Genomic DNA, 134,865 nt, shown 5'->3' with positions numbered 1-134,865 from the left:
CACATTTAGTCCTGTTCCCTTGGTTGCCAAATCTCTTCCTTCTTTTATGTTATTGTCACTCGTTAGGTTGATGTCTTCTATGCACCCCATGAAATTTTTCTCTCTGCCATCTGCTCGAGCGCGCGCACACACACACACACACACACACACTCTCCCCCCCCCCCCCCCCCCCCCCCCCCCGCCCACATTTGGATGTTTGAAACGGGCCCAAGTTTAATCACGTGCACACACACTCTGTCCACAATCTCTCCCTATCTCTCTGCCCTTTCTCTCTTTCCCTCATGCTGAACCAAATAAAGACTTATATTGAGCTAAAGTAGGCTTTGATTTTTTTACATGCTAGATAATTTTCACATGGGCTAGATCTACAAAGCCTTCGAGTTTTTGCCGCCATTTCTGTCTCGCTACTAAATGTTCGGTGAGTGTCTTTTTCTCCAGTTTGGATGTTTGAAACAATCCCAAATTTAGTTCTTAAAAAAGTTTGAAAAATGGAAACTAAAACATGCAAAAACTAAAAATATCTAGTTAAAATTAAAATAATAATAATAATAATAATTTTTAACTCTGTTTACCCTTGAAAATTTCTAAAATTCAAGTTTAATTACTTTTTTTGTATTATCTTGTGAAACAATTTTTTACCTTATATTTTATCATCTCAATCACGTAATGATATCATTTTAAGTGATTTTATAAACTAACTATACAAATAGATAGTCAATTAAAATTCATGCCTCCACACCAGTGTATCTTCATGTACGCCCGGGCTTAAGAGAATTTTCAGAACATCTGAGGCTAAGCTTGGAATAAAGAGAGCTCTAACCCTCGAGACACTCCACCAACCTGAATCAACATCAATTAGAGAGTCCACCCTTGCTGAAATATCTCTACTTACTGTACCCTGGTCCTCCATAATTAAAGACCCGTGACCCGGTACCCAAATGTCTTGCCATATGCGAATACCAGCCCCATTACCAATTCTCCATTGGCAGCCCTCCTTCAATAAGGTCCTAGCTTCCCAGATGCCTCTCCATGTGAACGAAGGGTTCAAACCCCTTTGAGCATCAAAAAACGAAGAGTTTGGGAAGTACCTAGCTTTCAGCAGTTTATAGACCAGTGAATCTTCTTGTTTCAGCAACCTCCAGGCCTGTTTTGCTAAGAGGGCCATATTGAACCCTTTCAGGTCTCTAAAGCCCATTCCGCCTCTCATTTTTGACACACACAGCTTGTTCCATGCAACCCAATGAATTCTTCGCCCATCATCTCTTTGTCCCCACCAGAACCTCGCCATCATCTTTTCTAGATCTCCGCACAAGCTGCCCGGGAGCTTGAAACAGCTCATGGCAAAGGATGGAATAGAGCAAGCTACAACTTTCACTAGAATTTCCCGTCCCCCTTGAGACAGGAGTTTTTCTTTCCAGCTCTGTAATCTCCTCCAAACACGACTCTTTATCTCCCCAAATGCAATTGTTTTTGCCTTACCAACTATGGGGGGTAGTCCCAAGTATTTCTCATATTGTTGAGTTGTGCTTCCCCCCCACATGGCCATGATGGATTGTCTCAAGTGGTTAGGCACATTAGAGCTGAAAATCATGGCTGTTTTCTGCTTATTAATCATTTGGCCCGATGCTTGTTCATATCTCCTCAAAAGTTGCTGGATGTTAGCTGAAGTAGTGGTGCTGGCCTCACAGAACACTATAGAATCATCCGCAAAGAGCATATGGTTCAAAACTGGTGCCCCCCTACAAATCCTAACACCCTTTACAGAACTGTCCGCCTCAGCTTTTTTTAGTAAACAGACCAAAGCCTCGGTACAAATGAGAAAAAGGTAAGGGGACAGTGGGTCCCCTTGTCTAAGTCCACGGGTAGGGTAGATGGGTTCCGTAGGAACTCCATTCACTAAAATGGAGAAGGAGACTGAGGTGACACACTTCATGATAAGACCCACCACTCCACTGCTAAAACCTATTTTTGACAGGATACACTCAAGAAAATCCCACTCTACCCTGTCGTAGGCCTTGGACATGTCCAATTTTAAGGACATAAAACCCTTCCTTCCCCCCCTCTTTTGTTTAAGATAATGGACCAGCTCGTACGCTACTAAAATATTATCAGTAATGAGGCGTCCAGGTACAAAAGCAGTTTGTGTATCCGAAATGATAGATGGCAGTATGGCTTTCATTCTATTGGTAATAACTTTCGCTATTAGTTTATATATGACATTACACAAACTAATGGGGCGAAAGTCAGAAACTAAAGTAGGGGAACCATTTTTCGGTATTAAAATAAGGTGAGTTTTGTTGAGATCAGAGGGAAAATGACCTGTGTTGAGTACTTCCAGCACCGCTGCAGTGACTTTACCACCAACAATATGCCAATATTTCTGGAAAAAGATCGGTGGCATTCCATCCGGTCCAGGCGCTTTGTTGGGATGCATTTGTCTCAATGCTGTACATACCTCTTCTGCTTCATAGGTTCTGTTCATGGCAGCATTCATATCAGCCGTGACTCTAGTCTCAATGCCATCTAAAATATCCATATCTCCCCTCTCGGCTGAAGCAGTGAAAAGGGAGTTAAAATAGCTTCTTATTAGCATATCCCTTTGGATTCCTTCTCTCCAACAGCCCCCTTCATCTTTCAGCTTTTGTATAAAATTCCTTCTCTTTCGATTGGAAGCTTTTTGGTGGAAATATTTAGTATTTTGATCTTCACTGCCCAACCATTGGATTCTTGACCTTTGTTTCCACATGAGTTCCTCTCTTTCTAGCCACTGTTGCACCTCCTGTCTAGCATAATTGTGCTCTTCCATTTGCTCCCAAGTTGGATCCATTGATTGTAATAACTTCAGTTTTTCTTGAGATTCCTTAAGCCGCCTATGAACCAGGCCAAATTTTTCCTTATTCCACATGGCCAAGCTGCCCCCACATTTAAATATCAATTGCATAGCATCGTCCATTCTGTTTCTACTAGCCATTACATCCCATGTGTCCTTAATGATTTCTTCACACTCTTCGTGGCCAACCCACATGGCTTCAAAACGAAATAGCTTTTTCCTTCTGTGATAGCTGGGAAAACCAGAAGTGTTCAGACACACCGGGATATGATCAGAGTACGAAACCGACCCATGTTGAACTCTAGCTTCCGGGAAGCAATCCACTCAGCTAGAGGTTGCTAGGCACCTGTCCAGTCTTTCGCAGATTCTGCCCTCACCCTCTCTTCTATTACACCAGGTAAACGCTGGCCCCAAGAATCCCAAATCCAACAAATGGCAATCGGTAAGTACACTTCTAAATGCTTCCAGCTGACTATGTGGTCTCATCCGGCCACCTCTCTTCTCATTATAGTCGAGAATTTCATTAAAATCACCATACACCATCCAAGGCTTATCGACTGTTTGGGCTATTGTTCGAATCAATTCCCAGGTCTGGTTTCGTTTAGTAGAATCCGGGTGACCGTAAAACCCTGTCAGAAACCAGCTTGTTTGACTATCTGTGCTATCCGTAATTAGGGCATGAATATGATTATCCGAATAGCTAAGCACTCTTAAATTCACATCTTTATTCCATAGCAAAACCAATCCGCCACTTCGACCCAGGCTGTCAACAACAAAACAGTCGAAAGGAGCTAACCTGGCTCTATATCCCCCCATTGTACATGAGTTCATTTTCGTCTCTTGTAAGAAGACTACATCGGGAGCTTCCTTCTTGATTAAATCAAGAAGGGTTCGGAGCCCCCGTGGGTTCCCAAGCCCACGAGGGTTCCAACTGATTAGCTTCATTTGGTTTGGCGGGGCTGTCTCGCAGCCTCCGCCATACCAATAACAGCACCCTTGCCAATCACATCCTCCGGTAAGCCGGTGGAAAACTTTTTTGCAGCCCTCAGATCGTCCTGCTCGATAGGGGAGGCTACCCTTTTCCTTGTTCCCAACCCTGTACTCTCTGTTTCTGCCATGGGGGGCTTTGCCCGCTTCCTTTCTTTAAACTTCTTCTTACGCTTGACCTGTTCCATTACTGGACATAGAGCAGGATGCCTAGTTGAGTCATGGTCTAGGATTATAACAGGTTGAAGATTAGACCCCGCATCCTCCTCCATCCCCAAACTACCTGCTACCTCGATATCAACTCTTTTGATCAGGTTTTCCCCTTTTGCTAAGTCGGGCCTTTGCCCACCCGTCAACTCGGTTTGGATTGGTACATTGAAAAGCTGGTTCTTCTCAACCATTTCCTTTCCTCTCCCTCCCTTTGGTTCCTCCCTTATACCCTCCGACTGGGTCGCCCCACTATCCGGAGGGCCCAGTGACGGTTCTGGGCCATGGGTTTTGGGTTTAGGGGTTCGGGAGTTACCTGCCCATCCTGTTGGTGCCGCTGCCCTCAACCATTGTCCATAGGGTTGGATTTCATCTACACTATCCCGATTCTTCCGCCCCTCACAGTCCCTCTGAGAATGCCCCATCCTCCCACATTGATAACAAAAATTCGGTAGTCTCTCATAGGTGAAACTCACCCAGCAATCCTTCACTGTACCTATAGAAACCCTCTTACGCCTCATCAGTGGTTTTGTTACATCCAATGCTACCCTTACCCTCATAAATTCACCCCACGCTAAATCGTCATAGTCCACATCTACTTCAACAACTCTGCCCAGAGACGCCCCAATCAACTTACCCACATATTCATTACATGCTATTAACGGTAGGTCATGAATCCGGACCCAGAAAAGTGCTTCGGTTAGGGAAATTTCATGGACTTGTAAATGCCCCTCAAATTCCTTAGTCAAAACTAGTTGTTTGTCAAAATTCCAAGGGCCATCGGTAAGAACACGTACCTTATCTCGCGGGTCGTCGAACTCCACTAGCAGCAGATTCGGATTGAGGTCTCGGAACCGGATGCTTCTATTCGGACGCCAGATTCATCGCATGGTCTGCTTGAATGCTTCCCGATTGTAGTGTCTCTCGGTCAGTAACCTCACTACCAGGCATTTCTCCCCCCGAGCCCTCACTTCTTCGATTCGGTCCTCCTCAACAACAACCTCTGCAGACTCAGCTGCAGTTAGAGACAATCTCTCATATCTGGCCCGGATCTCCTCGTCCATCCCTATGGACCCCCCTCTACCACTTCTATCGGCTGATCGGCACTGAAAACGGCCGATTTGAAACCTAAACTGGGGTAGGGCAAGAAACCCCTACTCTGCCTTCGAGAGAGAGCAGAGAGGGGAAAAGATATTCTGAGTTAATGTTATGACTGTATCCAGACTAATCTTGCATGACTGTATCCAGACTAATCTTGCATGGTGTTTGCATGAGTTAATGGGGTTTATAGTGTTAAGAGTGGGTACAGGTTTCTCACAGCCCAACACAATCTTGGGGGAGCCGAATGCTCCAACACAAGAGAAAAGCATAAATTATGGAAGGCAATTTGGCATATGAAGGCCCCTAACAAAGTTAAAGTTTTTGCATGGAGAGTTATTCAAGAGTGCCTCCCCTCCAAGCAAAACTTGCTGAAAAGGAAAATCACTGAGAATGCAAACTGCCCCTTCTGTAACTTCCCAATTGAGGACTGCACCCATGCTCTAATAAAATGTCTGGATACTAGAAAAGTGTGGCAGCGTTTGATGCCAAATATTTACGAACTAAATGCTGCTAGTACTATTCTAGATGTTGCTCTACAAATGCTGCACAGAGGGGATGAGGGTCTACTAAGTCGATTCTTTCTGATTGCATGGTCACTATGGCATAGGAGAAACAAATGGGCTATTGAGAAGGTAATGCTGGACCCCTTCCAGGTTGCTAATAATGCCATTAATACATTCAAGCCATGCCTTCAAGCTAGGGTGGAACCGAGCTACACAATGCACAAAACAGGTTGCTGGCAGGTACCCCCTCATGGCTTTTATAAACTAAATGTTGATGCTGCACTGTTTTTTGATCTGAAGAAGGCTGGAGTAGGTGGAGTTCTTAGAGACGAAAGGGGGGAGATGGTATTAGCAATGAGCAAGGCGGAACACGAACTGCATGACCCAGAATCTGTGGAGCTAGTTGCGATACTAAGAGGCCTTCAATTCATCCTACAGCTGGGTATAAGGAAGATTGTACTGGAAAGCGATAGCCTGTTGATGGTTGAAGCGTTGAAGGCCAATCAAGACTCACTTTCATTGCAAGGCAACATGCTGAAGGAAGTTAAGAATATGATGAACTGTTTTGAAGAGAAGAAGGTGCAACACGTGTGCAGAAGTGGAAATCAGGTGGCCCACACTCTAGCTAAACATGCATGGTCTATCCCGGATGTAGAACTTTGGATGGGATTAGTTCCTGCTTTTTTGTCTCAGGTTTATTGGCTTGATAGCCAGAATGTAAGAGTTGAAAATACTCTATGATCTTTACGGCTTGTTATCAAAAAAAAAAGAGATAGTCAATTAAAATTTGTTGTATATAGCATTGAAAATTAAAAGACGAAGATGAAAGAATAGCATTTTACTTATTGATGAAAACTTGAGGTCCTTCTTGGCTTCACTTGAATCACTTATGCACAAAGTGCCTTACAATTAAAATTTAGTCATTCTCGAGGTAAATAAATTTCGAAGTCACCCTTACATCTAATGGCTATTGATTATAAGATGAGAAATGCTAAACTGACACTAATTCATCACATTAGAACTAATGAAAAATGCCATATCCGGATGTCACGTTAGAAAAATTAGAATAACAAAAGAAACAATTAATAAATGAGAAAAAAAACCATAAAAAGGGAAAATCAAAACATGAAAACTTAATAAGTTAAAATTTAAAAAGACCTGAAATTACAAATAAAAAGACATACGAATTGAAAATCACAATATAAATAAGTTAGAAAATTAACTAAAAAACACTTGGGGCCTTTTCGGAGTTGTGTTAGGAGTTTTAAAAAGTATTTAAATAGCCTTAAAAACTCTTTAATAAAAAAATTACTTTGTTTGTGTATTATATATTAAAGTACTTTTTAATTTTAAATAAGCTAAAAATTACGTTTGAGGAAAAACATAATTTTGATGCTTTTCCTCAAATTTGCTTTTTTGGATAATGCAGAATGTAATTCAAATTTATAAAGACTGTTAATGGGCAAAAATACATATACAACTTTATAATAATTATAACTTTCAAGCTTTTAAATATATGACTGTAATTTTAAAGAAAATTAAATAATAGTTATTTCTACCTCAAAACATTATTTTTTAATTATTTTCTAAATAAATGTAACGTGTTTGAAAGTACTTTAAACATATGGTTATCAAACAGAAAATAACTTTTTAATAGTATAACTTATTACTTAAACTATAATTATAAACCCAAAAGTTACAAGTCATATTTCCTGCTATAATTACAAACATGCATTATTTGTAAATAATAAGAAGCTTTCCTAATATTTTAGTTATTAAGGTTATTAGAATTTTTATTTTTATTTTTTTCCATTTAAAGTCATTTTTAAATGTTAATTGATTTTCTCATTTAATTATTTAATTTTAGGCTTATAACTTGAAAAGTGTATTTTTATTTTTATAGTTAATCTAACAGATGTTTTCTAAAATTGTTGACTTTGTACTTTACGTTATTCTCACATGATTCAATCCTAAGTGATTACTCGAATCGTGAGACCTTTCCAAGATTTTCAAGATGTTCCTAAAGCCTAAACAAATTCATCCATTGAATCTCTAGCAGGTTATTACACTACATGGTGAAGTGATGGTTGTTTTGATCTAGGTGCCGCGTGGCACTCTCTGGTTGGCCTACTTTTTGCTTGAAAAAGTCAAACTTGTTATTGCACTATAAATCTTAAAAATTCATATGAGTCTAATAATGCAATCCATTTTGCCTAATTATGCTCCTAAGTGCCTCAAATAAATAAAAAGGCAATATGTCCTCTTAGCGAATAAAATCTAATCGATTGTTCAGCATTCCTAAAGTCTAAAGAAATTAATCTCGTGAATTTCTTTCAGTTCATTACACTTATCTAGGTTTTAGTACTATTTTAAGCATGCCCTTACCAAACTTCAAAATTAATTCAAGCAATTAGCTAAGGACTTTAAGGCTTGCACCAAAATCATGCATTCACAAGCATACATCACCAACTCAACTAAATTTCAAGTTTCATAGTCCAAAACAAAGCTTAACATATAGATCTAATCTTCCATTAAATAGGGTTTATGGGGTCCATTTATCAAACTAAGACTTTAGAGCTCAAAAGAATTGACTCACAAGGAAAGCTCATACAACTTTCGATTTCACTAACCTAATTGGTTTGTGCAAACTTTGAATGAAGGCACATGTATGTGTCACAAACTAAAATCAAGATTTGATACACCATACATGGCATCAACTCCATCAAAATCGAAACCATCAAGTAAAGCCTAAGACAATGGTATTTTAAGCAATACTCCAAAACAACCAACTACCTACTAACCAAATTGAATATATTCTAACTTCACCAAGAACCAATCATTAAACTTAAGAAAAACATTCTAACTTCCATGCTAAGATGTTCTCAACTTAGAGTAAAGCTTACCGAGCTAACACCAAGAGGATTGCCTAGCTCTCTTCTTGCTCCTCTCACACTCACTCGGTTTTCTCTCCAATATTCAAAGTATGAAATGGTTGGTTGTGTGCAAGTGAAGAGGGGCTATGGTTGGAATGTGGGACAAAAGAAAACAAAAGGAGGGCTGATTGTGACAAAAGAGAAAAAGGGAAGGGCATGGTGTGTATAAGAGGTGTAAGGCTTTGTAACAAGACATGGGTTTGTCTTGTTTCACACTCATCTTCTTACACATGTAGTAGGATTGACATGTGTAAATGATGTCCAAATGGAGGGTAGTGATGGTGCCATGTGCCAATGAGGTTCACTAATATTTTTAGGTTGACTTGGACGTCCTACATGGCAAGGTGGCAACTGGTTGATGACGAGGCCCTCTCCGATTGGTCCACTTGGCACCTGAAATCATGAAACATTTTATTGCACCATAAAATCTTAAAAATCCATAAAGATCCAATAGTGCAATTCATTTTGTCTAATTATGATCTTAAGTGTCTCAAAAAAAAAATCCAAAAGGCATTTCATCCCCTTAGCGGATCATAATTCAACTATGCTAACAAATTGAAAACCTAAGCAAATGTGTGTATCAAATTGCACCGGAATAAACATGTGGTATTAGTAGGAGACTAACACTAGCCAGTACTAAAAAAATTTTACAAACATTAATTCATTAATAATAATATCTATAAGTCATTGTTCCTTCATCACAAATGTAGTTAAATGCCAACATTAGTTCATCACGCACTACAAAATATGATACACCATAAATTAGCATTGCCTATATATAATAAATATCTTTAAATTCTATACATATATTAAACTAGATCCTCACGGCTATTCCTCAGGTTGGACAGGTCCTTCTTCCTCGAGGTAACCCTTGAGTTACATCTGCATCAAACTCTATGGTTTCGAGAGGTGAAACTATAGTGAGACTACCACAATGAGATTTGAACAAAACCTTAGTAAGTTAAAAATCATAACTGCACGAACAATCCAAGACAATGGTGATGAATATGAGTGCACAAGTTTCATACAAATAAAGGTGAGGGATCACCCTTTGAGTAAAACATAAATATAGACACACACACACACACACAAACACACACACACACACAAACATGGTGAGGAGTCAATATCTGAGTCAAACACATAACCAGAAACCATATCACCAAGTACTGAGATTCACTTCACCCATTCGACACAGGGAATTTCTACCTTATCAACACGTGAGATGCTTCCACCAACACAATATAGGAATCACTCTACCTGATTAACACGAGAACTCTCTTTACCTATGTTATCATGTGCAACAGTACAGAAATGCTACACCCGGGTCAGCACACCTGAGTGAAACACGTGGTAATGTGCCACTAAAAATGGTACTAAGAATCCTCAATCTGATCCCATGAGTAATGAGCACTTGAAATCATACCGCATTTTGAAATATCATCTCTTGAAATCACATCATCCTAGTCATTAACCATAATGAATAAAACATGCATCTTCATGAGACAATGGGATGAGAAATAGAATATGAAAACCCTCAACATACCCATAGACATTTACCCAAATTACTAGCATAGTCATAGGTGTGAACCTACCTGAATAATATACTAATAGTTATGCTAGTGATGGTAAACTCTAAGCCCACATCTTCCTTGAACAGAAGAAGAAAGAATAAAAAGTGAATTGACGTACTTTATGATCTCTAAAGTGACAAATTGTGTCTTTTTTACGGCAGGACTGTCAGTCATGACCATGACATTTTCTGACCTCTGTCTTGCTTGAATAAGAGATCTTTAATCTCAGTCATCCACACATCCTCTGGACTGAAGAATGATAGAGACATAGTGGACTAATGGGATAAAGTGTGCATGTCTATGCAACTTGCCTTGGGACTAAACTTGCAATCATTCTCCTTATAAGAGTCACCCACATGGCATTAGGCCTTACTTTTGAGGTCACACATTATGACTTGTAGGTTTGTATTCCTCCTTTTCCAAGCATACCCTTGTAGTGACATCATTGGTGGATCATAGGCTTTTGTGTGTCACATGCTGGCATTTCAGCCCCTTCGTGTTATAGTTCCGCACTGGGCTTTCCTTTGCTTGTTGCTCATCTAATGTACAGTTGGCATGTCCTTTGCTCACATTGTGTAGGGTGAACCTCCATTAGCCACCTTGTTCTTTTCATGCTATTCCTATACGTCAAGCTTTCTACAATGTACTACTCCCCTTCATTTCCAGGTACACGTTGCTTCTCTAGCTGCCTTTTTGTTGCCAGTGTTTCACCCACATGAGGGGATTCCTTCCTTTAGTTCAGCATGGTCCTCATAAAAACTCATAAAATTACATATAATAATTACATATAATAATTACATAATTAAAGTAAATCAATTATAAATTGTGTCTATAGTTCTAAAGAGTGAAAAAAAGATGGGTGACCATTGGCCAGACACATGTGACTTGACACGAACCCGAATGACCCAAACTCAGCTGATACACTTTGTTATTAGAGTCGGGCTAGGGTTGACTAATTAATGACTCAAATCTGAATAACTTGAAATGAACCCAATTGACCCAAGATAACTGACATCCTTAACTATTACATGTATCAAGTACAAAATGTAATAACATGCTAGAAATTCAATGGTGAAATTTCTATTGGCTTTAGGAATCTCGTGAAGACCCTATAAATTTTCATGAATCAACCAATCACATAGGTTTTAATCTGATCACATAGTTAGGTCTATCACCCATTATAGTGTCAGAAGTGCAATTTTAATTATTTGAGGTAGTTAGATGTGTCAGAATGTATTATGGTCTGCCCCATTAGACTTAATTAATTATTTAGAATTTTGTGGCACAATAACCTATTTTCATATTTTCGGATGAAACACCTGTTCGAAACTGTGAATTTATTTTTAGGGGCGCTTTAGGGCTAAATTTCAATAAACGATTTTTACTGTAGGTTCATATGAATATTTGAAATTTTTCGATACCAAGTTTATCATGCATTTTTTTGGAGTGAATAGTCACCTCAATAAGCACACCAAATGCGGTGTTTTCAAAATCACAGTGTGGAATGTCCAAATTAAGGTAGAGAAATTTTATTTGGACACTTGGCAAGATCTTAACCACACATAATGAATAGTATTAGACACTTGGCACTATGAGGAATGTTTGATGGATTTGAAGGAATCAAAGTGTGAGATCATGTTAGCTAAGCAAAAATTATATTTCATCCGACCAATTAAATTGTGACAAACCAAAGAGGATTTATAACCTAGTAAAACCCTATATGGTTGAAACCAAAATCCTAAATGGTTTGATCCAAATAATAAAGTAGACATCAAAATCCTAATTGAATTAGTTTCTAATATTGTGTTTAATCACTTGATTAAATTATTTTCACATGTTATTAATCTTTCAAATTTATGTTCGAATATCATTATCCAACATTTCAAACCTTAGATATTTGATTGGTCTAGGAGAAATTAGATTTGGGTTTGATAGCAACCCAAACCCTCTTAAAACCCCAAATTGAGACCCATTCGATTTAGGCCAATTAAGGCCCACGAAATTGGGCACCTTAGCATTGCTTCTTGGCTCAGTTTTGCACCCTCACTTGGCTGACCAGATCTTTCAAAAAGGGGCCTAGAAGGTTCTAGAAGGGATGGGCTAAAGAAGCCACCTCATTCTTCCAAGTCTACACTCCACCATTAGGAAATATCTTGGGCTGATTTTTGTGTATTTTATTGGGTAAGAAAGGCTAACACTCAAACCTCACTTCAGCCTCATCCTCTTCCATATCCTGTGCAAAAATCGCTCCAGTCTACTCCCCACGAAATTCATCTTCCTTTACACTTTTTATTGAAAGAACACTAAACACTCTCTCGGACAGCTTTTAGGAGTTCTTTTGCACACCCATTTTGAAGCTTCTTAAAGTATTTTCTCACAACATTTCCTTCATAAAAGTTGTTCTTTTCTTAGTCCAGTTTACATGGATATCTTATTTGTTCTATTTGGAGATCATTGGGTCAGTAAAATATTGTTTAAACCCCAGAAAGGTCATTCTAGGCAATAAAATGGAGAGTATGTTATATTTTGGAGTTTTTGACCAAGCTAATGGATAGATCTTGATCTGAAATTTTTATGGAGTATTTTTACCATGTGTATATTATTAGTGGTTGAGGAATTTTTGCATGATTAAAGGTTTTGATGAAAGATTTTCTTAGATCTAGAAACTTAGAAACTGGAAGAGGAAAAACAGTTTTTATTTTGAGAAAGTTTAAATATTTTGTGGTTTAAACATATTTCAATGGCTTTGATAATTTTATTCAAGGATCATAAACCTCTTATATACATTTTATAATGTTATTTTGAAGATATTTTATGTTATTTTCAAATATATGAAATTGTATGCAAAGAGATATTCGGATAGGCCAAAGTGTTGATGTTCTTCTCTAACTTTATGTTTTGGTTGATTTTTAACTATGTGATCTTGAATTTTAAGCTTAGATATGTTTTAGGATACCTTTTTTAACCATATGATGGATTTTTTTTTTAAGATCACATTTATAAATCATGGATCAAGAGGTTGATCAAAACAAGTTAGAAACAAAAATCAATGGAAATAACATATGAGAATTTCGGCCTTATGGAGTTTTCATATTTGTGATTAGTTTTAAATTTTTTTAAATTGATATTTAAGTTTAGGATAAAATTTACATGAGGGATGTAAATTTACATGAGGGATGCAAAATCCTTAAGTTAGGGGTAAAATAGTCATTTTCTCACATGTAGAGGGTAAAATGAAAATTTTACTCTAAGTTAGTATTTTTCCATATTTCAAATTATTAGTGATTTAGTTCTAATTTTTAGAATCACTAATTACAGTTCCTCATGATCGCGCTTAAACTTTCATAAGAAATGCGGAGATCGAGGTAAGTTATCTTTTAACTTACTAACAGTTTACTGTGTATGTGTGCCAAGTAAAGAAACTACAGTGTATGTATGTGTGTTATCATATATGCCATGCCATACCAAGTTATCACATATTTTTCTATTACATATAATTTTTTCTGTCATGAATTATTCATCTGTTACATAAGATATTCTGTTATGTATTGCTATACAGTGCAAGTATATCATGTTAAGTGTGTCATTTGTTACATGTAACTCATGTCACGTAAAGTTCACTATTGTAAGTATGCTATGTTACGAAATGTTGTCTGTTGCATGCCATGTCAAGTTATGAAATGTTTCTGTCCCATGTATGTCCTCGTGTAGTTAAGTTATTATTCAGTTTATTGTGACTACACCATCATGATAACCCCATAAGATAACAATAAGCAATCATGGTAAACCCGTGAGATAAGAATAAGCAATCATGATAACCCCATGAGTTAATAATATACCGTCATGGTAATCCCTTGAGATAAGAATAAGCAATTATGGTGATCCAATGAGATAAGAATACACCATCATGGTAATCCCATGAGATAAGAATAAGCAATCATGGTGACTCCATGAGATAAGAATACACTATCATGGTAACCCCATGAGATAAGAATAAACAACCATGGTGAACCCATGAGATAAGAATAAACAATCATGGTAACCCCATGAGATAAGAATATACCATCATGGTAACCTCATGAGATAAGAATAAGCAATCATGGTGATCCCATGAGATAAGAATAAGTTTCAGATCAAGTTCATGTTAAGTCAAGTTTCAAATCAAGTGCATGTTAAGTCAAGCTTCAGATTAAGTTCATGTCAAGCAAGTCAAGTTTAGTTCACGTTTCAGTTTAAGTTATATCATTTATGCTATGTCTAAAGTTATGCTATACTTTATGTTAAGTTATGTTATGCTTATTTATGACTGTGATTATGCAAATATACTTTTACTGCCATGCATGCATCATTAACTTGTGCGGAGGTTTTCTGTTAACTTGCTGAGATTTATAATCAAATTGCACTGTGGTAGTCTCAATTACCATTCATCCTGAATGGTAGATCCTGTTATAGGATTTGAAGGAGAGCTGGAAATCAACCAACTAGAAATGGTCGACTAAGTGACTATGCGAAATCGATAATAGCATAGTAGTTAACTTAAATTACTACTTGCATCTATGGAGTTGAATCTCCAGTACTCTTTTGATCATAGCCGATCTGGACTAGTGTTGTGATCTCAGTTGTTTAATATGTTATTATGTATTAAATATGTTTTAACTATTTGAGATATTTTCAATTTGGTGCATAGTATTACTAAAGAAAAAAAAATTATCCACTGTGAATATTGCATAATGCTAGATGAATGTTAGGAACATTACATCATATGTCATGAACAGGGGCAGGTAACCTTGTGTTGTATGTCTCGACGCTTCAAATGTCTATTCGATCCCAAACAGAATTTAGAGGCGTCATACAAAAACTAAAACTAAAAAATGGAGTTCACAATTTTAGTAAATTTCATTACTTTTAAGAATAAAGAAACAATTTATTATGAAATCTATATATATAGTCAAGCACAAAGTGAGAAAAGCAAATGATACTCATTTTGGAACAAAATGATGCATGAAAGCAGAAAAGTATGCTGATGAGATAGGAATGTTTAGTTTTAACATTTACTTTTGGATTATTTTTATTAAAGAAATTCAAAATTTATCTTGCATCAATTGCCCCATTATATAGCTTATATGACCTGTAGGTTCATATTCAAAATTTGAAGGTTCTAGCCAAATTTTTTACATTAATCTGCTAGAGGTTCCAAATTGGTCTACTTACTAAACCAAAATGATACCTTCACCTACCTCGACATCCATCTAGATCCTAGGGATAAAACACAATAACTCGAGAAGATTTGACTCTAAAAATGTCCAAAGGTTTGAAACAAATCTAAGGTAGACAGACTAACACTTTCGAAGGTCCAACAACCAGGTCAACTTGTTTGAAAATAGTGGTTAATTTTGAGCACTTGAATTCTACATTCCATCCAAATTACATTTTCATGAATGATGTAGCATAGAAAGGATCAACAAATCTTAAAAATAGTAATAATAAATACACAATCTTTTTCATAATCATTTACATAATCATATTTTAAAATAAATAATTTTTTATAAAATGGTGTTATTTTTAAATGGTGAAAATCACTTTTGACTTTGTATTGTAAGGAATATTAGACTGAAATTCTTTCTAAATGGAAATTCTAAAAATTGATACTCTAAAAAAATATGGAACCTCCATATAGGGAATCTGTTATTAACTATTGCGAGATGATAATCAAAACTCACTCTAGCCTATATCACCTTCATCGATAAGTACCTTGAGAATTGAAATATAGTACTTTTACCTTTGCCAAGATCTTTTGGATCGGATGACATAAGATCTAATCTTCAAATAGAAAATCCAAGATTCGAACCCCCCACCCACTTGTATAAAAATATAGCTTGCTTAAGTTTAGTACCTAATATCTATTCGAATACACCAATACTTAAGACATTCCTAATTTATAATATATTACTAGTTAGCGACGTATTGATGTTGCATGAATAACAAAGAAAATTGCTTCACGAAAAATTCAGTTAATAGTTAAATAATTAAAATAAATCCATTAGAAAAGATTTTTACAATTTTGAAGAGTAGCAAAAGATGGGTATCCCAACATAAATTGGTGACATGACATGAACATGAATGACTTGAACTTGACTGATAATTTTTTTACTCGAGTTAGATTAGGGTTTACTGGTTGATCATTATCCAAACCTAAATAACTTGACACAAATTCAAATGACTCGACATGAATTGACACCGCTATATTCAAACTCGCACAACACTTGTTAATGAGTTATAAACTTTACAACACCAGTTTGATTGATTCACCCTTCTATAGTATTAATAGTAATAACACCAATAGCTGTAGTGTTCTTTATAAAGCTAATAAAATCCGATCTTACAATTCGACACCATAAATACTTATACTTTATAGATACAAGTATGTTATGTTGCAACCATTTGGGCAATATAAGCTATAAAAAGTCCTGAAATTAAGAAACTTAACTTACCAAAATCAATGGATTGGAATAAAGGAAAAAAAAAGGCTAACGATGTGAGTTTAGTTCTAGCTTTGGTTCCTTCCAATCGACAAATAAAGTTCATCTTCAAAAGTACTTCCAACATAGACAAAGGGCAATCCATCATCATAATCATGGACCAATGTAGTATTAACAAATATGAAATATACTTGAAAATAAGTTAAATGAATTTCTTAAAAAACATTTATCTAAAATTGGTTCCCATTTTACCAAATTTGAACTATGATTAAAAAAGTATAATAAACTAAAAAAAGTAAAATTCCTTTTTAAAAGAACTATTTATAAAAAAAAACATAAATATTTTATTAAAAATTTATTGAGATTAGTAAAAACCTATATCCCTTACTTTATAAAACAATATTTAGTTATTTGAACTACATCAAACAATCTTTCAAATTAATCAAGACTCTTTAATTTATAGCCACTCCTATATGGTCCTCTTGTAGCTTAATTGAGTTTGTTTGGTTGAGAGACTCATGACTTGACTTTCATTTATTGATTGGTACTAAAATTGAGTCGAGAACAAGCATATCAAATTTTAACAGCAAGTACAATAATAATTAAAACGATTTATTATTTAATAAAATATTAAATAATAGAGTCATGCTCCACCTGGGTTAGCACACTTGAGTGAAACACGTGGTAATGTGCCAATAAAAATAGTACTGAGAATCCTCAAACCGATCCCATGAGTAATGAGCACATGAAATCATACCGCATTTGAAATATCATCTCTTGAATTCACATCATCCAAGTAGTCATTAACAATAATGAACAAAGCATGCATCTTCATGAGACAATGGGATGAGAAATAGAATATGAAAACCCTCAACATACCCATAGACATTTACGCAACAGTACTAGCATAGTCATAACTGTGAACCTACTAGAATAAATTACTCTGATGGTCACTTGGTTGACAGGATATGAGCCCATAGCTTCCTCGAACAGAAGAAGAAAGAATAAAAAGTAAATTGAAGTACTTTATAATCTTTAAAGTGACATGTTGTGTCTTTTATATGGCATGACTGTCAGTCATGGCCTTGACATTTTTTGACTTCTGTCTTACTTGAATAAGAGATCTTTTATCTTAGTCATCCACACATCCTCTGGACTAAAGAATGATAGAGACAGTGGATTGATGGGATAAGGTGGGTGACTACTGGACAGACACACGTGACTTGACACGAACCCGAATGACCCAAACTCAGCTTATATGCTTTGTTATTAGAGTCAGGTTAGGGTTGACTAATTGATGACTCAAATTTGAATAACCTGAAACGAACCCAAGTGACCCAAGATAACTGACATCCTTAACTATTACACGCATCGAGTACAAGAACTAAAAAATGGAGTTCATAGTTTTAGTAAAATTTCATTACTTTTAAGAATAAATAAATCATTTATTAGGAAATCTGTATATAAGCACAAGTGGAGAAAAGCAATTGATACTCATTTTGGAACAAAATGATGCATGAAAGCATAAAAGTATGCTGATGAGATAGGAATGTTTATTTTTAACATTTACTTTTGGATTAATTTTATTAAAGAAATTCAAAACTTATCTTGCATCATTTGCCCCATTATACAGCTTATATGACTTGCAGGTTCATATTCAAAATTTGAAGGTTCTAGCCAAATTTTGTACATTAATCTGCTAGAGGTTCCAAATTGGTCTACTTACTAAACCAAAATGATACCTTCACCTACCTCTACATCCATACAGATCCTAGGGATAAAACCTACGAGGGTTGGACAATAACTCAAGAAGATTTTACTCTAAAAAAGTCAGAAGGTTTGAAACAAATCCTAGGTAGATAGACTGACACTTTCGAAGGTCCAACAACAGGTCAACTTGCTTTGAAAATAGTGGTTAATTTTGAGCACTTGAATTCTACATTCCATCCAAATTACATTTTCATGAATGATGTAGCATAGCAAGGATCAACAAATCTTAAAAATAGTAATAATAAATACACAATCTTTTCATAATCATTTACATAATCATATTTTAAAATAAAGATATTTTTATAAAATGATTGTGATGACCCGCTTTCGCGTGTATTTTCACTTAAGGGTTGTTTTTATTTTAATTAATATATTAGTTTATTTATTTTAATTTATTGCGTTTAAAATTGGTTTTTTATTTATTGGATGTTGTGTTTTATTTATTTTATTTGTTTTACGGTTTTTTTAATCTCTTTCTCGGCGGTTTTGTTTTGTTGTCCGGAGTGAGGATTGGACCTCATCTCTTCATACATCTCTTTTTCTTCCTTTTTCCTTTTTTCCCTTTTTCCTTTTTTCCTTTTTTCTCTTTTCTTTTTCTTCTTTCTTTTTCTTTTTCTCTTTTTTTCTTTCTTTTCTTTTTCTTCTTCCTTCCTCTCCCGTGCGTTCCGTCTCTCTCTCTCTCTCTCTCTCTCTCTCTCTCTCTCTCTCTCTCTCTCTCTCTCTCTCTCTCTCTCTCTCTCTCTCTCTCTCTCTCTCTCTCTCTCTCTCTCTCTCTCTCTCTCTCTCTCTCTCTCTCTCTCTCTCTCTCTCTCTCTCTCTCTCCTCTCCCACGCCGTAACCAGCTCAGCCCCTCGACCCACCGTCGTCCGGCTGCCGTGCGGCACACCGCCCCCACCGGTCGAAGCCTCTCCCTCCGGCGCACCTCCCCACCAAATCCCAACCTCATCCAGCCAGCCGTTTGGCCGAAAAACGCCCTTGAAGCCCCCGCGGTTTTTGCCCCGATCCGCCACCGTCGCTCCACCTCCGACCACCATTTCTTCACCACTTCATCACCGGTCCCTTGCCGTCCTAACCCACCCATTTCCGGCCCCTAATAGCCACCGGAACAGCTCCCACGAGCTAGCTTTCATTTTTGGGAAATCCGGCCTCCCTTCGCCATTTTCGCCGCCACCCACGGCCAACCACCACTTCCAATAGCTTCATAATCATCCTTAGACCATTCCCTATCAATCCCAAGCCTAGTTTGTCCCTGTTCAAAAGTGGATATTTTACAACCCACGGCCACAGTGAATTTTCACTGTTACGTTGCTTTTTCTCCGCCGTTTGCAACGCCGCAAGCTTTCTAAAAATACCGTATAGCGCTGTAAGTATTTTTCAAACCCTACTTTCAGATTTAAATGTATTTTGCTCATTCAATAATTATTTATCTGTTGGTTGGCTGATTCCGAGGAGTTCGAGGGTCGGATGGATGGAGGATGGAGTTGTTTGTTTTCTTGATATATGTTGGTTGATTATTATTTTTGTGCATTGTATAGCATTTACATGGTGCATGCACATGTGTTTTTGTTTAATTGAGAAAAGCCTGTTTATTGGCGTAAGTGGACTTACGGGTGCGTGTGTATCACGACCCCAAGCCGGGATGGGGTATTATCTCGGTGGAGCTCCTCTGGTCACTCGGGAGCGGAATAAACTGAGTGATGTCCCCTGGGTTGTCGCTGGGCGATGACGGGAGCGGGGGCTAGGGGATGCTTGGCTACGAACGCGCCGGGCGCGGAACCGGGCATCGCTCTACGCACCGACGCCGTGGCCCTTCGCTAGCGAGGGCTAGAGGATGCTTGGCTACAAACGCGTGGGGTGCGGAACTGGGCATCGCTTGTTAGGTGTCACATGCGTGGTGGTACTCTGCGGTGTGGCACTGGAGCCAGGGTATGCGAATGACCCCTAGGGTAGGTCATGGTGCATACGGATAAAATTGGATAATGGTTTAAGATGGATATGGGCCAAATGTGACTTTTGGCGTGATATTTGGAAAGGGTTTGTTTTTGGGCCAAATGGGATTTTTTGGCGTGCGTGGAAAAATATGTTTTTATGGGTTTGCGCATTAGCATCACTTCATGCATATTGTTTGAGTTCTATATGCTTTTATCTGTTGGTGTTTGGATTTTACTTACCTGCGGTACCATTTTTGGTTCCGTAGATTTTGGTGCAGGATTCGAGGAGGAGGAGGCTGAGCCCGAGGATGCGGCTCCGCCGGAGTTTTGAGTCGAAGTTATGTTTTATAGTTTGGTTTAAAACTATATTTGTGTTTTTGTAATATTTTATTTATGTATGTTTTAAACAGCTTGTTTTATATTAAGAAAAATTCTGGTACTTAGTTATATGACTTTCGTTATCCGCTGCGTGTTTCTTCATGCACATATGTTGCTTTTGCACACACTTGGCACTCGTCGATAGGGTGGTGACCCGGGTTGTCACCATCCGGACGTCTCGATTTCCCCGTGTCCATGCGTGGGGATTTGGGGGCGTCACAATGATGTTATTTTTAAATCATGAAAATCACTTTTGACTTGTATTGTAAGGAATATTAGACCAAAATTCTCTCAAAATGGAAATCCTAAAAATTGATACTCTAAAAAAGTATGGAATCTCCATCTAGGGATTTTGTTTTTAACTATTATGAGATGATAATCAAACTCTAGCCTATCTCACCTTCATCGATAAGTACCTTGAGAATTGAAATATAGTACTTTTTACCTTTGCCAAGATCTTTTAGATCGGATGACATAACATCTGGTTTTCAAATAGAAAATCAAAGATTTGTACCCCCTATATAAAAAAATAGCTGGCTTATTTTTAGTATCTAATATCTATTCGAATACACCAAAACTTAAGACATTCTTAATTTATAATATATTATTAGTTAGCGACGTATTGATGTTGCATGAATAACAAAGAAAATTGATTCAAGAAAAATTCAGTTAATAATTAAATGATTAAAGTACATCCATTAGAAAAGATTTGTACAGTGTTGAAGATAAATTGGTGACTTGACATGAACATAAATGACTTGAACTTGACTAACAATTTTTTTATTCAAGTCAAATTAGGGTTGATCGATTGATCATGATACTAACCTAAATAACCTAGCTAACACAAATTCGAATGACTCGACATGAATTGACTATGCTACATTCAAACTCACACAACACTTGTTAATGAGTCAAAAACTTTACAAAACTAGTTGGATTGATTCACCCTTCTATAGTATTAATAGTAGCAATAACAATAGCAGTATTGTTCTTTATGAAGCAAATAAAATTTGATCTTACATGTCGACCCCATAAATACTTATACTTTATAGATAGAAGTATGTTATGATGCAACCATTTGGGCAATATAAGCTATAAAAAGTCCTGAAATTAAGAAACTTAACTTGCCAAAATCATTGAAAAGCAAAACTACCTACTGGATTTTCCTTCCTTCATATACAATTTTTTTTTAGAAGTTTGAAGCATCGTGATCTAGAGAAAGACAGAGAGGACAAGAAAAATGCCCACATGTGCGCCTGTTCAAGAATATGTGAATGAGGGTATCTCTCCCATATCTTGTAAGTGTTACGTAATTGGTACATCATTTGCATAAGGATGATGCATCTTTCTTTTTGCCTTTTTTGGGGATATTTTTTTGGTGGGAATGGGGTATGCTTTTATACCCTATTTGATCTTGCAGGTGTCTAACTAGACTATCAAAAAGTTAGTCAGTGTTAACCTTAAGTATTGCAACTCACATGAAGTCAATTTATTTGCATAAATTCCTTGGTAAGTTATTTTTATTTTTCTACTAATTTTATGCTTAATCCTTGGTAAGTTGATTTATCTGTACGCCCTTGTTGTGCACATATTAACAAGGCCTTGCTAGGTTTTCTAATGTTTGAGATAGAACTATATTATAATAAAATGTACCATCCTTCTATACATATAACCTGCTATGTACGCTTTATTCCTTTAACATATATCACTCTCTCTATTAATTTAGTATGACTTTTTTTTTTTAATCTTTTCTAGGCTCATCAATTGCATAACAATTTCAAAGACAGAGTCGATTTGGAGCAGTCGGGTTGTTTTTCAGCCAATAGTAGACACCAATTATATTTTGACAAATGGGTTATTTCACATTAAGCCAAAAAAGTGAATTACATAGGATTATTCATCTACATGACCGACCTCTTACATTCGTTGTTTTCTGAATCACTTCCTCTCTTGCCGCCGTGGCCCACCATCGCCAATCGTCCATCTCTATCGCCCATCTTCGTCGCCCTCCCTCCATCATTTGGTGGGTTAATTTTCTGATGGTAAGTTATCAAACTTGCTCCTGGAGAAGTTTTTATCGATAGCATAAAGCCATTCTTCCATCTCCAACTTGCTCCTAGAGAAGTTTCTATTGCAGTTTTGTGGTCTTTGGATTGCATATTTGCAAGAGGTATCATCTGTAATTGCATCCCTTGAAGTGTATTTTGTCGTATATTTCATTTTGATTTTTATTTGTTAGGTTGTGGTATTTATTCCGAGATAGAGGCCCAGTTGAGCATGTGGCAAATCAATCTCCATCTCCAACTTGCTCCTATAGAAGTTTCTTGTGCAAGGAAAAACTAGAAAATCTTGTCACATGCTTTGTTGCCATTGCAATGCCTAGACTTTAAAATCTTGTCCTGTGGAGTACCTAGCTATTCTAAATATATTCCAAACCACTTGGATCTTCCTGGATATGGGCAATCTCCTTAACTTTTACCTTACAGATACCCAAGTGGTTTGGAGCTACCTTTTTTTGGAAGGATGATTAATGACTCAAATCCAAGCTAGTCTTACTTCAATGTTGCCTCTTATGGTGATGGTGGTAATCTAGAGCACTCAGCTCAATATTCCTCCATCTTGACATCTCACATGTCTACTCATAATATGGCAATGCTAGGCAACATCAGCCTATCTGGAATTTCTTGAAGATCTGGTCTGCAATATCATTTATGGAAGATTAGAGAGGGAGAGAACAAGTCGTGGAGATTGCTGGGTTTTTTCTCATATGTCCTGCAGTGGGAGAGAAATTAGAATGAAGGGTTTGAATGTGTTTCTTTCTCCTACAGTGGGGCACATGATAGATAAAGTGTTAGGCCTACGTGGAAGTCACCTATTGGAGGGCTGTTGTTTGGAGTAAAACAACCAGATCGGTTCTAAGATTAATTCTTTCAAAGAACTATTGGATAAATGTGAAGAAGAAGAACTACCCATGAAAGAAATGGTCCAAAAACTAATGACAAACACAATGTAAAGAAGAAGAATTATCCATGAAGAACTTTCATGTGATTCGATTTGTAATTTTTTTATTATATGAATAATAACGCATTATATCATATTTATTATTGATTGATATATTATTATTTTTTATTGTGAGATATCATATTATTGGTGCGTTTTAAATGCCATTAATTAATGCAATGCACTGGTAACGTATTCATAGCGGCATTTATATTAATGTAATTAATTTAGAAATGTGCCGGAAACGAATTAGTGGCATTATTTACAATATGCCGCAATATGAAAAAAAAAACTTGCGATGGCATTTAGATAAATGTCGTTAATAAATTCAATGTGCCCCCAACGTACTATTCTTGGCATTTAAATAAATGCCATCAATTTATATAACATACTAGTGGCGGCGTTTAGATAAACGCCATTACATTAAATCATTGACGGCGTTGAGATAAACGCTGTTAATTATTCAATGTGCTGCAGCCAACGTACTATTAGTGGCATTTAAATAAATGCCACCAATTTACTAGCAGCGGCGTTTATGATAATGCTACTAGTTTATGCAAGGGGAGGACAATGAACTAGTTGCGGCATTTCGAGAAATTCCGTTAATGTAGGTATTGTGGCGGCGTTCAAAGAAAGGCCACTAAATGGTATACAAACACCGCTAATGAGATTTTCAAGTATTGGCATTTGCACAAATGCCGGAACAGTGCAAATACTTGAAAATAGCGACCCTCTAGTACCGATGGATGGTTACGCCAGCAAAAAATGCCGCGTTGATAAGTTTTTAGTGATTGTTTGACTCTAAATATTTATCAAATGACAAAACATCCAATTTATCTATTATGATCATTGAATAGGTTTTAAAAGTTCACAATTGTTGAAAATCAAATCTTTAAATAGTGAAAATCACTTTGACTTTGGTATTGTAAGGAACATTAAAATGGAAAGAATAATGGTACATGTACTTACAGTTTTACTTACAAGACTTATTTTGTTAGTTTTATTTTGAAACTTCATGATTTTCAGCATATTAACTACTGCGAGATGATAGTCAAAATTCACTCTAGTCCATTTCACCTTCATTGATATACAAGTACCTCAAGAATTGATATATAGTAGTACTTTATTACCTGTTTTTTGTTTATGGAGAAGTTTGTTGATTTTTTGAATTTAAAAAATACTTGTCTTATTTTTAGTAACTAATATCTATTCAAATACATGAAAACTTAAATTATTCATGAAAACTTAAATTATTCCTAACTTATAATATATTATTAATGTGAAATCATCAGTTGTCATGAAATCTTATGTTGATAGGAAGATATAGATTTTATTATTTGTATTATATATTTCTTAACACTCCCCCTCATGTGTGGACCAATCTCTTCCTCAATGAGTAGGTCAAACATGTGAAATATTTAATTAAATAGGTAGAGTGTAGAGTCAGGGTTCGAATTCAAGATCTCATCTCTAATCTCATGTGAAATCACTAGTTATCCCAAAAGTTTAAACTAATTAGAAGATGTAGATTTTATTATTTGTATCTTATTCTTAACAATTAATCCATCGATGTTAGCAACGTATTGATGTTGCATGCATGAATTATTTTATATGTAAAGTAAATCCATTAGAACATATTTGTAAAATTTTGAAGAGTAGCAAAAGATGGCTAACTCAACATGAACATGAAATATTTGAACTTGACTAACAAGTTTTTTTTATTCATGTCGGGTTAATCGTTGCCAACATCTATTTTTTGGAGCATTTTTATCGCTAAAAATATGTATTTGTCACACCACCAAGTGTCAAAAATAGGTATTTGTGCCGAGTTTGCCAACAGGAAATACTTATTTGCGATGATAATTGACCACCAGGTAAAAAATTTAGTGCTCGTCAGTCGAATTCGAGAGCAAGGCAGCGCCATCTAAGGATATTCCTAATGCTCTTTACACAGAAAAAACAAGGTTAAACTCGAGTTTGAGATTGCAAGGGGAGGGAGAAAGAGAGAGAGTGAGTGAGTGAGGTATACCTTGGTGGTTAGAGGTGCACGTTCGCTCCAGTGGACTCTGCCAGTCATGGCCTAAAACATAGAGAAAGAGCTTTTACAATAGAGAGAGAGAGAGAGAGAGAGAGAGAGAGAGAGAGAGAGAGACCACGAGATAAATTAAGCAAAAGAGAGAGAGGAGGCGAAGTGTGACGCCCCCAAATCCCCACACACGGACACGGGGAAATCGAGACGTCCGGATGGTGACATCATGGGTCACCACCCTATCGACATGCCAAGTGTGTGTAAAATCGACGAATGTGCACGAGAAATACGCAGCGAAAAGCAAAGTCAATAACTAAGTACCAGAATTTCTCTTGTTTAATACAAGCTGTTCAAAACATACATAAATAAATATTACAAAACACAAATATAGTTTTAAACCAAATACAAAACATAAACTTTAGCACCCCGACGGAGCCGCATCCTTGGGCTCAGCCTCCTCCTTCTCATCCTCGATCTCTGCACCAAAATCTACGATACCAAAAATGGTGCCGCAGGTAAGTAATATCTAAACACCACCAGATAAAAACATATATAACTCAAACAATATGCATGAAAGGATGTCAATGCACAAAACCCATAAAATTATATTTTTCCACGCACGCCAAAAATCCCATTTGGCCCAAAAACATATCATTTCCAATCATCTCGCCAAAAGTCACATTTGGCCCATATCAAACTCAAACCATTAACCCATTAATCCGTATGCACCATGACCTCCCCTAGGGGTCATCCGCACACCCTGGCTCCAGTGCCACACCGCAGGTGACGACCACGCATGTGACACCTAAACGAGCGATGCCAAGTTCCGCACCCTGCGCGTTCGTAGCTAAGCATCCTCTAGCCCTCGCCAGCGAAGGGCTGCAGAGTCGGTGCATAGAGCGATGCCCAGTTCCGCGCCCGGCGCATTCGTAGCCAAGCATCCCCTAGCCCCCGCTCCCGTCGTCGCCCAGCGACAACTCAGGGGACGTCACTCAGTTTATTACGCTCCCGAGTAACCAGAGGAGCTCCACCGGAATAATACGCCATCCTGACTTGGGGTCGTGATACACACGCACTCGAAAATTCACTTACACCAATAAAACAGAATTTTCTCAAATTAAATAAAACGCACGTGCATGCACCATGTAAATGCGATTTCAATGCACAAAACGATCAACTAACCATAAATCAATAAATCAAGTAACTCCATCCTCCATCCATCCGACCCCCGAACTCCTCGGACTCAGTTCGGAATCAGCAAACCAACAGATAAATATTTATTGAATGAGAAAAATATATTTAAATCTAAAAGTAGAGTTTGAAAAATACTTACAGCGCTATATGGTATTTTTAGAAAACACACAGTGTTGCAAACGGCGGAAGGAAAGCAACGTAACAGTGAAATTTCACTGTGGCCGTGGGTTGTAAAATACTCACTTTTGAACGGGGAAAAACCAAGGCTCGGGATTGATAGGGAATGGTCTAAGGATGTTTATGAAACTAGTGGAAGTGGAGTTTGGCCGTGGGTGGCGGCGGAAACGGCGGAGGTAGGGCCGAAATGCCCAAAACAGAAACCAGCTCGTGGGAGCTGTTCCGGTGACTGTTAGAGACCGAAAATGGGTGGGTTAGATCGGCAAGGAGTCGGTGATGAAGTGGTGAAGAGGTGGTGGCCGGAGGTGGAGCGACGGCGCCGGAATCGATGAAAAATCGTATGGCTTGGAGGAGCTGGTGGTGGCTAACGGTGGCTTGGATGGAGGTGAAACTTGGTGGGGATGTTCACCGGTGAGAGAGGAAGAAAACTGGGTGGGTAGTGTAGGTCACGCCGCCGGCGAGCGGCGGTTCTGGGCTGCGAAAGCAACCAGCGACAGGGGGAAAAACAGAGCAGGTGCAGTGACTTCTAGGGGCTCGTGGCGGCTCACGGCTGGTCCGATGTCTCTGAAAATTGGTGGGGATGAACTTTGGTGGGAGGGAAAGAGAATGGTGGGGGTGGTGTACAACACAGCCGCTGGACGGAGGCGCAATGGGCGGCTGAAGTGGCAGCGACAGTAAGGGGAAAAAGAAGGGGCAGCGCACGGGAGGGAGGAAACGGGGAAGAAAGAAGAAGAAAAAGAAAGAAAAAAAGAAAAGAAGAAAAAGAAAAGGAAAAAGGGAAAAAGAAAAAGAGAAAAGAAAAGAAATGAGGTCCAATCCTCACTTCGGAAACCAAAAACAGATCCGCCGAAAACGATATTAAAAACCGTAAAACGACTAAATAAATTAAACACAACATCAAATAAATTAAAATCAATTTAAAATACAATAATTTAAAATAAAAGAACTATTATATTAAATAAATTAAAAAGCATCTTCAGTGAAAATAGACGTAAAAACGGGTCATCACACGGAGTATTTACCAGCTTCATACAAGGACTAGGAGGCAAAGGTGCTGGGTAACCAATGAGGTATGAAATGCAGAGGAGAGAAGAGAGAGGACAAGAGAGAGAGATGGAAGAAACGAGCAAAGTGAGCAAGATAGACAAGCCTTGGGGGTAATTTTGTGCATAGGGGAAGAAAGTGATCACTACTAGAAAAAGGGATTTTTGGGGCAACATAAAATGGTTGGAAAAAAGCCATGTACTCGCCTAAAGTACATATTTCCTTTCATTTTTCAAATGTCGGAACATTGCCACAATTTTTTAGTCTAGATAACGATTTTCTAGTGCTTTTTTCGACGACTGCAATTTATTGAGGTTTTCTAGTGATTATGTACCACCGCAAGAAGCCATATTTGTCGCATGAAAAAGTCCCGAAATTTCAACCAAAAAATGTTAGCCCTGGTTAATCGTCGCCAAGAGTATTTCACCCAAACCTGAATAACCTGACATAAATTCAAATGACTCAATATGAATTGACACTGCTACATTCAAACTCACACAACACTTATGAGTCACAAACTTTACGAATCTAATTTGATCGATTCACCCTTCTATATATAGTGTTAATAGTACTAATAACAATAGCAGTAGTGTTCTTTATGAAGCTAATAAAATCTGATATCATCTTGCAAGTGGACACCATAAATACTTATACTTTATAGATAAAAGTATGTTATGATGCAACCATTTGGGCAGTATAAGCTATAAAAAGTCCTAAAATTAAGAAACTTAACTTGCCAAAATCAATGGATCGGAATAAAGGAAAAAAAGGCTAACAATGTGAGTTTAGTTGTAGCTTTAGTTCCTTCCAATCGACAAATAAAGTTCATCTTCAAAAATAAACTTAACTTGCCAGAATCAATGGATTAGAATAAGAGATCTTTAATCTCAGTCATCCACACATCCTCTGAATTGAAGAATGGTAGAGACATAGTGGACTGATGGGATAAGGTGCGCACGTCTATGCAACTTGCCTTGGGACTAAACGTGCAATCCTTTTCCTTATAAGAGTCACCCACATGGCATTAGGCCTTACTTTTGAGGTCACACATTTTGACTTGTAGGTTCATATTCCTCCTTTTCTAGGCATACCCTTATGGTGACATCAATGGTGGATCATAGGCCTTTGTATGTCACATGCTAACATTTGAGAGCCCCTTCGTGTTATCTCGGAGTGCTCCAAGTTTCACACTGGGCTTTCCTTTGCCTGTTGCTCGTCTTATGTATAGTTGGCACGTCCTTTGCTTGGCGAACCTCCATTAGTCACCTTGTTCTTTTCATGCTATTCTTATATGTCAAGCTTTACACAATGTACTCCTCCCCTTCATTTATAGTTGCACGTTGCTCATCTAGCTGCCTCTTTGTCGCCATCATTTCACTTGCATGGGGGGATTCCTTCCTTTAGTTCGGCATGGTCCTCATAAAAACTCATAAAATTACATATGATAATTACATAATTAAAGTAAATTATGACGCCCCAAACTCCCACGTATGGATACTTGAAAATCAAAGCGTCGGGATGATGACAACACGGGTCACACATCCCATCGCCAAGTGTCGAGTATGTGTACATGCAACACGTGTACAATAAAATTAACGCAGCGGGTAATAAAGCCTTTCAACTAAGTACCAGAATTTTGTTTAAAACCAAAATTCACTTAAAACACAACTGTACTAATAATATTACAAATAATTAGTAAAAATATAATACCAATCAAAGATAGGAAATTAAACCACAAGCCACGAGTGATCCTCGATTACTCATTTGGCGAAGCCACCTCCTCGGGCTTAGTCTCCTCGTCCTCTGTATCAAAATCTACGGTACCAAAGACGGTACCGCAGGTAAGTAACAAACCAAACAAGCCTCAAGATAAAAATATATCCATGCCACAACAATATGCATGAACATGATGCCATATGCATATGTCTCAAAAATCCACATTCCACATACGCCAAAAAACCCCCACGACCTCACAGTGATGGATCAAAGCCGGAAATGAGTGGTTTAGGATGGCAAGAGTCTGGTGATGAAGCTGTGAAGTGATGGTGGCCGGAGGTGGAATGACGGCGGCGCTGGAGCTCAAAAATGCCGCGGTTTGGAGGATCTCGTGGTGGCTAACGGTGGCTCGGATGGAGGTGAAATTTGGTGAAGATGTTTACCGGTCGGAGGGGAAGAAATCTGGGTAGATGGTGTGCTAGACGGCGATGGCTGGTGGCGGTTTTGGGCTATTGAAGGCAAATGGCGAAAATAGAGGGGGAGAGAGAGACGCGCGTGGGAGGGAGAAAACCGTAGGAAGAAAGAGAAGAAAAAGAAATAAAAAGAGAAAGAAATAAAAAGGAGAAAAAGAAAAAGAGAAAAAGAAATGATGAATAAAAGAAATGAGGTTCAATCCTCACTTTTGGAGTCTAGAAACTGATCTGACGAAAATAACTTTAAAAGCTATAAAACGAATAAAATAATTTAAACACCACATCAAACTAAAATATAATAAATAACTGGTAAATACAAACAACAAAATTTTAAATCCAAAAATAAATTAAAATAAATTACACAGCAATTTAAACTCAAAACAATAATTAATATTAAGAAAGCTCTACAAAATAATTTTCACATATAAATAAGTTCAATTAAAATACAATAATTTAAAATAAAAGAACCAATATTTTAATTAAATTAAAATACTCCTTTAGTGAATATACACGTAAACACGGAGTATCACATAAATTAATTATAAATTGTCTATAGTTCTAATGAGTGAAAAAAAAATATGGGTGTCCACTGGCCAGACACACGTGACTTGACACAAACCCGAATGACCCAAACTCAACTGATACACTTTGTTATTAAAGTCGAGTTAGGGTTGATTAATTGATGACTCAAACTTGAATAACCTGAAATGAACCCAATTGACCCAAGATAATTGACATCCCTAACTATTACACGCATCAAGTACAAAAACTAAAAAATGGAGTTCACAATTTTAGTAAAATTTCATTACTTTCAAGAATAAAGAAACAACTTATTATGAAATCTGTATATATAGTCAAGCACAAAGTGAGCAAAGCAAATGATACTTATTTTGGAACAAAATGATGCATGAAAGCATAAAAGTATGCTGATGAGAGAGGAATGTTTAGTTTTAACATTTACTTTTGGATTAATTTTATTAAAGAAATTCAAAAATTTTCTTGCAGCAATTGCCATGTTATATAGCTTTATATGATCTGCAGGTTCATAGTCAAAATTCGAAGGTTCTAGCCAAAATGATATCTTCACCTACCTCGACATCCATCTAGATCCTAGGGATAAAACCTACAAGGGTTGGACAATAACTCAAGAAGATTTGACTCTAAAAATGTCAGAAGGTTTGAAATAAATCTTAGGTAGGCAAACTGGCACTTTCGAAGGTCCAATAACCAGGTTAACTTGCTTTGAAAATAGTGGTTAAACTTGGGTACTTCAATTCTACAAATATTAAAAATAGTAATAATAAATACACAATCTTTTTCATAATCATAATTTAAAATAAATATATTTTTATAGAAAGATATTATTTTTATAAATTATAATTATACTATACTATAAGTCGGATTTGCCTACACTCAAGGTAATGGAAAAAGAAGCTATTAAGTTGGAAAGATATTCATACTAGACAGACAATTGCTGAAAATAGAATCCTTAAAACATGAAAATCACTTTTGACTTTTGTATTTTAAGGAATATTAGACGGAAATTCTTTCAAAATAGAAATACTAAAAATTGATACTTTAAAAAAGTATAGAACCTCCATATAGGGATTCTGTTATTAACTATTGCGAGATGAACTTTGTTACCTTTGTCAATATAAGTACTTTGAGAATTGAAATATAGTACTTTGTTACTTTTGTCAAGATCTTTTAGATTAGATGATATAAGATATGGTCTTCAAATAGAAAATCCAAGATTTGAACCCCCCCCACCCACTTGTATAAAAATAAAAAAAATAAAAAAAGTAGTATGTTATCTTTTTATATTTTATGTTGAAATTTGTTGATTTTTCGAATTTATAAAATAGCTGGCTTACTTTTAGTACATAATATCTATTCGAATACACCAAAACTTAAGACATTTCTAATTTATTAGAAAAGATTTGTACAATTTTGAGGAATAGCAAAAGATGGTTAACCGAGCATAAATTGGTGACTTGACATGAATATGAAGGACTTGAACTTGATTGACAAGTTTTTTTATTCGAGTCGGATTAGGATTGACCGATTGATCATGATCCAAACCTAAATAACCTGACACAAATTTGAATGACTCGACATGAATTGATACTGCTACATTCAAACTCGCACAACACTTGTTAATGAGTCACAAACTTTACAAAACTAGTTTGATTGATTCACCCTTCTATACATAGTATTAATAGTATTAATAACAATAGCAGTAGTGTTATTTATGAAGCTAATAAAACCCGATCTTACAAGTGGACACCATAGATTCTTATACTTTATAGATATAAGGATGTTATGATGCAACCATTTGGGCAATATAAGCCATAAAAAGTCCTGAAATTAAGAAATTTGACTTGCCAGAGACAATGCATTAGCTGAATAAAGGGGGAAAAAAAAGGCTAACAATGTAGTTTAGTTGTAGCTTTGGCTCCTTCCAATAGACAATAAGGGTAGTCCATGATCATAATCATGGACCAATACAGTATTAACAAATATAAAATATATTTGAAAATAAGTTACATGAATTTCTTCAAAAACATTTATCTAAAATTGGTTCTGATTTTACCAATTTGACCTATGATTTAAAAAAGTATAATAAACTAAAAAAAATTAAAATTCCTTTTTAAAAGAACAATTTATACAAAACCTATATCCTTTACTTTATATAACGATCTTTAGTTATTTCAACTACATCAAACAATCTTTCAAATTAATCAAGGCTCTTTAATTTATAGCCACTCCTATATGGTACTCTTCTAGCTTCATTGAGTTTGTTTGGTTCAAAGACTCACGACTTGACTTTCATTTATTGATTGGTACTAAAATTGAGTCGAGAATTAAGCAGAACAAATTTTAACAGCAAGTATAGTAATAATGAAAACAATTTATTATTTAATAAGATATTAAATAATAGAGTCATGCTATTCAAAGGCCCGCTACTTACCCCACAACGTACACCGGTGAAGTCGGTTAGCCACATGACTCTCTCTACTCGGCTTCTAGACTTTATCAATTCAACAACCTTGTTTCTTCCCCTCAAGTGAATACTAATATAAATCTCTTTCCATTCGAACTCTTATTAGTTTTATACCTATTTCCCCAAGCTATCTTATTAAACTCTCAACTAATTCCAAAACACTTCCGCTCTCTCTTCTCAACTATTTCTCTCTATATACTTATGTCCTTCAGGTCCTCCGCAACATCAATTGAGAAATTTTGAAATTTGGTTCAAAAGAAAAATACTTATCTCCCAATCCCAGCTTCAATCTTTGTCCACCTCCAAGTAGATTTGCAGAAGTCATTGCCTAAGTTAACGAAGATTTTGACGCAAAGATTTTGATGCTTTAATACATTGACAAGTTTCAAACGTAAAGGGGGAGAGGGCTTTAAACCAGGACTAGAGGCTGAGAACTTCAAACTCAGACGAAAGAACAAGGGGGAGAAAGAACATAGCCAAGAGAGGATCACCAAAAGTTCAAAATAAGGGGGAAAGAGATTAGAGACGGGAAAGGAAGTCCCAAGTCAAACGTGTTTTTTTTTCCTTTCTTTCTCTATGATTGACTCGTGATGTGGAGCCCTATATTGGGGACACAATAATCCCACTAGTGCATAGAAATTTCATCTGTAGTTATTATATTCATGATGTTCATTTACAGAGTTATGTATGCGACAATTTGCAGTTTAATTTACGGTCATCTTGCTTGTGAGACATTTCTTTGATTTGCTTAAAGGTGGAACAGAAGATTATCTATCCCTTTACACTCATTATAGTAATTAGTTTATTTTCAATTTGCAACTTACCCTACGACTGCTCTAGACCATCTGAACTGGATTCCTACTTCGAGTTGCTTAACTTCATCATGTTCTTGCAATTTATAGGTACTTATTCTAAAGGTTACTTGCAATATTAAAACCATAACTTTTAGGTCATGCACCAGATGTCAATCATTAAAGAAATGTGGCTTCTTCCACATCTCCAATTCCATTTCCCACTCTACATACCATATGACAGGGAAACCTATACAAACATGAATAGTTCACATGAAACGTTCAAAGCTTTGTGGCTATCGATAGGGTGACAATCACTGCCTTATTAAGGTTTCTAAATTCTGGAGGATCAAACATAAATTCTCCAAGAACAAAAAAAGAAGATAAAATTACATGGTATTCCTTGGGATATTTCTGATAGTTTAAAGCTAATCGGTAATGGTGGGTAGAAAATAATCCTCGACACTGCACTTTGTGTACAAAATGTTGAAGAACTGATATGCTGTCGAGGGCAAGAAATCCAAAAGTAGAAATAAGATCAGGTAGATGCAAAATCAAAAATATTAGAGCACTAATTTGCATAGAATTGATAATTAGTTTTTGATACATTGCAATGCAATGTTTAGATTTGTCCATGAATGACTACGCAATGGCTTGTCCATCTGCAGTTGAATTTACTGAGTTATGTATGAGATAATTTGAAGTTTAATTTACGGTCATCTTGCTTGTGAGGCATTTCTTTGATTTGCTTAAAGGTGGAATAGAATATTATCTATTCCTTTACACTCATTATAGTAATTAGTTCATTTCCAATTTGCAGCTACTTCTGCCCTGCGACTGCTCTGGACCATCTAAACTGAATTCCTAATACGAGTTGCTTAAGTTCATCATGTTCTTGCAATTTGTTGGTACTTATTCTAAAGGTTACTTACAACATTAATACCATAACTTTTAGGTCATGCACCAGGTGCCAACCATTAAAGAAATGTAGCTTCTCCCACATCTCCAATACCATTTCCCACACTACATGCCATATGATAGAGGGAAACCTTTGCAAACATGAACAGTTCGCATGAAACGTTCAAAGCTTTGTGGCTATCGATAGGGTGCCAATCACTGCCTTATTAAGGTTTCTAAATTCTGGAGAGTCAAACATAAATTCTCCAAGATCAAAAAAAGAAGATAAAATCACATGGTATTCCTTGGGATCTTTCTGATAGTTTACAGCTAATCAGTGATGGTGGGTAGAAAATAGTCCTCGACACTGCACTTTGTGTACAAAATGTTGAAGAAGGGATACGTTGTCGAGGGCAGGAAATCCAAAAGTTGAAATAAGATCAAGTAGATGCAAAATCGAAAATATTAGAGAACACTAATATGCATAGAATTGATTATTAGTTTTTGATACATTGCAATGCAATGTTTAGATTTGTCCATGAATGACTACGCAATGGCTTGTCCATCTGCAGTTGAATTTACTGAGTTATGTATGAGATAATTTGAAGTTTAATTTACGGTCATCTTGCTTGTGAGGCATTTCTTTGATTTGCTTAAAGGTGGAACAGAATATTATCTCTTCCTTTACATTCATTACAGTAATTAGTTTATTTTCAATTTGCAGCTACTTCTACCCTGCGACTGCTCTGGACCATCTGAATTGGATTCCTACTTCGAGTCACTTAACTTCATCACGTTCTTGCAATTTGTAGGTACTTATTCTAAAGGTTACTTGCAATGTTAACACCATAACTTTTAGGTCATGCACTAACATATTGAAATTAACAATCAAAAAATCAACTAAACTGAACAATCTTAATTAATCTAAAAATTAAACAATAAAACTGAAATTATTTAAGTCCTAATTAAACTTTAATCAATCTAATATGCAATGGAACTAAGAGATTAATAAAACTAAGTCAAGAATTAAACTAGATTATAAACTTGTTAATCTCGCACATTCAAACTCGCACAACACTTGTTAATGAGTCACAAACTTTACGAAACTAGTTTGATTGATTCACCCTTCTATATATAGTAATAATAGTATTAATAACAATAGCAGTAGTGTTATATATAGCAATCATCTTTCATTAATCATAGCTTGACTATTTGCAAAACTTGTTACATTGAGCAAATTTAAAATTGTAACTAAGAATTGCAAAGCTACAGACTCAGAAAAAAAAAGCAATCAAGTACACTGTGTAATACATTTTAGAGAGGAAATTAAAAACAAAGGTTGAGAGACCAATCAAAGAGAACAAAATAACCACATGAACAACACAAATCCACGGTTAACACTCACACCACAAGCTAAGCTACATTTCATTCATTTTAAGACTTATAAAACTACAGAGAAAGTAGAAACCATAATAAGCAACAATAGCATCAAGCTTTTCATACCATAAATACCTATTTTCATACTAGCCACAATAAATCACTATCGAGAAGAAAAAATGGATATGGTCGAACAAAAAAGAAAGATCTATGAAAAGAAAACTTGTTAAAACACGATGTAATAAAAAAAATGGGCTCAAAATATGCAGGACAAACTACCACCACATTCATAAGTTCAAGATCTACATTGAAATTTACAAACATTTTAGAGATCAAAAACAAAAGCATGGTTGCAATGATAGGCCAGCCAAGATAATCTTTGAAAAAAAATTACTTATCAGAAAAAAAAAAAAAAAAAAAAAAAAAAAAAAAAAAAAAAAAATCTTAAAAAAAAAATTAAGAACAATAATATTAGTATCACCAATGCCAACTAATACTGGAGCAAATGGTAACACTAATGATCTTAAATTCCATTGAATTTGAAAGAATTACATCCATTATAGGAAATAGCTCCTACTAACCCAGCTCGGCAACACTTGATCATTAAACTGAGAAATTGCATTTTGCATTCCATGATCGCCAACACTAGAGTCTAATTTACACAGCAATTGCATTCCGTCAGCAAAACTTGAATTGAGAGATAATAGAGACCAAAGAACAGATCAAAGTGGCCCAAAAGTGAGAGATTCAAAATTACCTTGAAGTGGACATCCCTTATAGATCAGCTTGCAAAGCATTGAACTATAAAGTTTTCCTCAGTATTGAAACTTAGGAAGCCTTTCACAAAAGCTTCTTAAACCACTCTTGAATTGTCTTACCAACTTTCTTCGCTGACAAGAAGTCAGCCACAAGGGTTGCAGTTGTTACGTCTACAAAGTAACCCTGGTCAACCATTATTTCAATATATTCTATTGCCCTTGATGTCTCATTATGTTGCAATAGTTCTTGGATAATTGTGTTATACGTGAAATTGTCAGGCAAGCAACCATTCCCATCCATTTTCTCAAGCAGCTCCCAGGCTTCATCTCTTAGTCCCTATTTGCATAGTCCTTTGATCATTATATTGTAAGTCCGAATATCACCCTTTGGTAGAAAGACTACAAAATAGTTCTTTTGCAGTCACAAGTTTCAAACTACCGTAGTCCAATTTAATCTTGTAATTACAAACACCATTTTTGGCAATACAAACAAAACAAGCCTTGAAAAATAAGAAACATAAATGGGCAGAAGCAATTAGGTAGAAGAAAGGAAAAAGTAAAAGGCCAACATATCAGCCTGTACAAGAATAAGAATTGCTTGTAGCAAATATACTTGGTGCTTAGGAATACAATAATCACTCAATAAAGAACTCTACTGAGTTATATTATTTAATCTTGTTGCACACCTGGCATTGCCCAGCACAGGTGGATGACTTCACACTTCCCGTGGTCAAAATTCAGTTAAACTGAAAGTAAATTCAAAAAGAGATTTGCTATTAATAAGCCCCTAAAAAATACATTTGAGACATAAGTTGGGAGGAAACAACATCAAGTTGCTCGATAACAGCATTTTTGCATCTTCACTTACAAATTTTGAAAATCTAGCGACCTGTATGTACACAAAAGTACAAAGAACTATGCAGTAGAAAGGGAGCTCTATCTAAATGGGAGGGATGGAGGCATGGAACAATCAGAAGCGCCAAACTAACTTCTATGTACATTACTCTAAATTTAGATGGCTGTGTGATACAGAAAAAGATGGGATTGTGGCCTTTTTATGGAAAATGCTTGCCTATGGACAATCAGATAAATCAGGTTAAGCATCATTGGTGACACTGAAGAAGAGCATTATGTGTAAACAGGTCAGCAATCAGAAATCGTGAGGGTCAGACCATTCCAAAGAATTCATGCTGGGTTATGACCAAAGCCAAAGCCAATCAGAAGGTTTGAGATAGACAGTAACATAGACTGATTACATTAGGATTGTCCATTCTGATTGTAAACAGAGTGGTAAAACTAGTAAGCACTACGTTTTGCACCAACGCAAGATCAGACCAGCAAATGTCCATGATATCTTATTTTTGCTATAAATTATAATAGTGAGCAACTCTAATGTTTGTAAAGCATAGGATTTCATGATCGTCAAGTGGCTACCTTTTGTGGCTTACTGCAACTAAATTGCTTAAAATCTAGCCCATGAACAAACAAGCAGATTGCATTATCAGCAACTTCCTTAAGTTGATAATCTATTCAATGTACACTAGTCTTGATTGGTTCACAGTCCAATGTACAAAAAGTTACTGCAAGTATATGATACAAGGGCACCCAGCTTCAAAAATGAGTAAGGTACTTACTGCACCTTATCATAGAGGTTAATGCAGTACACTTCAGCATAATAAATATTTCTATTAGACAACATTTCCAACATACTACTCACAAACATAATATCATCAGGGAAAATTTAAAAACATTCACATCAGAAAACAATGGAGATACAACCACCAAAATCCCAGAGTCTAATTTCCGCTGCAAGTACTTTCCATTGGTCAAACATTTCAATGAAAGATAATAGAGGCGGGGGACTGATCAATCTTGCCCATAAAAATAAGAGATTTAAAATTCTCTTGCAGTAAATAAACATTCCCTATAGATCAGCTAGTGAAGCGTTGAAGTATATAGATGTTCTTGGCATTGAAAACCAAGAAAGCCTTTTACAAAAGCTTCTCAAACCACTCTTTTATTGTCTTATCAACTTTATTAGCACACAACAAGTCAATCACCATGGTCGCAGTTGTTTCATCTGCAGAGAAACCCTTGCCAACCATTATTTCAATATATTCTACTGCCCTTGATGTCTCATCATGTTGCAGTAATCCTTGGATAATTGTGTTATACAAGAATTTGTCAGGCAAGCAACCATTCCCATCCATTTTCTCAAGCAGCTCACAGGCTTCATTTATTAGTCCTTCTTTGCATAGTCCTTTGAACATTACATTGTAAGTGAGAGCATCAGGTTGCAACCCTTTGGTAGAAAGACTACAAAAGAGTTCTTTTGCAGTCACAAGTTTTCCCGCATTACACATAGCATCAATCGAGATGTTGTAAATCAAAATATCAATTTCCAACTTTTTGTCTACCATCTCTCGAAACAATGCCATTGCCTCTAGAAAATGTCTGTTCTTAGAAAGACAACCTAACAAAATGGCATAAGTTTGGAGATTAGGATGTTCTCCAGAAGCTTGCATCTCATGGAGTAGCTCTAATGCAGCCAGAGGTCTCCCCACTCGGCAAAACCCACCTATAAGAGTGGTGTAAGTGACAACATTGGGAATCATTTTCTTGTCTAACATTTCATGAAAGAGATTTATTGCCTCATCAATTCTCTTACTTTTACAATATCCATTGATTAGTGTGCTATAGCTAACAACATTAGGAGAACAACCCCTCCTAACCATCCTATTAAATGTTTTGACTGCCTCATCCATTTTGTTTTGCCGACAATAACAGTCAATGAAAGAGTTGTACGTGACTACATCTGGCTCTATGCCTTTCTCAGTCATCATATCAAAAGCTTCTTTTGCCTTTTTCATCTTCCCCTCTTTTAAAAATGCATCCACCAATACATTGAAAGTGTGCACATCTGGCATGATATTCCTTTCTTCCATCTCAGTCACTAATTTAGCAGCCTCTTAACAGTGGCCAAAATTGCATAGGCCCTGAATTAAGGGATTGTAAGTAAAATGGTCCGGCTGAATCCCTTTACTCGTCATTGTGGAAAAAATATTCAAGGCATCAGTCAACAATCCGTCCTTGCACAAACTGCAAATGATTGTATTATACGATGCTGCATTAAGTAAAAAATTTGCATCTTCCATCTTCCTAAGAGAGTTAATGGCCAGATCGGTTTCACCTACCTTACACAGAGCGTTAACTATGGTCGCATAGGTAAATCCATCAGGTTTAAATCCCTTCTCCCCCATTTCATCAGCCAAATTCACCGCTTCAGCAATTTTACCCTGCAGACAGAGCCCCTTGACAAGAGTGTTTATAGACACACAGTCCGGTTGAAAACCAAGTTTCAAAATTTTTGCCAAAACAGAGAACCCCAAATCCACACGGTTAAGATGGCACAAGCAATTAACCAAAATAGTGAGAGTATGAATATTAGGAGCAATTTCTAACAAGTCCATTTGTTTTACCAATGTGATCACAGTCGAGTGATGCTTCGCTCTTGCAATTGATGTCAGCAATTGATTAAAAGACACAACAGAAGGCAAAGGGTGCATACGGACCATCCGATCGAATAAGCCCATGGCACCGTCAAGATTCATGAAGGTCCCGGTTTGGCATTGATCTTTTACATATTTCAACAACTGATTGGGGCTTTCCCCATATTCTCGAACTCCGGTGGAAGGGTTGGTAGCTACGCTACGGAGATAGTAAGTACTTGAAGAATGGAATGAAAGATGCCAAACACGACGATAATCAAGAATCAAATGATTCGAGAAGTAGAAAATAAGAGAGTTCAAAGATTTAGGAGTTGTACCCATTCAGTATTTCCAGGAGAACGAAAAGCACAAGCCAGATCAGGTGAGATAAGCAGAGGCAGAAGCACTATTACTCATCTTCATCATCTCCGGCTCTCCCTCCCATTTTCACAATCTCTGAGTTTGGAAACCAGAATATATTGCGTTATGTTCCAAAACCAAGAACCTCTTCAACAAAGAGATTTTCCGTAATTCATCATACAATGATATAACTCTCTTCAAATTCACCATAGAAACCAGAAATAAGAAATCAGAATATGGTATGTAGGAAAATGTTAGGTGCGGCACAAAAGGAAGCACGACGGGCTGGTCTGAAGAGCCTTTAGGTTTCTCACCTTTGCATGCGATTACACATTGCCTATGCATTTCATATTCATCTTTATATTTAAATAATATTCTTCTAAATTAGTTTACATTAGATTATGTATCTTCAAAATTTTGAAGAATTATTAATAGTGTTTATTCAAGTTTAAAGAACCACAATTCACTCTTTAAATATTATTTTACTATTTTTTTTCTCTCCTACCCATTAAAATTAATTTTGTGAAATTTATATTAATATGATTTTGATATATTAAGTTTATATTAAGTTGATGATACAAAGTATTTTTTTAATATATATTAATATTTATTGATAAAAGTAGTCATTTTGATATATAAAATTGGTAATATTTAAATATATAGAATTTTTATTTTTGAGCACATTGTGTTAATTGTAAAATATATAAAAATAATAATTAAAAAAATTATAATAATAATATTTTATTATTATTTGGTTCAAAAATACATAATTCAATATGGAGATTTTTCTTTATATGCAAAATCAATTTTTAAAAGTTGTGATTTTGAAGATGCATGTAAAGAAACCAATGCTAGTTAGGGTCATTATTTTATGGTATTCTAGTAATTCTTCCATGGGTCATGGGCTGGGTCAGTTGTCCCAGACTTGGTCAAGCAGTTCATCCGTTCAGTTTAGTGGCATGCTGGCTCACGTTTAGATAATGAGTCAGTTTGTTACAAGTTAAACATTATTTGATTTTTGCATTTAATTATTATTATTTTTTTACAATGAAACAGTATTTTATTCATTTATAAAACGGACAATTACAACTTCTGACTAGAAAAATATAAGCCAAATTATAACCTTTACTCGCTCTCCAACCCACAAATTTCTTTGTAGTTGACATGGTCTTATCCAACTCCTCCAGACTAAACCGTTTGAGAGACAGCCCTCCAGACTAACAGTCTGAGAGACAAACCTCTGTCTTAGACCACAGCCCACACAACTCCCCCTCCCTAGGAGTGGAGTACAAACTCTACGGACCCTAGGCCCTAGAGACTGTTTCTTAACACTACCTAAAAATAAACTAAATTAAACAAAAATACATAAAATCACTCAAAAGAAAAACACCTTGGGCCCAAGCCCAATCAAAAGAAAGTCCAGCCTATTTGCAAGTGGGAAGCCCATTAGGGTTTAATCTCTATCATTTTCGCCGCCCCCCTTCCCCTTCTCCTTCATGGTTTGATTCTTACGCCATAGGTCTCTTTTGCAGAGGTAGCACAGCTTGGTTCAGAACCAGCCCAATGCCAGCACCAGCGCCACCACCCAGCGGCCCCCAACCGTACCCACCAAAACCGAGAGCCAGAAAAACCTTAACAGCGAAGGGGGACAAACCAAAAAATCAAGAAACGAAACCAATAAAACTGCAACAGGATTGAAATGAAAAGCTAGCTGTCGTCTACACTGCCACCCCCCTCTCCGACCTCCATCCATGTGAATGCCCGCACCCCATATCAGCTCATCCACCTGCACCTCCGAAAGCCTCCTGAAAAAACTTCCTCTGTTTTCCTTGGGTGAAACAGGGCACCATGCACCAGTATGCTTCGTCCCTTCCCCGGTTCTCCTTGGCTGAACAGATCCACCCATGCACATCAGTGTGCATCCACCAGTTCAAAGAAGCTAAAGAACAAAGGCAAAACAAAAAGCTATCCAGTTGCAGTTGACAAACTCCTCCCCATGGGTGTTGAAGTTAAATGTAGATGGAGCCTATGGAAGTGGAGCTCCTTGCTATTTTAAGAGGATTACAAGTCTGCATCCCCATGGGGGCATAAATGAACTTATTATTGAAAGTGACTCACTCCTCAAGGTTAATGAATTACTTGCTACAAGTGAGTCCATGTCTTTATGGGGCAATCTTGTTTATGAAGTGAAGAATATGAGGAAGTTATTCCCGAAATGTTCCATTCAACATAAGGGAGGCATGGCTAATGAAGCAGCTCACATTGGCAAAATATGTCTCGCATCTAAATGACTTGATCATTTGGTGGGATTCTTTTCCTGAATGTATTTCACAGATTATTTAGTCTGAGTCATTAATGTAATTGTGGTTGTTGGTGAATAAAAGATTTATCTTGTTATCAAATAAAAAATAATGAAAAATTCCATATCCGGATGTCACATCAAAAAATTTAGAAAAGGGACATAAACAATTCATAAATGAGAAAACATAACTTAAAAAGCTATAATCAGAACAAGAAAATTTCGTAAGTTAAAATTTAAAAACATCTAAAATTAGAAATAAAAAAGCATACGAATTGAATAAGTTAGAAAATTAATTTAAACCAAAATCACTTTTTCAACTTAAAAAACTGAAACTATTAAACAATAAGAAGCTTATGATTTTATGGGTTTCTTTTCATTTTTTTAAGTTTAATTTTTTAAGTCTTTTGAATTTTTATCTCATCTTTTAAGTTTAAATTTTTAATAACCTGAATAACTAAATAACTGTTTTTTCCATTTTAAGTCATTTTTAAACATTAATTGATTTCTCATTTAATTATTTAATTTTAGTCTTATAAATTTGAAAATTTTATTTTTATTTTTATAGTTTATCTAACATATATTTTCTAAACTTGTTGACTCTATACTTTATATTATTCTCACGTGATTTTTTTTAATGTAACAAATGAGTGTCATGTTAAGCACACTGATCAGTATCTTAAATGTTTTATAATGTATCTTAAGCACACTCACTATCCATTAGACACTGAAGACAACGTAATTTCACAAACTAAACAACACACAAAGTGATAATCTCACAAGTCACAAGCTAAGCAATTAATAGGGAACTTTGAATCTCTAAATTAATAGGAATTCAATGCAAAAATTATTAGGGATTCAATCTAAAGCCCTAACTCGGATTGAGTCCCCTTAAATTTGTCCTAGTAGTTTTCGTTCGGTCCTTATTATGGCTCTAATAAATGGGTTGGGCCATTTAACTGGTCCCACTAAATTCTAGGGATTGTATATAATGGGCTTGTGGCTTATTAAAAATTACCCAAAAACCTCAGTTGAGCTTCCAAAAATATTGGCCAATTAATACCATCCAAAGTCATTTGTTAAACCTTAATGAGTCTTAAAACAAACAAACTTTTTAGGCCTATGGTTCTAATTAAAATTTCTAATTATTCAAAATAAATTATAGCTTGTGAGTTTATACAAAATAGCCCATTAAACCTGATTTAGACTCAATAAAATTATCTTAGTTTTGACCTAATTAATATTGGGTCAGGTTATTACATAGTCCATTTGCTCGCCCTCCCACATGAGGCTGGGCTGGCAAGCCGATCCTGCGTTTAATCTTATATGCGGGGTGGAGTCAAGATGGGTATACCCATATGTCTGCCCGCTATTCTGGAGCCTGTTAAACAAGTTCTAGACTTTTTCCTCAGGCACCTACTCAATCTCGATTTCTCTCAACTCTCTCGTCTTTCTCAAGTCTCATCGTTGCCTATCGTCACCACTACTGTCTCTCTCGAGTCTTCACATTCGTTGTCATAAGCCATCTCTCTCTCTCTCTCTCTCTCTCTCTCTCTCTCTCTCTCTCTCTCTCTCTCTCTCTCTCTCTCTCTCTCTCTCTCTCTCTCTCTCTCTCTCTCTCATTGTGATTGAATATATTCTTGAATTATTATGGAGTTGGGATGTGATTGTCTATGGAATGTGGAGGTTGGGACTTGGGATTGTCCCAATCCATGCACAAACCAGACTTGTAGAGGTTTATGTGTGAGTAATGGTTGAATGTCTCAGTGCTTCAATCTTTTCTTGGGAACCAAGGGAATGGCATAGGAATAGAAGATGGTTTATAAGCTTGTTCATGATGATACTCGGCTGGAGGCTAGGTGCTATATTTCCCTCTTTTGTATGTATATAATGATGCAACCTGGGTCTTCAAGTTATGTCTGATTTTCCCATCAAATATCTTACACTAGGGCTGTTCTAACTTAAGAAGTTTTCATTCAAACTTGACTCAAACTAATGGCTTCATTCAAGAGGTACCCCGATTTCACTCATTTGATGCTTGGAGTGAGGTGTATGGGTTTGACATGTTGCCAGAGTGGATGATATGAGTTGGCACTCCATCCTTGCTTAAGGTAACGTGTATGGAGTCTAGTTTGAAATGGTGAGGCTTGGTAGTAGATGGAATGAAGAGAAATTATGTTTAGGTGTCAAATGTGTCATTCGGTCGAGAAAAGTGTTTTTGGTTTCTTCCTTCTTCTTCTTTTTTTCTTTTTTTTTTTTCAACTCTTGACCAAGTAAAGTACGTGGGGACAAATGGAAATCTGAATGTCTTGGAACTCTTATTCTTTTTGCTTGGGGACAAAGCCTATGGACTAAAGATGGGCTAACATGGTTTGTTTGAATGGTGTAAGGTGATAATACACAGTTTGAGTTTTAGTGCACTATTCCTCTTGTGGGTGTGTAAGAGAGTGTAGACTATTGTCTTCATTCTAGGTCTGAATTTCTAGATTTGATTCTAGAGGTGGGGCTATGCTTGTTTCATAAATTTTGTGCAAATTAAGCTAAGCAATCAATGGCATACATTGGAGGGTATTTGGTTTGTACTAAGTGAGTTGTTTGTGTGGAGTGTTCAGCTTTGACATATCCACTATTGTCATGACATGTGGTGTTACTTAATCTTAGTTTAGATTAGCTAGTACTTAATCTAACATAAAGAGAAGAGGCTTAGTTTTCATAAACTTCTCTCAAAGAGATCGGTTTGAAGTCAAATAGCCGACATATAACTTTTATGCTATTTTGTCCTAGTTTTTGCCCCATTGTGTTATACCAAATAAAAAATGGTCCTCTGGTGAAGAGTGAAACATAGCAGCCAAAAAGTCTTTTGGATGCCACTTACATAATTTATTGATTCCTCCATCCTATCCTTCAAAATACATTATCAAAATCTACTTTTTCTATTTTACATACTGATTTTTATAATAGGTCATACATCAGCTTATCTATTTTTTTTCATATCATTTAAATAATATTTTTTATTTTTTTAAATATTTCATTTCTACCAATAAATTTGTAATATCCATATATTTTTTTATATTTACAATATATTATTATATATAATGTAATATAATTCAGTCCTATAAACACAAAATAAAATTATATAAGTTAAATAAAAATAAAATAAAATATGAAAAAATTAGATAAATAATATTTCCAAGATTTTTTTAGAAAAAAATAAAATAGAGATGTTTTAGATGATGAACAATAAAAAGAATTTGTACTGAAATGTAAAAAAAGTATAAGGAAATGAGGGAGTAAATGAAGTATAAATAATAATAAAAATTATTTGAAGGATGAACAGTACCCATTTTGGGTTACTGTAGCAATTTGTATTTTACAAAATCTTTTACCTAATCGGATGGAGCTCATTTTATGAACATTCCTTCAAATATTTTACATTTTTTATATTACACATGAGCCATTGAGAGTGCTCAATTGGACAAGGTGCACTAGGTGTTGAATTCTTAAGGCAAGGGGTTGTGTGCAAGTTTCCTAAACTTGATCTCTAAGTTGGGGAACTTTGGGTTGGGCTTTCCAAATTGGGCCTTAGTCCATTTGGTTGGGCCTAGTCTTTGGGCTCCATGTTGGGCCTTGGCTCATTCGGACTTGGGCCCAAATTCTAGGCTTTCTCTTTAAGAGTTGGATCCTTTAACTTTATATGTATGTTATAAAAAAAAAAAAAAAAAACTTTATATATATATATATATATAAGCCCACCCCTATCTAGCTAAGATCCTCATGATGTTATGGGTTTTATCTTCAAGCCCATCAAGGTAATAAGTTCTTTCTTTGCAAAGTGACTTCTGTAGAAGTCCGGACTTCTTGAAAAATGTTCTTTAAGAATTCTTAAGTAAAGGATGATGAAGGTTACTTAACCAATCATATGGTTCTAGAGGCTTTATATACTAAGTCTCTTAACATGGTCAAGACTCCATTATCTTTATGTCTTGGCATGATTTGGCCAGGTGTTAAAAAATCAGAGTGATCATCAATCAGATTTAAGAGTAAGGCAACGCTGTCTAAGGATGTTCCTAATGCTCTCTAACACAAACAAATAAGGTTAATTTTGAGTTTGAGTTTGCGAGGAACACATAGAGAGAGAGAGAGAGAGAGAGAGAGAGAGAGAGTGAGTTACTGAGGTGTATACCTAGGTGTTGAGAGGTGCACGTTCGCTCCAATGGACTCTATCCTTTGCAGCCTAAAATCTAGAGAAAGCTTCTGTGGTAGGAAGAGACCGAGGAGTTAGAGAGAGAGAGAGAGAGAGAGAGAGAGAGAGAGAGGTAAAGAGAGGCAAAAGAGAGAGGGAAGGGTGGAGGTGAAGGAGCTGGGTAACCCATGGGGTGCGAAAAGAGAGGAGAGAAGATAAAGGGCATGAGAGAGAGACAAAAGAAATGGGTAGCGTGAGCAAGAAAGACTAGCCACCGACAGGGGCGAAGGGTTGTTTTGTGCGCAAGAGAGGAAGTGAACCATTATAGGATAAAGGGCTTTTCCGGTGACATAAAGTCTTTGGAAAAAGACATGTATTCGTCGAAAATACATATTTCCTGTCATTTTTCAATCGTCGTAACGTTGCCACAATAGTTCAGTCTAGAAAACTATTTTTCGAAACTTTTTCCAGTGGTTGCAATTTATTGAGCTTTTTTAAGATTATATGTCGCTGCAAGAGGCCATCTTTTTTGTTGGAAAAAGAGTCCCAAAATTTCACCCAAAAAATGTTCACCATTGTTTATCGTCGCTGGGAGTAATTTTCGGCACTTTTTATCGTTAAAAACACGCTGTGAGTTGTCCCGGAGGAAATACTTATTTGCAATGATAATTGAACATCGGGAAAACATTGGAGCGGTCGCTAATCGGATTTGAGAGTGAGGCAGAGCTGTCTAAGGATGTTCCTAATGTTTTCTAACACCAACAAAAAGAAAAGGGTTAAATTTGAGTTTGAGATTGTGAGGAACATGTGGAGGTAAATAGAGAGAGATAGAGAGTAACCGATGTAAAACTTGGCATTCAGAGGTGAACATTCACTACGGTGAACTCTGTAAGTCGCAACCTAAAACCTAGAGAGAGAGCTTCTATGGTAGGGAGAGACCGAGGCATTGGAGAGAGTGAGAGTGAGTGCAAGATAAAAAAAAGGCAAAAGAGAGAGGGACGGATCAAGTATTTACCGGTGTCAAACCATAAGCGGGAGGCGAAGGTGCTGGGTAACCCGCAAGGTGCAAAACGCAGAGGGGAGAAGACAGAGGGCACGAGAGAGAGAGAGAGAGAGAGAGAGAGAGAGAGAGAGAGAGAGAGAAGAAGAAGAAGAAGAAGAAGAAGAAGAAGAAGAAGAAATGGGCAGACTGAGCAAGAGAGAGGGGGGTTTTCTGCTCGTAAGGGAGGAAGTCATCGCACTACAAGAAAAAAGGCTTTTTCCAATGACATAAAGCCTTGTATTCATCGAATATACATATTTCCTACCATTTTTCAATCGCAAGAACGTCTTCGTAATAGTTCAGTCTAGAAAATGATTTTTTGGTGCTTTTTTCTACAGTTGCAATTTATGGAGGTTTTTCTACAATTATGTGTCACTGCATGAGGCCATCTTTTTCGCTGGTAAAAGTTCCAAACTTTTGCCCAAAAAAATGTTAACCATGGTCTATCGTCTCAAGGAGTAATTTTCCAATGATTTTTTATCACCAAAAAAATGTATTTGCTATGTTACCAAGCGACGAGAATATGTGTTTGCAGCTATTTTTGCTACGAAAAATACTTATTTTTAGTGATAATTGACTGTCGGGAAAAAATTGAAGCGGTCATTGAAATTATTTTGTGCTTTCTAAGGATGTTCTTAATGCTCTCTAACACAAAAAAACAAAAAAAACAAAAAAACAAAAAAAAAAAGAGGGTAAATTCGAATTTGAGATTGTGAGGAACATGCGAAGGCAAAGAGAGAGATAGAGAGTGACCGAGGTATAACTTGGCGTTCAAAGGTGCAGGTTTGCTCTAGTGGACTCTATCAGTTGTGTCCAAAAACCTAGAGAGAGAGTTTCTACAGTAGGGAGAGACTGAGGATTTGGAGAGAGAGAGAGAGAGAGAGAGAGATAAAGAGAGGCAAAAGAGAGAGGGACATGCAGAGTATTTACTGATTTCAAACCACTGAATTCAAGTACTAACCACTGAATTATACCAAAAAAAAAAAAACTAGGGAATAGATTCATGGGCTCAATGACTTGTAATAGAGCTTATCCTTTATATGAATATTAGTTAGTATCGTATGGATTCGACAAATGAGTTGAGTTCATTAAAAATTCAAAGACAAAAAAAGGGCAAGAAAGAAAGCATTCTTTCCCCTTCTAGACTGAAAATTGCAACCATAGGAAAAAGCATCGAAAAATCGTTTTCTAGACTGAACTATTGCAGCAATGTACTAGCAATTTAAAAATGGTAGAAAATATTTGTTTTCGACGAATACATGGATTTTTCAGACGACTTTATGTTGCCCAAAAAAACCATTTTCCTTGTAGTGAGTGAATCCTAAAAATAAAGCAAAAATGGCTCCCATACTCTTAAGGGAGATGTGCAACCACAACTCAATCGGAAAAGAATCAATAGAAAAAATAAGTGTTTCATATATTTATCGAAATAAAGGAAAAATGAAACAGAAATCAAATATCAACTAGCTTCTCTTGGGACCTGCTTAAGAATAATAAAGAGGAATCCCATGCAAATAACAGGAAGTTTTCATTCTATACATGCCAGATCATGAATTAGAAATTGCATCCAATCTCCAAAAAAAAAAAACTGTTGGAGCATGGTACACATTTCTGGTGAAGAAAAATGCAACTCAAACCTCCTTTGGAGGGAATATTAAAAGCTTTAATTTAACTATGAACTAAACTAACTACTCTGCATTTCACACTAATTATTTGGCTGTGTGATACAGTATTAAATTTAATTACTGTATTCTTAAATGTTAAATGCTAGTTGAGGTAGAATCAAGTAAACTCATTTTTACGATAACCATAAAAAAAAACATGCGTACAGTTTTTTTTTTTTTTTTTTAATAAAGAGATAACTTCTCATTAAAACAGAAATATTTGTAACAGACGACTCTATGACTACAAACCAGCATAGAGTACCATGATTACTTCATTTCTTTAGTTACTACAGACAAAATACATGTTGGACAAAGTTCAATATCATAAACATCCTCTAGACACTCTAGTGCAGCTTGTGCCAAGTGGTGGGTAGCCTTATTGGAATCTCGAAGGACATGTGAAATGCTCCAGATGGTACATGAGTTCAGAATCTTTCTTGCATCTCGAATGAGACATCCTCCCATACTCCAGTTTGAACCATGTGTTTGAAGTAATTCCACCACCTGTTTAGAGTCACCTTCCAGGCTAACCTTGTTCATGCCTAACTCCTTGATGAATACAGTTGCCAACAGCACTCCATATGCCTCTGCATCAAAATGTCTTTCTCGAAAAGGTCTCTGAGCTCGAAGGGCACCAACAACTTGGCCTGTATGGTCTCGAATTAAGACACCTATACAAATTTTTCCTTCCTCTGATTTAACAGCTGCATCCCAGTTTACTTTAAAATTGTTCTCTCCTGGCTTTATCCACTTTTGAGATTCTGTTCGAGCCTTGATGTTGCCTTTTCTTGTAGCTTGGGAACAATCCTTATAGAAGGTGAGGTCTGCTAATGCCTGTTGAAAGACTATGGTGGGATGCTTGAAGGCTTTACCATGGATTATGTCATTTCTCCTACACCAAATTCCCCTTAAAATGACAGCCACTTCCTCGAGTTCTTTGGTGTCTAGAGCCTTCACTAAATGAGACCATATGTCAAAAAATAGATTGCTTTGGTATGTCATCTTCAAGACTTTCTTGCAACTCTGGTTCAAAACATCCTAAGCTACTATACAACCCCATAAGGCATGACCTTAAGTCTCAGGAACCTATTTACAGATAATGCATGAGCTGTGATCTACTACTTTTCTTCTTTTTAAATTAGCCAATGTGGGGAGAGCTTCACTGCATGCCCTCCATATGAACATCTTAATTGCTGGAGTTGTACTTAGTTTCCAAACTGCCTTCCAAGCTTGTTGATCTCGAGATCTGCATGAGGGTTCCCCTTCAAGATCCACTTACATTGACCTGTGAAGGTGATACCCACTTTTAACAGAGAATTGACCATTGTTTGTGTGCAACCATATCATTCTGTCTTCTCTATCTACTAGGCAGACTGGTATTGCTTTAATTGCCTCCCTCTCTTGAGGAGAGAACAACTCCTCCAAGAGAGAATCCTTCCATGTTCTGAGGGTTGGGTCAATGAGGTCACTAACCAGTTCACACCAACAGTCATCATCTCGTGGTGTTAGGATCTTATGGGTGGGCAAAGAAGGAATCCATTTATCTGTCCATATGTTGACCCTACGACCATTTCCTACTCTCCACATCATGCCTTCCTTAAGGACCTCCAAACTTGCATGAATACCTCTCCAAGCTAATGAGAGTCTTGAGCCCAGTTTTGCTTTTAGTAGTTCCCCTTGCTTAAAGTACTTCTGTTTGAATATCCTAGCCACCAGAGAGCTTGGATTCTGTTGAATTCTCCATCCCTATTTGGACAGTAATGCAATGTTGAAGCTCCTGAAGTCCCTAAAGCCCAGACCTCCATGATCTTTGCTATTGCTAAGCTGTTTCCAGTTAATCCACTGTATGTTGGAGGTATCTTCATTATAGCCCCACCAATACTTTCTAAGTAACTGATTCAGTCTACCCGTGATTGATTCTGGTAGTTGGAAGATTCCCATAATGTAGGTGGGAATGGCCTATAGCACAGCTTTGAGTAGCACTTCTTTCCCAGCACCAGAGAGATGCTTAGTCTTCCAGTTCTCCATTCTGGCCCAGGTTCTGTCTATGAGTGAGTGGAAGACAGTAATTCTTTTCCTCCCCACACAAGCAGGAAGCCTCAAATATTTCTCAAAGGAGCCTATTGACTTGACTCCTGCCAGCTGCTGTATTTGGACCTTAGTATCCTTCTTTGTGTTTTTGCTGAAAAACACTAAATATTTGTCTCTGTTGAGGACCTGTCCCGAGGCCTTTTCATAGACAACTAGGATATCCAGCAGATAAGAGATTTCCTTTGGGTTTGCTTGGAAAAAGAGTAAGCTGCCATCTGCAAAAAGAGGTGATTCACAGTGATGGGGCCTCTCCCAATATGGACTGGGGTAATGACCTTGTTGTGCTCAGATCGATTAAGCAAGGAAGTAAGGGCCTTAGCACACATGATGAAGATGTAGGGGGATAAAGGGTCACCTTGCCTAAGGCCCCTTGAGGGAAGGAATTTCTGTTGAGGCTTCCCATTTACAAGAATAGAGTAAGAAATGGAGGTGAGGCACCTTTCAATCAGGTTGACCCATTGGAGAGGGAACCCCATCTTGGACATGACAGCTTCAACAAAGCCCCACTCTATCTTATCATAAGCTTTGCTCATGTCTAGTTTAAGAGCCATGCACCCTGTTTTACCTTTCATTCTAGTGCTCATGGAATGGAGGGCTTCATAAGCCACCAACACATTGTCTGTTATTAGCCTGCCAGGGACAAAGGCACTTTGATTGAGGGAGATGAGGTTGGGGAGAATGGATTTAAGCCTATTTGCAAGGGTTTTTGAGATGATTTTGTACAGCACATTGCATAAGCTGATGGGTCTGAATTCTGAGATTCTTTTGGGACTTTTGACTTTGGGAATAAGGGAGATTAAAGTGTAATTGACATCTGTTAAGGAGCCCCCTTGATTGAGGACCTGAAGAGCATATTGGCATACCTCCTCACCTATTACCTCCCAATGTTTTTGGTAGAAAGAAGCTGGAAACCCATCAGGTCCTGGTGAGCCTAATGGGTTCATTTGAAATACAGTTGTATGAATCTCTTCTCGAGTGAAGGGGATAAGAAGCCAAGTTTTCATCTCACTAGACAGTTTAGAGTCCAAAGCATTCAGACAAGCTTCAAAATTAGAAGGGGAAGAGGTGGTGAAAAGAGATGAGAAGTAACCTATAAAAGCACCACCAATGTCTTCCTGCTTTGTCAATACCCTTCCTTGTGGATCCTCTAGGTTGTTTACAGTATTAGTTTTCCTTCTATGACTGGCTTGCAGGTGAAAGAAGATTGTATTTCTGTCTCCCACTTTCATCCAATGCTGCTTTGCTCTTTGCCGCCATTTAATCTCCTCTGTAGCCATTGAAAGTTCTACATCCTTTTGCAGGCCTTGCATTTCTGTTAAATGATTCCATGTACCTATCTCTTGAAGGTGCCTGATTCTCCTCACTGCTTGGTTGATGTCTTTATGTTTCAGCATTTTTTCTTTTTGGTTCCATTGTGAAAGACTCCTTTGGCAATCAATCAGTCTTTGTCTCATTGTTTTAGCTCCTTCCACGCCATACTAGTTCCCTTCCATGAGTATTCCACTATTTTCTTGCATTCTTCTTTAAGGTCCCAAGCAGCCTCATATCTAAAAACTCTTGCTTCTTGTTTGTTCACATTGACTGGTTTATTTAAATTGATACTGAGTGGGGAATGATCTGACTGAATGGCTGCTAGAGCCGTACAAGTGGCATAATTGAAAAGCTCGTGCCATTCCTTATTGGCCATTGCTGTATCTATTCTTTCCTTGGTAAAGTCTCTACCCCTTCTGTTATTAGACCAAGTAAATTGAAACTGAAAGCAATGTATGCTAGTCAAATAGGGGCTGTCAGATTTTTTTTGTATACTTGAACAAACTCGACACAAACCTCATTTTAAACGGTCATTTTTATGGACAACCTAAGTAATCCCCCGGTATAATCCCATAATATCCCATGATACCCATAGTGCAGACCTTCAAAATGTCTTATGTCTCGTTTGGATATAAGAAGTGTTTCATTTGATCTTATCTAATTATTACATCTTTTTTAAAATTTCACATAAAATATAATAAATAATTCAATTTTTTCAAATCCCAAAACCATAATAATATTAAATAATAATATTCTAATAATAATTCAACTTTTAATTTTCATCTTAACTCACCTAATCTCAACTCACTATCCAAATGGCAGTTAATAATACGTTATTAATTTTTTAGTGATTGTTTAACCCTAAATATTTATCAAATGAAAAAAAAAATCTGATTTATCTATTATGATCATTGAATGGGATTTAAAAGTTCACAATTGTTGAAAAATGAATGTTTAAATCGTGAAAATCACTTTGACTTTTGTATTGTAAGGAACATTAAAATGGAAACAATAGTGGTATATGTACTTACAGCTTTACTTATAAGATTCATTTTGTTAGTTTTCTTTTAAAATTTAAATTTTGAATTTCAAGTTTCATGACTTTCAACATATTAACTATTGCGAGATAATAGTCAAAATTCACTCTAGCCTATGTCACCTTCATCGATATATAAGTACCTCAAGAATTTATATATAGTAGTACTCTATTACTTGTTTTTGGTTTATGGAGAAGTTTGTTGATTTTTCGAATTTAAAAAATAGTTGTCTTGATTTTAGTACCTAATATCTATTCAAATACATGAAAACTTAAATTAATCCTAATTTATAATATATTATGAATGTGAAATCATCAGTTTTCTTGCAATCTTAAGTAAGGAAGAGATAGCTTTTATTATTTGTATTATATTTTTAACATTCCCCCTCACATGTGGATCAGTCTCTTCCTCAATGAGTAGGTCAAAATTGTAAAATATTTAATTAAATTGGTAGAATGTAGAGTTAGGATTCGAATTCAAGACCTCTTCTCTGATACTATGTGAAATCACTAGTTGTCTCAAAAGTTTAAACTGGTGGGAAGATGTAGATTTTATTATTTGTATTATATTCTTAACAATTAATCCATCAATGTTAGCAATGTATTGATGTTGCATGAGTGAATTATTAAATATTTAAAGTAAATCCATTAGAACATATTTGTACAATTTTGAAGAGTAGCAAAAGATGGCTAACTCAACATGAACATGAATGATTTGAACTTGATTGACAAGTTTTTTTATTCAAGTTGGGTTAGAGTTGACTGATTGATTATCCAAACCTGAATAACCTGACACGAATCCGAATGACTTGACATGAATTGACACCGCTACATTCAAATTCGCACAACACTTAATAATTCATCATTGATTCACCATTCTATAGTATTAATAGTAGTAATAACAATAGCATTAGTGTCCTTTATGAAGCTAATAAAACCCGATATCATCTTACAAAGGGACATCATAAATACTTATACTTTATAGATATAAGTATGTTATGATGCAACCATTTGGGCAATATAAGCTATAAAAAGCCCAGAAATTAAGAAATTTAACTTGCCAGAAGCAATGCATCAGCTGAATAAAAAAAATAAAAATAAAAAAGTGAGTTTAGTTGTAACTTTGGTTCCTTCCAATCAACAAATAAAGTTCATATTCAAAAATACTTCCAACATAGACAAATAACAAATATCAAATATACTTGAAAATAAGTTACATGAATATCTTCAAAAACATTTTTCTAAATTGGTTCCAATTTTACCAAAATTGGCAACTTTCAAACGTAAAGGGGGGAGAGAGCTTTAAACTAGGACTACAGGTTGAGAAGTTCAAAATAATGGGGAAAGAGATCAAAGTCGGTAGAGGGGGTTCTAAGTCAAACGTGTTTTTTTCTTTCTTTCTTTCTCAATGACTGACTCGTGATGTGGAGCCCTATATTTGGGACACAATAATCCTAACAGTGCATAGAAGAATTTCATGTGAAGGTTCAGAGTTCCTCGAAAACTCTCATTAAAAAAATTGAAGTGAAGTGATTCTTGATGCTTGCCAATTCTGGTTCTTGATCATTCTTTGATTTTTCCCATAGTTTTCCTCTATTTCTAGGTTATCCCTTACAAGTAATTAGACTACTAAAAATTCAAACACCCAAAAATGTTCACAGAAATCCATACTAATGCATCTCCAAGAAACTTTTGTTATTCCTTGAGGTGTTCCATTAAACTAGACTCAACCTCCTTGACTCTTTTACAGGCAGAGGCATACTCCGTAAATGGGATATTGCACATCCTCAATATTAGCTTCCACCCAATCAAAAACATCCTTGAAACGATTAACTACTAAATGAATGTCAAGGAGACCGCTACTTACATATATATAAAAGATGAGATGCCAGACTAGATTATTTTCAGAAGCATTATATATATATATATATATATATCTATATATCAAAGCTGGACATACGGATGTTAACAAATGATGGAGGACTCTAGATTCAATATTTTCCAAAATAACACCACAATGAAGAACATGCTTGGGTCATTGAACATGCTTGGGTTCAATGTTTTCCAAAATAACACCCAGTAAAGAACATGCTTGGATTCAATGTTTCAATGTTAACTCACAACCACAAAGAGTTGAAATGAACTCTTGGAACTGTTTCTTTGTTGCATCCTCGTATAAAACTATTTTGTTGGCATTTCCTCCTTAAGCTCCACTGTGTTGAGTCAATGCCAACGGATATAAATCATGCTAATTACAGATCACATGGAAGTCCTGCTAGTTTGTGAGTTTCCTTTTTTGAAATCTTTTTATATATGTAGTACTTCTCTAACTGAAATGTGTTCGTTAATAAAAAGATAGCGAAGGTTTAGCCATTACAACCAAAGTTTTAAATTCCATTTTAGTAAACATTCCGACTTCAATACTGGAACAAATTATCTCGGTGTATTGGTTCAAAATTTCTAATATATATATACACACACGAAGTTAATATTTACTAAACTAAAAGAACTAGTAATATGTACAAATTTCATATTTAGTCATAGCTTGACAATTTGTTGATATATATTGCTTTGAGCAAATTTAACCACCCATGTTCATAATCATTATTCACTATGAAACTCAACCTTTAGCTTCACCCATATTACAAACAAGTAAACAATAGACCAATTCTGATTCTTCAACTCCTTGGAGGGTTATTTTTAATGTTCAGATTGTAGCAAAGTTTTGAATACTATTTCGGTGACCATTTTGATTAAAGCACTGGAATGAAATATTTCGGTACCAATATGTTTCAATGTGCCGTTTTGAAATTAATTATATATTATATATAAATATTTATATGTATATATAAACTAAAAACTAATAAAATAAATACATATATATTTAAGTGTGTATCATGTATATGTGTATATATATAGCATAATTGAATATTTATAAAATGAATATATGCTAAAAAAAAATCACAAACTTGAATTAAGACACAAAAATAAAGGAAAAAAATAAAAGAATAGATAAATTATTAAAAATAATTATATTTAAAAAAAATAGAGACTGAGAGGACATATTTAAAGTTATAAAAAAAATTAAAATTATATAAATATATTTGTATTTTAGAATTAATTAAATACCATTTAGATTTAAAATTTACCAAAATATCATCTAAGTATAAGAAAATTACAAAAAAGAGCCCAAAACCGAATAGGGACCAAAACACTCGATTCTTGCCAAAATGGCCAAAATTTCACAGGAATGGCCGAAACAGGATCGGAAAGACCGGAATTTGAAGCGAAACAGAACGGAGTGGTAGAATATACCGGACACTACACCGGATTGGCAAATTCTGGCCATTCCGGCCAGAACGGAATTCAAAACCTTGGTTTGTAGTGATATACTAATTCCAAACTAAAATATAGATACCTTGTCAGTAATTATAAACCTTATATAATATAAAGGGCAGTTTGTGAGGCTAGGCATTTGCTGAAATATATTCAACAACCCTGGCAATCATCGTTCATGAATCATAGCTTGACTATTTGCAAAATATGTTACATTGAGCAAATTTAAAATTTTCTTAAAATTGTAACTAAGAATACCATGAGTGACGAATAAGGTTGTGATAAGAACCTATCTTGTTAACATATAAAGAGTATATTTCATGATCATTAAACGGTGAAATTGCATTTTGCATTCCTTGATCGCCAACACTTGAGACTAATTTACACAGCAATTGCATTCTGTCGGCCAACCTTTGATTTGAAAGATAATAGAGATAGAGAACAGATCAAAGTTACCCAAAAGTGAGAGATACAAAATTACCTTGAAGTGGACATCCCTTATAGATCAGCTTGCAAAGCATTGAACTAAAAAGTTTTCCTCGGTAGTGAAACTTAGGAAGCCTTTCACAAAAGCTTCTGCAAAGAAACCCTTGTCAACCATTATTTCAATATATTCTACTGCCCTTTATGACTCATTATGTTGCAATAGTTCTTGGATAATTGTGTTATACGTAAAATTGTCAGGCAAGTAACCATTCCCATCCATTTTCTCAAGCAGCTCCCAGGCTTCATCTCTAAGTCCCTATTTGCATGGTCCTATGATCATTATATTGTAGGTCCAAATATCATGGTGCAACCCTTTGGTAGAAAGACTACAAAATAGTTCTTTTGCAGTCACAAGTTTCAAAATACCATACTCTAATTTAATCTTGTAATTACAAACACCATTTTTGGCAATACAAATAAAACAAGCCTTGAAAAATAAGAAACATAAATGGGCAGAAGCAACAAGGTAGAATAAGGGAAAAAGTAAAAGGCCAACATATCAGCTTGTACAAGAATAAGAATGGCTCGTAGCAAATACGCTTGGTGCTAAGGAATACAATCATTACTCAATAAAGAACTCTACTGAGTTATATTATTTAATCTTGTTGCACACCTGGCATTGCCCAGCACAGGTGGATGACTACACACTTCCTGCGGTCAAAATTCAGTTAAACTGAAAGTATATTCAAAAATAGTTACAGAATACATTTGAGACATGAGTTGGGAAGAAACAACATCAGTTGCTCAATAACAGCATTTCTGCATCTTCAGTTAGAAATTTTGAAAATCTAGCAACCTAAATGTACACAAAAGTACAAAGAACTAAGCAGTAGATATGGAGTTCTATCTAAATGGGAGGGATGGAGGCATGGAACAATCAGAAGCACCAAACTAACTTCTATGTACTTTACTCTAAATGCTGATGGCTATGTGATACAGAATCAAATGGTATTGTGGCCTTCTTATCAGATAAATCAAGGTTCAAGCATCATTGGTGACACTAAAGAAGAGCATTATGTGTAAACAGGTCAGCAATCAGAAATCGTGAGGATCGGACCATTCGAAAAAATTCATGCTGGGTTATGACCAAAGCCAAAGCTAATCAGAAGGTTTGAGATAGTAACATAGACTGATTACAGTTGGATTGTCCATTCTGATTGTAAACACAGTGGTATAACTAGTAAGCACTATGTTTTGCACCAACGCAAGATCAGACCAGCAAATGTCCATGATATCTTACTTTTGTTATAAATTATAATAGTTAGCATTTCCGATGTTCGTAAAGTAGAGGATTTCATGATCATAAAGCGGCTACTTTTGTGCCTGACTGCAACTAAATTGCTTACAATCTAGCCCATGAACAAACAAGCAGATCCCGTTATTAGCAACTTCCTTAAGTTGATAATCTATTCAATGTACACTAGTCTTGATTGGTTCACAGTCCAATATACAAAAAGTTAAACCAAGTTTATCATACAGGGGCACCCAGCTTTAAAAATGAGTATGGTACTTACTGCACCTTATCATAGAGGTTAATGCAGTACACTTCAGCATAATAAATATTTCTACTAGACAATATTTCCAACATACTACTCACAAACATAATATCATCAGGGAAAATTTAAAAACATTCACATCAGAAAACAATGGAGATACAACCACCAAAATCCCAGAGTCTAATTTCCGCTGCAAGTACTTTCCATCGGTCAAACATTTCAATGAAAGATAATAGAGGCAGAGAACTGATCGATGTTGCCCATAAAAATGAGAGATTTAAAATTCACTTAAAGTAAATAAACATTCCCTATAGATCAGCTAGTGAAGCGTTGACGTATATAGATGTTCTTGGCATTGAAAACCAAGAAAGCCTTTTACAAAAGCTTCTCAAACCACTCTCTAATTGCCTTCTCAGCTTTATTAGCACACAACAAGTCAATCACCATGGTTGCAGTTGTTGCATCTGCAGAGAAACCCTTGTCAACCATTATTTTAATATATTCTACTGCCCTTGATTGCTCATCACGTTGCAGTAATCCTTGGATAATTGTGTTATATGAGACATTGTCAGGCAAGCAACCCTTCCCATCCATTTTCTCAAACAGCTCGCAGGCTTCATTTATTAGACCCTCTTTGCATAGTCCTCTGAACATTACAGTGTAAGTGAGAGCATCAGGTTGCAACCCTTTGGTAGAAAGACTACAAAAGAGTTCTTTTGCAGTCACAAGTTTTCCCGCATCACACATAGCATCAATCAAGATGGTTTAAATCACAATATTAATGTCCAACTTTTTGTCTACAATCTCTCGGAACAATGCCATTCCCTCCACAAAACATCCGTTCTTAAAAAGACCATCTAACAAAATGGCATAAGTTTGGAGATTAGGATTTTCTCCAGAAGCTTGCATCTCATGAAGTAGCTCTAACGCAGCCAGAGGTCTCCCCACTCGGCAAAACCCATCTATAAGAGTGGTGTAAGTGACAACATTGGGAATCATTCTCTTGTCTAACATTTCATGAAAGAGATTTATTGCCTCAGCAATTCTCTTACTTTTACAATATCCATTTATTAATATGCTATAGCTAATAACATCAGGAGAACAACCCCTCCTAACCATCGTGTTAAATGTTTTGACTGCCTCATCCATTTTGTTTTGCTGACAATAACAATCAATCAAAGAGTTGTGCGTGAATATATCTGGCTCGATGCCTTTCTCAATCATCATATCAAGAGCTTCTTTTGCCTCCATCATCTTCCCCTCTTTTAGAAGCATATCCACCAATATATTGAAAGAATACACATCTGGCATGATATTCCTTTCTTCCATCTCAGTCACTAATTTAGCAGCCTCTTTCCAATGGCCAAAATTGCATAGGCCCTGAATTAAGGGATTGTAAGTAAAAAGGTTTGGCTGAATGCCTTTACTCGTCATTGTGGAAAAAAGTTTCAAGGCATCAGTCAACAATCCGTCCTTGCACAAACTGCAAATGATTGGATTATACGATGCTGCATTAAGTACAAAATTTGCATCTTCCATCTTCCTGAGTGAGTTAATGGCCAGATCGGTTTCACCTACCTTACACAGAGCGTTAATTATGACTGCATAGGTAAATTCATTAGGTTTAAATCCCTTCTCCCCCATTTCATCAGCCAGATTCACTGCTTCAACAATTTTACCCTGGAGACAGAGCCCCTTGACAAGAGTGTTTATAGACACACAGTTAGGTTGAAAACCAAGTTTCAAAATTTTTGCCAAAACAGAGAACCCCAAATCCACACGGTTAAGATGGCAGAAGCAATTAACCAAAATATTGAGAGTATAAAGATCGGGAGCAATTTCTAACAAGTCCATTTGTTTTACCAATGTGATCACAGTTGAGTGATGCTTCGCTCTTGCAATTGATGTCAGCAATTGAGTAAAATACACAACAGAAGGCAAAGGGTGCATGCGGACCATTAGATCAAATAAGCTCAAGGCACCGTCAAGATCCTTGAAGGTCCCAGTTTTGCATTGATCTCTTACATATTTCAATAACTGTTTGGGGCTTTCCCCATATTCTCGAACTCTGGTGAAAGAGTTGGTAGCTACACTACGAAGATGGTAAGTAGTTGAAGAATGGAATGAAAGATGCATTACACAACGATAATCAAGAATCAAATGATTCGAGAAGAAGAAAAGAAGAGAGTTCAAAGATTTAGGAGCTGTACCCATTCAGTATTTCCAGGAGAACGAAAAGCACAAGCAGATCAGATGACATAAGCAGAGGCAGATGCACTTTTACTCATCTTCATCGTCTCCGGCTCTCCCTCCCATTTTCACAATCTTTGAGTTTGGAAACCAGAATATATTGTGTTATGTTCCAAAATCAAGAACTTCTTCAACAGAGATAATTTCCCTAATTCACCATACAATGATATAACTCTCTTCCAATTCACCATAGAAACCAAAAATCAGAAATCAGAATATAGTATGCAGGAAAATGACAAGCTAAAGCAGAAATGAGAAATCTCAGACAGAGCGTGGGCAGATGGCAGTGACAGCCGGAAGTTCATCCAAACGCGATGAATAACATTTTTGGTATTTATAGGGTGTTTGATATCCGTTAATAAGCAGTGATTTTTTGTTATTTTCATTTTATTATTATTATTATTATTATTATTATTTTAAATAAACTTTATTTCTTTTAATGAAATCGAAATTACAAATATGACTAATCAATACAGGAAAAAATCCAGATTACCAACCAAACTACTCATCTATTAGGAGCTCCCCTCCCACGAATTTCTTTGTGACTGATATTATCTTAACTTCTATAAATCATTTCTTGACAACAGTCAATAAAGAAAACATTATGTTAAATCAGAACTAAACGACCTCTCTTCTTTTGAAAGAGATGTACAAGCACGCTCCGTCCTCCCAAGGAAGAGGAGTACAACTGCACTCCCTCCTTCCAAGGAGGAGTACAATCACCTCTTTCTTCCAAAGGAAGAGTGGGACACTACTGCAGTGAATATCAAGTCCACTAGACTATTTTTTTTTTTTAAACTAAAACAAAACCAACAGAACTGCAAATAAATATAAAATACAAACACAGAAAACACTAATAATGGGGCTATAAAAACACATGTAGGCCCAGTCTAAACCAAAAAAAAAACAGCCTGTATGCAGGTGGGAGAGCTCAACCCTTAGGACTTCAACATATTCTTTTAGCTGCCGCTTCCCATCTCTTCCTTTATTTTGTTTTTCCCTGCGTCTTCCTCTACAAGTGTTCCTCCACTAACTCACACTGAATCTCGGACGAAGCTCACTGAGGCTCACTGAATCTTTGGCCTCCAGACAAAGCTCACTGAAGCTGAGTCCTAGATGCCACACTGAATCATTCCAGTCCGACGTGTGCTTGGTCCACTGTGCAAGCGGCTCATATCGGACTTCTCTATTTTCCTTGTCGAAAACAGATCCCTCTGTCCATCTCAACGTAGGCCACAAAACCAGAGAAGCCGAGGCTCATGCCACCATTTCTTAACCCGCTAGGGAGGCCAACCACACTACCACGCAAAACCAAAACTAGTTTCCGAAGCAGAGGTGGTTGCTTGATCCACTGCGCGAGAGACACCAAAAATCGACCTTAAGCCACCATAAAACAACCTCCCCAAGCCTTATTTTAGGTACTAAACCAAACTTAAGCAACAAACAAAGAAAGAAGAGAAGAAACAAAGGAGGGAGGGAGGGAGGGAGGGAGGAGTCGAGGCTCCCACCTCCCCCCCTTTGGAGGTTTTCGGTTTGTTCTCTAGAGAGATGGGAGAGCTTCTTTCTCTACCAGGGTTTTCTTGAGTTCTCTCAAAGGCGTGTCATTTTAGGACTCGAAAGATTGGTTATTTTTACTTTCCATTTATACCATTGTGTGATTGTGTGTAATTATGGTTGGTGCCCTTAGTGCTCTATTATATGTTTTGTCCTTACAATATGATCCTTTCTTCCCTGATCGAGTTTGGATTTTAATTCTTTCGTTTCTCATTTGTGTTATATGTAGAGGTGTAACCGATTCGATTTGATCTGATTTAATACATTTTTAAGAATTAAATCAGTATACAACGATTTTAAAAATTTAAGAATCAATGTAGACTAATTCACTATCGATACCGATACCGAACCTTCCAAGTTTTCCAATTTTGGTCTAGTCAAGTCGGAATTTTCTAATTTTACGGATTATCTATGTTAGTAATATTATGATATTTACATATTATATTATAAGTACATTATTTTATAATAATTAACAAATACTAATATAGTATTGAATTTAACTATAATCTATATAAGTTCTAGACTTTTTATATGAGTATATATAATCAAATGTGTAAAAATGTATTTATAAAAAATATATATTATAATTTATTATGCCCAAAATGTATTATATATACATATCAAAAGTAAGTTTCTATTAATAACTTAATATTAAAGTTTATGTTTAAGATTAAAATTTCATGTTATATTAATTTTCCATTATAATATTAAAATTGATATGTTATATTAAAATTATAAGATTAATTTTATATTATATCACATGTTATATAAGATTAATAGACTTGAATTATACTATTAAAATTTCTTGTAATATTAATTTTATATTAATATTAAAATTTATATGATATATCAAATGTTATATTAAAATTATAAGATTAATATTATGTTATATTAATCTTATGTTATAAAATTAATAGACTTGAATAGTTAATTAACAATTTAACATATAATAAAATAAATTATAAATATATATACCGGTTTGGTTTGGTTTAAACTGGTTTTCAAAATATGAAAATCGGTACCACACCAGACAACTTACAAATTGGACCAAACTCATTGGTTCAGTCCAATCCGGTCCGGTTCAACCTGGTTTTCCATTTTTTTTTACACCCCTAGTTATTTGGTTTTTAGAGTGTTGAATTTGATTTTTCTTAGTTGAATTTTCTACATCAAAAAATTCTACTCATCATTCCCAGACACCACATTTATTTTTTTATTTTTTTCTCTTACCAAATGTGTGATGTATGGATGATAAGTAGAAGAATTCAATTAGTTTAAAAAGAATAAAACCAAAAAGAAATTTAAAATTAAAATTAAAAAAAAATAAAAATAAGTGTGGTATGTGGTGTGAGAGAATGATGAGTAGCAAAACTCTTCTACATCCAGTTGCTTCTACTGTTTCGAGGTGTGACGTTGTTAGGATGATGAGATGTTTTCATCGACTGTTGGGAGGGGTGGAGGCTAGAGTCTTCAGTCTCGTTTCCTCGGTTGCCGAATCCCTTCCTTCTTTTATGTTGTTGTCTCTCGTTAGGCTAATGTCTTTTATCACCTCTCTCTCTCTCTCTTGGATGTTTGAAATAAGGCGAAGTTTAGTCACACACATGCGCGCACACACTCTATCCACTATCTCTGTCTATCTATCTGCCATTTCTCTCTTTCCCTTGTGCCGAACTAAAGAAAGACTTACATTGAGCTAAAGTAAACTTTGGTTTTTTCACATGCTAGATAATTTTCACAAGGGCTAAACTACAAAGCCTTCGAGTTTTTACTCATGATTCTCTCTTGATATTGGCCTTTCGGTGAGTATCTCTCTCTCCAGTTTAGATGTTTGAAACGAGCTCAAATTTAGTTCTTAAAAAAGTTTGAAAAATTGAAACTAAACATGCAAAAACTAAAATATATAGTTAAAATTTAAAAAATAATAATAATTTTTAATTCATTTTACTCTTGAAAATTTCTAAAATTCAAGTTTAATTACTTTTTTGTATTATCTTGTCAAATAATTTTTTATCTTATATTTTATCATCTCATACTCTCATTCACATAATGATATCATTTTAAGTTATTTTATAAATTAACTATATAAATAGATGGTCAATTAAAATTTGTTGTATTTGGCATTGAAAATTAAAAGTCTAAGATGAAAGAATATCAGTTTACTTATTGATGAAAATTTGAGGTCCCTGTTAGCTTCCTTGAATCATTTCTGCACAAACTGCCTTACAACAAAAATTTATTCATTCATGAGGTAAATACTAAATTTCAAAGTCACTCATACATCTAATGGCTATTGATTATAAGATGAGAAATGCTAAACTGATGCTAATTTATCACATTAGAACTAATGAAAAATGCCATATCGGGATGTCACGTTAGAAAAATTAGAAAAACAAAAGAAACAATTAATAAATGAGAAAACAGACCAAAAAAAGCTAAAATCAAAACAAGAAACTTAATAAGTTAAAATTTAAAAACATTTGAAATTAGAAATAAAAAGACATGAAATGAAAATTGCAATATAAATAAGTTAAAAATTATCGAAAAAAACACTTAGGGCCTATTTGGAGTTATGTTAGGAATATTAAAAAGTATTTAAATAGTTTTATTAACTCTTTAATAAAAAAATTAGGGTATTTGTGTTACATATTAAAGTATTTTTTAATTCCAAATAAGCTAAAAAATACATTTAAAAAAAAGCACGGGCTTTTCCGTATAATATGGAACATAACTCGAATTTTAAAATAACTGTCAATTGGCAAAAATATCTATATAATTTTAAGATCATTACAACTTTCAAATTTTTAAAGATATGATCGTGATCTTTAAGAAAATTAAATAATTGTCATTTTAGCTCAAAGTATTTTTTTTAATTTATTTTTAAATAAATGTAACACATTTGAAAGTACTTCAAATTAAATATATGGTTACTAAAAAATAAATAACTTTATAATAATATAGCTTAGTACTTAAACTTAGGTTAGAAACCCAATCAGCCTGGCCGGGCACCCGCACAACCAGACCACGCCAAACGGGTCGGGCCGGGCCGGGCCGAACCTTTAAATCAAGTTCTTTTTCTTTCTTTTGCTTAAAAATGAAAACTTTTCTAAGGAAACAAGATTTTATCACGCACAATAACCTCCACCTGCTGCTACATTCCACATTCAGATAATTGAATGACTACTGACTTAACATCTAGTACTTTGATCTTTTGAACATAATATAGATTAAATATGTACAAAAACTATCTATTTCTTCCACTTCTAAATTATAAAACAAACAAAAACTTGCATCAGCTGTTAATTGTCTCTCAATACTTCTTTCCAACGTAAGAAGAGCACTTCACACACTTAAAATATGAGTCATGCATCAAATACTTATTGTTTTCTACCTTGTATCTTCGCCATTGGCTTCATGCTGCTAAGAGGACATGCATCAAAACTGGCAGAAAGAAGGGCTGTGCCAAAATATATCAATGTTCAACAACTGCAGATTTAGCATATTTGAATACAGCTAATCTTAATCTTATTCTACTAACTTTTTTTTGTAAGTAATGTAAAACTTAACTGCAAATATATTAATGTTTAACAATTGCTGATTTAGCATATTTGAATGCAACTAATATTAATCTTATTCTACTAATTTCATAGCTAATATAAGACTAAATTGGGAACCAATGCAGCAAAGCAGTTAGAATTTCTCGCACACCACCATATTCCGAAGAGTACGAGAAGAACTGAATTTGGTTCACCGGGTTTACTTCAAGTGCTTGAACACAACTGTAAAGAAATGCAACATATTTATGCAAAAACATAATCTTCAAGGCACAATTTACATGGCATTCAGCTCATAATCTTCAAGATAGAGACAAGGGGCTCAAAACTCCCAGTTATTTTTATTATACAATTACATGTTAGTAACATGACTTGCCTTTGTCCTAACAATCACAGCAGCAAGACCTGCTCTCACGCCTGGTGAAGATCCTCGAACAGCCAACTGATGAGAAAAATGAAACAACCAGATTTCTTTCAATTATTTAAAACAACATCAGTGAAGTACTTAAAACACGAGACAATAGAGAGGGGAAGCTTATACCCTTGACCAAGTCAATGTCTCCATATATCAAGCATATCAACATCACCCTGCAACTCAGGGGAAGTCCATTGCAAGTAATTAGCTTCCCTTTCCACTACCCCCAAATATAACTATTTTATCATCTCAAAGGAGAAGGGAAATAATTAGATGTAAGAAAAATGAAGGCTAAAAGAAAAACAAATGAAAATGAAACATCTTAAGTACTACAACAAGAAAGAAAAAAAATATAATTTCCATTCTACCACATAACTGTCCCAACAAATAGAGAAAGTAAAACCCAGACATTCAGTCAATATTCATGATACAAAGAAAACAAACTAGGATCTACATACTAACAATTCCAATAAAACAAAGCAGGGGACAAAATGTAAATCGATAGAACATTGCATCAAGGGATATTAGCAACAGCATAGTAAAGCCAATAAAACTGCCTAAACCCAATATACAAGCCAATCATGGCCAAGGATTTTCTATTTCCTCCTAATTTTGATAATAAACTAACAATCAACAGGGGAAGCTCCTTTCCCCCATTTTAGGCTCTCACCTACCTTCATTTAGACCAGTACGTAATAGATTTACTAGGGCTTGAAAAGTAACAGCTGTGTGACCCAATAATATGAGCCGTTTGTTGCAGATGTAATACGGGAAAAATAATAAAAATGTGATGAATAACAAGTCTTTTTTTTTTTTTTTTCCAATTAAATCACAGCTCCATGGGATGCAAAACGTAAAACCACTACTCAACTAGGGAGAATCGAGACTGAAACAGATAGGAAGAATCCACGCAAGAGTGCGACGAATTTGGAGGAAATGGCTTACCACACTTTCAATCGAAACACCCAATATTTTCATGTTTAGACTTGATGCTTGCTGCTTGGTAAGCCTTCTCCGAATGGCCCTACTTTTCTAGGGACGTAGATTGAGAGGAAATAGATTGAGAAGCAGCCGATGACCTTGGAGACGTGCAGGAAAGAAAGCAGGTGAGCGGCAACTGTGAGTGGCGACGGTGAGCAGTGTGGTGGACTTGTAAGGCTAGGGTTTTTATCCATGATAGTGTGGTAGTGTCTTGGAGCTTGGAGGCTAGGGTTCGAGAGAACTGAAGGTAAGAACAATTTATACTACGGTTGGTGTAATACGAAAAATCCAAACCCATCATTTATTGGGTTGGTAAACCGATATTCAATAACCTGGCATAGAAACTAAGTGTACTTACTTCATGGATGCAGTGGTCCTCTCCGTAAGGTAGAGGTTTCCTGCTTTGTCGCTTGACAAAGCTTCTGTCTCTTGAACGGAAGTTCATAGAGTTGTGTCTGTGTTTTGCGTCTCTTTCCCCTTCGACACTTGACTGCAATGGCCGACGAGCTAGCTACGAAATGGAACTCTCTGAAACTGACGGAAGATGAGCAACAAGAACTAATCCTACTAGAGAAAGCTGTTCAGTCCACAAAACTTAGAGGAAGCCACTGCATCTTTGCCCTTAACCTGAATGAAAGAAGTGTTAACGGAGAGGCATTCAAGTCCACCATGGCAAAGGTGTGGAACCTGGAAGGATGGATCACGTTTAAGGAGATAGGCTTCAACAAATTCCTTATAGAATTCCAACTCCTTACAGATAAGAGAAAAGTGATCCAAGGAAGACCATGGTCTTTTGACCAGCATCTTACATGCATTAAGGACTTCGAAGGTGACTTGTCCCCAAACGAGATTAATTTCGTGACAGAAACTTTCTGGGTGTAGTTCCATAACGTACCTTTCGTCAACATGAATGCAGAACAAGGAGAAAAAATAGGCTCAGTTATCGGAAAAGTTCACAAAGTGGAAACAGATGACCAAGGCTGCGGGTGGGGAAGCCATCTCAGAATAAGGGTGGAGGTCGCCATAAACAAACCTCTCCCTAGAGGAAAGATGATCAATGTGAGGGGTAAACAGTGCTGGATTTACTTCAAGTACGAACGTCTTCCTATTTTCTGTTTCAAGTGTGGCCTACTAAAGCACACGGATGGGAAATGCTCAAGTTTTAACACATCCAAGCAATCCCAGGATCAGTATGGTCAATGGATGCGAGCTTCACATGCTCTTTTCCAGTTCTCCTCAGCTAAGAGGTATGGTGGCTCATCGGAACAGACATCACAAGACACATCTTCTCCGGCGCAACCAGAGGCAGCAGAGGCCCAGAAGGACAACTCGGGATGGTCCAACATAGCTGTAGAGGAAGAAGCTACAAGTCAGAACACTACAGTTGGTAGTCAGAAGCAAGGAAGAGGCCATACCCCGACATGTCAGGTTGACCAGACACGGAACAGTTTAGATGGTAAAGCTAGCTGCCCAGCCAGTTTACACGAGGGACCCTCTCAACATGAAAAAATAGAAACTCAAAGGAAAGAGATCCCACATCACTCCTCAGGACCACTGACACAGGTATGCACTACTGGCCAAGGCTTACCTTTCCTCTAACAAGATAGTGACATGTGTGTTGACCTTAGCTCACCACTAAATTCCACTCATACCTACAAACCAAACAACTCAGAACTTTTCCAAAAAAGTGAAACACGAGATAGTGCCAATGGTACTAGAGCAGGCACAAAGTGGAAAAGGAAAGATAGGGAACAAGCTCCCACCCTAGCTGACATAACCAATTCTCAGCATATACCCACCCATTCCCCTAAACTCAAAAGGCTAGCATCTGGTATTGAAACTAGATCCAGCAACAGAAACTTGAAGAAGCAAAAAACCGAGAAAAAACCTGCTTTGAAACCAAACAAAGAACCAGAGGTGGTGGCTGTTCAACAGCCCCACCTAGCCAAATGAATTGCTTAAGCTGGAATTGTCGGGGGCTTGGGAACCCCCAGACAATTCATGAGCTTCTCCAACTGGTGAAGACTAAGTCCCCACACCTGGTTTTTCTAATTGAAACCAAGTGCTCAAGTGAAAAGATGGAAACAATTCGTGTGAAAATGGGTTTTGACAACTGTTTTACCCTGAAAAGTGTAGGAAGAAGTGGTGGGTTAGCCCTCTTGTGAAATTCAAGTATAGAGGTGAAAGTGGATACCTATACTAATTGGCACATTTCAGTTTCTGTTAAACTGCCAAATTCTGATAAGTCATGGCTTCTAACAGGTTTCTATGGGCATCCTAACACTGCAAAGAGGTGTGAAACTTGGCAAATCCTTAAAGCTATAAAACCAGCACCACAAGTCTCGTGGATGTGCTTTGGAGATTTTAATGAGATAACTTGCATAAGTGAAAAATATGGTGCAGCTATAAGGCCTTACAAGCAAATTATGGACTTCAGACAAACCTTAGTACAATGTGAGCTAAGTGACTTGGGTTTTCAGGGGGATAAGTATACCTGGGCAAATAATAGAGAAGGAAGCAAATTCACTAAGGAGAGACTTGACAGAGTACTTGGGAACTCCTCCTGGATTGACATGTTCGAAGACCATTCAGTGCAGCACCTAGCTACTTATTCATCAAACCACAAGCCATTATTCATAACCATGCAAAACAAGAACAGCAGGCCAAGGAAAAAAAGAATTTTTAGATATGAAGCCAAATGGAGCATAAAGGAAGGTTTGTGAAGCACTAATCAAAAGATCTTGGGAAACCATCAAAGGGTCCCTGGACACTATTGGCAATACATTGCAAAGCTTAAGAAACTGCAAAACCAGCTTGCAACAATGGAGCAAAGACCAGAACAAGATAGACCAAGAAATCCTACAGTCAAAGGTTAAAATGCCCAATCACCTAAAAGACCAGAATGTAGGCCAACATTATGCTGAAATCAGAGAAATTCAGAAGGCAGTGGACCAGTTACTAGATGAGGAAAATACAAAGTGGAAGCAAAGAGCAAAACAGAATTGGCTCAGGGAAGGGGATAGAAACACTTCATTTTTTCATAAGTGTGCAAATCAGAGAAAAAAATACAATTCCATCACCAAGATACTAAATGAGGTAGGGCAGGAGGTTACAAGTAAGGAAGGAATTAGTGGCGAGATCCAAAACCATTTCCAAAACATTTTCACCTCATCCAAACCAAACAGTATACAAGAATGCATGGAAACATTACCTTGCAAAATCACTGCTGAAATGGCAGGAGTTCTAGGACAGGCTTTTACAGAAGTGGAGGTTAAGGAGGCCATGTTTAGTATGAATCCTTTGGGATCCCCTGGACCAGATGGATTTCCAGCAGCTTTTTTCCAAGACCATTGGTCGATAGTGGGACCAAGAATCACACAAGCGACTCTCTCTGCCCTGAATAAAAGCAAGTGGTCAAATGGGGTGAATGAGACCTACATTGCCCTTCTTCCCAAGAAACCAAACCCCTCGTAGGTGACAGATTTCAGGCCAATTAGTCTATGCAATGTTTTTTACAAAATCATTGCAAAGACTACAGCCAACAGACTGAAGGTAGTGTTACCAGATCTTATTTCCCCTACACAGATAGCCTTTGTTCCTGACAGGCAGATTACAGACAACATTATAGTGTCGTATGAGGCTCTACACACAATGAAATCCAGACTAAAAGGAAAAGATGGGTACATGGCACTTGAGCTCGACATGAGCAAGGCATATGATAGGATTGAGTGGCCTTTTCTAAGAGAAGTTCTGAAAAAGCTGGGTTTTGATCAGCATTGGGTCAACCTGTTAATGAACTGTGTAGAATCAGTCTCATATTCAATTCTCATCAATGGGGAAGCTCAAGACAAGTTTGTTCCAACAAGAGGCCTAAGACAAGGGGACCCTCTCTCCCCTTACTTATTTATAATATGTGCTGAAGTTTTAAGTTGCATGCTGAACCAAGATGAGAAAACCAAGATCATTACAGGTCTACCAATCAGGAAAAAAAAGCTATCCATTAACCACTTGTTTTTTGCAGACGACGACATCCTTTTTTGCAAAGCCAACTCCATTGAATGGAGCAACCTTTATCATTTGTTGGAAAAGTATGAAACTACTTCTAGCCAAAGATTAAACAAAGAAAAAACCTCCATATTTTTCAGTTCAAACACCAGAGAGGAGACTAAAGAAATCATCATCAGCATAGCAGGGATAAGGGGCACCAATGTGTATGAAAAGTACCTAGGGCTAGCAGCCTTAATTGGAAGGTCCAGGAATCATTCTTTCAAAGGTATAATTGACAAAGTGCAAGCCAAAATATCCAACTGGAAGAATAAGTTTCTCTCCCAAGCTGGTAAAGAGGTACTTATTAAAGCAGTCATCCAAGCCATACTAGCTTATAGCATGGGCATATTCAAGCTCCCCAAAAAATCAGTGCAAGAACTCAACAAGTTGGTTAGAAACTTCTGGTGGGGGCAACAGAACCAGGAATCCAAAATTCACTGGGTGGGCTGGAACCAGATGAAGAAAGGAAAGAGTAAAGGGGGACTTGGTCTCAGAGATTTCTCAAATTTCAATCTAGCCCTTTTAGCCAAGCAGGGCTGGAAGTTGGTCTTCAATCCCAACTCTCTAGCGGCACAAGTGCTGAAGGAAAAGTACTATCCAATAGCAAGTTCCTCACGGCAAAAGAGGGACAAAACACTTCATTTGTGTGGCAAAGTTTCCTGGCAGCTAGACCTTTACTGTTGGAAGGGATGTTATGGAGAATTGGAAATGGAAAATCAACCGAGATATGGAAGGACAAATGGCTCCCTATCCCTACTACTTACAAGCCTCAGGAGTCAGTTAGATTCTTGCATGAGAGTACCAAAGTATCCTTTCTTATAGATGAATGCACTTCTCAGTGGAAGAGGGACCTGGTTACCTCCATATTTACCAAGAAAGAGGCTGAGTCTATTCTGAAAATCCCCATCAGTCCATTGTCAAAGCCTGACAGTTTGTTTTGGAGGTGCACATCATCAGGCCAATTTACTGTAACGTCAGCATACCATCTATTGAATGAACTGGAAGATCAAGCTAGGGGTCAATCCTCAAACTCCAGAACACATCAAGCCCCGTGGACTAGCCTGTGGAATTTAAATCTTCCCAATGCCACTAAAACCTTCCTTTGGAGAGCTTGTCTAAATGCCCTCCCTACTCAAGCTAATCTAAAAGTAAGAAAGGTGGTAGAAGACTCAGCTTGCCCCATCTGTTTACACCCATCTGAGACCATTGAACATACTATGTGGGAATGCCCTTCAGCAAGGGATGTTTGGTCATTGAGTAGTAGGAAATTCCATAAGGCTAGCACACTTTCACCTTCATTTGCAAAAAAACTAGAGAGTTTAGTGGCCTCTAAGGAGACAGAAGAGCTACTCCTTTTTGCTGTAACTGCTTGGTACCTCTGGAAAAGAAGAAATGAAGTAGTCTTACAAGGTCACCTCACTCACCCCTCCTCAGCAGTCAGCCAATCTCAACAACTGGTAGAAGATTTGCAAAAGCTTCCAGTGAGCAAAAAGGTAATGGCACTGAAACAACAAACCAGCCCACCATGGGAGGCTCCACCTCAAGGCAAATTCAAAGTCAATTGGGATGCTTCAGTGGATGAAGTCTCGTGCAAGGTGGGGGTGGGAGCTGTTCTGCGTGATTGGAATAGCAAAGTGCTAGCAACCCTTCGGATGGAGCAAGATTTATTCCCTGATCCTCATATGGCAGAAGCATTTGCAGCCCTCTAAGCTGTCATGTTTTGCAAGTCACTTGGTCATCAAGACATAATCCTGGAAGGAGACTCCTTGCTGGTAGTAGAAGGCCTCAAATCAAAGTCTAATGCTCTCAACTATGTAGGCCAGATTGTAGCAGATACCAGAGAGGTTCTCAGCACGTTTAATTCGTGGTCAGCAAGGCACGTTGTAAGGGCAACCAATGTAGTTGCTCATGCCTTAAGTAGGGATGCTCTTAGAATCAGTGGTCGTACCACTTCTTTTGTAAACATCCCACCTTGTATTCAAACTATGGTTTCATAGATATCAATACAAGTTTTCTTTTCAAAAAAAAATAATAACCTGGCATAGGGTCGGGTCGGGTCTCACAGCCACTAGGTTTGCTGGGTCATATGCACAGCTAAAAGCAGTGTCAACTATGGCCATCTATAGTAATTGAAAAAATCTAGTTGCAAACACAACTACACACTAATATGTGCATCAATCTAATATGATTGGTCAAAAAGTAGATTTTATTGAAAACAGTGCTAATTTAAATTTTGAATATGAAAGAATCAAAATTGGTACGTTGATTAGTACGCGACTTTGTTTGTACGTAGCAAAACTCATAGTAATTAGTCGATAATAAGGAAAATTAATCATAAACATAAACCGACACTATCTAGGCATAGACATTTAATTTGCCAATTTTAGATTTTCAGACTTTGATGTACATAGATCCGTCCCTCTACAGCATTCATGACAAACCATTTATAACGCACTAAACCATATCATATATGCCCAAAAATGTCAACTTAAAAGTTCAATTATAACTTGCCAGGGGAATAAAGAGTAAGAGCAAGCTCTGAGGCAAAGATCATCATCCCTCCTACATTAAATCATTGCCAACACTCTAAATCAACTAAACCAAATAATTGCATGTTGACTATACATCTGGTTCTTGAAGAAAGACCCTCTAGGAAGAGGACAATATCAAAGAAAATAATCTTACCAGCTAACCCTGCAATATTAACACCATAGCTTTTAGGGCATGCACCAGCTGTCAACCTGTAAAGAAATGTAACTTCCTCCACATTACCAACTCCATTTCCCACTCTACATGCCACATGACAAAGTCACATAGGGAAACCTATACAAACAAAAACAGATCGCATGAAACATTCAAAGCTTTTTCGCTATTGGTAGGGTGCCAATCACTGCCTTATTAAGTTTCTAAATTCTGGAGAATCAAACATAAATTCTCCAAAAAGAAAAGAAGATAAAATCACATAGCATACCTTGGGATCTTTCTGATAGTTTACAACTAATTGGTGATGGTGGGTAGAAAACAATCCTCGACACTGCACTTTGTGTACAAAATGTTGAAGAACTGATACGATGCTGAGGGCAGGAAATCCAAAAGTAGAAATAAGACCAAGCAGATGCAAAATCGAAAATATTAGAGAACACTAATTTGCATAGAATTAATAATTAGTTTTTTATACATTGCAATGCAATGTTTAGATTTTTCCATGAACAACTACGCAATGGCTTGTCCATCTGCAGTTGATGTGCCACCTCCAAGTTCATCCGCCCACTAATGAATTGCAAGTGGCTGAAGACTGCATTAACCGCCAAAAATATGTCAATGCGTGATAATGTTCAACAGATGAGATGCTGAAAGAACTTGCAAGAAGGATGGGGTCAAAAGTTTGTTTGAAGGCAACAATTAGCATGACTCCATGTAAAAGTTACAGAGGATAAAATTTGTGACCAGACTACAACCAAACCATTCATGTGTCCTGTAGACAACCCAACCACAATGGGTTTGCATTTTGGTTGCTGAGATTTAATAAATTGACCTCAAAAGTGATAATTACAAGGAGGAATCAATGAATTATAACATGCTGAAAAATGTTTGGTGTTTCAGTTCTGCATGTAATCTATATACACCCAATAAAATTACTCTGCAATAAAAACAATTTAATCTGCTGAGAACTCTCACCAGCATTAACACCGTTTCTGAAAGTTCAGTTAGAAAGGCACTTTGGCCTGCCACAATGTGTATGGCACCCATCCGAACAAAGATTTGGTCGACAGCTCAAAGTTTTCTGCAGGAACATCAGTCCCTACCTGGGAAGAGCAAAGGTTGTAAACTACTAAAAGATAATAATAATTAAAAAAATTCATAACAAAAACCAGAAAAACCTTGTCTCTCCATTTGGTTACACAAATGAGATGAGATGAGATGTTTTTTCAAAAGTTAAATAAATATTGTTATAATATAATTTTTTAATATTAGTGTTGTTTTGTGATTTGAAAAAGTTAAATTGTTTATTACATTTTATATGGAAATTTGTGAAAGTTGTAATGATGAAATGAGATGAGATGAGACGAGATGTTTTGGGTAAACAAACGAGAAGCATGGCATTTCATCTGGATTTGATGAATCTAAATGTTGGTCCTTCATAAAAGTCGCTCGCAATCGCAAGACTGATCAAAACATCCAGCTCTGCAACATGTGCCAATTCCAGTCATTCCAAATATATATATTTTTATCGTATAAACTACAAGATTTTTTCATGCACCAAATGAATGATGCACAAAACTTTGAGCTCTGAGTAACAAAACATAATTTCCAATAAGGTATTTTAGTTTGGGCTACTACAGAAGCTGATACTAATACCACAATCTGGAGATCCACCATTTCACCCAAAAATAAGGAACACGATATTTCCCTTCTCTTCATATCCATAATCATGCAGGCACATGTGTGCAAATGAGAGAAAGAGAGAGAGAAAAGGGGGGGTGCATACCAGCAGTAGCAGAAGCCAATTGTCTCCACTTATTATGATGTCACAGAATCGTTCAATTAACCTCTGCAAAATGCATTTCAGATGGATTCCTTTTTCAGATTCTGCTTGCAAGAGCTCTCCCAACAACTTTTTGATATTTGGAGTCCAACATCTGGTGAAGCCCTGAAAATACCAGCAAAAATACTAAGAAAAGTAATGAAAGATATAAAACCCAAAATAAAGAACTACTCAAGAAGTGAAATTTAGGAAATTAGTAACAGAAAAAATAAAATCGCAACTCATCTAAGATGATACCAGCTGTGAACAACCATGACATCTTATTCAACATGATAGTATTCTAAGATGCTTCACAAAAAATTGTAACTACAATAAAATAAAATAGGCACTACATCTTGTTAATTAGCCAAGGTATCTCAAAATTGTTCAAATATAGGATCAAATGTAGCAACTACTAAAGCTACTTTATTTTCCAAGCCTTTTGTTCTTATCCTTCTAGATGATCGTAACTCATAAAATCAAGAGGGATGCTCCCTCACAAACTCTCTGGTACTTCTAAATATAGGATCAAATGTAGCAACTACTAAAGCTACTTTATTTTCCAAGCCTTTTGTTCTTACCCTTCTAGATGATCGTAACTCATAAAATCAAGAGAGATGCTCCCTCGCAAACTCTCTGGTACTTCTAAGCGGTATACCTCTTTTGCATAATGGGCATAGAAAGTCATCTGTTATCAATTTTTTTCCTGACGGTCTATTTAGTAAATCCTACTAAATAGATTAATATGACACAGCACGATTCGTTTCAACCCGTTTATGTTCACATGACACAACCCGACCCGTTTGGACACGAACACGATCCATTAACCCATTTGACCTGATTAATTTTATATAAATATTAAAATGAAAATATCTATACAAAATATAAAACTAACTAATCCAAACAATAAATATACCGAAATTAAAATACCAACAACACCAAATATAATAAACACACATTGTAATAATATTAATGTTACAATCCCAAATATGATGATACACACAAATCTAAACAAATTTAGAACTTGAAGAAGGAAGTGTAGCATTCTCCTTTCTCTTGTCGTTCTACAACTCCATTACATATTCAGTTAACTTGTCCAATTTTATTTCTTCTGTTCCTCTTATAAAAATGACATTTGTAAACGAATTACTTCTAATTAAGTACTTAACCATAACTTAAAAGATTGAAATTAAGAAATCCAGATAAACTAAGACAAAATCCCTTTGGCGGTCAAAAAGAATCCATCCCTATCTAGCTAAGATCCTCAAGAGGTCAAAAGGAATCTTAACAAAGTGTAAAGCCCATCAAGGTAATAAGTTCTTTCTTGGCATTTTCGTATGGACTTCTTGACAAAAAAAAAATGCTCTTTAGGAATTCTTAAGTAAAGGATGATGAAGGTTACTCAACCAATCTTATGGTTCTCGAGGCTTTATATACTAAGTCTCTTAGCATGGTCAAGACTCCATTATCCTTATGTCTTGGCATGATTTGGCCGGGTGTTAAAAAATTGGAGTGATCGTCAGTCAAATTTAAGAGTAAGGCAGTGCTTTCTAAAGATGTTCCTAATACTCTCTTAACACAAAAAAAAAATAAGGCTAAATTTGAGTTTGAGATTGCGAGGAACACACAGAGGTAAAGAGAGAGAGATAGCGAGTGACTGAGGTATACCTTGGTGTTGAAAGGTGAATGTTTGCTCTGGTGGACTTTGCCCATCACAGCCTAAAACCTAGAGAGAGCTTCTGCAGTAGGGAGAAACTGAGGCATTAGAGAGAGAGAGAGGCAAAAGAGAGAGGGAAGGGTAGAGTATTTATTGTTGTCAGACCACAAGTGGGAGGTGAATGCAAGGTAACCCGCGGGGTGCAAAACACAAAGGAGAGAAAATAAAGGGCTTAAGAGAGAGACAGAAGAAATGGGCAGAGTGAGCAAGAGAGACCAGCCACCGCCAGGGGCGGAGGGTTGTTCTATGTGCATGAGAGGAAGTGGACCATTACAAGAAAAAGGGCTTTTTTGGTGACATAAAGTCACGGAAAAAGGCCATGTATTTGTCAAAATTACATATTTCCTACCATTTTTTAATAGCTGAAACGTTGTCGCAATAGTGTAGTCTAGAAAATGATTTTTTGACACTTTTTCCGGTGGTTGCAATTTATTGAGTTTTTTTGGCGATTATGTTTCACTGCAAGAGGCCATCTTTTTTGCTGGAAAAAGTCCCTAAATTTCAAATGCTCACCATGGTTTATCGTCCCTGGGAGTAATTTTCGGCACTTTTTTATCGTCAAAATTATGTATATCCAGCACGACCAAGCGTCGCAAATATGTATTTGCAGTGAGTTTTCATGGAGGAAATACTTATTTGCAATGATAATTGACCATTGGGAAAACATAGGAGCGGTCGTTAATCGGATTTGAGAGCGAGGCAAAGCTGTCTAAGGATGCTTCAAATGCTTTCTAACACAAAAAAAGGGGTTAAATTCGAGTTTGAGATTGCGAGGTAAAAGAGAGAGGGATGGATCGAGTATTTACCAGAGTCAAACCAGAAGCAGGAGGCAAAGGCGTTGGGTAACCCGCAAGGTCCAAAACGTAGAGGGGAGAAGAAAAAGGGCGAGAGAGAGAGAGAGAGAAGAAACGGGCACAGTGAGCAAGAGAGAGGGCGGTTTTCTATGTGCAGGGGAGGAAGTTATATCTACAAGAAATATGGCTTTTTCCGATGACATAAAGTTGTCGAAAAAAGTCATGTTTTCATCGAAAATGCATATTTCCTGCCATTTTTCAATTGCCAGAACGTTGTCATAATAGTTTAGTCTAGAAAATGATTTTTCGACCTTTTTTTCTGCAGTTGCAATTTATGGATTTTTTTCTACAATTATGTGTCGCTGTAAGAGGCCATCTTTTTCACTAAAAAATGTTAACCATGGTCTATCATCGCTGGGAGTAATTTTCCAACGCTTTTTTATCACTGGAAAAAGGCATTTGCCGCACTACAAAGTGACGAAAATATGTTTTTGCAGCTATTTTGGCCGCAAAAAATACTTATTTTCAGTGATAATTGACCGTCAGGAAAAAAATTGAAGCGGTCATCAGAATTGTTTGAGGGCGAGGCAGCGCTATCGAAGGATGTTCCTAATGCTCTTTAATACCCAAAAAAAAAAAAAAAAAGAAGAAGAAGAAGAAGAAGAAAGAAATAAAGAAAGAAAAGAGGTTAAATTTGAATTTGAGATTGCGAGGAACATACGGACTTAAAGAGAGAGATAGAGAGTGACCGAGGTTTATCTCGGCGTTCAGAGGTGCAGGTTAGCTCCAGTGGACTCTATCGGTCACGGCCTAAAACCTAGAGAGAGTTTCTATAGTAGGGAGAGACCAAGGCCTTGGGGGCGCCCGGGGGGGGGGGGGGGGGGGGGGGGGGGGAAGAGAGAGAGAGAGAGAGGGACGGGCAGAATATTTACCGGTTTCAAACCACTAAATTCAAGTTCTAACCACTGGATCATACCAAAAAAAAATAGGGAATAGATTCGTGGGCTCAATTACTTGTAATAGAAACTATCCTTGGTATGAATATTAGTAAGTATCCTATGGATTCAACGAATGAGGTGAGTTCATTAAAAATTCAAAGATTAAAAAATGGCAGAAAAGAAAGTATTCTTTCCCCTTCTAGAATGAAAATTGCAACCACTGGAAAAAGCACTGAAAAATCATTTTCTAGACTGAACTATTGCGGCGACGTTCTAACAATTGAAAAATGGTAGGAAATATGTATTTTCGAGGAATACATGGATTTTTCCGACGACTTTATGTCGCCCAAAAAAATCATTTTTCTTGTAGTGAGTGAAGTCCTAAAAATAAAGTAAAAAGGGCTCCCATAGAGAGTACATATGGGAGATGTGCAACCACAACTCAATCAGAAAGAATCAATAGAAAAAACAAGTGTTTGCTATATGTATCAAAATAAAGGAAAGAAGAAACAGAAATCATATATCAACATGCTTCTCTTGGGACCTGCTTAAGAATAATAAAGAGGAATCCCATGTAAATAACAGGATGTTTTCATTCTGTACATGCCAGATCGTGAGTTAGTAATTGTATCCCATGTGTACATCCCATGTTCAACAAAGGTGGGCTAGGGTGTTTTGAATCACCTCGACGTGCCGTAAAGGAGGGGTCAAGGGGCTCATGATGCCGATCTCACCTAGGTATTTTGAAGGAGGTCGAGCAGCGCGTAGGCTGAAACTCACCTCGTTGATCCTTGCGCTTGGTGAGAGGGGCCAAGCGGCACGTGAAACTTGGCTTGCCCGAATACTTTGAAGGAGGTCGAGTAGTTCGTAGGCTAAAACTCACCTCATTGACCCTCGCGCTTGGCGAGAAGGGCCAAGCGACATGTGAAGCTAGGCTCACCCGAATACTTTGAAGGAGGTCGAGCAACACGTAGGCTAAAACTCGTCTCATTGACCCTCACGCTTGGCGAGAGTCCCTCTGCAGCATTCATGACAAACTATTTATATCGTATTAAACCATATCATTTCTGCCCAAAAATGTCACAACTTAAAAGTTCAATTATAACTTGCCAGGGGAATAAAGAGTAAGAGCAAGCTTTGAGGCAAAGGTCATCATCCCCCCTACATTAAATCATTGCCAACACTCTAAATCAACTAAACCAAATAATTGCATGTTAGCCACCATACATCTGGTTCTTGAAGAAAGACCCTCAGAATCTTACCAGTTAACATTGCAACATTAACAACATAGCTTTTAGGGCATGCACCAGGTGTCAACCTGTAAAGAAATGTAACTTCCTCCACATCTTCAACTCCATTTCCCACTCTACATACCATATGACAGAGGGAAACCTATACAAACATGAACAGATCGCATGAAACGTTCAAAGCTTTGTGGCTATCGGTAGGATGCCCAATCACTGCCTTATTAAGGTTTCTAAATTCTGGAGAATCAAACATAAATTCTCCAAGAAAAAAAAGAAGATAAAATCACATGGCATACCTTGGGATCTTTCTGATAGTTTACAGCTAATTGGTGATGGTGGGTAGAAAACAATCCTCAACACTGCACTTTGAGTACAAAATGTTGAAGAACTGATATGCTGCCAAGGGCAGGAAATCCAAAAGTAGAAATGAGATCAAGCACATGCAAAATCAAAAATATTATAGAACACTAATTTGCATAGAATTGATAATTAGTTTTTCATACATTGCAATGCAATGTTTAAATTTGTCCAGGAACGACTATGCAATGGCTTGTCCATCTGCAGTTGATGTCCCACCCCCAAGTTCATCCAAGCCCACTAATGAATTGCAAGTGGCTGAAGACTGCATTAACTGCCAAAAATATGTCAATGCGTGATACTGTTCAACAGATGAGATGATGAAAGAACTTGCAAAAAGGGTGGGGTTAAAAGTTTGTTCGACGGCAACAATTAGCATGACTCCATGTAAAACTTACAGAGGAGAAAATTTGTCCAGACAACAATCAAGCCATTCATGTGTCCTGTAGACAACCCAACCACAATGGGTTTGCATTTTGGTTGCTGAGATTTAATAATTTGACCTCAAAAGTGATAATTACAAGGACAAATCAATGAATTATAACATGCTGAAAAATGTTTGGTGTTTTAGTTCTGCACGTTATCTATATACCACCCAATAAAATTATTCTGCAATAAAAACAATTTGATTTGCTGAGAACTCTCACCAGCATTAACGCTGTTTCCGAAAGTTCAGTTAGAAAGTTACTTTGCCACAATGTGTTTGGCACCCATCTGAACAAAGATTTGGTCGACAGCTCAAAGTTTTCTGCAGGAACATCAGTCCCTACCTGGGAAGAGCAAAGGTTGAAAACTACTAAAAGATAATAAAAATTACAAAATTCATAACAAAAACCATGTCTGTGCTAAAATTACAGCTAAACACACTTGGCAAAGAAGAGTTAATTTTTCACACATATTTGGACCAATGAGAAGGATGAAGCTGGGATGACCAGGACCCCCAATTGTAATGTCGTTGGGGACAAATGTTCCCTTGCCTAAATAATCAATTCTAAGTACAGGATGTCCCAAATTTTTTGTTGAAAAGTATGGCACTTCATCTGGATTTGATGAATCTAAATGCTGGTCCTTCATAAAAGTCGCTCGCAATCACAAGACTGATCAAAACATCGAGCTCTGCAACATTTGCCAATTCCAGTAATTCCAAATAAATATATTTTTTGTTGTATAAACTACAAGATTTTTTCATGCACCAAATGAATGATGCGCAAAACTTTGAGCTCTAAGTAACAAAACATCATTTCCAATAAGGTATTTTAGTTTGGGCTACTACAGAATCTGATACTAATACCACAATCTGGAGATCACCATTTCACCCAAGAAAAGGAAAACGTAATTTCCCTTATCTTCATATCCATAATCATGCAGGCACGTGTGTGCACGTGAGAAGGGGGGGGGGGGGGGGGGGGGGTTGTATACCAGCAGTAGCAGAAGTCAACTGTCTCCACTTATTATGATGCACAGAATCGTCCAATTAACCTCTGCAAAATGCATTTCAGATGGATTTCTTTTTCAGATTCTGCTTGCAAGAGCTCTCCCAACAACTTTTTGATATTTGGAGTCCCACATCTGGAGCAGCCCTGAAAATACCAGCAAAGTACCATGAAAAGTAATGAAAGATATAAAACCCAAAATAAAGAACTACTCAAGATGTGAAGTTTAGCAAATTAATAATGGAAAAAATAAAATCGTAACTGCTCTATAAGATGATACCAGCTGTTAACCTACAACCACGCCATCTTATTCAACATGATAATGCTCTAAGATGCTTCACAAAAACTTGTAACTACAATAAAATAAACAATAGGCACTACATCTTGTTAATTAGCCAAGGTATCTCAAAATTGTTCAACTATAGGATCAAATGAAGCAACTACTAAAGCTACTTTATTTTCCAAGCCTTTTGTTCTTACCTTTCTAGATGATCGTAACTGATAAAATCATGAGGGATGCTCCCTTGCAAGCTCTCTGGTATTTCTAAGAGGTATACCTCTTTTGCATTATGGGCATAGAAAGTCATCTGTGATCTTCCTTTTCTTCAAATTCACCTTTGTGAGTATTGCCTCTGTACATGCTCTCCAAAGTAACACTTTAACTGCATTCATTGCTTTCAACTTCCAAATTTTTTACCATAAGTTACCATATATGCCCAAGTGAAAGGATTCCCCATCTTATTGAACCAACAATCATCTTTTAAGTGATAGGCACTTTTCACCATGAATTTTCCATTGGAGGTGTATTTCCAGACTTGCTTATCGTCACTTCATTCACAACTAACAGGTAGCTTTAGAATATGTAACACCTCGTTTCCGTATGATAGAGATGTTACTAACGTACATAATATAATGCCCGGTAAAGAGATTCATATCTTGAAATACCTCATTTATTGAAAACATTAATTAAACTGAATATAACTATTTTTGAAAACATAAAATTGAAAATGTAAAAACAAAAACATAAACACTAAAACAAAGTATATTTTAAAACAAAGAAAGGCCCAAGGCCCAATTGAAGAAATTTGTTCACTTAAACACCAAAAACAGTTTCTGTAAAAAAAGAAATATAACCAGCCCACTTTAAACATCAAGCCCATATGAATCCAACCCACTTAACTATTATGATAATTTCTGAAATATAATAGAATCAAGCCCAATTTAAAACAAACCCAGCCCAAGTTTAAAATTAACTCCAGTCATACAGCAAAGCCACGTAAATAAAAACACCTTTAAAGCCCATTTTGTCATATACCCTTAAAGGCTGGAAGTATAATTGGCTTTTTGGAAACTCAACAGCAAAGTTTTATGGGCACAAATGTAATTTCACCAACAATGAGATCTAGAAACTTCTTACTGCAGTTAAAATATAAGATTTGAAAGTCAAGTTGGTGATACACGACAAAACTCAAGGGGTATTTTTTGGAATTAACTCAAAACAATATGGATATTTTGAAAAAAGTAGAACTGAACCATAAAAGGCAAACCCACGTTTCAGTTTGACCGACTGGAACATTAAGCCCAACGCCCACTTCCTTAAACACATAATTTATTTCTAGAACTCCAAAGGCTGGAATAAAGCAGATGAGGGTAAAAGACAGTAAGTGATATTGGTGAGAGTAAAGCAGATGAAAAAATGAGGGGGCTTCGCAAGTATTTTTTTTCCTCTGATTCAACTGGATTTTTCTAGTGTTTAAATCTAAGGATCCCGTGGGATTTATAGATGAGGGAGAGGGAGATGCCGTGGGTAATCTGGAGGGATTTGAATTCAACTAGAATTTGGAAAACTACTCCCACGAGGAAAGAAACACCGGGAGGATAAGAGTTTTAAAGTGTTTGAATTGAAAATTAGTTTCAGATAAGGAAACTACTCTGGAAACCAAACAGAAAAATAAAAGAGATGTATGGTTTAACTGTGGAGAAATCCTATTCAAAACAAATTACTACCTCAAAACATATCTAATAAAATAACAATAACAATAATAATAATGTTGTGGGGGGGGGGGGGGGGGGGGGCGGTGGATTGGGATGTTACAGAATAACTGAGAAAAAAAATCTTGCTGAAAAGTAGACCAATCAAAGAGATCAAAATAACCACATTAAAAACACAAATCCAAGGCTAATACTCACACCACTTACTAAGCTACATTTCAATCATTTTAAGGCTTCTAAAACCACAAAGAGAAAGTAGAAACCATAATAAGCAACAATAGCATCAAGCTTTTCATATCATAAATACCTATTTGCATACTAGCTACAATAAATCACTAATGACAAGAAAAAAGGATGTGGTCAAACAAAAAAGAAAGACCTATGAAAAGAAAACTTGTTTGAAAAGAATGCAATAAAAAATGGGCTCAGAATATGCAGGACAAATTACCACCACATTCATAAGTTCGTGAGAAATCTACGTTGAAATTTGCAAACATTTTAGAGGGCAAACACAAAATCATGCTTGCAATGATAGGCCACGATAATACAATTAGTATCAAACCAACAAAATCATAAGAAAATTAGTAACAACAATAATATTCGTATTAACAATGCCAACTGATACTGCAGCAAATGGCAATACTAATGATCTTAAATTCCATTGCATTCAAAAAAGAAAGAATTACATCTGTTATAGATAATAGCTTTTACTAACCCAGCTCGCCTTACTTTGGAACATTGTCTTTAATTTGGAACACCGAGGATCAGCATTAACACCATATTTCATCTTGTGGACTTATAAAGAGTTTATTTCATGATCATTACTGTGAAATTGCATTTTGCAAATTGCTTGCCTTCTAGCCCATGAAAAAAGAAGCAACTCTAGTTATCAGCAACTTCCTAAAGTTGTAATCAATTCAAACTGCACTGGTCTAAATTGGTTCCCAGTCCAATACCCAAACAGTTAAACGGAAGCTTATGATACAACACAGGGCTATCAAGCATGTAGAAAGGTACTCACTGCACCCTATCATGGAGGTTAATGCACTACACTTCAGTATGACGAGGATTTCGATTAAACTACATTTTCAATTTTCTACCCATATTCGTAATATCATTTCAGGGCATGTTTAAAAAATTAACTTGACAAAATAATGGAGATACAACTAATATACTTGGAGCTTAGGAATACAATAATTGCTCAATAAAGACCCCTACTGAGTTATATTATTTAATCTTTGAGACATAAGTACATTTGAAACATAAGTTGGGAGGAAACAACATCAAGCTCAATAACAGCATTTCTGCATCTTCACTTACAAATTTTGAAAATCTAGCAACCTGTATGTACACAAAACTACAAAGAATGATGCAGTGGAAAGGGAGATCCATCTAAATGGGAGGGATGGAGGCATGGAACAATCAAAAGCGCCAAACTAACTTCTATGTACATTACTCTAAATTCAGATGGCTGTGTGATACAGAATTAAGAGGGATTGTGGCCTTTTTATGGAAAATGCTTGCCTATGGACAACCAGATAAATCAGGTTCAAGCATCATTGGTGAGACTGAAGAAGAGCATTATGTGTAAAGAGGTCAGCAATCAGAAATCGTGAGGATCAGACCATTCGAAAAAAATCATGCTGGGTTATGACCAGAGCCAAAGCCAATCAGAAGGTTTGAGATAGACAGTAACATAGACTGATTACATTTGGATTGTCCATTCTGATTGTAAACACAGTGGTAAAACTAGTAAGCACTAGGTTTTGCACCAACGCAAGATCAGACCAGCAAATGTCCATGATATCTTACTTTTGTTATAAATTATAATAGTGAGCATCTCTGATGTTCGTAAAGTAGAGGATTTCATGATCATCAAGCAGCTACCTTTTGTGCCTTACTGCAACTAAATTGCTTAAAATCTAGCCCATGAACAAACAAGCAGATCCCATTATCAGCAACTTCCTTAACTTGATAATCTATTCAATGTACACTAGTCTTGATTGGTTCACAGTCCAACATACAAAAAGTTACAGCAAGTTTATGATACAAGGGCACCCAGCTTTAAAAATGAGTATGGTACTTACTGCACCTTATCATAGAAGTTAATGCAGTGCACTTCAGCATAATAAATATTTCTGTTAGACAACATTTCCAACATACTACTCACAAACATAATATCATCAGGGAAAATTTAAAAACATTCACATCAGGAAACAATGGAGATATAACCACCAAAATCCCAGAGTCTAATTTCTGCTGCAAGTACTTTCCATCAGTCAAACATTTCAATGAAAGATAATAGAGGCGGAGGACTGATCAATCTTGCCCATAAAAACGAGAGATTTAAAATTCACTTGAAGTAAATAAAAATACCCTATAGATCAGCTAGTGAAGCGTTGAAGTATATAGATGTTCTTGAAATGGAAAACCAAGAAAGCCTTTTACAAAAGCTTCTCAAACCACTCTTGCATTGCATTATCAACTTTATTAGCACACAACAAGTCAATCACCATGGTCGCAGTTGTTTCATCTGCAGAGAAACCCTTGCCAACCATTATTTCAATATATTCTACTGCCCTTGATGTCTCATTATGTTGCAGTAATCCTTGGATAATTGTGTTATACAACAAATTGTCAGGCAAGCAACCATTCCCATCCATTTTCTCAAGCAGCTCGCAGGCTTCATTTATTAGTCCCTCTTTGCATAGGCCTTTGAACATTACATTGTAAGTGCGAGCATTAGGTTGCAACCCTTTGGTAGAAAGACTACAAAAGAGTTCCTTTGCAGTCACAAGTTTTCCCGCATCACACATAGCATTAATCAAGATGTTGTAAATCACAATATTAATGTCCAACTTTTTGTCTACCATCTCTCGAAACAATGCCATTGCCTCCACAAAATGTCTGTTCTTAAAAAGACCATCGAACAAAATGGCATAAGTTTGGAGATCAGGATGTTCTCCACAAGCTTGCATCTCATGGAGTAGCTCTAACGCAGCCCGAGGTCTCCCCACTTGGCAAAACCCACCTATAAGAGTGGTGTAAGTGACAACATTGGGAATCATTTTCTTGTCTAACATTTCATGAAAGAGATTTATTGCCTCAGCAATTCTCTTACTTTTACAATATCCATTGATTAGTGTGCTATAGCTAAAAACATTAGGAGAACAACCCCTCCTAACCATCATATTAAATGTTTTGACTGCCTCATCCATTCTGTTTTGCCCACAATAACAATCAATGAAAGAGTTGTGCGTGACTACATCTGGCTCTATGCCTTTCTCAGTCATCATATCAAAAGCTTCTTTTGCCTCCGTCATCTTCCCCTCTTTTACAAGCGCATCCACCAATACATTGAAAGTGCGCACATTTGGCATGATATTCCTTTCTTCCATCTCAGTCACTAATTTAGCAGCCTCTTTCCAATGGCCAAACTTGCATAGGCCCTGAATTAAGGGATTGTAAGTAAAAAGGTCTGGCTGAATGCCTTTACTCGTCATTGCGGAAAAAAAATTCAAGGCATCAGTCAACAATCCGTCCTTGCACAAACTGCAAATGATTGTATTATACGATGCTGCATTAAGTACAAAATTTGCATCTTCCATCTTCCTAAGCGAGTTAATGGCCAGGCCGGTTTCACCTACTTTACACAGAGAGTTAATTATGGTCGCATAGGTAAATCCATCAGGTTTATATCCCATCTCCCCCATTTCATCAGCCAAATTCACCGCTTCAGCAATTTTACCCTGGAGACAGAGCCCCTTGACAAGAGTGTTTATAGACACACGGTCAGGTTGAAAACCCAGTTTCAAAAATTTTGCCAAAACAGAGAACCCCAAATCGACACGGTTAAGATGGCAGAAGCAATTAGCCAAAACAGTGAGAGTATGAAGATTGGGAGCAATTTCTAACAAGTCCATTTTTTTTACCAATGTAATCACAGTTAAGTGATGCTTCGCTCTTGCAATTGATGTCAGCAATTGATTAAAAGACACAACAGAAGGCAAAGGGTGCATGCGGACCATTCGATCAAATAAGCCCAAGGCAGCGTCAAGATTCTTGAAGGTCCCAGTTTTGCATTGATCTCTTACATATTTCAATAACTGTTTGGGGCTTTCCCCATATTCTTGAACTCTGGTGGACAAGTTGGTAGCTGCACTACGGAGATAGTAAGTATTTGAAGAATGGAATGAAAGATGCCATACACGACGATAATCAAGAATCAAATGATTCGAGAAGAAGAAAAGGAGAGAGTTCAAAGATTTAGGAGCTGTACCCATTCAGTATTTCCAGGAGAACGAAAAGCACAAGCAGATCAGTTGAGATAAGCAAAGGCAGAAACACTTTTACTCCTCTTCATCTCTCCCTCCCATTTTCACAATCTATGAGTTTCGAAACCAGCATATATTGCATTATGTTCCAAAATCAAGAACTTCTTCAATAGAGATATTTTCCCTAATTCATCGTACAATGATATAACTCTCTTCAAATTCACCATAGAAACCAGAAATAAGAAATCAGAGTATGGTATGTAGGAAAGTGACAAGCCAAAGCAGAAATGAGAAATCAGACAGGGCGTGGGCAGATGGCAGTGACGGCCGGAAGTTCATCCAAGCGCGATGAATAACATTTTGAGTCGTTCATCCAAGCGCGATGGTGTAAATTTTTATTTTTTATTTTTAAACATTTTTAAATCTATTTAAATATTTTAAAAAATAAAAAAAAATATAAAACATTAAAAATATTTTTCTAATCATTAAATAAAAATAAATTTAAAAAAAAAAAATCGATATAAACTACGTGTACGCTTTTTCGAGAGTTCTATCATTTCTCGTATCAGTTTTTATAAAAGCTTTTAAGAATAAATTTTATTTTATTTTATTTTTATCTTTTTTATCATAGCTTTTAAGAAAACTTAGGCTGTGATTATATAAATCTTTTTTTATTTTAAATTGAAACATTTTTTGTATTTATAAGATGTTTGATATCCGTTGTCTCATTGTGTGTAATTATAAGTGTTCTGATTGTTTTGTTCTATGTTTGGTTTCTACAGTATGATTTATTTGTTGTCTGACTGAGTGGTTTTAATTCTTTCATTTCTCGTTTATGTTATTTGTAGAGGTATAATTGATTCGGTTAGGTCCGGTTTTGTATATATTTTAGAATCAAACCGTTATATATCAATTTTGAAAATTTAAGAATTGATACCGAACCGATTCATTACCGAAACTGAAACTTCTCATTTTTCCAGTTACGGTCTAGTCTGGTCAAATTTTTCTAGTTTTACGGATTATCTATAATAGTAATAATATGTTGTTCAGATATACTACATTATTATTCTATTTATATTATAGTATAGGTAAATTATTTTATAATAATTATCAAATACTAATAAAGTATTGGATTTAACTATAATCTATATAATAACTAGACTTTTTATATGAGGATATATGACTAAATGTGTAAAAATGTATTTACAAAAAAAATATATATTATAATTGATTATGCCAAAAATGTATTATATATATAAATATATATATATATATAAGTGTGTTGTGTGAGGATGATGAGTAGTAAAACTCTTTTACATCCGGTTGCTTCTATTGTTTCGAGGTGTGACATTATCAGGATGATAGAATGTTTTCGTAGATTGTGGGGAGGGATGGAGTTCAGAGTCTTCAGTCTCATTTCCTCAATTGCCAAATCTTTTCATTTTTTACGTTGTTGTCCCTTGTTAGGCTAATGTCTTCTACAAATCCCATGGAATTTTTCTCTATGCCCTCTACACGCGCGCGCACGCACACATACTCTCTCTCTCTCTCTCTCTCTCTCTCTCTCTCTCTCTCTCTCTCTCTCTCGTCAAAACAAAAAAATCTACAAGCCCTCATGTTTGTACTGCTATCTCAATCTCTCGCCTCTAGCCTTTCGATAAGTCTCTCTCTCTGTCCCATTTGGATGTTAGAAATGGACCCAAGTTTACTCGTGCGCGTGCACATATATACTTTGTCCACAATCTCTCTCTATCTCACTGCCCTTTCTCCCTTTCCCTTGTGCCTAACAAAAGAAAAACTTATATTGAGTGAAAGTAGACTTTGACTTTTCACATGCTAAATAATTTTCACATAGGCTAGATCTACAAAACTTTCGAGTTTTTGCCACCGTTTCTCTCTCGATGCTGGCCTTTCGGTGAGTGTCTCTCTCCAGTTTGGATGTTTTAAACAAGCCCAAATTTTATTCTTAAAAAAGTTAGAAAAATTGAAACTAAACATGCAAAAACTAAAAATATCTAGTTAAAATTAAAAATAATAATAATAATTTTTTTACTCCTTTTGCCCTTGAAAATTTTTAAAATTCAAGTCTAATTACTTTTTTATGTATTATCTTGTCAAATAATTTTTTAGCTTATATTTTATCATCTCTATCATGTAATGATATTATTTTAAGTGATTTTATAAATTAACTATATAAATAGATAGACAATTAAAATTGTTGTATTTGGCATTGAAAATTAAAAGTATAAGATGAAAGAATAGCATTTTACTTATTTATGACAAATTGAGGTCCCTATTAGCTTCACTTGAATCACTTCTACACAAAGTGCCTTATAATGTAAATTTATTCATTCACGAGGGTAATTACTAAATTTCAAAGTCACTCATACATCTAATGGCTATTGATTATAAGATGAAAAATGCTAAAGTGACACTAATTTATCACAATAGAACTAATGAAAAATTAGAAAAACAAAAGAAACAATTAATAAATGGGTAAACAGACCATAAAAAGCTCAAATAAAACAAGAAAACTTAATAAGTTAAATTTTAAAAACATCTGAAATTAGGAATAAAAAGACATACAAACTGAAAATCGCAATATAAATAAGTTAGAAAATTATCTAAAGAAACACTTAGGGTTGTGTTAGGAGCTAAAAAGTGTTTAAATAGTCTTGAAAACTCTTTAATAAAAAATTAGGTTGTTTGTATGTTATATATTAAAATATTTTTTAATCTTAAATAAGTTAAAAAAAATACATTTGAGGAGAACCATAATTTTTATGCTTTTCCTCAGACGGACTTTCCGTATAATACGGAACATAATTCGAATTTTAAAAAACTGTCAATTGACAAAAATGCCTATACAACTTTAAGATCATTATAATTTTCAAACTTTTAAATATATGATCATAACTATTATGCCTAAACTTTGACTCAAACTAGTGAATCAAAAATTTAGAGTAATTTTACTTGTAAGTATACAGGTATTGTAGTACCTAACAGTGTTGAATCCACATAGATTGACTTATATGATAAGGAAAATAAACTCAAATAATGAAAAGAAATTACTAAAAGAAACGTGCAACTAAATAGAAGAAAAAATTATTGAGATGAATATTTTTTAAAGTAACAAAATAAAACTATAATGAAAAAATAAATTGATATGCAGAACGATTAAGGTTTCGAGGATCCGTCTAATAATTTAGAATATTATTTCCGATAAATTTACTTCAATTAAACTAGAATAATGATTTTGTTTAATTGGAGGATTTAGCAGTTAAGGCCAAAAAAACTAATCACTAATGATTAAGTATGAACAATTGGTGGTTAAAACATTCACAAATCTATTTGAACATCACATAAAATTTTCAAGCATCCCATGTATCTGAAAATCACAAGAGATCAAGATAAATATATAGATAATCAAATTATCCATTAATAAAACCATTCAATTGATCAAACTCACAATATAAATTCTATTATTGATTTGAAATAGTATCTAAATCATTAGGCTTCACCTCTAACCTTAGTATGAAAATTTAGCGAATCATATTCATCATAAGAGTCATGGAAATTAAATAAATATTTTTTATGATAAAATTAAAATAAAATAAAGATGGAGTGAAGATAGAGCTAAGGAAAAAAAAAAAAAAAAAGCTCCTTCCAAATAGAAGCCCCATCATCTGCGTGTTACGTCCGTAAGCATCCCAGACGAAAAAAGTCCCTCCAGAACTGACCAAAGCCACTTTCTTTTGCTCAGCTTTCTTTCTTTTCGTCCAAGCTCCCTAGTTTTGTAAGTCTCCTGCTGCGTCCCGTGTAAGAGTCCCCTTCCAGCTTCTCTCACCAAAGCTCGGAAGTTCAGCCAGCCCGTGCTCTCTCTCTATGTTCTTGTTTTCTTTTTTTTCCGTGCCGCGTCGACCACTAGAAATCCCAAAAAAACAATTCTCAGTCTAGCTCCTCTCCGTAAGCCAGGAAGTCCCTCGCCTGCGTTGAAGTCTAGCCCGCCCCCCAAAAACCAGACCTCACCCTCTCTCTCCGTAAATCACTCCTACGTGATCCAAAGCTTCCAGACCAAAAATAAAACTAGAGTCCCTCCAATCGGTCTCCTTTCTCTGAGTAAGAGTCCTCGGAAGCCAGAGCCTCCCCAAGCTTTTTCTTTTTTCTTCTGCTGCATTCCAGTCCATGCCAAAAGTGTTGTCCCCCTCTGCGTTCCTTCTTTTCTTTCTTTTTCCGTCTGTGTGCTACGTCTCAAAGCCAAAAGTCCCCTCCGTCTAAAGCTCTTTACTCTTTTCGTCCAAAGCTAGCAATAATAAAATAAAACTCCTGCTTTTTTGTGTAAGTCTCCAAAACCCAAAGAAAAATCTCTCCAAAGCTCTCATTTTTTTGCCCGTTGAAGCCCCTTTACTTCTGTGAAAAATAATCTCCAGCCTTTTTGTTTTTCAGTCTAGCATCCCTCCGTTTCAGCGTCAATTTTTTTTTTTTTTTTGTGAGAGAGAGAGAGCCCCTCGGTTCGTGCAGAGCAGTTGCAGCTCGTAGTGTCTTTCTCTGCTTTGTGTATTCCGTAAAACCCAAAAGGGATCCCTCCCTTGCTGCTCATTGAGAAAATAAAAAATAAATTAAGAGAAAGAACTAAATATAAAAAATATGTCGTGGAGGTGAGAAAATATTAATTAAATTACATCTTATAAAAATAAGCATAAATTATAATATTAATTAATTTAAATCACAACTCGAATTTATGTCTATTAACTATTTTTTATTTAAAACTAATAATAATATTAATAAAGTAATCAAAATATATTGGTTTTAAATCTATAAAATATACAATATTCCAATTCAATTAGTAATTTTTAAGAAAATTAAATAATCGTTATTTATAACTCAAAAAATATTTTTTTAATTTATTTCTAAATAAATGTAACATGTTTAAAAGTACATTAAACGTATGGTTACCAAAAAGTAAATATCTTTCTAATAGCATAACTTAATACTTAAACTATAAACTATAAATCTTAAAATTATAAATCATATTTCTTACCGCAATTTTAATCATAGCCTTAATTAAATTTAAAAACTTGAAACAATTAAATAATAAAAAGCTATTGATTTGATGGGCTTCTTTTTACTTTTCTAAGGTTAGCTGTATAATTCTTTCGAATTTTTATTTGTAAGAAGCTTTCCAAATATTTAGTTATTTAGGTTATTAGGATTTTTCTGTTAATTTTTTTCTCAGTTTTAAATATTAATTGATTTTCTCATTTAATTATTTAATTTTTGTCTTATAAATTTAGAAAGTATATTTTTATTTTTGTGGTTAATCTAACAGATATTTTCTAAAATTTTTTACTCTATACTTTATGTTATCCTCACGTGATTCTATTTAACGTAACAAATTTCCTGTTAATATTTTTTGTTAAACTATAAATAGACGAATGGAGATGTTGGGGGATTTCCCCTAGGGCCTAAGGCCCGAGAATGTAGGCCCAGATCTGGAGTCAAGGGAATTTTCCCAAACCCCGGGGGGTACGGGAGGACGGAACTAGTGCCAAAAGGCCCCCCTCCCCGCCTAGCCTTTCGTCAGCCCATTTAGAGGGCTCTTGACCTGTGCAAGTTGAGAACAAGGTCCCAAGTCAGAAGACGGGTCGCCACCCCGAGTCATACGAGGACACCTCGATGAGAGAGGGGTGGGGGGGGGGGGGGAACATGCTATCTCAACGGAACTCCAAAGCAAAACTCGAAGATCATACCACATTGAATGCACTCATCAGAGGATCAGGCTGCATTAATTACCTCACCCAGATGGGCACGCGCATTACATGAGGCTTGGCAGAAGGAGTACCGGGAGGACACCCCTCTACTTAGCCACAGGGCATGGGTCTCTGACCCCAAATGCTGGTATAAAAACAAGCCTCATACACCAAAATAGGGGTTGAACTCTTTGATCTCTGCTCGCTATAGATACGTTTGGACTCTCTTTTTCAAATTCTACTAACTTAGGCATCGGAGGCTCCACCAGGTTGCCACCCCGGCTGCTGGACTCCAGAGTTATTTTTGTGTTTGCGGGCTCAAGATTGAATGCTCGAGTTGCTGAGAGCCTAGTCCAAAAGTGTACAAAACACGACGTCAACAGTGACATTGTTTGTGGGATTCAAAAAAATTGAATGTGTCCTTCGTATGCTTACAAGAGCCCACTCTCGGATGGCTTTGGAGTGCTGCAAAATAGCAACATAGATAAGCATGGAAACATCAACCATGAAAGCGATCCCACAAGAAGGAGAGAAAGGGGGGCGCACGACGATGCAGGCCAGAAGACACTGGAGGGGGAACCCACACCCCACGGGCATGGGAGGAGATACTGAGGGTCCTCTCGCCAGCTCCGGAATGCACCCACGCGGAAGATGAAACAAGGGATGAGTATGCGCTCAAGAAAGTGGAGGTGAACGAGCCACTGGAGCTTATCCTACTGGACCCAAACCGACCAAAAGCCACCACCAAGATTGGCACTGGAATAGCCATTGAAGTAAGGGACACCTTACAACAGTTGCTCATGGAACATATAGATGTTTTCGCTTTGAGCCATGAAGACATACTAGGGATTGACCCGACGGTCATGCAGCATCATTTGAGTGTGGACCCTAAGGCCAAAGGAGTAAGACAGAAGCGCAGGAGCTTCAGTGCGGAGAAGAACGCCTCTATTGCCACTGTGGTCGATCAACTACTCGCGTCAGGATTCATATAGGAAGCACATTACCCATATTAGTTGTCCAATGTGGTGGTTATGAAGAAACCGAACGGTAAATGGAGTGCGTCAACTTCACTGATTTGAACAAGGCCTACCTGAATGACAGCTTCCTACTTCCTCTCATCAACCTCCTTGTCGACTCAACAAATCACAATATTAATGTCCAACTTTTTGTATACCATCTCTGGAAACAATGCCATTGCCTCCACAAAATGTTTGTTCATAAAAAAACCATCTAACAAAATGGCATAAGTTTGGAGATTCGGATGTTCTCCACAAGCTTGCATCACATGGAGTAGCTCTAATGTAGCCAGAGGTTTCCCCACTCAACAAAACCCACCTATAAGAATGTTGTGCATGACTAAATCTGGCTCTATGCCTTTCTCAGTCATCATATCAAAAGCTTCTTTTGCCTTCGTCATCTTCCCCTCTTTTACAAGCACATCCACCAATATATTGAAAGTGTGCACATCTGGCATGATATTCCTCTCTTCCATCTCAGCCACTAATTTAGTAGCCTCTTTCCAATGGCCAAAATTGCATAGGCCCTAAATTAAGGGATTATAAGTAAAATGGTTTGGTTGAATGCCTTTACTCGTCATGTGGAAAAAAGTTTCAAGGCATCAGTCAACAATCCGTCCTTGCACAAACTGCAAATGATTGTATTATACGATGCCGCATCAAGTAAAAAATTTGCATCTTCCATCTTCCTAAGCAAGTTAATGGCCCGATCAGTATCACCTACCTTACACGGAGCGTTAATTATTGTTGAGTAGGTAAATCCATTAGGTTTATATCCCTTCTCCCCCATTTCATTAGCCAAATTCACCGCTTCAGAAATTTTACCCTAGAGATAGAGCCCCTTGACAAGAGTATTTATAGACGCAAAGTTAGGTTGAAAACCAGTTTCAAAATTTTTGCTAAAACAAAGTACCCCAAATCCACACGGTTAAGATGGCAGAAGCAATTAACCAAAATATTGAGAGTATGAAGATTGGGAGCAATTTCTAACAAATTCATTTGTTTTACCAATGTGATCACAGTTGAGTGATGCTTCGCTCTTGCAATTGTTGTCAGCAATTGATTAAAAGACACAACAGAAGGCAAAGGGTGCATGCAGACCATTCGATCAAATAAGCCCAAGGCACTATCAAGATTCTTGATGGTCCCAATTTTTCATTGATCTCTTACATATTTCAACAACTGATTGGGGCTTTCCCCTTATTCTCGAACTCTGGTGGAAGAGTTGCTAGCTACACTATGAAGATAGTAACTGCTTGAAGAATGGGATGAAAGATGACATACACAATGATAATCAAGAATTAAATGATTCGAGAAGAAGAAAAGAAGAGAGTTCAAAGATTTAGGAGTTGTACCCATTCAGTATTTCTAGGATAACAAAAAGCACAAGTAGATCAGATGAGATAAGCAGAGGCAGAAGCACTATTACTCATTTTCATCATCTTCGGCTCTCCTTCCCATTTTCACAATCTTTGAGTATGGAAACCAAAATATATTGCGTTATGTTCTAACATCAAGAACTTCTTCACTAGATATATTTTCCCTAATTTACCATGTAATGATATAACTCACTTCAAATTCACAATAGAAACCAAAAATAAGAAATCAAAATATGGTATGTAGGAAAATGACAAGCCAATGCAGAAATGAGAAATCTCAGATAGAGCATGGGCAGATGATAGTGATGGCTAGAAGTTCTGAGTTCATCCATGTGCGATAAATAACATTTTTTGAGAAACACTAAACCCACCAAATGTTGGTCCTGAATTTGTGTCCCGAGTCTTTTTTTTAGTCATTAAGGAAGTGTTTTTTTAGTGATATTATGAATTTTTTTATTTTTAAAAAATATTTAAGAATATAAAAAAATGAATGAAAAAAATAAAAATAAATAAATAAAAAAGCTCTTTTTGGGACCAAGCTCGTGCTACATCCTCGGTGGATGTAGCACTACTATGTTACGAAAGCTTTTAAGAAAACTTTATTTATTTATTTATTTTTCATAGCTTTTAAGAAAACATAGGCAGTGGTTATATGATTTTTTTTTGATAAATTGAAAAATTTTTTTTTGTATTTATAAGATGTTTAATATCCGTTAATAACAGTGATTTTTGGTTATTTTTGGTCCATTGTGTGTAATTTTTGTTGTGTCCCTCATTGCTTCGTTCTATGTTTTGTTCTTACAGTATGATCTCGTTTTTGCCTGACCGAGTTTGGATTTTAATTCCTTTGTTTCTTGTTCATGTTATATGTAGGGGTGCAACCAGTTCATTCGGTCCGGTTTTGTACATTTTTTAGAATTAAACCGATATACGCTAATTTTGAAAATTTAAAAACTGATATTGGACAGATTCACTATCGAAACCAAAACTCCTGACTTTTTCAATTTCTGTTTGGTTTGTTCAGATTTTTTTGGTTTTACGGATTATCTATATTAGTAATAATATGATGTTTACATATAATAAATTATTATTCTATTTATATTATAGTATAAGTACATTATTTTATAATAATTAACAAATACTAATATAATATTGCATTTAACTATAATCTATACAAAAATTCTACTCACAACCGACCAGGGGAACCCTCGTGGCTTTGCGTCTAATATGACAAATTAGAAACGATGTTGTTTCTAATTTGATAGCCAAGCAAAGACTGAAGTGGATGGTGGCCTCCATACCCATGAAGACAGAAGCCTTTGTCTTCATCTTCTCCATCCCGATGAAATCCCTATCGTCTTCTCCACGAAGTCACCGCCTCACTAAGCCATAGTCCACGAAGCCCCCCATTTCTCCAAATCATTCCAGAGCTCCCTGCATGGTTTAGTTGCGCTTCCAATCAAGTAAAAGGAATTACAAGAACCATAAAGAAACACTGGTTTTTAGCTTATTCAAACAAATTAATACATTTTGGTTGTTTTCTCTCAACTAGGAATGCTATCGGGAATTTTGCTTCAGGTATTCTATGGAACCATGGGAAGAAGAAACACGACGAAAATAAAGATGGAGACAAGAGAAAATCTCAGATCTCGGTTTCTACCCATTTTCAATATAAACGATTTTTCACTATCATTTTTGCTACAAAGATGGAAGGACAAAATCTCAAATCTCGTTTTGCACCTAGAAATGAGGGGAAAAAAGTTTGACAAAGAAGAAAGATGGTGGAAGGACAAAATCTTAGATATGGTTTTTCACCCATTGTCGCTATAAACAATTTTCACAATCATTTTTTATCCAAAGATGGAAATACAAAATCTCAAATCTGGTTTTTCACTTAGAGAAAAAATAATAAAAATAAAAAAGCAGAAATGAAATGCAATGAAGGAAGGACAAAATCTCAGATCTAGTTGTTTTAGATCTCATTCTTTTTTCTTCCTCTTTCGTCTGTTTTGGTTTTCTTTCATTCGTCCGTTCACCTTTTGTTAATAATTTATCATCTAACATCAGCCGATTCCCCAATGATTTCTCATACCGGTTGTATGTAGAAGAACTGTAATCTATATAAGTTCTAGACTTTTTATATGAGTATATATGATGATCAAATTTGTAAAATTGTATTTACAAAAAAATATATGTTATAATTGATTATGCCAAAAATGTAAATGTATTGATATGCATGCAGAGTTTGATGATGGGAAATGAAATTTATGTTCCAGATGTTCTTGAATTTAAGGAGACTGACGAGGAGGAGGGTGGTGATCAACTTGGGTCTGGTAATCATTGATTTTATTTTATTATTTTGATTTATTTATATTCATTTTGATTTCATTCGTATTGATTTCTAAATTAATTGTTGTAGCAATACATGAGATGAGTCAGACGATGTCTACCTCCACTGCAGTACGACTTTGTGCTATTGGACCCACCATTGCCAATTTGCCATTTGCCATAGCTCATAGGTTTGTACAATTTGTATTGTCCCTTTATTGATTTTTTGTATTTATATAATTTTTTGTATATAATTGATTTTTGTATTTTCATATTGTTTGTACAATATGAATATGTGCATCTCAAGCCTCAAATCTCCATGAGTTAATCATAATCCCAAGCCCAAGGACTAAAATTCAAATGATCTTTTCTCAATGTCTCATCTTGATCCTCATCTCATCATGGTTAGTCAGATTTTAGTTTTTTATTTTTTTCATTTATAATATAGTAATATAAGTTTGTAATTTTAATTCTTGTTTCTTGTTTCTTGTTTATAATTCTAATTTATTTTCCTATTAAATTGTTAATGTTGTTTTAGATTTTATGATCTCACATAGTTACACTCACAGTCATAGCATGTAGCACTAATTACATGTATTTCCACCCTTGACCACCCACTTGGGCTGTCCCAAATGTCAAACAAGTCTCTTAGTTCAATGAAATTTGAATCAGTTATACTTGTATAATGTATTTAGTGATTTGTAATGTTGGTACAATATCCCTTGAAAGCAGTTATTTGTAATGTTGATACAATGTCCCTTGAACGCTTTTATGTTTGTAATTTTATAATTGTTTAGTCTCAAATTTTATAATAGCTTAGTCATTATTATTAATTTATTAGGTAGTAGACTAGTAGTACTTACATTAGTTCATGTGCTCTAAATTTGTATCATGTATATTATTTTTATTCATGTAAATTCCTTTTTTGAATTTGTTTTTTGTTAATTTATAGGCCCAAAATGGTCCAAAACATTTTGGGCCCATTTCAGCTATTTTGGCCAAGAAACAGCTTTTGGGCCAAAGGTCCATTAAGGGGGCGAGGGGGTAGATGGAGGACCCCCCTCCCCTGCACCAGTATGCAGACAAGGTATCCCGTAGGGTGAGGGTAGCACCCCTACATAACAATATCATTTTAAGTAATTTTATAAATTAATTATATAATTAGATAGTCAATTAAAATTTATTTTATATGGCATTGAAAATTAAAAGTCTAAGATGAAAGAATACCATTTGACTTATTGATGAAAAATTGAGATCCATGTTAGCTTCACTTGAATCACTTATGCACAAAGTGCCTTACAGTGAAAATTTATTCATTCACAAGGTAAATACTAAATTTCAAAGTCACTCATACATCTAATGGCTATTGATTATAAGATGAGAAATGCTAAGTGATGATAATTTATCACATTAGAACGAATGAAAAATGCCATATCGGGATGTCACATTAGAGAAATTAAAAAACAAAAGAAACAAAAAGAAACAATTAATAAATGAGAAAACAGACCATAAAACATCTGAAATTAGAAATAAAAGACATACAAATTGAAAATTGCAATATAAATAAGTTAGAAAATTAACTAAAAAACACTTACGTCCTGTTTGGGATTGTGTTATGAGTCATAAAAATTGTTTAAATAGTCGTAAAAGTTCTTTAATAGAAAAACTAGGTTGTTTGTATTATATATTAAAGTACTTTTTAATCTCAAATAAGTTAAAAAGTACTTTTGAGGAATAGCATAATTTTTTTATTTTTTGAAATAGACTTCATTTCATTCAATAAAACTGAAGTTATAGCTGTGACTAATCAATACATGGAAAACCCAGATTACTAGCTAGACTACTCATTTATTAGGAGCTTACCCGCCAACAAATTTCTTTATGACGGAAATTGTTTTAACTTCTATAAACTCTCTGCTGACAACAGTGAATAAAGAAAGCATTCTGTTAAAATAGAATTGAATGGCATCTCTTCCAAAAAAAGAGAGGTACTAACATGCTCCGTCCTACCAAGGAGGAGTAGTACAATCACCCACCTTCCTCGAACAGAGGAGTGAGACTATCACCCAACTTCCTTCAAAGGAGTAGTGTGACACTACTGCTATGGACATCAAGTCCAATAGTCTATTTTTTTTATTTATTTATAAAATAAAACAAAAACAAAGTACATAAAAATACAAACGCAAAAACACTGACGCTGTCTAAACAAAACACATGGCCCAGTCTAAACCAAAACACATGGGCCCAGTAAACAACAAAACACATGGGCCCAATCTGTTTGCAAGTGGGAGCTCTTAGGATTTCATCATATTCTTTATGCGGCCACCTTGCTTTCATCTGTGAGCCCACCAATGCACGAGCACCGGCTTCTGTACGAAGTTCATTGGAGCTGCATTTCAGCACGAGTACTGGATTTTGCACATCCTTGAGTCCACATTTCCGCACATCTCCCACTCACATGTTCCCCCTCGCTCCCAGGACCCATCTCGTCCTGCACCTTAAACTGCCTTGCGCCCAGGAGCAATGTACTTCCCCCCTTACCTGCACTGCAAACTGCCACTCCAGAAGCCATCGTTACCTTTCGGTAATGTCCACCATGGAGTTGCCTTCTACTATATAGACCAGCCACGTTTGCAAGAGGATTTATTCCCCTTTTTTATGCTCTAAAAACAGAGCATTTGCATGAACCAAAACCAAACGCCGCCAATCCACGTTGCACCCAACCGACTGGGAGCAACCTCCCCACCGACCGAGAACATCCTCCCCTTTCCAAAACAGGGGTCATGCACATCCGCAGGAGCCTCCATGTTGTTCCGCATTGCCACTCACCCCAAGAAACTAAAGGCCATCCCATTCTTTCTCCGACCACCAGAGTCATAACTGCTACCTCCACTTCTTGAGTATGGCCCTAGCTGCACTTCAAGTCTGTTTTTGACCGGAAAGAGGGAGAGAGAGATGAACCACTGAGATCTTGGGCTAGGCGCATGAGCCACGGAATCACGCCTTCACAGTAGTCCATCACTGAGCACCTTATTCAAAACACAAGACAAAACAAACAAGCTAACTAAAAAAATAGTAAAACAGAAAGAGGAGGGAGGAGGGAGCCTCTTGGGACGGTTCTGTGTTTTTTCTTTACAGAGTGGTGGGAGCTTCTCTTTCTCTTGTTCTTTTGTTCTACCAAAAAGCTCTGTTAGGAATAGCATAATTTTGATACTTTTCCTCAAACGTGTTTTTCCGTATAATATGAAACATAACTCGAAATTTAAAAAGATTTTCAATGGATGAAGATACCTATACAACTTTAAGATAATTATATTTTTCAAAATTTTTAAAGATATGATCGTAATTTTTAAGAAAATTAAATAATCGTCATTTCTATCTCAAAAAGTACTTTTTCAATTTGTTTTTAAATAAATATAACATGTGTGAAAGTAATTTAAACGTATGATTACCAAACAATAAATAAATTTCTAATGGTATAACTTAGTAATTCAACTATAAACCCTAAACCCTAAAGTTATAAACCATTTTTCTTGCCTCAATTCCAAACATGCACTTAATTAAATTTAAAAAACTGAAATTATTAAATAATAAGAAGCTTCTGATTTTATGGGTTTCTTTTGACTTTTTTAAGTTTAACTGTTTAAGTCTTTTGAATTTGTATTTGCAATAAGCTTTCCTAATATTTAGTTATTTAGGTTATTAGGATTTTTATGTTAATTTTTTTTCCAGTTTTAAACATTATTTGATTTTCTCATTTAATTAATTAATTTTAGTCTTACAAATTTGGAAAGTGTATTTTTATTTTTGTAGTTAATGTAACAAATATTTTCTATAACTTTTGACTCTGTACTTTATGTTATTCTCACGTGATTCTTCTTAATGTAACAAATGAGCATCACCTGAAATTTTTTATTTATTTTTAAATGTATTTTAAGCTATAACATACGGATAAAAAAATAAAATAACATATAATAATAATAATAATAATAATAATAATAATAATAATAAATATAAAAATAGGCAATAAAATAATTCTGGTTTATTTATTTTATTTTATTATTATTTTTAGAGATAAATGTAGTTAAATCATCATTTTAAAAATTATTTTTCTCATTTTAAAACTATCACTGATTGAAGTCTACTACAGAGTCTCAGTCACTTAAAGTCCCATCTTAAATGAACTGGTAGCATATAAGATCCTAACTACAACCCCACCATCTTTTTCAACAAGATAGCATTCTAAGATGCTTCAGAAAAAATTGTAGCTACAATAAAATAAATGATAGGCACTACAAAAAATTGTAACTACAATAAAATAAAGTAAATTAACCAACGTATCTCAAAATTGTTCAAATGTAGGATCAAATGTAGCAATTGCTAAAGCTATTTTATTTTCCAAGCCTTTTGTTCTTACTTTTCTAGATGATTGTAACTCATAAAATCATGAGGGATGCTCCCTTGTAAACTTGGTATTTCTAAAAGGTATACCACTTTTGCATAATGGGCATAGAAAGTCATCTATGATCTTCTTTTTCTTCAAATTCTCCTTTGTGGGTATTGCATATGTACATGCTCTCCAAAGTAACGCTTTAACTGCATTCATTGCTTTCCTCTTCCAATTTTTTTTACCATAAGTTACTATATCACACACTCAAGGTCTTAGCTTTAGGTTTAAGTAAACGCCTAACTCTTTCTTGACAAATTGCTAAACTTTTGATTGATTTTCTTACTATCTTTGATGTTAAAAAAGTAAGATACTAGTGATGAAATCTAAATTCAGATCATGGCTTGGTGAGTGATGATACTTCTCTATGAGGTCTAGTTGATATTGTCTATAGTGGTCTTTTATTTTATTTATTTATTTTTTTTAGGACAAACAAAGTTTTAAGTTTGGGGGTGTTTGATGACTTGTATAATTTAATATATTTTATCACTTCTTAACTTTAAACATTAGTCTAATTTTACTTATTTATGTTGATTTTAGGTTTCATTATTGTTATTTAAATTTTATTTCAGATTTGAAGAAAATGAATATCCAAATTATCTAAGGACTCTCAGATTTAAATGAAGATTTATCCGAATAGAAGATTTAGTCATCGTTGTTGTTTTGGGGATAAAGGCCAAGATGAATTTTTGGAGAAGCAAAAGGTAGAAGCAGATTTTTGAATGAAATTAAAGAATAGCAGATTTTTTAATTGGAAGAGAAAAGAACGACAAGAATTTCAAGTGAGGATACTGCAGTTTTTGGAAGTAGATGATAAGGTAGAATCTCGAAGGGGAAAGAGAGGATATTTTGAAGTAGATATTTGGTGATATGGAATAACGGAGAATTTTGAAAAAAATCATTTGATGTTGAAGGCAAAAAGAAAAAGAAAGGAAGAGAGGCTGAGCGGCTAAAAAAAGGTTTGGAAAAAAAAGATTTTGAAGAGGATTGTGTTTGAGATTTTTTTTTTAAAAAAAAGGAAAAAATAAAAAAGAGAGATTTACGTTTTTGGCGGTTTGGATTTAGGAGAGTTTTATGCCACCATTAATCTTAGCATCAGCCACTATTTGGCTTCAGTTGGAGCACACCTTATGTGGCTAAGGTGATTTTCCTTTTTTCTCCCTATTGCACATTCCCATTCCCTCTTTCTAATTTTTGCTTCATTTCAAATTCACTCATCCTCTTCCCCACCCCGCTTTCGCCCAACCCATCCTCTCCCACCCCCATCCAGCGTCGACTATCCTCTCCCCCACCCCCACCCCCCGCGTTTGCCCATCCTCTAAGCCAACCCCGCCTCGCCCATTCTTTGCCCCATCCCCTGCCCTAGTTGCCCCAGTCGCTGTCAACCCTCCCTCTGCCTAGCACCCTCGTTGCCTAGATCTGAAGCTCTGTCCCCTGCCCATCCTCCGATTGTGGTGTTTGAAAAGGCTATTTCTGCTGAAGAGATTTACGGCCCTAAGGTATTTATTCATCTACATCTTCATCTTCATGAAATTGCTTGTAGCTGACCTAGTTTATTATCCCCATTGTTAGAGCATCACATATATGTTTAAGTTGACCTACTTTGCTTCACTCTCTGCTCCTCGCAGATCTGCTAATCCCTCCTACATGCCTAAAAATGCATGTGACGCCCCCAAATTCTGTTTGGGATTGGACGGACATTTGAAGCGTCGAGACATGTAACACAAGGTTACCTGCCCCCGTTCATAACATATAAGATGCAATGTTCCTAACATGCATCTAACATTATGCAATATTCGCAGCGGATAAATTATTTCTTTAGCAATACTATGCACCAAATTGAAAATATCCCAAATGCTTAAAACATACTTGATATATAAAGACTCATTGAACAACTAAGATCATAACACTAGTCCAAAATGATTATGATCCAAAAAGTACTGGAGATGCAACTCCATCGTACAAGTAGTAATTTACATTAACTACTATATTAACATTGACGTCGCATCGTCGCTCAGTCAACTGTGTCTAGTTGGTCAGCTCCTGATTCTCCTTCAGGTCCTGTAACAAGATCTACCATTCGGGGGGAATGGTAGTTGGGACTACCACAGTGAGATTTGATTACAAATCTCAGCAAGTTAACAAAAAACTTCCACACAGGCTAATGATGCATGGATGACAGTAAAAGCATAAATGCATAATCAAATTCATAAGTAATTAAAGCATAACTTGGCATACAACATAGCATAATTGACATAACTTAAATTGAAACATGAACTGAACTTGACTTGACATGAACTTGATCTGAAACTTGACTTATCATGAACTTGTTCTGAAACTTGACTTAACATAAAAAATACATACTCCACAGTTGTTGTGGCCCCATGTATTCTACGTGTAAATACATACTCCACAGTTGTTGTGGCCCCATGTATTTTACACAAACTTGACTTAACATGAAAAATACATACTCCACAGTTGTTATGGCCCCATGTATTCTACGTGTAAATACATACTCCACAGTTGTTGTGGCCCCATGTATTCTACGTGTCACAATTGCTGTGTCTCACGTAGTGTATGCGTCACAATTGCTGTGACCCCATACATAAGTAATCAAGATGAAACGTGACTGGAATACGAAAGGACTGAAGTTCTGACGTAACATAACGTGACTTGAACATAACTTGAAATACATGACCAACTTGAGATAGAAACATTTCGTAACATGGCATAACATATAATAGACAACATATTTAACATGACATACTTACAACAGTGAATATTACATGACTTGATATACATGTAATAGATGGCATACTTAGCATGACGTACTTGTAATGTACAGTAATACATAACAGAATATATTATATAACAGATAAAAATTGATGACAGAATAAATTCTGTATAATAGAAAATTACATGATAATTTGGCATGGCATGACATATATGATAATACACATACATACACTGTAATTCCTTTACTTAGCACACATACACAGTAGACTGCTAGTAAGTTAAAAGCTAACTTACCTCGATCTCCGCGTTTTTTATAAAACCTTAAGCGCGATCACAAGGAACTGTAATTAGTGATTCTAAAAGTTAGCATTAAATCACTAATAAATTAAAATATGAAAAATACTAACTTAAAGAGTAAAATTTCCATTTTACTCTCTGCATGTAGGAAAATGACCGTTTTACCCATAACTTAAGGATTTTGCATACTAACTCCAGATGTCACCAAAATTTACATACCTCATGTAAATTTTATCCTCACTTCAAATATCAATTTAGAAAAATTTAAAACTAATCACAACTATTAAAACTCCATAGGGCCGAAATTCTCATATGCTATTTCCATTGATTTTTATTTTCTAACTTGTTTTGATCAACCTTTTGATCTATGACTTATAAACATGTGATCTTCAAACCAAACCATCACATGGTTTAAAAAGATGTCCTAAAACATATATAAGCTTCTAATTCAAGATCACATGGTTAGAAATTAACCAAAACATAAATTTAGCCAAGAACATCCACACTTTGGCTTATCTGAATATCTCTTTGCATAAAATTTCATATCTTTGAAACTAACATCAAATATCTCCAAAATAATAATATAACATGTATATAAGATGCTTAGGATCCTCCAATAAAATTATCAAAGTCATTAGAATAGGTTTAGACCACCAAAGAGTTAAACTTTCTCAAAACAGAAACTGTTTTTCCTCTTCCAGTTTCTAAGTTTCTAAATCTAAGAAAATCTTTCATCAAAACCTTTAATCATGCAAAAATCCTCAACCAATAGTCATATATACATGTTAACAATACTCCATAAAAATTTTGGACCAATATCTATCCATTAGCTTGGTCAAAAACTCCAAACTATAACATATTCTCCAGTTTATCTCCCAGAATGACCTTTCTATAGTTTACATAATATTTGACTGACCAAATGATCTTAAAATGGGACAAATAAGATATCTATGTAAACTAGACTAAAAAATGAACAACTTATATGAAGGAGACTTTATGATAAAACACTTACAAAAGCTTCGAAATGGGCGTACAAAAGAACTCCTAAAAGCTGTCCGAGAGAAAGTGTTTGATATTCTTTTAAAGGAAAGTATAAATGAAAATAATTTCGTGGGGAGAGGTGGCTGGAGATACTTATGGATGAGATATGGAAGAGATGGGACTGGAGTGAGAGTTAAGTGTAGGACTCTCTTACCCGGAGTGAGAGTGGAGTGTAGGACTCTCTTACCTAATAATATCTACAAAAATCAATTCAAGATATTTTTACTCAATAATATCTACGAAATTAGCTTAAAATATTTTTATCTAATAATATTCACAAAATTAGCTTAAGATATTTTTATCCAATAATATCTACAGTTTTGAACAGACATTTTGTCCGAAAATATGAAAAAATGTTATTGCGCCATAAGACCTTAAATAACCCTCCGAGTCTAATGGCACAAACCATAATACATTTTGACACTTCTAACTATCTCCAATAATAAAAAACACACTTCTGATACCATAGTAAATAATAATACTAACTATGTAGTTAGACAAAAACCTATACGATTAATGGATTCGTGAAAACTTATGGGGTCTTCACGAGGTTCGTAAAGTTAATAGAAATTTCACAATTGAATTTCTAGCGGGCTGTTACAATGCAGCTCTAAATTCAAACATTCAATGCCTCAATCCGTGTGGTGTCATTTCGTTGCTTGTTATTCTTTATTCTTTGACCTCTATATCTCTCTAGTTTTGCCTTTCCTTGCATTTCTGTCTCTTCACAATTATTCGATTTGAAAATGTTGTTTATTTATTTAAAGCTTGTTTTGGCTGTTGTGAAAATGTAGGATATTAAATCAAGTAAAAAAAAAAAAATCACAAGTCAATGGCAACTATTAAATTAAACTCGTGCTTTAGTGTGGTTAGTATTGTTGACCCAATGCATCACAAGTCAAACATTGGGTGAACAATACTAACCAGAAAGGATTGATGAAGATTATGTAATTGTAATATTGTATACTGCTTTATCTTCTTTAGTAATCTTTGAAGTAACCAAGTCTATGAAGTTCATGCATGTAAATTGACCAAGTATTTCATGAATTTTCAAGTCATTCAATTTACAGTTTTGACTCTTGTACCAATTATTGAACTCTAAAGAGTCCAAGTTAATTGAGTAGAAGTTCAATAAATGTTTTGATGTGAGACTAGAAGTTTTAACATGAAATAGTTATTATGCCAAATAAAAGTACCATGTTGGAATGAATTGAAAGGATATCACTTTGCTATTAATTGAAGATATTGGCCACTAGAAAAATTATAGCTTATATACCGTTTGTTAGCTAGAAGTGTTGGTCCAGTTCTCTCTCATTGCCTTCTGAGAAAAGATTACATTAACAAAGCTTAGACTTTCCATGGAAATGCATTTAGAACATTCTTTGTTGCTCGGGTTCTGAATTTTATTAGGATGTTATAAAGATGTACTAGAAGATACCATATACGTTTTAGAGTAGAGCTGTGATATTGTTTGGGAGGTTGAAATTACATAACAACTTATTGAGGCTTAAAGTCAATTCAATATGATTTTAGCACTTTTAAAAGCCTGTAACAACAACTCAGGAGACAATTTCCTGTGATACACAAATTGCTAGTGTAGTAACCTTTAATGAAAACTCTAGACTTATTTAGTGGAAAAAAAATAAGAAAAGTTTCCTCCGCAAATGAACAATTTTTCAGGAAAGGGCAGAGAAAACATGAATGTTTACATCGACAAAAAGGTCATAGAGATCACAAATCCTATCTTCTAATGTGAGAAAATTACCTTTCTCACGTTATATATCTTCTTGCAACGTTTATTTCTAATGTCTTTGTTTTAATTTTTCATTTTGAGTATCTTCAAGATATGCCATGCTTGCCCCCATGGATCTTAGTGCAAATCAGTCCCTATGTCTGAGTTAAGCCTTGGCCTACTAATTATGTATAGGGAGATGGGTAATTTCAGCCTTTGTGAATTTACATCAAAAAGTGTTATGCACACATGTTATGAGTTTTTTTTTCCTTGGTTGCTACAGGTATACACATTGAAGGTTCAACATGCAAAGAATACTGCAACTGATAAATTTGGAGTTGATCAATTCGAGGAATTTGATGGTTGATGAGTGTCACTGTAGTTGTTTTGATAGTGGTTTAATGTGTGATTGTAAATGGTTGGATGGATTTAGTTTGTAAATGGGTTTAGTTTTTATTTATGGGTAAATGTGTGCATGTAAAATGGTCGAATGGGGTATGGAAACTATTTTTATTGTGAGTTACTAGAGCCGAATGGTCTGATGGTGGACTTGTAAGAGTTATTATGTATATGAAATACAAAAGTTCCCGATCATTTATGCAAGTTGATCAATCTTACAGGTTATGATTCCTAATTTTTTTTCATTTTTCTTTTTAGTTGTAACTAACAATTAGATCCTATACAAGTACAAAGAAGAGATAAAGAGGTTTCTTGACCCTCTGGAAAACAGGTCTCTTGACCCTATGAAAAATATTTATTTTGTTGCTATACTTTTGAAGCAGATTTGACTTCATTACTTGTCTTAAGTTTCTTAAAAACTATCTATTTTTAAAGTAATTGAGTATAGTTGTTTTGATGCATGACTAAGCAATCAGTCCCTAAGGTCCCCAAGGTCAGCTGCGCTTTGCATTGGCTAGGATCAGTGGTCCATACTCGAAAACCATTCTCTTGCATTGCCAAAGAATTTTCTTTAAGCATAATATTTTCAAGAAGTGTAACATTTTTGTGAAAATGAAAGTGTTCCATTTTCTTCAAGTGTAATATTTCAAGAAGTGTAAATCATGATATGTAAAAGGGTAATCTAATATGTAAAAAGGGTACTATTTTTTTTTATGTGTAAAAGAATCAGGACTTCAAATCGATTAATCAGAAGATTTAGAACCTCATTTCACTGCATATAAATAAATGCCACAAAACCTCATTCCATTGCATATAATCAGAACCTCATTCAAACTACACTATAGCATCTCCATAACACAAGTGTTTGCACACATAATTCTGAGTCTACACTCTACATAAGTAACACCGAGTACATCTCTACAACTGGACACAAAAGATGTACTGTCCAAGCAGCACCCCATTTCATTAAAATCCAAATAACAAAAAGTGCTAAAAAAATTCCATTAATTCATCTAGTTTGGCCAGTAACAAACAAAAGACCAGATCCATTAATTCAACATCATCTTCACTTCCAATCTTGTCAATTTTAGTCATCCGAAGTTTGCACCACAAAGCCATTCAAAATACTGGGTGGAATGTTTACCAAAGTTCAAGACCAGATCAGAAAAATGGCAGAAACGGACAGATCAGATATTGGAAGCCATAATGAGGAAAATCTGTCTAATAATAAGCTAGAAAAAGAACACAAAAAGGAGTAATGATGAAACTTTAATAGTCAAAATACTCCATCATTACACCAAGAGATAAACGTTGGCTAACTTGAGTAAGTAAAGCAAATAAGAAACCATTCTTTGGGCTAGTAAGTGGCATCATAAACATATATGCATGTCAACTCAAAACTAAACTAAAGAGATACACACTTTTCACACTACAACTATCAGAGTGCAAAAATTCTGTTAGTTAAAGGGTGGAAAGTGCATTTTTCCTTAGAATGTACATTTGAAAGAGCAAGCCATCACAAAGTAATGATCCACAGAGACAGAGAGAGCTTGTGTCAGATGGTGGATTTTCTAATTTTTTTTGGTCAGTAGACAGGTGTTTTCAACCTTTTTAAGCTTCTTCATTAAAAAAACTGCCCCTTTAACTTCTATCGCCTAAGTAAATATTATAACTACACTCAAAAGAATTTTTTTCCCCATATATACCTTCAAAACTAATTTAAAGATCAAAATCTTGAACTGTCCCCCCCTCCCTCCTATTTTGCCTTCTGTTTCAAAGGAAAACATTTCTCTTTTCTCATTAACAAAATACTTGGCTAAAAGACAACAATGATAAGCAAAAATTTACCAAATTCAGCAGTACAATGGCTGGAGTAAGGCTTGACCTATGATGTTTATGCATTCTACATAAAAGCTGACTCTGGGCTTCTAATTGATTTTTTTTTTAATGTTAACTTGAATAATTAGATTTGCATAAAAATGTGTCTAGTCAACTCCAACTTCGTAAAACATGAATACATATCGATACACTTTTCTCGCCACCTAAATATGACAACCAACACGCTAATCTAGTACCAAATATAGTCAATTATTACATTGTTTCTGATCTATCATTTAAACTTAAAACTTATGAACTACCAAGTATATTGAATTGATAAGTTTGCATATATCTTAGCCATAAATAAGGAGAAAAAAATGGAAATCGTAACAGCAAATCAACTATAGTTTGAACACTTTTATTTTTTTTAAGAACTATAGTCTAAAAACTTTACTAAAGCTGTAAGAACTCAATAACTGCTTAGTGATTGAGCCGAAATATTGCATGTTTTAGCTATTTAAAACCAATGTATTTTAAATTCTTCATGACACTTTTATTGGTTTTAAATGAAAAATAGTTAATAAGCATAAATACGAGTTGCAATTTTTTAATTGATTAATATCATGTTTATGCTTAATTTTATAACTATGATTTAATGGGACAATATTTCCTCACATACATATATAGTTTATTTGTGATAATCTATTTTTCTTTTAATTTATTTTTGAGTGTTATTTTTATTGTTTGTGAACAAGTGACAACCATATGTGCATGATGCAGTGTAGGTGATGATATTGAGTTGGAAGAAAAGAGCTATGATTTGAATCATAATTCACAAGTTCGCTCGAGCGAAGGCTTTTTGCCGCTCGAGCGAATTCAGGCAGATTCAAACGCTCGATTGTCGCTCGACAGGGAGCTCGAGCGAACATCGTATTTTGACAGATTTTAGGTTTTCCGCCGTGAGACCATTCACACGGAAAGAAGGAAAAGTGAGGGACCGGTTAGTGGAATAAGATAGGAACAAAGTTAGTGGGAAGAGTAATGACCGGTTGTTAGTGCCTTAAAGAAAAGATGTTAGTGCCTTAAAGAAAAGAGCAGCAGCCGAATTGAAAAGTATGAAAGTATTAGGCAGCCGAGATTGAAAGAGTGAATGGAGGTGGAAGTGGAATGTGGGGCTGGAATTAGCTGACCACCGAGAGCATCCAAGTAGACAGAATTATAGATGTTGATAATGCTGGACAAAGAGAGAAGCACATGGGAGTGTTAGCTGAGGGCCCTCATTAAAGAAAAGAAATGGAATAATTGGAAGTGAAAAGGAGTGTGCAGCCGATTGAAGGGTGAAAGGTGAGGTGCTCGGTTGGACTGGACACAGCAGAGCAGATCATGCAGACACATTCGGACTGCAGAACACATTCGAGAACAACATGAACACATGCAGAACATTTCTTTCGGACAGCACATGGCAGCAAGCAGCACACAAGCATCATCACATGATAAACACAATCATCATTCGGAATCTGCAGCAGAACACATAGAAGCACATGCATGCAAGCAGCTCACACAAGACTCGGACAGAAACACACTCAACCATGCAGCACATGCAAGCAGCACATCACGTGGGACCAACCTCACACAAGCAGCAGAAATGCACACGGACAGCAACCTGCAACCTGGACACATGCAGAAGATCACCACGGCTATAAAAGGAAGGTTTTCATTCAACCAAAAAAAAAGAGGAATCGGGTAGCTTAGTTTTAGTTTGAAGTTTGTTTTTATTTTCTTTCTTTATGTAGAGTAGCTTAGCTTAGGTTTTTTTTATGTTCATTTGTTTTCTTTTATTTGTTTAAGCTAAGAGTGGAGTAGTTTTCTTTTTCATTTATTTCCTGTTTTATGATCTAATTTTCATTTTAGCTTGAGTTTTATTTTAATATTATCATGGATAATGTTTGGAGTTGTAACTTTTATTTTATTTTATTTTCTTTTCAGTTTTATGTTATTGTGTGGTTTCACTGTATTTTAATTTTATCCTGAACGATATTTCTATAGTATTTGTAATAAATATGTTTGGTTAAATATTCATACTAAGGTTAGAGGTGAAATTTAATGATTTACATATTGTTTCCGAATCGACGTAAAATCTATTTTGCGAGCTTGATTGATTGAAAGATTTTATTTGGATAATTTGATTATCTATATACTCGTCTTGATTCAATGTGATTTCCGAATACAGTGAATGCTTGAGGAATCCCTGTGGTATTCAAATAGATTTGTAAATGTTTTAATCAAGCAATCATTCACACTCGATCATAAGCATCTGTTTTTCTTAATCTTAAATGCTAAATCTTCCAATTAAACGGAATCGTTATTCTAGTTTAATTGAAGTAAATCAATCGGAAACAATATTGTAAATTATTAAATGGATCCTCGAAACCTTAGAATTTTTCCATTCGTTTTATCATTTCAGTTTGATTCATTTTATCAATTTCCTTCATTTGTTTTATTTCATTTTCTTTTCGTGTATCTTTATTTTTATTCGGCTGTTTCTTCGTTTTTCATGGTTGATCTTCATTCTATTTTCTGCAATTTACGTTTCAGTTTTTATTTCGTTTTAATTTTAGAAACTTGGGTTGTGGAATGAGATTTAATTTATTTTTTTTGGATTCTAGATCGATGCAATATTTTGTGATTGATCGTTGATTTCACTATACTACTAGTCGGATTTAAATTGAAAATAGATTACGGTTCTTGCTCTTGTTTTGTTGTTGACGTAAGGCACAACAAAAGCTTGAATGGGACGTGATTTGTTTTGGATTCAAAAAAAGGATTGAAGCTCTTGCTCTTGTTTTGTTGTTGACGTAAGGCACATCAAAAGCTTGAAAATTATCAAGGTTTCTCTCGTTTGTTTGTTAATGTGTGTTCGGCTAGTAAAATAGAGAATCCCTTAAAAAAATATTGCAAAACTTGAGCTTAACCGTTTTATCTTCCGTTTATCAATGCCTTGACTGGATTGGTAATCGAGAAAATTATCTAGAATCCGAAATAAAGAGAGTCTCAAACCCAACCCAAGTGTTCGTTAATTTGTTTTTCTTAAGAAACTCCAATTTCAATTTCGATTATCTTTTTGCATTGCATTTTAATTTTATTTTCATCTCTTATAATCGACACCAAGTTACCCAAAAATCTCATATATGCTCTGATAACCCTTTGTCCCTGTGGAATACGATCCTGGACTTATCCTTGATACAACTTGACACTTCTGCACTTGGAAGCACATTCGAGAACGAGTCACTTAGTTACAACACTTCATCCTTCAAGGCCCCCGAACAATACTTCCCTTAAAAATTGTCAATGCAAAATTATGGTGTTGGCAAATTACTTATAAAAAAAAAGAATTATGGTGTTGGCAAATTCCGAATATTAGAACTATTGAGTTGGAAAATTCATCCTTGAACTTTGAAGGGCCATTCAAGATTCCTTTAGAGGCTCAGATAACGAATCCAGGGAATGAAAATGAAAACGATAGAAGGAAACCCATGAAAAAAAAAGTATGAAAAATGTGATGACCCGCTTTTGAGTGTATTTTCGCTGAAATCATTGTTTTTATTTTAATTAATATATTAGTTATTTATTTTAATTTAATTGCGTTTTAAAATTGGTTTTTAATTTATTTGATGTTGTGTTTTATTTCTTTTAGTTGTTTTTGTGGTTTTTAATCTCTTTTGGCGGTTTAGTTTTGTTTTCCGGATGAGGATTAGATCTCCTCTTTTCCCTACATCTCTTTTTCTTTTTCTTTTTCCTCTTTTTTTTTTCCTTCTTCTTTTCTTTTTCCTTTCTTTTTCTTTTTTTCTTCTTTTTCTTTTTCTCTCTTCTCTCTCCCGCGTTCGAACCCCCCTCCCCCGATCGCTCTCTCTCTCTCTCCTCCCTCTCCCTCACGCCGGAACGGTTTTCAGCCCAACCCAGTGCCGTCCGGCCACCGTTCGGCCCCCCACCGGTCCCATTCTCTCCCCCTCCCTCCGGCGCACCACCCCTCCGAAGACCACCCCCAACCGGCCGGCCATTTGGCCGGAAAAAGCCTCCAAAGCCTCCACGGATTTTCGTCCGATCCACCGCCGTCGCTCCACCTCCGGCCACCATTTCTTCACCACTTCATCACCGACTCCTTGCCGTCCTAACCCACCCATTTTCGACCTCCAACGACCACCGGAACAGCTCCTACGAGCTTAGTTTCCGATTTGCACTTTCCGGCCATTTCCGGCGATTCCGCCGCCACCCACGGCCGTTCATCACTTCCATTAGCTTCACAACCATCCCTAGACCTTACCCTATCAATTTTGTGTCCTAGTTTGTCCCCGTTCAAAAGTGAGTTTTTCACAACCCACGGCCACAGTGAATTTTCACTGTGACGTTGCTTTTCCGGCGCCGTTTGCAACGCCTCGTGTTTTCTAAAATTGCCATATAGCGCTGTAAGTATTTTCCAAACCCTATTTTCAGATTTAAATATATATTGCTCTTTCAATTAATTAATCTGCTGGTTGGTTGATTCCGGACTGAGTCCGAGGAGTTCGGGGGTCGGATGGATGGAGGACGGAGTTGCTTGTTTTATTATTTTATGTTGTTGGATTATTTTATTATGCATTGTTATGGCATTGCATGGTGCATGCACGTGTGTTTGTGGCTGTGTGTGAAAAGCCTGTGTATTGGCGTGGGTGGTTTTATGGGTGCGTGTGTATCACGACCCCAAGCCGGGATGGGGTATTATCCCGGTGGAGCTCCTCTGGTCACTCGGGAGCGGAATAAACTGAGTGATGTCCCCTGAGTTGTCGCTAGACGACGGGAGCGGGGGCTAGGGGTTGCTTGGCTACGAACGCGCCGGGCGCGGAACCGGGCATCGCCCTACGCACCGACTCCGTGGCCCTTTGCTGGTGAGGGCTAGAGGATGCTTGGCTACGCACGCGCGGGGCGCGGAACTGGGCATCGCTCGTTAGGTGTCACATGCGTGGTGGTACTCTGCGGTGTGGCACTGGAGCCAGGGTGTGCGGATGACCCCTAGGGGAGGTCATGGTGCATACGGTTAAAATTGGATAATGGTTTGAGATGCCAAATGGGACTTTTGGCGTGGTATTGGGCCAAATGGACTTTTGGCGAGATATTGGGCCAAATGTGACTTTTGGCGTGTTTTTCAGAAAGGTTGTGTGTTTTGGGCCAAATGGGTTTTTGGCGTGTGTGGAAAACTCGTGTTTTATGGGCTTTGTGCATTGGGCATGGTTCATGCATTTTGTTTGAGTTGTATGTGTTTTTATCTGGTAGTGTTTGGGTTTTACTTACCTGTGGTACCGTTTTTGGTTCCGTAGCTTTTGGTGCAGAGTTCGAGGAGGAGGAGGAGGCTGAGCCCGAGGATGCGGCTCCACCGGGTTGCTGAAGTTGTGTTTATATTTGTTTAAAGCTGTACTTGGGTTTTGTAATGTTTTATTTATGTATGTTTTTAAACAGCTTGTATTACGTTAAGAAAAATTCTGGTACTTAGTTATATATCTTTCGTTATCCGCTGCGTGTATCTTGTGCACATATGTTATCCTTGCACACACTTGGCACCCGTCGATAGGATGGTGATCCGGGTTGTCACCATCCGGACGTCCCGATTTCCCCGTGTTCGGGCGTGGGGATTTAGGGGCGTCACAGGTGGTATCAGAGCGGTTTGGCTCTGGGTAAAACCACATGTCCCATAGGTAGTACCAGAATGTTTTTAAAGTTGTGTTTTAAAATTTATGTTAAGTAAAGTTGTTATTTGATTTGTTTTATTTGTTTGAGCTTGTTTGCTTGTTTTTATTTATTTAGTTATGTTTTTGCAAGTTGTTTCTTTTATCTCTTGCTGTGTAGTGTTGTTTTTGTTTTGTTGGTTTTATGATGATTTTATTTGTTTTCTTAAAGGAGGGTCAAGAGTGGTGTTGTGACAGGAAAATGGGGAGACCAGGGAGACCAAGGAAAAATACTCAGGAACCACAGGACAATACCTCCAGGGATGACTCCATAGCCGAAGCTATACGGCAGATGACAGAGTTTATGCAATAGAGTGCGAGGACTCAACAGGCAGGGCTTTGGCCACCACAAGGACCTTGGCCACCACAAGGGGGTCCCTGGCCACCACAAGGAGGGCCTTGTCCACCACAGGGAGGGCCTTGTCCACCACTAGGAGGGCCTTGTCCACAACAAGGAGGGTATTGGCCGCAACCAGGAGGTCCTTGGCCATATCAGGGAGGGCCTTGGATGTATCCAGGAGGGTCCAGCAGCATGGTGCAAGCCGGATGCACCTATGAGCGCTTCCTAGCGCATCGGACTCCACACTTCACTGGAGATGAGGATCCAGTCCAGGCTGGAAAATGGATAAAAGATCTGGAGAGAGCCTTTGAGGTGTGTGGATGCACGGAGGCACAGCAAGTTCTATACGCCAGCTATCTCTTGCAAGGTATCGCTTTTGATTGGTGGGACACCAAGAGGGTGATGCTGGAGTCTGAATTGGGATCTTTCGCTGCGGTGACCTGGCAGCGTTTCAAGAAGGAGTTCAATGACCGCTTCTTTCCCGCATCGGTAAGAAAGCAAAAGGCAAGAGAGTTCTCCAATCTGGTCCAAGGGGGCGCAACAGTGGAACAATACGCCCGGAGGTTTATAGAACTTGAGCGATTTGCTCCTCACCTTGTTGCCACTGAGGAGATGCGAGCAGATCGTTTTCAGGAGGGGCTACGCCAGGACATACGCCGTATGGTGGTCAGCCATCGGATATCCACTTTTCAGGAGTTAGTGGATGTGGCCACCCTTGTAGAGCGGGAAAATAATCTGAGTATGGGCTCCCCTCCAGGGCATAAGAGGCGGAGTTTCTCTGGTGAAGGAAGCAGCTCGGGTTCGCCCCAGAAATTTGTTCAGCGGACCGGGACTCGACCTCAAGCATCCTCAAGTGTTCGCATGGGAGGACGTGTGCCTGTTTGTGGAGCTTGTAATAGAGCTCATGAGGGCGAGTGTCGGACGAGTAGCGGACCCCAGTGTTACCGGTGCGGCCAAGTGGGACATATCGCTCGGGATTGCCCCGTCAGAGTTCAAGGAAGCCGTGGAGGTAGACACGGTGGGAGAACCAACCCGAGACAAGTAGTACAAGCCCGGGTTTATGCTGTCACACCCGGAGAGGTGGATGATGAGGCACCAGCGACCCATGATGCTGGAGTAATTACAGGTATGGTTTAATTTAATTTTAAGTTGGATTTAATTTTTGGTGTTTTTGGTTTATTCTTTGTTTTTTTTGGATTTCATGGGTTGTGTGTTTGGTTCAGGAAGAGTCCGTTTGTATGAGTTTTATGCTTGTACCTTGTTTGATTCCGGTGCTTCACAATCGTTTGTATCTTCCACGTTTGCACGGGTGTGTAACTTGGTCACGGAACCGTTGCCGAAGGCTATGGTAGTGGCTCTACCCGATGGCGAGATGGTATGGTGTTCCAAGGTTGCCTTGGGATGCCCGTTGAATTTTGAGGGAAGATTCTTGGATGCTGATTTGGTGGTGTTCAAGCTGTTGGGTTTTGATATCATCCTCGGGATGGATTGGCTATACCGATATTCTGCGAGTATTAATTGCAGAAGTCGGATAATTAGCTTTCAGCTTCCAGATGGTGATTGTCTGGAATTTGCGGGGAGTAGATTAAAAGAGAAGCCGATGATTATATCAGCGATTCAGGCAAGAAGAGAGATTGCATGGGGAGCGGATGCATTCTTGGTTCAGATGGTGTCCACGCCGTCTGAGAAGAAGTCATTGGCAGACATTCCAGTTGTGGAAGAGTTCCCCGATGTGTTTGTGGATGACTTGTCCGGACTACCCCCTGTGCGAGAGATGGAGTTTGTTATAGACTTGGAACCTGGAGCGGCTCCTGTGCATAAAGCTCCTTATCGCATGGCACCGGCTGAATTAAAAGAGTTGAAGACTCAGTTGCAAGAATTGGTAGAGAAGGGATTTATTCAGCCTAGTACGTCGCCGTGGGGTGCACCAGTTTTATTTGTTAAAAAGAAAGATGGAACCCTCCGCATGTGCATTGATTATCGGGAATTGAACAAGGTGACCATCAAAAATAAATATCCTCTCCCGCGGATTGATGATTTGTTTGACCAGCTTCAAGGAGCAGCCGTGTTCTCTAAGATTGATCTGAGGTCGGGATACTACCAGCTGAGAATCAGAGACCAGGATGTGCCTAAAACTGCTTTCAGGTCGAGGTATGGGCATTATGAATTTAAGGTGATGCCGTTTGGGTTAGCTAATGCCCCTGCAGCGTTCATGGATTTGATGAATCGAGTGTTTCGACCTTATCTGGATTCCTTTGTGGTAGTATTTATTGATGATATACTGATCTATTCCCGAGATGTTGAAGAGCATGTGTATCATCTTAGTCTGGTGCTTGAGAGACTGAGAGAACACCAGTTGTACGCCAAGCTCAGCAAGTGTGAATTCTGGTTGGAAGAAGTTAAATTTCTTGGGCATGTAATTTCCCGAGACGGAGTGGCTGTTGATCCTAGTAAGGTAGAAGCCATTTTGTCATGGCAGCGCCCGACTACAGTGCGCGAGATCAGGAGTTTCTTGGGGCTCGCCGGATACTACCGAAGATTTGTAGAGGGTTTTGCTCGCCTATCCGGACCTCTCACAGCTTTGACTCGGAAGAATACATAATTTGTTTGGTCAGATAAATGTGAGAGAAGCTTCCAAGAATTAAAGAACTGGTTGACGACGGCACCAGTGTTAGCACTCCCAGAACCGCATAAGCCATTCATAGTCTTCAGTGATGCGTCTAAGTTTGGTTTGGGTTGTGTCCTTATGCAGGAAGGACGGGTTGTAGCCTATGCATCTCGTCAGCTGAAGGACCATGAGAAGAATTATCCGACGCACGATCTAGAATTGGCTGCGATTGTTTTTGCCCTTAAGATCTGGCGGCACTTCTTGTATGGGGAAGCTTGCGAGGTATTTACTGATCACAAGAGCTTGAAGCATTTGTTTTCCCAGAAAAATCTGAATATGAGGCAGAGGCGATGGCTGGAGCTAATCAGTGACTATCAGTGTGAGATCAAGTACCACCCGGGGAAGGCTAATATAGTTGCTGATGCTTTGAGCCAGAAGTCTCATTTGGAAGATGAAGCCGAGCCGTCAGAATTGGAGTCGTTGCTTTGTGGGATGAGAAGGCTTCTTATAGAGAGTTCGCAGCAAGTAGAGATCTTATCTTCAGTTCTTGATATTCGGGTAACTGATTTTGAAGAATTGAAGACTCTCCAGAGAAAGGATCCGAAGCTGCTGAACATCAGGAAAAGAGTCCGAAAATCTCGAGGGCCGTTGCATTATAACATGGATAACGATGGGATACTTCGGTTTCGAGATCGCAGAGTGGTCCCAAAGGACTCAGAATTCAAAGAGCGGATCATGGCGGAAGCTCATGCGGCCCCTTATTCAGTTCATCCCGGCAGTACAAAGATGTATCGGGACTTGAAGAAAAATTACTGGTGGGATGGAATGAAGAAGGACATCGCCTTATATGTTGAGAAATGCCACACGTGCCGTCAGGTGAAGGCCGAGCATCAAAGACCTGCAGGTATGCTCCAACCCCTCCCTATTCCTGAGTGGAAATGGGATGACATCACGATGGACTTCGTAGTGGGTTTGCCGAGAACGCCTAGTGGGAAGAATTCTGTTTGGGTGATTGTGGATCGGTTAACGAAGAGTGCTCATTTTCTGCCTGTTAATAACACCGACTCTTTGGGTAAGTTGACCCGCTTGTATGTCAAGGAGATAGTGCGGCTGCACGGCATACCAAAGAGTATAGTGTCGGATCGAGACCCGAGGTTCACATCGCAGTTCTGGAAGAGTTTGCAGGCAGCTTTGGGTACTAAGTTGAAGTTCAGTACTGCTTATCACCCGCAGACAGACGGCCAGTCAGAGCGCACCATTCAGACCCTGGAAGACATGTTGCGAGCATGTGTCATGGAATTCCAAGGAAGTTGGGAAAACCATTTGCCGCTCATTGAGTTTGCCTACAATAACAGCTTCCATGCGACCATTCAGATGGCTCCCTATGAAGCTCTTTATGGGAGAAAGTGTAGGTCGCCCTTGTGTTGGGATGAAGTTGGGGAGAGTAGGGTAATTGGACCCGAAATAATTCAAGATATGCAAAGCCAAGTCCGGATCATTAGAGATAAAATGGCGGCAGCTCAGAGTCGCCAGAAAAGCTACGCTGATACCAGGAGGAGAGAGTTGTCTTTTGAAGTTGGTGATTGGGTTTACCTTAAAGTCTCTCCCATGAGAGGTGTTAAGCGTTTTGGTAAGAAGAGGAAGCTAGATCCGAGGTATGTCGGCCCTTTTCAGATTTTGGAAAGAGTAGGGTCCGTCGCCTATAGAGTTGCTTTGCCAGATTATTTTGGGGATGTTCATGATGTCTTCCACGTATCATCCCTGAAGAAGAGCTTTGGACAGCAAGAGCCACGCTTCGTCGACCCAGCGGGTATTCAGTTGCAACCGGATCTCACTTACGAAGTTGTTCCGTCACAGATTTTGGATTGGAAGGAGCAACGGTTGAGGTCCAAGATTATACCTTTGGTCAAAGTGGCTTGGGGAGATCCGTTAGCACAAGACTTCTCTTGGGAGCGAGCAGCGGACATGAGGGAGCAGTACCCGTATTTGTTCGAATAAGGAAGGTATGTGTCTTAATCTTGATCACAGATGGTTTATGTGCTTTCTTGTGGCTTGCCTTAAGTTGGTGGTTGATTTGCAATTTCGAGGACGAAATTGTTTTTAAGGAGGGGAGGATGTGATGACCCGCTTTTGAGTGTATTTTCGCTGAAATAATTGTTTTTATTTTAATTAATATATTAGTTATTTATTTTAATTTAATTGCGTTTTAAAATTGGTTTTTAATTTATTTGATGTTGTGTTTTATTTCTTTTAGTTGTTTTTGTGGTTTTTAATCTCTTTTGGCGGTTTAGTTTTGTTTTCCGGATGAGGATTAGATCTCCTCTTTTCCCTACATCTCTTTTTCTTTTTCTTTTTCTTTTTCCTCTTTTTTTTTTCCTTCTTCTTTTCTTTTCTTTTTCTTTTTTTCTTCTTTTTCTTTTTCTCTCTTCTCTCTCCCGCGTTCGAACCCCCTCCCCCGATCGGCTCTCTCTCTCTCCTCCCTCTCCCTCACGCCGGAACGGTTTTCAGCCCAACCCAGTGCCGTCCGGCCACCGTTCGGCCCCCCACCGGTCCCATTCTCTCCCCCTCCCTCCGGCGCACCACCCCTCCGAAGACCACCCCCAACCGGCCGGCCATTTGGCCGGAAAAAGCCTCCAAAGCCTCCACGGATTTTCGTCCGATCCACCGCCGTCGCTCCACCTCCGGCCACCATTTCTTCACCACTTCATCACCGACTCCTTGCCGTCCTAACCCACCCATTTTCGACCTCCAACGACCACCGGAACAGCTCCTACGAGCTTAGTTTCCGATTTGCACTTTCCGGCCATTTCCGGCGATTCCGCCGCCACCCACGGCCGTTCATCACTTCCATTAGCTTCACAACCATCCCTAGACCTTACCCTATCAATTTTGTGTCCTAGTTTGTCCCCGTTCAAAAGTGAGTTTTTCACAACCCACGGCCACAGTGAATTTTCACTGTGACGTTGCTTTTCCGGCGCCGTTTGCAACGCCTCGTGTTTTCTAAAATTGCCATATAGCGCTGTAAGTATTTTCCAAACCCTATTTTCAGATTTAAATATATATTGCTCTTTCAATTAATTAATCTGCTGGTTGGTTGATTCCGGACTGAGTCCGAGGAGTTCGGGGGTCGGATGGATGGAGGACGGAGTTGCTTGTTTTATTATTTTATGTTGTTGGATTATTTTATTATGCATTGTTATGGCATTGCATGGTGCATGCACGTGTGTTTGTGGCTGTGTGTGAAAAGCCTGTGTATTGGCGTGAGTGGTTTTATGGGTGCGTGTGTATCACGACCCCAAGCCGGGATGGGGTATTATCCCGGTGGAGCTCCTCTGGTCACTCGGGAGCGGAATAAACTGAGTGATGTCCCCTGAGTTGTCGCTAGACGACGGGAGCGGGGGCTAGGGGTTGCTTGGCTACGAACGCGCCGGGCGCGGAACCGGGCATCGCCCTACGCACCGACTCCGTGGCCCTTTGCTGGTGAGGGCTAGAGGATGCTTGGCTACGCACGCGCGGGGCGCGGAACTGGGCATCGCTCGTTAGGTGTCACATGCGTGGTGGTACTCTGCGGTGTGGCACTGGAGCCAGGGTGTGCGGATGACCCCTAGGGGAGGTCATGGTGCATACGGTTAAAATTGGATAATGGTTTGAGATGCCAAATGGGACTTTTGGCGTGGTATTGGGCCAAATGGACTTTTGGCGAGATATTGGGCCAAATGTGACTTTTGGCGTGTTTTTCGGAAAGGTTGTGTGTTTTGGGCCAAATGGGTTTTTGGCGTGTGTGGAAAACTCGTGTTTTATGGGCTTTGTGCGTTGGGCATGGTTCATGCATTTTGTTTGAGTTGTATGTGTTTTTATCTGGTAGTGTTTGGGTTTTACTTACCTGCGGTACCGTTTTTGGTTCCGTAGCTTGTGGTGCAGAGTTCGAGGAGGAGGAGGAGGCTGAGCCCGAGGATGCGGCTCCGCCGGGTTGCTGAAGTTGTGTTTATATTTGTTTAAAGCTGTACTTGGGTTTTGTAATGTTTTATTTATGTATGTTTTTAAACAGCTTGTATTACGTTAAGAAAAATTCTGGTACTTAGTTATATATCTTTCGTTATCCGCTGCGTGTATCTTGTGCACATATGTTATCCTTGCACACACTTGGCACCCGTCGATAGGATGGTGATCCGGGTTGTCACCATCCGGACGTCCCGATTTCCCCGTGTTCGGGCTTGGGGATTTGGGGGCGTCACAAAAAATTGACCAAATTGAAAGAAATCTAGCACAAAGACATGCCAATCACGATATCTCCCAGAATCAAAAGCACTTTTTCATTTGATTGAGAGTGATGGAAATCAATACATGCTTGAAAATGAAACCATCCAATATGCCCATTTCTGTTTTACTTGTAAAAAAATAAAAATAAAAATAAAAAAAATAAAAAAAAATAACAAAGGAAAACAACTTGAAGATGGAAGCTACCTCAAAATAGATGGAGATACCCATAACCCTTTGGAGAAAACACAAGAAACCAACTTGGTTAATGAAGCAATAATATATGATCTATATTATGTTATACCACTAGTACTTGCAGAAGTATAATACATGCATTTGTACCCTACAATAATATCATTAATGATATTACTGTAAGTCTCCTCATGAGTTTAGTATTAACTGCTTCAACTTTATCCCCCATGCACATGCACTTCGCTGATGATATTCACGGGCAAATACTTGTTTCTGAATTTAATGATGGGCAAATATCCCAGATATTGAATGAATAAACATCAATACCTCATGACTTCCTTACTATAACATAATATAGATCATATATACCTCATAACCTCTGGATTTGTAGGGATCGATTAGTATTTTGTAATATATTACCTTCAGTTAATATTTTTTGGTTGTTTTATTCATGCTCTGGTGGCCTAAGCTGGATTGCTATTCCTTGAGATTTTACAGGAAAAAACAAAGGTGAGCGGTTGGAAAAATTGTATACCCTTCATAAGTACAAGTCAATTACGCTTGGCTGACACCATTTTTGCCACCCCTAATCTTTAAAACCTGAATTCTCTAAACATTTACTAGCAAAACTTGTCCAGTTTTACACATGTCAGTATTGGGGCACAACTTATTCATTTGTAACCTAGTGAATTTTGTTTAAATCTGAAATGAGCAATAGTAGTATCTTCTTCTTAATTTGCACTCATTCCTCTTTGAACTTTGCTGCAAAATGATCCTAAATCGAAGAATTAGGGTGGCAAAACTTGAAAAGTGTCCACTTATAGATGTAAACTTTTAAAAAAACTCCGATATGATTCTTCCTTTTTCTAAACTGTGGCATAAACTCGCTTTAAAAAAATATCCTCAGCATAAATAAGCAAGGCTTTGGCCATTCCCAACCCAACCCACGAAATCCACAAAAACAGCAACCAAAATTCATGAAAACAACAACCAAAATTCAAGAAAATCAACAATCAAGACCCACGAAAATCAGCAACCAAAAACACATCTTCGGAACAACAGAAACACATAAATACACAACAAACAAAAACAGAAAAAGATCTAAAAATAGCAAAAGGAATATATAGAATAGGTATGAGAAAAACTGCTTAGAAATGTTGAGATTCTTACCTTGGAAATGAAATGCAATAGTGCAAAAAAATGGTAGCTTTCGATCAGTGGAAGGGGATGAAAAGGGAGAGGGAATGAGTGGAAGAGGAGGGCTCGGCCCAGATGGTGGAGGAGGGACTTGTGGTTCAAATTGTTGATTTTTGAAGTAGGTCCTTGTGCTGAGAATGTGGTGCACGGCCACAGATGCAGGGGAGGTGTTTTTTTTAAAGCTTTTGGTCAGGTTAGTGGAGGCTTGAAGGTAACTGGAGCGTCGCCGGTGAGGTGGTCCATGGCGCTGTTAGGTGGCCGACAGAGGTCAAACACACATTTTGTATACAATGCGCTACTGGCTTGGCGAAGGAAGAGTACGCGATGCGGGTTGCTTGGCGACGGAGGAGTACGCATCGATTCCACCAGTACCGACAGCCTTGCCGGTGGAGATAGGTAGAGGAAGGTGACGGCATGAAGCGACGCGGGCGAGGGAGGAGATTTTTCACGAGGGGAATTCGAATGGGAGAAGAAAATTCAACCGGGCAAAACAAAATGCACTTTTTGTAAAAAGAAAAAAAAAATAGCAGCCACGTAGGGTGTGCAAAGTGTGCACCCCTATATTGGCTGCTCCATAGAAGAACTCTTACGCAATACACAAAGCAGAGAAAGACACTGGGAGCTGCAACTACTCTGCATGAATCGAGGGGCTCTCTCTCTCTCACAAAAAAATTGACGCTGAAACAGAGGGATGCTAGACTGAAAAACAAAAAAGCTGGAAATTATTTTACACAAAAGTAACGGGGCTTCAGCGGGCAAAAAAAGGAGGAGCTTTGGAGAGATTTTTCCTTGGGTTTTGAAGACTTACACAAAAAAGCAGGAGTTTTATTTTATTATTGCTAGTTTTGGACGGAAAGAGTAAAGAGCTTTAGACGGAGGGGACTTTTGGCTTTGAGAAGTAACACACAAACGGAAAAAGAAAGAAAAGAAGGAATGCAGAGGGGGACAACACTTTTGGCAGGGACTGAATGCAGTAGAAGAAAAAAGAAAAAGCTTGGGGAGGCTCTGGCTTCCGAGGACTCTTACTTGGAGAAAGGAGACCAATTAGAGGGACTCTAGTTTTATTTTTGGTCTGGAAGCTTTGGATCACGCATGAGTGATTTACGGAGAGAGAGGGTGAGGTCTGATTTTTGGGGGGCGGGCTAGACTTCAATGCAGGCGAGGGACTTCCTGGCTTACGGAGAGGAGCTGGATGGAGAATTGTTTTTTTGGGATTTCTAGTGGTTGACACGGCACGGGAAAAAGAAAAAAGAAAACAAGAACACAGAGAAAGAGCATGGGCTAGCTGAACTTTCGAGCTTTGGTGAGAGAAGCTGGAAGGTGACTCTTACACGAGATGCAGTAGGAGAAAGGCCCCGTTGGTTACCAAACCTCAACTCACATCATCTCATCATTACACCTTTTTCAAATATCCATACACTTTTTCAAATTTCTATATAAAATATAATAAAAAATTTAACTTTTTCAAATCCCAACACACTCATAATATTTAAAATTAATATTCTAACAATATTTTAATCAACTCAACCCAACGTCCAAACCCAACCTGAGACTTACGAAACTAGTGAGCTTATGAAAAGAAAGAAAAGTTAGGAAAAGAAAGTGGCTTTGGTCAGTTCTGGAGGGACCCTTTTGTCTAGGATGCTTACGGACGTAACACGCAGACGGTGGGGCGTATGTTTGGAAGAAGGTTTTTTTAGCACTATCTTCTCTCACTTTTATTCTATTTTAATTTTATCATAGAGAATGTTTATTTGATTTCTATGACTCTTGTAATGAATATGGTTTGCTAAATTTTCGTACTAAGGTTTGAGGTTAAGTCTAATGATTTAGACACTGTTTCGGATCAATAATAGAATTTATATTGTGAGTTTGATTAATTGAATGGTGTTATTAATAGATAATTTGATTATCTATATATTTATCTTGATCCATTGTGATTTTCGGATACATTTGATGCTTGAAAATTTCCTGTGATGTTCAAACAGATTTGTGAATATTTTAACCATCAATTGTCCATGCTTTAAATCCTCCAATTAAACAGAATCATTATTCTAGTTTAATTGAAGTAAATTGATCGGAAATAATATTCTAAATTATTAGACAGATCTTCGAAACCTTAGTTGTTCTCCATATCAATTTATTTTTTCATTATAGTTTTATTTTGTTACTTTAAAAATATTCATCTCAATAATTTTCTTTTCTATTTGATTGTATGTTCCTTTTAGTAATTTCTTTTCATTATTTTGAGTTTATTTTCCTTATCATATAAGTCAATTTATGTGGATTCGACACTGTCAAGTACTATAACACCCGTATACTTGTAGGTAAAACTGCTCTAAATTTTTGGTTGACTGTTTGAGTCAAAGTTTAGGCACAACAATTATGATCATATATTTAAAAGTTTGAAAGTTGTATAGGTATTTTTGCCAATTGACAGTTTGTTTTTTTAAATTCTAGTTATGTTCCGTATTATACGAAAAAGTCCGCTTGAGAACCTAATTTAATACAAAGCCGTTCAATACAAAGCCGTTCCGTATTATACGAAACAGTACCAGAATTCTGCTTGGTTTAATACAAAGCCGTTCAAAACTTACATAATAAAATATTACAAACTACAAATATAGTTTCAAATCCAACAACATGACATAAACTCCAACTCAATACTCCGGCAGAGCCGCCTCCTCGGGCTCAGCCTCCTCCTCCTCCTTGATCTCTGCACCAAAATCTACGGTACCAAAATGGTACCGCAAGTAAGTAAAGATCCAAACGCCACTAGATAAAAACATATTAAAACTCAAACAATATGCATGAAAGAATGCAAAAACACATGTCCCATAAAAACCACATTTTTCCACGCACTCCAAAATCCCATTTGGCCCAAAAACATAACCTTTAAAACATAGCTTCGCCATTATTCCAAATAATGGCCCAAAACAGAGAAACTACCATTTTCCCAGAAAATGGATCACCAAGACTCAACGTAACCTCACCATTTTTCCCAGAAAAATGGCCCGTATCCGAAAACCATAAAACCGATCCAATTATTGCATGCACCATGATCTCCCCTAGGGATCATCCGCACACTCTGGTTCTGTGCCATACCGCAGGTAACGACTACGCGTGTGACACCTAAATGAGAGATGCCCAGTACTTGCGCCCATATTGTGCGATCCGATCGTCGCCCAGCGACAACCCAGGGGATGTCACTCAGTGTTATTCACTCCCAAGTGACTAGAGGAGCTCCACCGAGATAATAACCCATCCCGACTTGGGGTCGTGAGACACACGCACCCGAAAATCCATTTACACATAAAAACCGGATTTTCTCAATTTAAATAAAAGCACATGAATGCAATATGTAATGCACGCCTCAAGGCACAATTAACCAACCAATCACAAAACAACCAAAACAAGCAACTCCGTCCTCAATCCATCCGACCCCCGAACTCCTCGGACTCAGTCCGGAATCAACCAACCAGCAGTCAAATAATTATTATAAGAGCAAAAATATATTTAAATCTAAATGAAGTTTGGAAAATACTTACAGCGCTATAAGGTATTTTTCAAAAGCTTACGATGTTGCAAACGGCGGAAAAAAAGCAACGTAACAGTATATTTTACACTGTGGCCGTGGGTAGTAAATTACCCACTTTCGAACGGGGACAAACCAAGACACGAAATTGATAGGGAATGGCCTAGGGATGTTTATGAAGCTAATGGAAGTGAGCTTTGGCCGTGGGTGGCGGTGGAAGTGAAAAAAGGGGCTGAACGGAGTTGAGCTAGTGGGAGCTGCTCCGGCAACAGATCGGGGCTGGAATTAGGTGGGTTAGGACGGCAAGAGGTAGGGGAAGAAGTGGTGAAGAGATGATGGCCGGAGGTGGAGCGACGGCGCCGGAAACGGCTCAAAACAGTGCGGAAAGAAGGGGCTCTAGGGGGTTAACAGCAGCTCGGATGGAGGTGATTTTTGGTGGGGGTGTTCACCGGCCGGAGGGGGATCGAACGCCGGTGGCTGTGTCGGCCACGTTGGCAGGTCTGGGTGAAGAACAGACTGGCGATGGGAGAGAGGAGAGAGGGTTGTACGCGTGCGGGGAGAGAGAAGGAGAAATAAGAAGAAAAAGAAAGAAAAGGAAAGAAAAAGAGAAAGAAAAAGAAAAGAGAAAAAGAAAAAAGGGAAAACGAAAAGATGAGGAAAAGAAATGAGGTCCAGTCCTTACCTCCGGAGTCCAAAAACTGACCCGACGAAAACGATTTTAAAAGCCGTAAAACGACTAAAATAAATTAAACACCATATCAAATAAAATAAAACCAATTAAAATACAATAATTTAAAATAAAGAACTAATATATTAATTAAATTAAAAACACTCATTCAGTGAAAATACACGTAAAAACTGGGTATCACATTCTCCCCCCTTAAAAACAAATTTCGTCCTCAAAATTTGCAAGATCAACCACCAACTTAAACAAACCACATGATTCCACTGAGACCAAGTTTAAGAAACGTACCATCATTTACTCAAACAGATAGGGGTACTGCTCCCTCATGTCAGCTACTCTCTCCCAAGAGAAATCTTAAGCTAACGGATCCCCCCATGCCACCTTTACCAGAGGTATTGTCTTGGATCTCAATTGTTGCTCTTTCCAATCCATGATTTGTGAAGGAACAACCTCATAAGTAAGGTCCGGTTGCAACTGAATACTCTCTGGGTCGACAAAGCGCGGCTCTTGTTGTCCAAAACTCTTCTTCAAGGATGATACATGGAAGGCATCATGAATATCCCCAAAATATTCTGGCAAAGCAACTCTATAAGCGACGGACCCTACCTTCTCCAAAATCTAAAAAGGGCCAACATACCTCGGATCCAGTTTCCTCCTCTTACCAAAATGCTTAACTCCTCTCATGGGAGAGATTTTGAGATAGACCCAATCACCTTCTTCGAAAGATAAGTCTCTCCTCCTGGTATCTGCGTAGCTTTTCTGACAACTCTGAGCTGCCGCCATTTTATCCCTGATAATCCGAACTTGGTTTTGCATCTCTTGAATTATTTCGGGCCCAATTATTTTATTCTCCCCGACTTCATCCCAACACAAAGGCGATCTGCACTTCCTCCCATAAAGAGCTTCATAAGGAGCCATCTGAATGGTCGCATGAAAGCTGTTATTATACTCAAATTCTATGAGCGGCAAGTGATTTTCCCAACTCCCTTGAAATTCCATAACACACGCTCGCAACATATCTTCAAGAGTCTGAATGGTGCGCTCTGATTGGCCGTCTGTCTGCGGGTGATATGCAGTACTGAACTTCAACTTAGTACCCAATGCTGCCTGCAAACTTTTCCAAAACTGAGACGTGAACCTTGGGTCCCGATCTGACACAATACTCTTCGGTATGCCGTGCAACCGCACTATCTCTTTCACATACAAGCGAGTCAACTTACCCAAGGAATCAGTGTTATTAATAGGCAAGAAATGAGCACTCTTCATTAACCAGTCAACAATCACCCAAACCGAGTTCTTCCCACTAGGAGTCCTCGGTAAGCCCACTACAAAATCCATCGTGATGTTATCCCACTTCCACTCAGGAATAGGGAGGGGTTGGAGCATACCAGCGGGTCTTTGATGCTCGGCCTTGACTTGACGGCATGTGTGGCATCTCTCAACATACAAGGCAATATCCTTCTTCATTCCATCCCACCAATAATTTTTCTTCAAGTCTCGGTACATCTTCGTACTGCCAGGATGAACTGAATAAGGTGCCGCATGAGCTTCTGCCATGATCCGCTCCTTGAATTCTGAATCTTTGGGGACCACTCTACGATCTCGGAACCAAAGAATTCCATCTTTATCCATACTATAATGCAACGGCCCTCAAGATTTTCTGACTCTTTTTCTGATATCCAAAAGCTCCGGGTCCTTCCTTTGAAGAGTCTTCAATTCCTCAAAATCAGCTACTCGAATATCAAGAATTGAAGATAATACCTCATCTTGCTGTGAACTTTCAATAAGGAGTCTTCTCATCCCGCAAAGCAAAGAATCCAATCCTAACGACTCGGCCTCATCTTCCAAGTGCGATTTTCGACTCAAAGCATCAGCAACTATATTTGCCTTCCCCGGATGATACTTGATCTCGCACTTGTAGTCGCTGATTAGCTCTAGCCATCGTCTCTGCCTCATGTTCAGATTCTTCTGGGAAAACAAGTGTTTCAAGCTCTTGTGATTGGTGTATACTTTGCAAGCTTCCCCATACAAAAAGTGCCGTCAGATCTTAAGAGCAAAAACAATCGCAGCCAATTCCAAATCGTGCGTCGGATAATTCTTCTCATGATCCTTTAGCTGACGGGATGCATAAGCAACAACCCGTCCTTCCTGCATAAGGACACAACCCAATCCAAATTTAGACGCATCGCTGAAAACTACAAATGGCTTGTGCGATTCTGGAAGTGCCAACACCGGTGCAGTTGTCAACCTGGTCTTCAATTCTTGGAAGCTTCTCTCATACTTATCTGACTAAATAAATTCTGCATTCTTTCTAGTCAAAGCTGTGAGACGTCCGGATAGGCGAGAAAATCCCTCCATAAATCTTTAATAATATCCGGCAAGTCCCAAGAAACTCCGAATCTCACACACGGTCGTCGGACGCTGCCATGACAAAATGGCTTCCACCTTACTAGGATCAACAGCCACTCCATCTCGGGAAATCACATGCCCAAGAAATCTGACTGCCTCCAACCAGAATTCACATTTACTGAGCTTGGCATACAACTGGTGTTCTTTCAATTTCCCAAGAACTAGACGAAGATGATAAACATGCTCTTCAACATCTTGGGAATAAATCAGAATATCATTAATGAATGCTACCACAAAGGAATCCAAATAAGGTCGAAATACCCGATTCATTAAATCCATAAAAGCGGCAGGGGCATTGGCTAAACCAAAAGGCATCACCTTAAATTCGTAATGCCCATATCTCGATCTGAAAGCAGTTTTGGGCACATCCTTGTCTCTTATACTCAACTGGTAGTATCCTGATCTCAAATCAATCTTCGAAAACACAGCTGCTCCTTGAAGCTGATAAAATAAATCATCGATCCGTGGGAGAGGATATTTATTCTTGATGGTCACCTTATTTAATTCCCGATAATCAATGCACATTCGGAGGGTTCCATCTTTCTTTTTAACAAACAGCACTGGCGCACCCCACGGCGAAGTACTTGGTTGAATGAACCCCTTATCTACCAGCTCTTGCAACTGAGTCTTCAACTCTCTTAATTCAGCCTGTACCATATGATAAGGAGCTTTATGTACAGGAGCTGCTCCAGGTTCCAAGTCTATAACAAACTCCATTTCACGAACAGGGGGTAGCCCAGGCAAGTCATCCACAAACACGTCTGGAAATTCTTCCACAACGGGGATATCTACCAATGACTCCTTCTCAGACGGCGAAGACACCATTTGGACTAAGAAGGCATCCGCTCCACATGCAATCTCTCTTCTCGCTTGAATTGCCGATATAATTACAAGCTTTTCTTTTAGCTTACTCCCCGCAAACT

General features: G+C 37.0%; 4 protein-coding genes and 2 pseudogenes across 22 annotated transcripts; 1 reads left to right on the top strand and 5 right to left on the bottom strand.

Annotated features, from left to right (window-relative positions):
* The first annotated feature begins 5,418 nt into the window (after positions 1-5,418).
* On the top strand, positions 5,419-6,369 carry LOC122274515. Its single transcript, XM_043083552.1, has one exon. It carries the CDS (start codon positions 5,419-5,421, stop codon positions 6,367-6,369), a length of 951 nt encoding a protein of 316 aa, XP_042939486.1.
* Positions 6,370-38,819: 32,450 nt separating this feature from the next.
* On the bottom strand, positions 38,820-41,327 carry LOC122274293 (annotated as a pseudogene).
* Positions 41,328-58,789: 17,462 nt separating this feature from the next.
* Positions 58,790-62,506, bottom strand: LOC122318785 (putative pentatricopeptide repeat-containing protein At1g12700, mitochondrial). Its single transcript, XM_043136408.1, has one exon. The coding sequence runs from the start codon at positions 62,157-62,159 to the stop codon at positions 60,711-60,713; it is 1,449 nt and encodes a 482-aa protein (XP_042992342.1). The 5' UTR covers positions 62,160-62,506; the 3' UTR covers positions 58,790-60,710.
* Positions 60,321-60,692, bottom strand: LOC122274514 (pentatricopeptide repeat-containing protein At3g22470, mitochondrial-like). The gene has a single exon (XM_043083550.1). It carries the CDS (start codon positions 60,690-60,692, stop codon positions 60,321-60,323), a length of 372 nt encoding a protein of 123 aa, XP_042939484.1.
* A 5,022-nt stretch (positions 62,507-67,528) lies between the features above and the next one.
* Positions 67,529-90,407, bottom strand: LOC122318783 (putative pentatricopeptide repeat-containing protein At1g12700, mitochondrial). Of its 19 annotated transcripts, none has more exons than XM_043136396.1 (14): positions 84,235-90,407; positions 83,741-83,901; positions 82,969-83,091; positions 82,720-82,804; positions 82,468-82,595; positions 82,261-82,360; positions 81,980-82,109; positions 77,233-77,394; positions 76,422-76,549; positions 75,922-76,038; positions 75,715-75,817; positions 75,429-75,566; positions 67,842-67,888; positions 67,529-67,742 (listed from the first exon to the last, which is right to left on the bottom strand). In XM_043136396.1, exon 1 carries the CDS (start codon positions 90,027-90,029, stop codon positions 88,191-88,193), a length of 1,839 nt encoding a protein of 612 aa, XP_042992330.1. In that variant the 5' UTR covers positions 90,030-90,407; the 3' UTR covers positions 67,529-67,742; positions 67,842-67,888; positions 75,429-75,566; positions 75,715-75,817; positions 75,922-76,038; positions 76,422-76,549; positions 77,233-77,394; positions 81,980-82,109; positions 82,261-82,360; positions 82,468-82,595; positions 82,720-82,804; positions 82,969-83,091; positions 83,741-83,901; positions 84,235-88,190. The 19 variants fall into 19 exon arrangements, 18 of the variants coding, with proteins under 18 accessions (XP_042992330.1, XP_042992337.1, XP_042992329.1 ...); XM_043136403.1 differs by having other exon boundaries at positions 82,468-82,586; XM_043136395.1 differs by having other exon boundaries at positions 82,720-82,764.
* Positions 90,408-97,091: 6,684 nt separating this feature from the next.
* Positions 97,092-97,906, bottom strand: LOC122274774 (annotated as a pseudogene).
* Between the last annotated feature and the right edge of the window lie 36,959 nt (positions 97,907-134,865).

The sequence above is a fragment of the Carya illinoinensis genome, chromosome 8, assembly GCF_018687715.1.
Source record: "Carya illinoinensis cultivar Pawnee chromosome 8, C.illinoinensisPawnee_v1, whole genome shotgun sequence".
Classification (NCBI taxonomy): Eukaryota; Viridiplantae; Streptophyta; class Magnoliopsida; order Fagales; family Juglandaceae; genus Carya; species Carya illinoinensis.
Note: the sequence above shows the minus strand (reverse complement) of the source record. Positions and strands in the feature narration are given on the sequence as shown.

Bases quoted from the DNA above. Each gene is read 5' to 3' on its own strand.
- LOC122274515 (XM_043083552.1), top strand. From the start codon at position 5,419: ATGAAGGCCCCTAACAAAGTTAAAGTTTTTGCATGGAGAGTTATTCAA.
- LOC122274514 (XM_043083550.1), bottom strand. From the start codon at position 60,692: ATGTGTGATGCGGGAAAACTTGTGACTGCAAAAGAACTCTTTTGTAGT.
- LOC122318785 (XM_043136408.1), bottom strand. From the start codon at position 62,159: ATGGGTACAGCTCCTAAATCTTTGAACTCTCTTCTTTTCTTCTTCTCG.
- LOC122318783 (XM_043136396.1), bottom strand. From the start codon at position 90,029: ATGGGTACAGCTCCTAAATCTTTGAACTCTCTCCTTTTCTTCTTCTCG.